The sequence below is a fragment of the Oncorhynchus kisutch genome, linkage group LG2, assembly GCF_002021735.2.
Source record: "Oncorhynchus kisutch isolate 150728-3 linkage group LG2, Okis_V2, whole genome shotgun sequence".
Taxonomy (NCBI): domain Eukaryota; kingdom Metazoa; phylum Chordata; class Actinopteri; order Salmoniformes; family Salmonidae; genus Oncorhynchus; species Oncorhynchus kisutch.
The window spans coordinates 28,296,463-28,418,952 of record NC_034175.2 but is presented as its reverse complement, the minus strand read 5'-3'; the positions used below and the strand labels follow the sequence as shown (position 1 = coordinate 28,418,952).

The following is a 122,490-nucleotide window of genomic DNA, read 5'->3' as shown; positions in this document are numbered from 1 at the left end:
CGGTACACCCTGTATTTAGCCTCCACATTGACTCTGTACCGGTACCCCCTGTATATAGCCTCCACATTGACTCTGTACCGGTACTCCCTGTATATAGCCTCCACATTGACTCTGTACTGGTACTCCCTGTATATAGCCTCCACATTGACTCTGTACTGGTACCCCCTGTATATAGCCTCCACATTGACTCTGTACTGGTACCCCCTGTATATAGCCTCCACATTGACTCTGTATCGGTACCCCTTGTATATAGCCTCCACATTGACTCTGTACTGGTACCCCCTGTATATAGCCTCCACATTGACTCTGTACTGGTACCCCCTGTATATAGCCTCCACATTGACTCTGTACTGGTACCCCCTGTATATAGCCTCCACATTGACTCTGTATTGGTACCCCTTGTATATATCAAATCAAATCAAATTTATTTATATAGCCCTTCGTACATCAGCTGATATCTCAAAGTGCTGTACAGAAACCCAGCCTAAAACCCCAAACAGCAAGCAATGCAGGTGTAGAAGCCTCCACATTGACTCTGTACTGGTACCCCCTGTATATAGCCTCCACATTGACTCTGTACCGGTACCCCCTGTATATAGCCTCCACATTGACTCTGTACTGGTACCCCCTGTATATAGCCTCCACATTGACTCTGTATCGGTACCCCTTGTATATAGTCTCCACATTGACTCTGTACTGGTACTCCCTGTATATAGCCTCCACATTGACTCTGTACTGGTACAGAGCCCCTGTATATAGCCTCCACATTGACTCTGTTTCGATACCCCTTGTATATAGCCTCCACATTGCCTCTGTACTGGTACTCCCTGTATATAGCCTCCACATTGACTCTGTACTGGTACAGAGCCCCTGTATATAGCCTCCACATTGACTCTGTATCGGTACCCCTTGTATATAGCCTCCACATTGCCTCTGTACTGGTACTCCCTGTATATAGCCTCCACATTGACTCTGTACTGGTACAGAGCCCCTGTATATAGCCTCCACATTGACTCTGTATCGGTACCCCTTGTATATAGCCTCCACATTGCCTCTGTACTGGTACTCCCTGTATATAGCCTCCACATTGACTCTGTACTGGTACTCCCTGTATATAGCCTCCACATTGACTCTGTATCGGTACCCCCTTGTATATAGCCTCCACATTGCCTCTGTACTGGTACTCCCTGTATATAGCCTCCACATTGACTCTGTACTGGTACAGAGCCCCTGTATATAGCCTCCACATTGACTCTGTATCGGTACCCCTTGTATATAGCCTCCACATTGCCTCTGTACTGGTACTCCCTGTATATAGCCTCCACATTGACTCTGTACTGGTACCCCCTGTATATAGCCTCCACATTGACTCTGTATCGGTACCCCCTGTATATAGCCTCCACATTGACTCTGTATCGGTACCCCTTGTATATAGCCTCCACATTGACTCTGTATCGGTACCCCCTGTATATAGCCTCCACATTGACTCTGTATCGGTACCCCTTGTATATAGCCTCCACATTGACTCTGTATCGGTACCCCCTGTATATAGCCTCCACATTGACTCTGTATCGGTACCCCTTGTATATAGCCTCCACATTGACTCTGTACTGGTACCCCCTGTATATAGCCTCCACATTGCCTCTGTACTGGTACTCCCTGTATATAGCCTCCACATTGACTCTGTATCGGTACCCCCTGTATATAGCCTCCACATTGACTCTGTACTGGTACTCCCTGTATATAGCCTCCACATTGACTCTGTACTGGTACCCCCTGTATATAGCCTCCACATTGCCTCTGTACTGGTACTCCCTGTATATAGCCTCCACATTGACTCTGTATCGGTACCCCCTGTATATAGCCTCCACATTGACTCTGTACTGGTACTCCCTGTATATAGCCTCCACATTGCCTCTGTACTGGTACAGAGCCCCTGTATATAGCCTCCACATTGACTCTGTATCGGTACCCCCTGTATATAGCCTCCACATTGACTCTGTATCGGTACCCCCTGTATATAGCCTCCACATTGACTCTGTATCGGTACCCCTTGTATATAGCCTCGCTTGTTATTTTACTGCTGCTGTTTAACTATTTGTTACTTCAATTTTCTACCTATCTATTTTTTTCTTAACTTCTTAAAGCATCGTTGGTTAAGGGCTTGCAAGTATGTATTTCACTGTAAGGTTCACCTGTTGTGTTCGACGCATGTGACAAATAACATTTGATTTGATTTGAATCAACGTGGAAAAGTGATTGGATTTGCCAAAGTCATCAATGTCAGGGAATGTTGTCTTTTTGTTACCCAAATTCTTACCTAAATCCAATGGCAGGGTGAAATGTTATATTGAGTTCACATTGAATTCACATTAGTTGACAACTCAACCAAATGTAAATCAAAACTAGACGTTGAACTGACATCTTTGCTGTCACGGTCTGACCATCGTTCGTATGTGTTTTCCTTGTTTTAGTGTTGGTCAGGACGTGAGCTGGGTGGGCATTCTATGTTGTGTGTCTGGTTTGTCTATTTCTATGTTTGGCCTGATATGGTTCTCAATCAGAGGCAGGTGTTAGTCATTGTCTCTGATTGGGAACCATATTTAGGTAGCCTGTTTTGTGTTGGGTTTTGTGGGTGATTGTCCTTAGTGTCCTTGTTCCTGTCTCTGTGTTAGTTTACACAAGTATAGGCTGTTTCGGTTTTCGTTACGTTCTTTGTTTTGTAGTGTTTGTAATTGATTCGTGTTTTACGTTTGTTTATTAAATATGGATCGCAATCTACACGCTGCATTTTGGTCCGACTCTCCTTCACCACAAGAGAACCGTTACAGAATCACCCACCATAACAGGACCAAGCAGCGTGTCAACAGGCAGGAGCCGCAGGAGAAGCAACAAAGGCAGCAACAGCGGCGCAATGAGGAATGGACATGGGACGATATATTGGATGGCAAGGGTTGCTACACATGGGAGGAGATCCTGGCGGGAAGGGATCGCCTTCCATGGGAACAGGTGGAGGCAGCGAGGAGAGCAGAGGCAGCCGGAGAGAGGAGCCGGCGATATGAGGGAACACGGTTGGCAAGGAAGCCCGGGAGTCAGCCCCAAAAATGTATTGGGGGGGGGGGGGGCTCACAGGGAGTATGGCTACGCCAGGTAGAGAGACCGGGCAGGCACCGTGTTATGCAGTGGTGCGCACGGTGTCCCCAGTGCGGGTGCATAGCCCGGTGCGGTATATTCCAGCTCCTCCTATCGGCGGGCTAGAGTGGGCATCGAGCCAGGTAAGGTTGGGCAGGCTCGGTGCTCAAGAGTTCCAGTGCGCCTGCACGGTCCGGTCTATCCAGTACCACCTTCACACACCAGCCCTCCGGTGGGAGCTCCCCGCACCAGGCTTCCTGTGCGTGTTCTCGGTCCAGTACCACCAGTGCCAGCACCATGCATCAGGCCTACAGTGCGCCTCGCCTCTCCAGCGCTGTTGGAGTCTCCTGCCTATCTAGCGCTGTCAGAGCCTTCCTCCTCTACAGCGCTGCCGGAGTCTCCCACTTGTTCAGCGCTGCTGGAGCCTTTCTCCTCTACAGCGCTGCTGGAGTCTCCTGCCTGTTCAGCGCAGCCAGAGCTGCCAGCCTGCATGGAGCAGCCAGAGCTGTCAGTCTGCATGAAGCAGCCAGAGATGCCAGTCTGCATGAAGCAGCCAGAGATGCCAGTCTGCATGAAGCAGCCAGAGCTGTCAGTCTGCATGGAGCAGCCAGAGATGTCAGTCTGCATGGAGCAGCCAGAGCTGTCAGTCTGCATGGAGCAGCCAGAGCTGTCAGTCTGCATGGAGCAGCCAGAGATGTCAGTCTGCATGAAGCAGCCAGAGCTGTCAGTCTGTATGGAGCTGTCAGTCTGTATGGAGCTGTCAGTCTGCAAGGAGCTGCCAGTCTGCAAGGAGCTGCCAGTCTGCACGGAGCTGCCAGTCTGCAAGGAGCTTCCAGTCTGCAAAGAGCGGCCAGTCTGCAAGGAGCTGCCAGTCTGCACGGAGCCGCCAGAGCTGCCAGTCTGTAAGAAGCCGCCAGAGCTGTCAGCCTATATGGAGCAGCCAGAGCCGCCAGTCAGCGTGGAGCAGCCAGAGCCACCAGTCAACATGGAGCAGCCAGATCCGTCAGTCTGCCAGGATCCGCCAGTCAGCCAGACTCTTCCAGATCTGCCAGTCAGCCAGACTCTTCCAGATCTGCTAGTCAACCAGACTCTTCCAGATCTGCCAGTCAACCAGACTCTGCCAGTCAACCAGACTCTTCCAGATCCCCCAGTCAACCAGACTCTTCCAGATCTGCCAGTCAACCAGACTCTTCCAGATCTGCCAGTCAACCAGACTCTTCCAGATCCGCCAGTCAACCAGACTCTTCCAGATCCGCCAGTCAACCAGACTCTTCCAGATCCGCCAGTCAACCAGACTCTTCCAGATCCGCCAGTCAACCAGACTCTTCCAGATCCGCCAGTCAACCAGACTCTTCCAGATCCGCCAGTCAGCCGGGATCTGCCAGAACTGCCAGTCGGCCAGGATCCGCCAGTCGGCCAGGATCCGCCAGTCGGCCAGGATCTGCAGGATCCGCCAGTCAGCCAGGATCCGCCAGTCAGCCAGGATCCGCCAGTCAGCCAGGATCTCCTGGTAGATCCATCAACCTGCCTGAGCTTCCTCTCACTCCCGAGCTTCCTCTCACTCCCGAGCTTCCTCTCACTCCCGAGCTTCCTCTCACTCCCTATAGGTTTAGGTTGTGCGTTCGGAGTCCGCACCTTGGGGGGGGGGTTCTGTCACGGTCTGACCATCGTTCGTATGTGTTTTCCTTGTTTTAGTGTGGGTCATCGCCAGAGGAACCGGACCGTGAATCGTCGGGCCGGATGCTCCGGCCGTGGATCGTCGCCGGAGGAACCGGACCGTGAATTGTCGCCGGAGGCTCCGGACCGTGGATCGTCGATGGAGGTTCCAGACCGGGAACCCTCGCGGAGGCTCCTGACCGAGAACCGTCTCAGGAAGCTCTGGACTGGGAACTGTCAACGGAAGCTCTGGACTGGGAACTGTCGCCAGAAGCTCTGGACTGTGGAGGCGCACTAGAGGCCTGATGCGTGGGACCGGTACAGGTGGCACCGGGCTTATGACATGTACCTCAGGGCGAGTGTGGGGAGGAGGCACAGGACGTACTGGACTGCATGTTGATTTTGACCGGCCTCTAGGTCACCAGGCTGCTCCTTATGGCGCACACCTGTCACCATCATTACGCTCACCTACGCGTCATCGGACTCACCTGGACTCAATCACTTCCCTGATTACCTTCCCTATATACAGTATGTAACTCCCTTTGGTTCCTTCCCCAGGCGTTATTGTTTCTGTTCCAGTGTTCATGTCTGTGTGCTGTTTGTGTTTCTTGTTTTGTATGTAGTTGTAGTTTCTTTAATAAAACACTCACTCCCTGAACTTGCTTCCCGACTCTCCGCACACTCGTTATAACACCAGACACGATTAGGACAAGCAGGATGAAACATGAAAACTAACCATGAACCAACTATATTAATTTGGGGACAGGACGAAAAGCATTAAACATTTATGGCAATTTAGCTAGCTAGCTTGCGGTTGCTAGCTAATTTGTCCTGGGATATAAACATTGGGTTGTTACTTTACCTGAAATGCACAAGGTTCTCTACTCCAAAAACACATCCACAGATAAAAGGGTAAACCGAGTTTGTTTCTAGTCATTCCTCCTCCTTCAAGCTTCTTCTTCTTCTTCTTTGGACATTATATAGCGGTTGGCAACCAGGTGCATTAAGGTGCATTACCACCACCAACTGGACTGGAGTGTGAACCTCAGTTCATCTCTTAATCACCCACGTGGCTATGTGATCCTAAAAAACTAATGAGGAGATGAGAGAGGCGGGACTTGCAGCCCATCAAGCGTCACAAATAGAACCAAGTTCTATTTTAGTACCAGGCTACACAGACGTTCGTTGGCCCGTGCAAGCAGGTTGGGTGCAATGAGGTGTAAATGTATTTTGCAACACTCGCGCACCCGACGCAAGCGGTGTGGTCAGCATTTAAGGGATGCATTAAATACAGTCCATATCTGATCTTGTCAATATCAGATTTGATTGAATATTTTCTAACAGTACATTACAATATATAATACTTTATGTGTTTATATGTAAAACATACATTTTTATTATGTAGTTCTCAAAATCTGTTGGAGACAAACCAGTTTAAAATCTGTAGGTTTACAAAGTAGTTAAGTGATTATCAATTGAGAACAGTCAGATTAAGTCAAAAGTATTTTAATCAAAAGTAATGTGAGCATTGATTTGTGAAAAACAATTACTTTACATCAGCATGTATTGCAATGTGAAACGGGTATTCCTAGATGAAACGCTGATTACATTTGGTGAAAAAGTAAGTGTATGATTTTGTGTGTTGTACTTAGTCAATTGAAAATGTGCTTAGAGTTTTGAAAGAACTGCCTTTTTGATGATCTGTTCAGAGTTTTGTACTAAGCGTTGTGAACACCACATACTTGTGAATAATGCACCCACGCCATTGGAAAAAAATGTTATCAACTTTCCAAACCACACATCCCAGAGAGGCCAGCCTGAGCTAATACGAAAACAGGCTATTTCTAGTGATCTAGGGCCTGCTACTAGACACTTCATCATCACTCAATCTCAGTGATCTTCTACTAACTCCTATTTCTCCCCCTCTACCTCCTCCTCGTCCTTTGCTACCTAGAATGAACTGTGGCAAGCAACCCCTCCACTCACAGTGCCTCACAAGTAAAAAAAAAAAAAAGTCAAATCAGATCAATTTCAACAATAAAGAGAACTGAACTTCCAAACAGGATGTGGATGTGGATGTGGATGTGGATGTGGTGTAACAATTGGAAACCAGGTGTAAGTCAGTTGTTGATTAGACTAAAACTAAGCAATAGGCCAATAACCCCACTGTAGGCGATGTGAAATAACCCCAGCTAGAAGAGTATTGTGCCATTTTGCTACTATGACAGGCCTGAAAACAGACTCCAGCTTCGGGAACAGAGAGAGAAACAGCAGTCAACTGCTACATACAGCCCGTGCTAATAAATGTGTAACGTGATAGAAATCGAATTAGTTCAATTCCTTCCATCTCATTGATGAAGAGCCAATCAAAATCAAAGCGAAACATTCCATGCAGATTGTGTTTTGGAATTCAAATAGGCAATGCTTCAAAATGACAAATCAGTGCATCGGAGTGGCGCATGTTGATTGATTCCATCCATGAAACTCCTAATAGATTTAGTCCTCTGTGAATTTGGCACTCGTTAACCTCGCAGCGTTTTCATATGAGAATGTATTGGAGCCATTTTATACACCACTCAAAGGCAATTCACTGGGTGATAAATCCTTTGGCTTATCTGGATCCAAGTGACAGCACAGGAAAGTACATAGGACAAACACACACACACACACACCCGCAAGTGTGTGCATATACACACAGTGCGCACGCACAGATGTGCGCACACACAGACACAAACCACACCCAAACATGCATGCACATACATACACATGGAGGTGCGCACACACACACACACACACACACACACACACTGGTTGCCTTCATCTGTAGGCTCCTGTGGCATCTTCAGATAGCGTTCTTCTGAATAGGTTGTCATGGTGACTCGGGCGTATGGAGAGGAAGCGGAGCACGGAGAGTGTGATCCAAACGGAACCGAAGAGAGACACTCCACGACCTGAGTGACTGAGTGCAACAGAAAATGCTTCCCCTTTCCCTCCCCCCAAAAAATGGAGAAAAAAAATCTGAATTCAATTACACAGCTGAAACCTCACTCCAACCCCTCGGGAGTGTTACCAGTGCCATTTAAAAGTCTTATTACTCACAAAACCAATAACATTTTGACTCCTTGGTAATGGACCAGTAGATTAGAAAATTTAGATTACATTTAACCTCCTGTAGATTCTCATTAAAACACCACAAACTAGTTAGAAACAATAGGTAATTAAGAGTTTAATGAAGCGAGATAGTGTTAGTGCTAGTCGGCTGTATGCTTCTCTTGTGGGACCAAGCCTTACTTTGCACTTACTGTATCCTGCAGCAAAGCCAGTGCAGCGTCTCATTTGGGCAATACGACATATTTAATTAGATTAATGAATTTCTGTGGCGTCTCCCAGGGCTCAACGAGCTCCTCGCGGTGACAGAGTAACAACAGATTATATATTAGGGGAGGCCCGCGACGCTCCAGGCAGACTGGTATGGGTCGGTCCCTCGTGACGGAACTGCGATATGTGACAGGTACGATGGCTGTGTAACCTGTAGCCCGTTTATCCTCCTACGAAATTGCGGAATGCAAATAATTTCCCCCACAAATTTGTTTATGTGAGTAAACAAGAACTTGATTGTTAAGCCATTTAAGATTTAATTCTGAAGGTGGTGTTAATGATACATAAATCAACATTTGTGAGGTGACGACAGAACGGTAAACTCAGTCCTGCCAGTTCCTTTTTTCAGACGATTGTGTCGAACTGAACTGCACTCTCACAGTGCGGTTCAGGACGATGTGTCAGTGTGAAAAGGGTACTGAAAAGCCCCTTTGGCTCTGACCTGAACCAAAGGTCCATATAGATAACTGCTGGAGTTACTACCCATTGAAAGCTAATAACATGTTGGATATAAAGGGCCTCTATGATCTGAGAGGACTTGCAGCAGATTGAATCACTTTTTCTTGCCATTCCTTTTTATCACTCTATCCAGACAGATAGGATCAGAGTTCAAGAAGGACAGTACATTGGTGGTGTCAGCGGGGTTCTGCTAATAGCAACAGGTCACTGTTCTGTAGTGAAACACTGCCCTCTATAGTTCTCCATACCAATCTGTACTATATACCATATATTGTTTTTTAATTTTTAATTTAACCTTTATTTAACTATGCAGGTCATTTAAGATTTTTATTTTATTTACAATGACGGCCTAGAAACAGTGGGTTAACTGCCTTCTTCAGGGGCAGAACGACAGATTTTTACCTTGTCAGCTCAGGGACCAAGGCTCTCAACCCTGTTCCTGGAGAGCTACCGTCCTGTAGGTTTTACACTCCAACCCTAATCTAGCACACCTGAGTCTAAGAATTAGCTGGTTGATAAGCTGAACCAGATTAGTTCGAAAAACCTACAGGAGGGTAGCTCTCCAGGAACAGGGTTGGAGAGCCCCGTCATACACAGACACCATTACCCCTCTGTGGAGTTTTAATACCATTTAAACTGCAGTGGGTCTGACTACTGAACCATCTTGACGATAGAAGCTGTACACTGTCATCCAATCATCTGGGGCTACTATAAACCAACACAACTGTGAATCATCTCTGTATAAACCATGGAGACTGAAATGCAATATTATGCATTTAAACCCTCAGACACCTCCAAAGTCTAAACTCCACAGCGGACAAATATTAAGAGAATGTGTTTTCTCCAGACCTGAAATCTGAATGACACAGACACAGCCCTGCACCACCCGGGGAATTCCGCAATATCAGCAGCACACACACACACATACACTCACACTCACACTCTCTCACACACACACACCTCCAGCCTAACTGTGTTTGTAAACAACTGAATAATTGAGCCACATTCAACACATTCAAATCCACTGCCATTCCAGACCGAGAAAAGAGGAGGAGAGGAGGAGGAGAGAAAGAGAGAGCGAGACAGATGGCCTAGCGTAGATAGTGCTAGAGACTGGGAACTGGGAGCATACTCTGAAGGACGGGCCCCGGCATTGTTCTGGCTGTGAGGGCCACTCTGTCAGGACACGAACCATTGGTCCCCAAAGAGCCCAGGTCTTATGGTGTCAGTGTCCCCATCCCCAACCCATTGTCATTCCCTCATTTTTTAATTTCTAAAACGCAATCGAGTGTGACACAAACTGTTTACCTAGCGTGTCTGCCACCACAACCAGGAAGGAAAAAAACAGAAACACCCGCCAGGATCTCGGCACAAAAATAATCCCCCACAAAGCCAGAGAGTTTAAAGAGGCTTTGCCAATATCCCTCTGCCAATATCCCTCTGCCAATATCCCTCTGCTCTTCAGGGAAAAGAGAGAGAAAAAACATGAGAAAAAAGCTGTTAAATTTGCCCCTCAGTCTCGTTTGGGATTGCTAATGATTGTTGTTAGAGCCCAACAATTGGGGTATTAGGGCATAAGCAGCAGAAGATAACATCATGGGGAAGGGAAGGATGGATGGAGGGAAGAAGAGAAGGGGAGTGCAGCGTGGGGAGAGAGATTATGGGCCAACAGAAGGGAAGCAATGATAGGGCCTGGTCCATAGTGGTGTCTCTATCTGTGCTCTGCGCTGGGGCCTGAACTCTTAGTCTCTCGCTTTCTTTCTTTCTTTCTCTCTCTCCTTCCCTCTTTCTCTCGCTCTCCCACTTTCTCTCTGCCCTCTTTCTCTTTCTCCCAGAGGAGAAGTTAACATTAGAGTCACTAACCTCAAAGTATATCAGTGGTTGAAACATCCCCACAGACCAAGTGACATAGAGAAACAACTAGATCTGCTGATAAATAGAGCCACGTGTGAAAGGCTCATAGAGTGGCAAAATGCTCTTAAGGTTTACCATGACCGTCTGTAAATAAAAACCTACGGGCTTACTCAAAACATTACATACACTATGTTGTATGGAGACCCTCTATAGTACTCCATATAGCTCATACAATATGTACAAGTGCCACATTTAGTCATGAGCACAAATGGCAAAAGCGAAACCAGACACATTTCTCAGAAATACAACCAAAACAAACAGCAAATATGCGTCCAACACATTTGTGTAGTCATTGCGTGCTATGATGTAGTCATTGCGTGCTATGATGTAGTCATTGCGTGCTATGATGTAGTCATTGCGTGCTATGATGTAGTCATTGTGTGCTATGATGTAGTCATTGTGTGCTATGATGTAGTCATTGCGTGCTATGATGTAGTCATTGTGTGCTATGATGTAGTCATTGTGTGCTATGATGTAGTCATTGTGTGCTATGATGTAGTCATTGTGTGCTATGATGTAGTCATTGTGTGCTATGATGTAGTCATTGTGTGCTATGATGTAGTCATTGTGTGCTATGATGTAGTCATTGCGTGCTATGAATATGGGACCAAATACTTTAATACACATACGAGAATTTCTCCCAATACTTTTAGTCCCCTAAAAGTGGGGGACTATGTACAAAAAGTGCTGTAATTTCTAAACGGTTCACCTAATAAAATGCCCTAAAATTAAAGCTGACTGTCGGAACTTTAAATTCATAGTAATTGTTTGATTTCAAATCCAAACTTTTGGAGAACAGAAACAAAAGAAGAAATCATTTGTCACTGTCCCAGTAATTACGGAGGGCACTGTTTATAAACACACACACATACAGTACCAGTCAGAAGTTTGGACACACCTACTCATTGAAGGGTTTTTCTTTATATATTTTTTACATTGTAGAATAATAGAGAATAAATCTAAACTTTGAAATAACACATATGGAATGATGTAGTAACCACAAAAGTGTGAAACAAATCAAAATATATTTTATATTTGAGATTCTTCAAAATAGCCACCCTTTGCCTTGATGACAGCTTTCCTTCTTAATGTGTTTGAGCCGATCAGTTGTATTGTGACAAGGTAGGGGTGGTATACAGAAGATAGTCCTATTTGGTAAAAGACCAAGTACATATTATGTCAAGAATAGCTCAAATAAGCAAAGATGAACGACAGTCCATTTTTACTTTAAGACACAGTTTCTTCAAGTGCAGTCACAAAAACCATCCAGCGCTATGATGAAACTGGCTCTCATGAGGACCGCCACAGGAAAGAAAGACCCAGAGTTACCTATGATGCAGAGGATAAGTGCATTAGAGTTACCAGCCTCAGAAATTGCAGCCCAACTACATGCTTCACAGAGCTCAATTAACAGACACATCAACTGTTCAGAGGACTCTGGGTTCGCGCCCAGGCTCTGTCATAAAAAAATAAAAAATGTAAACTGTTCAGAGGAAACTATGTGAATCACGACTTCGTAGTCGAATTGGTGCAAAGAAATGACTATTAAAGGACACCAAGAAACACGAGCAATGGACAGTAGACCGGTGGAAATCTGTCCTTTGGTCTGATGAGTCCAAATTTGAGATTTTTGGTTCCAACCGCAATTTTCTTTGTGAAATAGGTGAATGGATGATCTCTGCATGTGTGGTTGCCACCGTGAAGTATGGCGGAGGAGGTATGATGGTTTGGTGGTGGTTTGCTTTTGACACTGTCTGTGATTTATTTGGAATTCAACAGGACAATGACCCAACACAACTCCAGACTGTGTAAGGGCTATTTGACCAAGAAGGAGAGTGATGGAGTGCTGCATCAGATGACCTGGCCTCTACAATCACCCGATCTCAACCCAATTGTGATGGTTTGGGATGAGTTGGACTGAAGAGTGAAGGAAAAGCAGCCAACAACTGCTCAGTGTATGCGGTAACTCCTTGAAGACTGTTGGAAATGCCTTCCAGGAGAAGCTGGTTGATGGAATGCCAAAAGTGTGCAAAGCTGTCATCAAGGCAATGGGGGGCTATTTGAAGAATCTCAAATATAAAATATATATTTATTTTTTTAAACACTTTTTGGGTTTCTACATGGTTCCATATGTGTTATCTCATATTTTTGATGTCTTCACTATAATTCTACAATGTAGAAAATAGTAAAAAATAAAGAAAGACCTTTGAAAGATTAGGTGTGTCTAAACTTCTGACTGCTACTGTACATGCACGCACGCACGCACGCACGCACGCACGCACACACGCATGTACACACACACACATGCACGCACGCACACACACCTATCACACACACACACCTATCCCATGAACAAGTGGGGCGGTCAAAGTCATCTGGAAGCCTCCACATGCCAATGAATAAATAAAGCTGTAATTAGTAAAGAAAACAGCGCCACCTGTTGGTGTCAAGTCCCCATGAACCCAGGCATTGTGGGGAACACCTGAGCCTGTGGGGGATGCGGCAGGCGGGTGGTTGTGGGTGTACTTTGTTGGTTGTGGAGGTACTGTGGCGTGTCCCGGGGTCCATCGGGGCCCACTGGGACCCCCCTGGCAGAGAAGGGGTGATTCTGGAGAATGACCAGCTGGCCCGGAGGCCACAGTGGCCCTTGTCCCCCAGGGCCCCAGACAAACAGTGGAAGGCAGATGGACTGGTCACTGCCACTGCCAGAGAGCCAAGGGAAGGGCCAGCCAAAACCATCAAAACACACACATTCACACTCACAGTGGAACAGATCAATATGCTTGAATATGTTGATATACAGTGAATTTATCCATGGTTAATGAAATGTACAGACAGAACTTTAACTTAAAAATCATCATAAAATCTCGTAACATATGTATCATATATTAGGACTTGAATTCACCCACTTTACGATTCAAACTCACTCCTACAACCCCTTTTTGAAACATACACATTTTTTCCCTGAAATACTAACATACAACTAACTTCTCATACCTCTTATATGTCACGTGTATGGGCCTACTCTTAAATATACGGAGCTAACAATCTTGGATTCATTCTGTAGTTGTGAATGCACTGTCATAGCATACCCAACTATATATATATATATATACATTTTTTTTTTTTGTAAATATGATAGTTGGAGTTAATCTGTTCAAGTTTGTTAGTGTAACTCGATGAGAGTGTAGAGTGTGTGGGTTGGTTCGAGAGAGCGTACAGTACTGTACTGTATGGTGGCTGTAGTGGTGGTGTCTGAGGTTGAGGATGCCACCAGCTCCCCTCAGTCAGTCCAGAGCCACAGATGCTCCCGTGTTTGTGTGTTGACTCGGTGTAATTTGTTTGCTCTAATTTGTTTTGGTGTGCCAAGGGAGTTCCCTTTTTAATTTTCCTCTCTGTGTTTATCCCTCTTTGTGGAGCACTGATCTGTTAAGCGCGAGAGAGAGAGGGAGAGGGCCAAGGAGAGAGAGAGGGAGAAAATTAAAGAGAGGAGGGGGCACAGAGAAAGAAAGAGAGGCAGTGAGAGAGGTGGGGTGTTTCAGAAAAGGAACATTTTAAAAAAGGAGCTGTGCATATTGTTTTAAGCTCTGTGTGCTCCTTCGGGCCCAAAGGCCTCGCTCGCAGCCTACACCTGCTCCATCCCTGGGGATCCTGGTTCCTGATCCGAGGCCCTTTCTCCCCTCTCCCCCAGCCCAGCACCACCACACAGCCCCTTCTCTCCGAGCCCCAGCTTTCTCTCCTCCACCTCTCGCCTCCTTGCCTCCAGCGCCTGGCAGAGCCTTAATCAGCCCGCCTCCGCGCCTGGATGCCTGCCACTCGTTAGCCTGATTGAAAACACTGTGGCTCACATGCTAAACACACACACAATAAATGCAGAGTAATAATATAGGGCACTAATATGTAGAATGCTAATATATGTACACAAGCAAATAATGTTAGAGGTGAAAATAATAGTGAAATGAATTATTATAAATACTGAATGCGCAAATTTAGTACATTTACGGTAAAAAATACCAACATTCAGACACACAGTAAAACAACTCATAAAAATATAATTTTTAAAAATTGTCACAGCTATTGTTTAATAATTGAATCATTGAGATTAATCATTGTCATCATAATAGGACATCCATGGCAGTATGTTACAGTGAGTTTATCACACTTACGTACATTTCCCCGCAATGTAATGTTTCCACCAGCAGGAAATATATTGTTCTAATATAGCTTGACAAAGCGGTCGCACTGCCATGAGTTACTCATATGTAGAATGGTAAAAACACATCCCAATAATATAACGCAGGTTGATGTTTTTTGGGGATCAGACAGGTTCTGGAGGCAGCTCTACCCCATATGATAGCGTCACCTCTGCTGTTCTCTCATTGAAGGTCTGGTCTACCCATGCTTCTAAAAAGAAAATCATATTTTCAACAATAGGACAACGCAATTCAATCAAACTCCCTCAAAAATATTTTCTCAATTACAGACACAAAAAAGTCTCATTAAAAGACACTTGAGAAAAGGTTTAGACAGAACCATGTCTTGGTCCACATTGTTTTGCAATTTTATGTTTCATCATCGGGAGGTAGGGTGAGCATGATCCTATCAGATTGACATTTTACTGTTTTATTTGGTCTTTTGTCCATGTGCCTTTGCAAACAACTATTTACTTTGACATTGCTACTTTGCGAATAAATATGATCTTCTCTCAGGCTCATCCTGATTACACACCTATCAATATTCCAACTTAAATGCCTAGCTACTACACAGACATCCAGTGACCTGTGTCATTGATATACTGCACATGTCTCATTCCATTCATTTGACCTTACCATCTTCTCATGACAATCCCCAGCGTCCTAGGTGTGTTAGTTTTGCCCATTTTAAACATGACAACAAAAATATTGTAAAAAATATATCTCTCCTTGGGAGCAATAAAGATACAAACGATAAAACATTGCAAACTTAAGTTCAGCACAAATCAAATAAAAAGTGCTGGCACTGTTTTCAAATAAGTGTGAGTTCTCTGAGTAAAGAAAGCAAAATCAAACCTGCATTCACGATTCATATTCAACCCCTCTCTTCATAATTTCTGTGCACTACGGCTTTTACCATACCTGGTAATGTAGTCATATTACAGCCCACTATCATCTTTCCGGTCTCTTTCTCTAACACACACGGCCTTTCCATTCTGTTTCAGTAACTTTCTGTATTAGTTTGGTGTTAATACTGAAGTGAAAACGATTGCAGCTGTTTTTTTATGTCAATATCAAATCATTTCTGGGTAACATTTAAGTACCTTACTGTGATTGTTTTCAATTCAAATGGCCAACAAGAAACAACATCAGCGTCTTAGCAAAGAGAAAATTCTCAAGCAAGAATTTAGCTAGGACTGTCTGGGAGTGGTCTGGGTGGGAGAGGAAAACAGGTTTGGAACTCCATTTCCTAATGGTCTATTCTTATTGGTCTGACTCCATCCCACCAAAACTGACTGACATTTCAGGCAGTCTTTTCAAACAGCTGTTATATTAAAAGGGTATTATCATCATTTTCACAATATCATTCCAACCTCAGTGTGGAAATATATAAAGTTGAAGTCGGAAGTTTACATACACCTTAGCCAAATACATATAAACTCAGTTTTTCACAATTCCTGACATTTAATCTGAGTAAAAAGTCCCTGTCTTAGGTCAGTTAAGATCACCACTTTATTTTAAGAATGTAAAATGTCAGAATAATAGTAGAGAGAATTATTTCTTTCAGCTTTTATTTCTTTCATCACATTTCCAGTGGGTCAGAAGTTTCCATTCACTCAATTAGTATTTGGTAGCATTGCCTTTAAATTGTTTAACTTGGGTCAAACGTTTCAGGTAGCCTTCCACAAGCTTCCCACAATAAGTTGTGTGAATTTTGGCCCATTCCTCCTGACAGAGCTGGTGTAACTGAGTCAGGTTTGTAGGCCTCCTTGCTCGCGCACGCTTTTTCAGTTCTGCCCACAAATGTTCTATGGGATTGAGGTCAGGGCTTTGTGATGGCCACTCCAATACCTTGACTTTGTTGTCCTTAAGCCATTTTGCCACAACTTTGGAAGTATGTTTAAGGTCATTGGCCATTTGGAAAACCCATTTCCGACCAAGCTTTAACTTCCTGACTGATGTCTTGAGATGTTGCTTGCAAGCCTCCCCCTTTTTCCTCCAAACATAACGATGGTCATTATGGCCAAACAGTTCTATTTTTGTTTCATCAGACCAGGGGACATTTCTCAAAAAAGTACCATCTTTGTCCCCATGTGCAGTGGCAAACCGTAGTCTGGCTTTTTTATGCTGGTTTTGGAGCAGTGGCTTCTTCCTTGCTGAGCGGCCTTTCAGGATATGTCGATATAGGACTCCTTTTACTGTGGATATAGATACTTCTGTACCTGTTTCGTCCAGCATCTTCGCATGGTCCTTTGCTGTTGTTCTTGGATTGATTTGCACTTTTCGCACCAAAGTGCGTTCATCTCTAAGAGAGAGAATGAGTCTCCTCCCTGAGCGGTATGACAGCTGCGTGGTCCCATGGTGTTTATACTTGCATCCTATTGTTTTTACAGATGAACATGGTACCTTCAGGCATCTGGAAATTGCTCCCAAGGATGAACCAGACTTGGGGAGGTGTAAAAAAAGAAATGTCTGAGGTCTTGGAAGATTTATTTTGATTTTCCCATGATGTCAAGCAAAGAGGCACTGAGTATGAAGGTAGGCCTTCAAATACATCCACAGGTACACCTCCAATTGACTCAAATTATGTAAACTAGCCTATCAGAAGCTTCTAAAGCCATAACATCATTTTCTGCAATTTTCCAAGCTGTTTTACTTAGTGTATGTGAACTTCTGACCCACTGGAATTGTGATACGGTGAATTATAAGTGAAATAATCTGTCTGTAAACAATTGTTGGAAAAATTACTTGTGTCATGCACAAAGTAGATGTCCTAACCAACTTGCCAAAACTATAGTTTGTTATCAAGAAATTTGTGGAGTGGTTGAAAAACGAGTAGTAATGACTCCAACCCAAGTGTATGAAAACTTCCGACTTCAACTGTATAAAACACAGGAATGTCACGCTTTGACTGCACTGGGCCTTTAACATTCCAAGTGGCAAAAACTGCAGGACTCGAGACCATAGAGCTAAATCGACAGCAGGATGAATGTATAGATAGAGCACCCTCTAGTGGCGAGATACAAGAGTCGGCTCTACAACCAGCCTGTACTGGTAAGTGTACTCGGACAAGAGTGTTACATCTCCAGTTCCTTTTGCGCATCCCAATCTCCTTTACTAGAGTGAAGTTAGACACAAATGGTTGATGGAAAGACCAGTGATTATGGCTGATGCTCAGCAGCAAGCCACAAACCATAGGACTACTAGTAGAATAGCCCACCGTTAGTAAAACACAGACTAGAGCAACCGCCATAGTAAGCAGACTCTTATATATATATATATATATATATATATATATATATATATATATATATATATATATATATATATCACTTTACAATATGTGTCCAAGTCTGAGCAAATGACTGACCCCTGTTCTCTAAAATCCAGTGATTTCATGTTTCTGCTACCATCACCATCATCATGGTCTCTCTTTCACCAGTTACATTTCTAAGAAACAGCCGTGTCGCCTGTATTCCATGGACAGACACACCTGTTTCCACCAACAATCTCTCTCAAAATGTTTCACGCTAGCCTGTACCCTGGGACAACTGACACAAATAAGGCAACGTCTGTGATTGTGACATGTTGGCAATGTCACCATCACTAGGGGTGAGGAAATCATAATGCAATGCATGTAACATGGGGTTCGATTTATACACTCTGCATACAAATACCCAGTTGGTCTGAGTGCACTGATATTACATTGTTAGGATATAGTTTTCAGTCATCATGGAATATAACTGTGCCTCCATGTGTGAGCACTGATCTCTGGAAGAGAGGGAGGGGCAGCAGGAGAAGCGAGAACTGTGTCTCTGTGTTCCGTAGCTCTATGATGCCAATCCAGATAGCAGCGCCCTGATTAGTTTGACGTTCCTGCCGTCTGACCGCCTCAGCCAAAACCACCCCACCTCACTGGATGAGGATGGGTCAAGGGTTGGGAGGTTTGGGACTGGGGTTGGAAGGGGCAGAATTAGGGGGGTCAGGACTAGGAGGGTCACACTTGAGCTGCGGCTCGTTCTCCGAGCACGTGCCCACGTCTGAGTCGAACAGCGAGTGGTCCGTATTGGGGGAGTGAGTGTGTGAGTGTGTGTGTTTGTCAGAGGCTTCACTCTCCTCCATGGTGTCTGTCCGGGAGAACAGGCCAAAGTCCATCAGGCATGTAGGAGAGCCCTCGCTGCTGTCAGTGTCTGCTCCATCATAGCACAGGTCCTCTATGTCCACAAACCACTCAGGCCAGAACTTTCTCCGCATGCGCTCACAGAACATGGCCAAGTTGACGAGCTCGCCTAAAACACAGTGGACAGGGAATAGAGGAAGTACAGGTTCCAACATCGGTACTCAAGGAAAATGTACATCCATCTCAGAGTATCCTTTGATTTCCTATTCAAACTTTGATTGTCAGATTTTGTACAGTTCGAAAATGAAAATAGACTGGTCTTTGATCTCTGATCAAACATTCTCTAAAGACTGAAACTATGATGAGCAAATGTGCAACAACACTGCACATTACAGTCTTTCACTGTCATCTAGTGGAAGAAGTAGGCAAGTACACTTGGATAAAAAAGGAGGACATTGCATTCTATTCTACACCTGCCTTTAAATCTATAGAATAATACATTAGGTACAGAATGTGTAATACAATCACAAGGCACACTTTCAAAATCAATCAATTATGATGCTTTGGTATTGTGAGTATGAGTAAAACATTTCACAGAGGCTGAGAGATTGAACTGACCTTTGATGAGCTGTTCAGGTTGTGTGCCAGGTAGTGTCCACATGGCCTGGGCCAGGTGACCAAACACAGCAGCGTCTACTGTCGACATTTTAGGTCCCATGAAGTACTTCTTATCTCCTGCAGGACAGATGAACAGCTGGGGTCAGTAACATATATCAAACCAACCATCCAACATCCAACATGGATTGTCTACTCAGGGAAAACAGGGTGGTGAGGGAGTCGCAACTAGACATACAAAGCCGCAGCATGAGTGAAAATCGAATATTTTCTGGGATTCCTGAGGACCCATCCAATAATCCAGAGGGGGCGATCAGAGTTCATGCAATCCGCCTTGAAACTTCCTCTCTAGAGACCGTAAACAAGGTGTCTTTCCACCGAGTGCACAGACTCGGAGCAACAAGACCAAGAGTCCCCCGACCTATCATCGAAAAATTTGAACACCACCAACAAAAGGAGCTCATCAAAAGCAGGGAAAGGGAGCTTAAATGGACCAAATTCGGGCTCTATGACCAATTTCCCCGGGAGATAAACAAACGTCCGAAGAGGCTGTATCCTGTACAGAGCAGAGGCGGAAGAGGGGTAAGCATGCCTTCTCATTGGGGATACACACTTTATAGATGGGACAGCTCTTCCGAGACAGCTCCATAACACCGTGGCTGTACTAAATTCTACGGGGATGTCAGGTTACGAAGAAAAAAAAAGTATGGGAACTGTAAAAATATCTGAGAACTATGAAGTTGATATGAACACACACACACTTGATCTCTCTCTCTCTCTACCTCTCACTATTGTCGAGAACTCTATCTTTTCTATGTCTTTGTCTACATGTTTATCTATGTTTACAACAAGCAAGGGGAAGGTATCAGAACAGGGACATTGGGAAATAATAACAACATATTGTATGGGATACATTTGTACAGTAGTGAAGCCGTCTCTATAGTAATGCAAGGTCTCTTTCATGATCATGTGAAACGTCAAGTGCTATGAAAATTCTGTTGGAGGTAATTATGATGAAACTATGATGGTGATACGATATGGATTACAGTTATCATCTTGAATATTAAGGCTATACTCATTTCATGTTACACACAGACACTCAACCATGCAAATTGGCTGGGTTATTATTTATTTAGACATCACACTTGATAGTTGTACTCTTATCCAGACATCCTACACACTCTCACTAAATCACATCCAATATCATACACATCAACCTACTCAGATTTACTACACACAATATTTGTACAACATTTTCTAACATCTGTGGCATTGGTTCACAGGCAAACAGGCAAGGGAATAAAACAAATATTGCTAGAACCTATTTCTTGAATTCTAAATATCAGACATTTGAAATCTCAAATTTTGACCATCATAATACCTCTTACGGCAGTAACTTTACAGGCACTAATTATGGTCAATTTAGACTGAGAATAGTATCTAGTTATGGTAAGGGGTGAAATAAGTATAGTCAGTTATAATTCTAATGGTTTAGCAAATTATAAAAAAAAAAGATCTGTCTTTACGTGGCTAAAGGAAAATAAATATAACATATGCTGTTTACAGGAAACTCACTCTACATCCAAGTTTTATAGTGACCTCTACAGGATTGGTTTTGCGGGACGGTTGAGCTAACGTAGGCTAATGTGATTAGCATGAGGTTGTAAGTAACAAGAACATTTCCCAGGACATAAACATATCTGATATGGGCAGAAAGCTTAAATTGTTAGATTTGGGTATGTCATTTTAGGCAAAATTGAAAAAAAGGGTGCGATCTTTGCAATGTCTCATTGAAGATCTAGATAACTTTTCTGGACTCTCTGGACTAAAACCTAATTATGATGTACTACAGTGCCTTGCGAAAGTATTCGGCCCCCTTGAACTTTGCGACCTTTTGCCACATTTCAGGGTTCAAACATAAAGATATAAAACTGTATTTTTTTGTGAAGAATCAACAACAAGTGGGACACAATCATGAAGTGGAACGACATTTATTGGATATTTCAAACTTTTTTAACAAATCAAAAACTGAAAAATTGGGCATGCAAAATTATTCAGCCCCTTTACTTTCAGTGCAGCAAACTCTCTCCAGAAGTTCAGTGAGGATCTCTGAATGATCCAATGTTGACCTAAATGACTAATGATGATAAATACAATCCACCTGTGTGTAATCAAGTCTCCGTATAAATGCACCTGCACTGTGATAGTCTCAGAGGTCCGTTAAAAGCGCAGAGAGCATCATGAAGAACAAGGAACACACCAGGCAGGTCCGAGATACTGTTGTGAAGAAGTTTAAAGCTGGATTTGGATACAAAAAGATTTCCCAAGCTTTAAACATCCGAAGGAGCACTGTGCAAGCGATAATATTGAAATGGAAGGAGTATCCGACCACTGCAAATCTACCAAGACCTGTCCGTCCCTCTAAACTTTCAGCTCATACAAGGAGAAGACTGATCAGAGATGCAGCCAAGAGGCCCATGATCACTCTGGATGAACTGCAGAGATCTACAGCTGAGGTGGGAGACTCTGTCCATAGGACAACAATCAGTCGTATATTGCACAAATCTGGCCTTTATGGAAGAGTGGCAAGAAGAAAGCCATTTCTTAAAGATATCCATAAAAAGTGTTGTTTAAAGTTTGCCAGAAGCCACCTGGGAGACACACCAAACATGTGGAAGAAGGTGCTCTGGTCAGATGAAACCAAAATTGAACTTTTTGGCAACAATGCAAAACGTTATGTTTGGCGTAAAAGCAACACAGCTCATCACCTTGAACACACCATCCCCACTGTCAAACATGGTGGTGGCAGCATCATGGTTTGGGCCTGCTTTTCTTCAGCAGGGACAGGGAAGATGGTTAAAATTGATGGGAAGATGGATGGAGCCAAATACAGGACCATTCTGGAAGAAAACCTGATGGAGTCTGCAAAAGACCTGCGACTGGGACGGAGATTTGTCTTCCAACAAGACAATGATCCAAAACATAAAGCAAAATCTACAATGGAATGGTTCAAAAATAAACATATCCAGGTGTTAGAATGGCCATGTCAAAGTCCAGACCTGAATCCAATCGAGAATCTGTGGAAAGAACTGAAAACTGCTGTTCACAAATGCTCTCCATCCAACCTCACTGAGCTCGAGCTGTTTTGCAAGGAGGAATGGGAAAAAATTTCAGTCTCTCGATGTGCAAAACTGATAGAGACATACCCCAAGCGACTTACAGCTGTAATCGCAGCAAAAGGTGGCGCTACAAAGTATTAACTTAAGGGGGCTGAATAATTTTGCACGCCCAATTTTTCAGTTTTTGATTTGTTAAAAAAGTTTGAAATATCCAATAAATGTCGTTCCACTTCATGATTGTGTCCCACTTGTTGTTGATTCTTCACAAAAAAATACAGTTTTATATCTTTATGTTTGAAGCCTGAAATGTGGCAAAAGGTCGCAAAGTTCAAGGGGGCCGAATACTTTCGCAAGGCACTGTACATTACGTATTGGATCTTTAAAATATATATTTATATATATATTTTTTTTTACATCACTCTGCAGTTTACCTATAAAATGGGCTGACGGTGAAGTAAACATACTTGGTATTCATTTCACAAAATATATAAACTGAGCTCTCTATAATGAATTTCAATAGAAAACTTGTAAAAATAGACTAAAAAATAAACTATTTATGTGAAAATTGCCCTGATTAACTCTTTAGTCATATCTCAGTTTACTCACTTACTTATGGTGCTGCCTACTCCAGATGATTCGTTTTTCAAATCATATGAGCAAAAAATATTTCACTTTATCTGAGACGTTAAACCAGACAAGATAAAGCGTGCCTCTCTCTATAATGAATATGAACTGGATGGGTTGAGATTATTAAATATAAAAGCACTGAACCTCTCTATAATAACTTCACTTATTCAAAAGTTTTACTTGAACCCTAAATAGTTCTCTTGTAGATTACAAAGAAAAGCTCATCCATTGTTTAAAAATTGCCTTTGTTTTTTGCATTGTTGTTTTCCTTTGTCTCTCTTTTGTTAATTTTGTTGGTTGTTGGTGCATGGGGAGGGGAGGAGGGGACTTATATTCAAAGCATTATAAAGTAAATTTAGATTGCACATATTACACTACAGTTTACCATCTGGCAAAGAGTTTATGCTAAAATCAATAGACATTCTCTGCTCTTTTCCCGACTAAAATACATTTGAAACACATAATGTAGTTGGAAGCACAGTGCATATACAGTGTCTCACCACTAGAGAGTGGAAGAGGGTCAAATGGAGCTCTGCATAAAGGACATACCCCACAACAAAGTCAATCTTACAGTGAACTTCAACTGACCCCATGTTATAATTGATACCGGATGATTAGAAAGCCTTCCTTTCCTATTGTTCCTCATATCTCCATCAGTAGCCAATTCCTCAATACTGACAATACTGTGAGAGCGTTGAGAAATTGGCTACATCATCAGTTGTTCTTCAATTGCCCCTAGTCTCTCCCTGAATCCCAAATCAACCCCTAGTCCCTACCACCTGGGTTTTTGTGTAGATCTGAGAGGATTGGATCGCTATAAGCAATATGGTTGTTGCTCCATTTTGCACTCTGATGGGCCAGGTAGAATTTTCGCTAGATTGCTTACACCTGTCCGATTCTCTCATATCTACACAAGTGCCTAGGCCTAAGGGTAGTGCCTATAGGTTGATTTGGGATTAACCCTCTGTCTACCCCTAACCTCCCACCCCCCTGTACCCCTCCATACCTACCGAGTAGTTCGGCCAGCGTGCGCATGTCCTTCTCCATCAGCTTGTAGACGTCGTCCTTGGAGAAGCGTCCGATGCCATGACCGTACATCTCCCTTTGCACCATGCTGCTGTTCAGGTGGCTGAGGATCCACTTTAGCATGTCACCGAGAGGACCAGTGACTGACAGCATCTTCTGGGTCTCCTCCAGGTTGTCTACCCACTGGCAATAGGCTATTGTCCTGTTTAGAAACACAAATATACAGGTTATAGTACAGTCTTATATAGAAACACACAGACAGGTTATCGACTGGCAGTAAGCTATTGTCTTGTATAGTTAGACAAGCATAATACAGGTTATTATCCCAGGGGTAGTATAGTACAATCATATGGAAACACATACACTGTGTGTACAAAACATTAGGATCACCTGCTCTTTCCATGACAGACTGAGCAGGTGAATCCCGGCTGCCTGATATACACTGTGTTGTAGGCCTCTAGCAGCCCAGTAGGCAGTAAAACAGGCTGGCAGGGAGACAGGCAGCTGAGAGAAAGTACGGAATAACGGTCTCAATAACTGCTTTAAAATGCAGATAGATTGTAGGTTCCATCAACGTAATTGTCAACGTAATTGTCAACGTAATTGCATAATTTCCAATCTATATATATATATATATATACAGTGGGGCAAAAAAGTATTTAGTCAGACACCAATTGTGCAAGTTCTCCCACTTAAAAAGATGAGAGAGGCCTGTAATTTTCATCATAGGTACACTTCAACTATGACAGACAAAATGAGAAAAAAAATCCAGAAAATCACATTGTAGGATTTTTTATTAATTAATGACAGACAATTACAGGCCTCTCTTATCTTTTTAAGTGGGAGAACTTGCACAATTGGTGGCTGACTAAATACTTTTTTGCCCAAAGGTACATACATACACACACACTAACGTTCAAAAGTTTGCAGTCACTTAGAAATGTCCTTGTTTTTGAAAGAAAAGCACATTTATTGTCCATTAAAATAACATCAAGTTGATCAGAAATACAGTATAGACATTGTTAATGTTAATCTTTCTACTGACTCTGAAAAACACCAAAAGAAAGATGCCCAGTTTCTCTGCTCATCTGCATGAACGTGCCTTAGGCATGCTGCAAGGAGGCATGAGGACTGCAGATGTGGCCAGGGCAATAAATTGCAATGTCCGTACTGTGAGACGTCCAAGACAGCGCTACAAGGAGACAGGACAGACAGCTGATTGTTCTCACAGTGGCAGACCACATGTAACAACACCTGCACAGCATCGGTACATCCGAACATCACACCTGCGGGACAGGAATAGGATGGCAACAACAACGGCCCGAGTTACACCAGGAACGCACAATCCCTCCATCACTGCTCAGACTGTCTGCAATAGGCTGAGAGAGGCTGGACTGGGGCTTGTAGGCCTGTTGTAAGGCAGGTCCTCACCAGACATCACTGGCAACAACGTCACCTATGGGCACAAACCCACCGTTTGTGCCTCACTGGACCAGACAGGACTGGCAAAAAGTGCTCTTCACTTACGAGTTGCGGTTTTGTCTCACCAGGGGTGATGGTCGGATTCGCATTTATCGTTGAACGAATGAGCATTACACAGAGGCCTGTACTCTGGAGCGGGATCGATTTGGAGGTGGAGGGTCCGTTATGGTCCTTTGCTGTTGTTCTGAGATTGATTTGCACTTTTCGCACCAAAGTAAGTTCATCTCTAGGAGACAGAACGCATCTCCTTCCTGAGCGGTATGACAGCTGTGTGGTCCCATGGTGTTTATACTTGCATACTGTTGTTTGTACAGATGAATGTGGTACCTTCAGGCAGTTGGAAATTGATTCCAAGGATGAACAAGACTTGTGGAGGTCTACAATTTTTTTTCTGAGGCCTTGGCTGATTTCTTTAGATTTTTCATGATGTCAAGCTAAGAGGCACTGAGTTTCAAGGTAGGCCTTGAAATACATTCACAGGTACACCTCCAATTGACTGAAGCCATGACATCATTTTCTGGAATTTTCCTAGCTGTTTAAAGGCATTTCAGAGACAGTTTGAATTAATAGTAAGCCTTCAATTATCAGGACAAAAGCAATGAATGTATTGTGATAATTAACAGTCAGCAAAAAAAAGATTGAGCTGTCTTGAAAAGGATCTGAGGGGAAAATTTGCTTCAGGGGCTAAACCAGACAAACCTGAGATAAACCTTAGATCAAATCATATATCTATTTCAATGATTTCAATATCATTAAACAGTGCTCTTACTTATGATAACTAGAGCTCTACACAATAGGAATGGAAGACAAATGACAATCTTTACTAAACCAGACACTGAACTTAATACACAGTACACATACATTGTGAACTAACAGCACAATCTCCCAGACCAGGGCCCAGATTCACAAAACACCTCTTACGCAAAAGCTTCTTAAGAAAAAAAAGAAGAAATTCTTCAACAATATCTTTAGGTTTCAAGATTTTCTTACAAACTTGTCAAATATCTTCAGACGAATCTTCTTAAGATGTTTGTTGCTAGGCAACCGATTTAGCGAGCTATTAATGGCAATCATGTTAACATATTTCCTACAGAGAATACTGTTCTAAGATGTTCTTGGGTTTAAAATAAGTGAGTGAATTAAACATGTTCAATTGCTTTCATGAGTTTAGTCTCTCACTGCCCTGAATTTAAGGGTTTAGCTATCTTGGAATTAAGAACAAATCCCCAAATTATATTTTCAATAATCTAATTTCTTCTTAACTTTTTGCTTAAGGAGAAACATAAGAAATAGAGAAATAAATGTCCAATTACCTTTGAGGAATATCAACTTTGCTTAACTTTCTTCATAATCTATAGTTAAGGAGGTTTTATGAATCTGGGCCCTGAGGCATATCTCTGTCACAGAGCAGCCTTCCTCTTCGTGTTGTCATAGCAACATCAATCATGCTAATTTACGGGCCTGAAGAGCTGTATATGATCTCAGCACGCTGTGACCCATGCTGCTAACCTCAGCTGGCCAAACAGAGCAACAAGCAGCCCCATAGTCCTGCACAGCCATTAATAATGTAATCAATAGTAAACACAGCCTGTGAGAGGGAGGGGGAAAGAGGAGAGAGAGTAGAGAAGGAGGTGATAAGGGGAAAAGAAGACGGGAGAAAAACAGAGAGCAAGGGAAAGGGAGTGGAAATGAGAGTTATATGAATGAACCCTTACTCGACAGCTGCAGAGCAATATTATGGAACCCCCTCCAATTCATGTCTCTGGTTCTGAATGAGATTCACAAGATCTGATGCACAGAAACATGTTACCGACTGATTTCTCGCCCTGTAAATATTGTAGAAAAGAGCTTGATGAGCAAGTATGCCCTCTTTTCTTTGACATTCATGCTCAGACACAAATGTTTGTAGATGTGTCATTCATCCGACTACCTTTCCCTGGGCCCCAACCGAGAAAGGCTCAGCCTGCGTCCAAAATGGCACCCTGTTCCTTACAGAGTAGTGCACTATATCAGGAATAGGGTGCCATTTGGAATGCAGATCAGTGACTTCCCAGCAGAAGCCTCACCAGTACAGATGCCCAGCAGTGACTCACCAATAATGTGGAGTCCCACCCTTCTATATACTGTAAGTAGATCGGTAATGTAGCTGTGTGGATGACCACTTGGGAACACTAGAGTGAGCGAGCGTAGCCAGTCCCAATTCATTCCCAACCCTCCCCTTGGCCCTAACCCTTCAATCTCTTCCCATCTGTACGGTGGAAGCAATATGATGGAAACCTCACCACTACCCTGCGTCTACACTTCATGACCAAGAGTATGTGGACATCTGCTCGTCGAAAATCTCATTCCAAAATCATGGGCATTAATGAGAAGTTGTTCCCCCCATTTGCTGCTATAAAAGCCTTAACTCTCCTAGAAAGGTTTTCCACTAGATGTTGGAACATTGCTGCGGGGACTTGCTTCCATTCAGTCACAAGAGCATTAGTGAGGTCGGGCACTGATGTTGGGTGATTATGCCTGGGTCGCAGTCGGCGTTCCAATTCATCCCAAAGTTGTTCAATGGGGTTGAGGTCAGGGCTTTGTGCAGGCTAGTCAAGCTCTTCCACACCGATCTCAGCAAACCATTTTTGCATGGGCCTCGCTTTGTGCACGGGGGCATTGTCATGCTGAAACAGGAAAGGGCATCCCCAAACTATTGCCACAAAGTTGGAAGCACAGAATCGTCTAAATTGTCATTGAATGGTGTAGCGTTAAGATTTCGCTTCACTGGAACTAAGGGGCCTTGCCCAAACTATGAAAAACAGCCCCAGACCATTATTCCTCCTCCACCAAACTTTATAGCTAGCACTATGCATTGGGGCAGGTAGCGTTCTCCTGGCATCTGCCAAACCCAGATTCGTCTGTCGGACTGCCAGATGGTGAAGGGTGATTCATCACTCCAGAGAACACCTTTCCACTGCTCCAGTCCAATGGCGGGGAGCTTTACACCACACCAAACGACGCTTTGCATTGCGCATGGTGTTCTTAGGCTTGTGTGCGGCTGCTCGGCCATGGAATACCTTTTCATGAAGCGTCTGACGAACAGTTCTTGTGCTGACGTTGCTTTCAGAGGCAGTTTGGAACTCGGTAGTGAGCGTTGCAACGCAGTAAGGACGTTCTTTTTACGCTCGCTTCAGGACTTCGCAGCCCCGTTCTGTGAGCTTGTGTGGCCTACCGCATCACGGCTGAGCTGTCGTTGTTTCAAGTCGTTTCCACTTCACAATAAGAGCACTTACAGTTGACCGGGTGCAGCTCTAGCAGGGCAGACATTTGACAAACTGACTTGTTAGAAAGGTGGCATCCTATGACGGTGCCATGTTGAAATTCACTGAGCTCTTCAGTGAGGCCATTCTGTTGCCAATATTTTGCTATGGAGATTGCATGGCAGTGTGCTCGATTTTATACACCTGTCAGCAACAGATGTGGCTGAAATAGCTGAATCCACTAATTTGAAGGGGTGTCCACATACATTTGTATATCTAGTGTACCTATCTAAACACTTCAGACATGCTAACATCAAGGGTTAATGGCCAAGGGGGAGGGTAGGGAGCAATTTGGGAATGGCTGTGACATACGGAGTCACCAATGTAGCTTTGGAGGACCCGTGGGTATATTAATTGACTGAGTCACCAGTAGAGGTGCTCCTCCACCATCTTGGTGACAGCCCGGGACACGGCTCTTTCCTGGGGACTGAGGTTCTTGTTGAGGTTGACGCCCAGCTTCTCTTCCAGGAAGTCAATGATGAACTCTGACCCCGACACCTGCTGCCGGTTATACTCAATCCATGGCATCTTGCCCTGTGGAGAGAGCTTCCCATCAAAGTAGTTCTGCAAGGGGGAGAACAGAATGGGGTTCAGCACTGGGAAATTGACAAACTCTAGTTGTATCCGAATATGTAAGACTGGTTTACCAGACTCAGATTAATCCCTGGACATAAAACAACATGCATAAGGAGAATTTCCATTTAAAGTGCTTTTAAGTCCAATAAGGTAGGCTTAATCTGTGTGCAGGAAACCAGTACTTTTTAAGTTCTACTTTATCATACACAGACTATTGTACCTGATAGGGCAGGTCAACCATGCGTAGGTAGGTCTCCATCTTGAGGCAGAATGGTGAGAGGCTGGGGACCCCCGTGTTTGGCCTTGAGAACTGATGGAGGATGATGGCATCTTTAGAGTCCAACTCTTGCTCCTTCCTGGAAAACACCCGGGGAGAAAAAAATGCCAGCTGAAAAGGTGTGCTATACTGAGGCAACAGAAAACTACACAGGTGGGAGCCCCCATGAGATAAAATACTTGAAAACAATTGTTATCTCTGTGGCAGCCACTTCAAAAGTGATCCAAAGTTTCTGTGCCAACAGTACAGCTATTCCCAGGTCAGTTTGTGGTTTTGAGAACAATATCATACCTCGACCCTAATTGGAGATCAGAGAGGAGAGAGTAAGACTAGTTACAGTGCTGTTTCTGGCTCTTAGTAATCTGACTGGGAGGATAGGGTCTCACCTGGTGCATATTATAGCATGGTGACATAGCAGCGAGAGGAACTATTCTTCAATTCCCTGAGCACTGTGTTACACAGGGCATTTCCATACAAAGGCCAATGAGCACCAACATGTGAAGTTCATAGAAGCATGTCAAATTGTGCGTCAAATAAAAGCGAAGAGTCTATATATTTTTTAATTAAGGCATCTATACATTCTATTACCAAAAACCCACGTATCTTTAAGATGTTTCCTAATTTCTCTTCATCAAGAGGGAGGATAATGACATTTCACAGAAGTAACAAGTAAATGTACACCTACCAAGTAGTTATAGTGTTTTTACTGATATCAAGTTGGTCTATGAATTAAGTAATTAAAACTCATAATTCTGTTACCAAATCGGTACTGGAATTACTGCAAAATCAGTAACAGAAGTACTGCAATTGAATTGGCTAAAATGGGAAATCATACAAGTCACATCACACTTGGGTCACCTGCTACTGTCCTACCTTCCACTGGCATACTGTTATGTTCAGCTCATAACTGTTTTTCCCTTTCCGTCCCCTGTTGGTCAAATTGGGGCTGCAGTGTAGCCTAGTGGTTAGAGCATTGGACTAGTAACCGAAAGGTTGCAAGTTCAAATCCCCGAGCTGACAAGGTACAAAAAGTCGTTCTGCCCTTGAACAGGCAGTTAACCCACTGTTCCTAGGCCGTCATTGAAAATAAGAATTTGTTCTTAACTGACTTGCCTAGTAAAATAAAGGTAAAAAATAAAATAAAATAAAAAATCGGAGAGGAAGAGGCGAAGCGAGAAGATTTACTCCTGTCAAAATCTGTCAACGACAAGCTGACCGATAAGCAGACTGCCTGCCTTCCCGCCTTTGGGACAACAACTCCCATTGTTAGGGCAGAGACAAGACCATCTTGCCATTATATACAGTAACTCAGGTCAAAGCAAGACTGTAATGACAGTCTGGATAACCCCTCCCTTTCTCTCTGCTGCTCTCTATTTTTTCTCTCTCCGGTTAATGTCATGTCTCCCGGCTCTTACTGAAACCTACTCTCTTTCCATTTACTGTAACCAGCATCCTCACCCACTGATCCCCGACGGACACCGGACCTCATTGGACATTGAAAAGTAGTTGGAATTTGGTCAGTCCGTCCTGGCCAGACCAAATCTGAACCAATCAAAGATGTTTATGTTTCACAGGTTTGGTGTACTGTACAGTACTGTGCTGAACTCTACTGTAATGTGCTCTACTGTGATGTCCAAACCTGTGAAACATTGACGTCTATGATTGTTTTAGATTCGGTCTGGTTCGGAACAACCAAATGTGGTCTTGTTTGGGAGGGGTGGAGCTCAATACAATAATATCCACTGTGTAGAATAATACCCAAATATACAAAAGAAGAATAATGCATATTTCTACATTTGTTTACCTTTTCAGGATACACCACCATGAAAATAATCATATTCATATCCACAATTCTAACTCAAGGTGTCATGTCATAGCTGACACCCCATTCTTTCTGCAGATAAATATCTGCTCAGAATTAAGATAAATGAACAGTTTTTGGAAGACATGGTCACATTAAAAACTGAGGGAGATTTTTTCTGTTACAAAACTTTGCATCTGCACAGCTCTTCCAGTAAATGTGAGTTTGTGAAATCTTCTGTGTAAATTGTTCAAAGTAGTCTTTGTGCATATAGAGTTGTATGGTTTGTTACACTTTAAAAATCAAATGTTTTGGGTTGGCATAAATTGTGAAATAAATGTTGACAAATCTAAGTCAAAGTGTAATTCTGTTACTGTTGAATGGCCCTAGAACAACCTGTTCCCTCACTATATTCAAGTCACCCGTCTAAACACAAGTACACACAGATACAATACACCATTTTAAGATCATGAGATAGATATTGAGAGGGTAAAGTCCTCATCATACTACTGACTCCATGTACTGAACTTTAAAATAGAAGTTCAGGCAAATCCTAGAGTTTCTTCTGCTGTATTCAATGGGACTACAGCAGAAGAAACTCTAGGATTTGCCTGAACTTCTATTTCAATCTTCTACTACCCTTGAAATTAAGGCCTAGGAGGTTAATTGTGCTTGTGAACATCTGATAGAGTCCTCACATTTCTACCCCACAGTTTATAAACGGGGGGGGGGGGTGTGGGTGACTGACACTGACATCTCTTTAGGCTTCAATAATTAAACAGCCTACAGTACATGGGCGTGCTGTATTGCAATGACTCTAGTTCTTACCTAAATTCACTTGATGAATTATAGCCACATATCATGTCCAAGAGAGCAGGAATGGACTCCATATAAAGTCAGTTACATCATCAGGCATTTTGTAACACCTTGAAATTAAAATTAATTTCTGGAAATAAATAGTTCATGTATATACATGATAGCCTACTTTGGCTAATGAAATGTATAGGCTAGGTCTTCGGTAACAATAGTCTTGCGCAGGACAGTCTACGACCGGATAAACAACTCACGTTCCCACAAAATGTCGCTGTCCATGGTGCTGAAACCATCGAAACGGTCGAAAGGCGACGTCTCAGTCCATTTTTCTAATGGTGCGGAAATTCTGGACCGTGTCGAAGAAACACTATTGTATTTAGGCCTAGATTACAGGGGGTCCCTTTGAGAAGAAGCACTCAAAAGGGGTGGCATAGAATAACACACATGCTGCAGATTTACTGTCAACATGTAGTTTTCTATGGTAGAAGTATGACAGTAGTGGGCGTATGCGAAGTGATTCAACAAATGGTTCCAAATGAGGAAATGCAAAAGCTAGTCCTCTCAGAGTGTGTGACAGATTATATGGAGCCACCGTTACCGAATGTACCATAGGCCTAATGTACCATAGGCCTAAATGCTTGACTGAGGACTGCCTGGGGACAGTAGCGCCATTCATTACGTTAACAATAGGCCTGGATTAATCTTCCCTCTCAGAGATTAAACCAGAAGCATTTCATTCAACAGTAGGCTACAAAACATCCGCTTCCACTAAACATTCTGACACCATTGCTGCAGCGCTAGAGAAATTCATATTTTACGCTCAAGACATGGCACAAGACCTGACGCGTGATTTTCCACTTTCCACTATTTTTTTCCCCCCATCACCTGTCCTTGCCTCCTTGGGAACGAGATCATCAAAGAGCAGTACAATCTAGCGCACAGTGCAAGAACAGATGATTCCGCGAATACATGAACAAATGTGAACAAACGACAGCAATATTCTGTTATTCAGAGATCTGTCAAGAGCAGCTGATCAGAGGTGACAGCAAGCGCGCACACCCAGCCCATCCCAGAGGGTATGAAAGGCGTTTATCATTTTAGATCATTATTGTGAATATTGTATATTAGGCCTACGCAAAACACAAATGCACACATTTGATCATGTGAACCAATACCGTTGTCATTTGTGGCATATTTGTTTGCCATTGTATAGCATATTTGTATGCCATTGTATAGCCTACCTGATGGCGAGCAGCTCATGTAATAGATAGGCAGCAGCGGCGAGGAGGGCACCGCCGGTGATATAGATGGTCTTCTTCCACCAGGAATCCGACCCCAATCCCGACATGATCCCACCGTAGTCCCGTAAAGGGATTGCGACGATATAGCCATAAAGAGAGTGAGGCTCGTCGGAACCACATATCCCCAAGGGCACACTGTGATTCCGCCCGAGTTCAACCACACAAGGTCGGGACGAGGCGAAACCAGAACCCCACATACTCTTATCAATCGCCGCGTGGCGCCTGTGTCCTCCCGCAAACCACTATCGGCTTCATCAGTCTGTCCCAACAGTCCTATGCTGCATGGCGATATGCTATTTCATCTTCCAAACATTAGAAACAGACATCTTCCGGCCTGAGCTCGGCATCCCCCGCCAGCCCTCGGAGCCTTTGTCTGTTCCAATGGAAACGAGTGGCAGACGGTGAGCGCTCCCCTCACATCTGAGCCTCGGCGACAGCAAAACCACCACACAATACAGGGCAATAGGCCAGGCCTTATTTCATGATGATAAAGACATCTGCAAATTACACATTTTATTTAAGTACATTGATTTCTAAATGCCAATTAAATGGATTAAGCAATTCATTTTCACCAAGTCCTGCAATATCTCCATAGCAACCCATAGCAACATTATTTGCATGGACCAACCTATATACAGTAGGCTTTGCATTTAGCCACTATTGACTGCACAACACTCTTCGAGTGCTATAACGACTGGCGCACGTTCAACAACAATATGCGTGCATAGCAGGTGCATGCTTTTGACTACTTTAGCTGTAGTCGGTTATACTCACTCTGCAGTAACTTCGGAAGTGTAAAAAGGCATTAATCTTGGAGAATACATCCGATCAATGTGATTTCTGTTGTGATTGTTTGGGCCATATCTAATATTGCGAAACAATTTACCTTGAAAAACGATTCAGCGCATTCGTAAGGATTATGTCAATGTAAAGTCAGTTACATTACTGGTATCCCTCAGTCTTGAGCTAGTGCCAACCAACGATGTATATAAACCCTGGATTGCTAATGCTATGTATTGGCCATTGATAGGCTTTGAAGCCAACGGTGGGGCATATTGGCACTCCCGAGTAGCAGCAGTCCTCCGTAGGAATGAATGGAATTCTACAGTATTAAATTATTAATATTATAATAATAATATAGTATTAAATTAAACGTTAAGAACAAAATTACATGTATTTAAGTATTTTGTTGTTGGGACAGTAACATTAGTCATTTCTTTAAATTATACTTATACGTTATATGTTCAGCCCACATAATACAATGGGACGTATGCATTGAGGTGTTTGTAATATAATATATGTGGCACAAACGAATGTAGACATTAATAAATGCATTTCTATGGCTTCCAAAATATACAAATGTATATCAGTCAGTGTGGATATAAATAATTGGTGCCAACCCAGTGCCGCCTGCATCCGTGCGCTCTGCTTTTGCCAAAAGGTTCGGTTCATAATAGTTCTGAAACCGTATTCATTGATCAGTTTATGATCGCTTCCTACCGATTCACTTTTTCTTTAAATATATATATTCAATAAGAAGGCTTATACATCCAAAATCCTGACTGCGCAGCTATTCTGCAAGAAGAGCGCGCACTCCAGCGGCTTCGTGGTCGAGCGCTCATGTCACTGGAGGTAGACTAGAGTGTACTGGACAAATTGTAGACATGTTCATCCTGTTCAAACCTGGTCTGCTCAATTTATGGCAGAGGATTCTTATGCTGCTTAAGTATGTGACTGAAAACCATCCCATGACTGTTCTGTAGCCTACATCAATCCATAATCAAATGTTTGGGTATAGAATGAACAGCTTTTAAATGCAATTTATTAGAAGCCAGTGGGGAATGTGACAAGAATAACATTTGTGTCATGAGGAAAAATAAATTTTTGTGCATTCCAGCACATAGTCCTGGGGTTGTCTATATATAAGGGCAAATGAAAAATATGACAGAACACACTACTGTGACTGTACTTCTTGAACCATCAAGCCAATGATTTTGTCTGTTTTGAAGAATAACTTCAAGCATGATTTATTTTAGTTGGAAGCTTGTTTGGGTTTTGTGTAATAGTTCAGCAAGAAGCCAATTATAATCTCAAAGTCACCATGGCTACAGAGTAGAGAGAGGCTGAGGCAGGAAATGTGTGGACAGAAAATCTAAATAATTTTCTAATATAAAAAGCCCTCTACTGAGATCCTGAAATTCAGCACAAAACTTACAACGAACACCACATCACTGATTTGGACTATATTTTCACACTGTTGAAATGACACTAGAGAGGAATAATCATCAGATCAGAGAATCTTAAAGGAAAATATTTCATTTCCTAATGGAGGATATTAATAAGCATGTCAAGACAAACAATATCCACACGATGGATTTTGATGAACAGACACATTGTGACTCTACTTGAAGAAAACATCTTGCTCAATAGTAAATCAGAGACCTGAGATGTCAACCATGGTGATGAACACTTCTACCATAACAGATGGCACTGTAATGACAAGCCTCAAAAGCTTAAACAGTTCACACAATTCAGAGGGACTCATTATGCTTGAACTCACAGAACAATCATGGCCTGGCTGAAAGAAAACATCATGTACTTGTATCAAGCACTGAACTATAACTTTCAATAGCTTTGTTTTTTTATAGGTCCATTGCCTTTCCTTTCAGAGATCAGAAGATCTGTGCTGCAGCTGACCACGTATAACCACTCTCTATTCCATGGTCAAGTCAGTTGTACCAGCGTCTGGCCTTAGCTTGGGCAACTATCACGGTGGGGTCTTCGGGGTCGTCCTCGTCGGGGTTCGGTTCCTCCTCGAGTTTGACCGCGTGCAGGGCGTAGTTGATGCTGGTGGTCTCTGTCCAGCTCCAGGCCCGTGACAGAGGGTTATACAGCATCCCTCGGATAGACTCCACATGGAAACCATCTGGGAGGGAGTAGAGATAGAGATAGAGAGGAATTGGTCAGACAGAGAAAGAGAGGGATAGGGAAAGAATGGATTAGAGAAAGAGAGCGAGAGAGAGGGTCTCACACACACACACCACACACACACACAACCGCGTATTGGAAAGTGAGAAAGAAAGAATGAGCCAAACAAAGACACCAGTTTGCCTTCAAAAAGAGGCACCAGCACAATAGTAAAAGACCAAAAGGGACAGTAGAAAGAGCGAAGAAAAGCAGCATGTGAAGGAAGAGCAGGCAGACTCACTGGACTCCAGCAGGCGCTCCAGGTCCACGGGGCTGACAAACTTATCCCAGTCATGGGTTCCGCTGGGCACGATGCGTAGCACCTCCTCTGCTGCCACGATGGCCAGGGCGTATGACAGCTGGGTCTTGTTGATGGTGGTGATGAAGAGAGAGCCTCCTGGCTGCACACAGTAGGGAGACCGTTACAACCCAGGGTTGTGTTCATTAGGCACCAAACCAGGAGACTTCCTGGACTGGTACCTGGTCCAATAAGAAATGCTCATTTTCCTTTTCTTGTTGAATTTTTACCCCCCTTTTTCTCCCCAATTTCGTATCCAATTATTAGTAGTTACTATCTTTTGCGAATGTCGAAAGTCATGCGTCCCCCGAAACACAACCAAACAGAGCTGCACTGCTTCTTAACACAGCGCTCATCCAACCCGGGAAGCCAGCTGCACCAATGTCTCGGAGGAAACACCGTGCACCTGGTGACCTTGGTTAGTGCACACTACGCCCGGCCTGCCACAGGAGTCGCTAGTGCGCGATGAGACAAGGATATCCCTACCGGCCAAACCCTCCCTAACCCGGACGACGCTAGGCCAATTGTGCGTCGCCCCACGGACCTCCGGGTCGCGGTCGGCTGCGACAGAGCCTGGGCGCGGACCCAGTCTCTGGTGGCACACCTAGCACTCCGATGCAGTGCCCTAAACCACTGCGCCTCCTGGGAGGCCCTCATTTTCCTTTTCTGTTGCAAAAATGTTTTTGTTGTTGTTGTTGTTGTTGTGTACACTAATGAATGTGACCCAACAGATGTGTGTTGCTTCGGATGGCTCTGTTGTCAATTGAGTGGCAGCGACACAAGTTTGACAGATAAGAATTCAATAGGAAAAAAACACTGAAAGATCAGGTAAAGGGGACCGTCGATCGTACAAATCACTCACACACCACAGAAAACACGGATAACTCAATGAAGTGACTGTTCTCTCCGAAAAACAGTCACACGGTCACATCACACGCGAGTCACATGACCCACCTTGAGCACCTGGTTGCAGCAGAGTGTGAAGGTTTCCAGGTCAGCCAGATGTTCCACCACCTCAGAGGCCACCACCGCATCAAACTGCCCCGCTCCCTTCCCCCCCTTCTCAGAGAGCTCCTCCAGAGTGATGGCACGGTAGCGCACATTGCCACGCAGGTCTGGATCATGCCAGGCATGTACCTCCGCTGTCCCAATACTGTCTGCCACCGGGTCAATGCCTAGCACATCTGCCCCCAGTCTACCCAAGGGCTGGGCGGTTGGGAGAGAGGGAGGGTAGAGGAAGTGAGTTTATACATACAGTGCCGTCAGAAACTTTTCACACATTTTGTTACTAGGTGGGATTAAAATTGATTTCGTTGTCACACAATGCCCCGTTAAGTGGAATGAAAATTATACTTTCCATAAACATTTTAAAATTGTAACACACTAATATAGCTTGATTAAATAAGTATTAAAACCCCCTGAGTCAATACATGTTAGAATAACCTTTGGCAGAGATTACAGCTGTGAGTGGTTTTGTGTAAATCTTTAGGAGATTTGCATACCGGGATTGGGCAAATATTTGCCCATTCTTTTTAAAATGATTCAAGCTCTGTCAAGTTGGTTGTTGATTATTGCTAGACAGCGATTTTCATGTCTTGCCTTTGATTTTCAAGCTGATTTAAGTCAAAACTGTAACTAGGCCACTCAGGAAAATTCAATGTCATCTTGGTAAGCAACTCCAGTGTATATTTTACCTTGTGTTTTAGGTTATGGTCCTGCTGAAAGGTACATGTGTCTCCCAGTGTCTGGTGGAAAGCAGACTGAACCAGGATTTTCCTCTACGATTTTGCCTGTGCTTAGGTCTATTCCATTTCTTTTCATCCTGAATAACTCCCTAGTCTTCGCCAATGACAAGCATACCCATAACACGATGCAGCCACCATGCTTGAAAATATGAAGAGTGGTACTCAGTGATGTGTTTGCCCCAAACATAATACTTTGTATTCTGGACAAAAAGTTAATTTCTTTGCCACTTCTGCTACTCCTCTTCCTCACTCTCTTTTTTGCAGTATTTTAGTGCCTTATTGCAAACAGGATGCAATATTTTTATTCTGCACAGGCTTCCTTCTTTTCACTCCGTCATTGAGGTTAGTATTGTAGAGTAACTACAATGTTGTTGATCCATCCTCAGTTTTCAGCTATCACAGCCATTAAAATCATTGGCCTCATGGTGAAATCCCTGAGCAGTTTTCTTCCTCTCTGGCAACTGAGTTAGGAAGGACACCTGCATCTTTGGAGTGACTGGGTGTATTGATACACCATCCAAAGTGTAATTAATGACTTCACCATGCTCAAAGGGATATTCAGTGTCTGCTTTTTACATTTTTATTTACACCCATCTACCAATGGGTGCTCTTCTTTGCGAGTTATTGGTTATCCTCCCTGGTCTCTGTGGTTGAATCTGTGCTTGAAATTCACGTCTCGACTGAGGGACCTTACAGATAATTGTGTGTGTGGGGTACAGAGGATGGGGTAGTCAGTCAAAAATCATGTTAAACACTATTATCGCGCACAGAGAGTCTGAGAATTATGTGACTTGTTATTTACTCCTGTACTTATTTAGTTGCCATAAAAGAAAAAGAAATCATAATAATAATAATTCATGATGGGGTATTTTGTGTAGATCAGTGACACAATCTCAATTGAATCCATTTTTTAAATTCATGCTGTACACAACATTTTTTAAACATTTTTGAACATTTTTGAAAAAGTCAAAAAGGATGTGAATACTTTCTGAAGGCACTAATTGGATTCCAGAGTAAAATGATGAATACTTGGCCCTTAAAAAACACTGTCCGTCTATAGAGCGACGTGATAGAATGAAGCCACGGCAGAGAGAGCGAAAGTGAGTTCATGCATATGGATTCTACAATAGAATTACGAACGCCTGACCCTTGAAAGAACACTAACAGTCTATTTAGTGAGTGAAGTGCTGGAAGGAAGGTAGAGGGGGAGGGAGAGGTGGCCGGTGGGGATTGGGAGGAATTTCGATAGAGAATTTGAGGAGAGTTGATGAAAGTCCCAGAGACGCAGCGCCCCCTTCTGGCTAAATGTGTGTATGGCGTTGGCACGTGTGTTTACAGCGTAGTGCTGCCTGCTCACCCGCAGCCAATCGCCATCCTTCAAAAGCTGATCTCTTCTGAAGGGACTTTCCCTAACGACACGATTCTCTGAGACAGAATCATACAGCCTAAAGTCTAACAGACTGTGTGTGTGTGTGTGTGTGTGTGTGTGTGTGTGTGTGTGTGTGTGTGTCTGTTTCGCTCTGTCTGTATGTGTGTGTCTGTGATAGAGAGCTATATCAGACCTGAAGTTGTCTCCTCAAATCAAACCAAACTGCTGGTGTGTGTTCACTTCAACTAAGAGCAAGGAAACAAATGCAATCCTTTGTAGATGTGAAGTTATCAAAAAAACGAACAAACACAAACAACAAACGACCAACTGTCCTTTCCACCAAACCCTGACCAGTCAAATTGAAAATAAATGTGAATTTAGTTGACATTTAAACATATTATTAGCAACTGGTAGAGCAAGTAGAGCAAGGAAAAGGCTTGCCTCACAAGCAGAATTGTACTGTACAGGCTACATTCAAAGTGAAGATAAATCTGATTTGATAGCTTGCAATTCAAACAATTGGAATTTCCAAGCAGGCGTATGGGGATTGGAGTCTGTCCACAGCAGCATCAGACTGCATATCTATCTCGTTCTTACACACACAAAAAAGACAGACACACATTTTACCTCAGTGAGCAGCCCACCGCCACAGCCTACGTCCAGTATTCTGAGCCCTGCCAGGGGTTTCCCCGGCTGCCGCCCGCCATGTGCGTTCAACAGATTATCCCTGAAATAGAGGTCAGAGGTCACACTATGAAAACACACAACCACTCTGTCCACCCCATCCCCAGAGCCATACAGGGCATTCAGAAAGTATTCAGACCCCTTGACTTTTTCCACATTTTGTTACGTTACAGCTTTATTCTGAACTTGATTAAATTGTTACTCAATCTACACAAAATAACCCATAGTGGCAAAGCAAAAACAGATCACATTTACATAAGTATTCAGACCCTTTACTCAGTACTTTGTTGAAGCACCTTTGGCAACGATTACAGCCTCAAGTCTTGTTGGGTATGACGCTACAAGCTTGGCACACCTGTATTTGGGGAGTTTCTCCCATTCATCTCTGCAGATCCTCTCAAGCTCTGTCAGGTTGGATGGGTAGCGTCGCTGCACAGTCATTTTCAGGTCTCTCCAGATGTTTGATCGGGTTCAAGTCAAAGCTCTTGTGGGCCACTCAAGGACATTCAGAGACTTGTCCCGAAGCCACTCCTGCGTTGTCTTGGCTGTGTGCTTAGGGTCGTTGTCCTGTTGGAAGGTGAACCTTCACCCCAGTCTGAAGTCCTGAGCAGGTTTTCATCAAGGATCTCTCTGTACTTTGCTCTGTTCATCTTTCCCTTGATCCTGACTAGGCTCCCAGTCCCTGTCGCTGAAAAACATCCCCACAGAATGATGCTTCCACCATGCCTCACCATAGGGACAGTGCCAGGTTTCCTCCAGACCTGACAGTTGGCATTCAGACCAAAGAGTTCAAATCTTGATTTTACTGAGGAGTGGCTTCCGTCTGGCCACTCTACCATAAAGGCCTGATTGGTGGAGTGCTGCAGAGATAGTTGTCCTTCTGGAAGGTTCTACCATCTCCATAGAGGAACTCTGGAGCTCTGTCAGAGTGACCAGTGGTCACAGAAGGCCAGCATCCTGGAGTCGCCTCTTCACTGTTGGCGTTGAGACTCGTGTTTTGCTGGTACTATTTAATGAAGCTGCCAGCTGAGGACTTGTGAGGCATCGGTTTCTCAAACTAGACACTAATGTACTTGTCCTCTGGCTCAGTTGTGCACCGGGGCCTCCCACTCCTATTTCTATTCTGGTTAGAGCCAGTTTGCACTGTTCTGTGAAGGGAGCCGTACACAGCGTTGTACGAGACTTTAAATAAAATAATAAGTTACAATGCTAACTGTGGCTGCAGTGCATGGGCTTATAACATCTTCAATTGACTAGATATCTCCTAACAATTGCCACACACAGAGCGAGGCTCTATGATTGTAGCTAATTGCCGCTTTGAATGATTTAGAATTGGCCAACAACAAGCTACATGCGCCACTCTCCACTCTCGTGAAAAGCAAGAGCATTAGCATAATTTAACAAATGGCTCTCTCTCTCTCTCTCTCTACTACAGCAGTTGTGTTCAGATCTGTATGGGCTCTCCCGGACAAGTCAGTGCAAATTACACATAACATAGACAAGTAACAATAATATCAGAGCCGGCATTATTTTGAATTATGAATCCAGACCCGAGTATTCGGGTACTGGTGGATACGTGAAGATTTGCAACTGGCTCCGACATAGATTCTAAAGTAGCCCCAAGTCATTGGATGATGGTGGCATCTTTAATAATATGCAATAGCGTGAGTAATGGGGGTGAATAAACTATAGGCATACACACACGCACCGTATGAAAGGCACCCTGAGGTCGTTCATTGAGTGGAGGGCTGCGAAGTCTCCCTGCTCATTCCACCACTTGGTGGCGAGAAGCCGGAACCTCTTCACCTCATTTGGGTCCACAGTGGTCTTGGAGGCGTGGCGAATCCTAAAGACGCAAAACAATGGTCATCGGGTACTCAAATAGTGATATGGATAATACTTTGAGGACGTCCAAGGTAGTCTCTATTGCAGTCACACAATGGCTGGGTCATATATTTGTTAGTGCACACACCGGACGCAACAGCAGGATACATTGACTAAGGAGGCAGTGAGGGCGCACTATTTTGGGGGGCTCATGCATTGGAATTATATTGAATTCTGCTTAGATCACGCTATACTAAATGAAACATGAAGTTAGAACGCTGAGACAGAGACCTTTGAGTGCTTTTGAAGGGACAGGTAGACTACAGATTTTGCACCAGTCTCCTCTGCACTGTAGCAGCACAATAGACAGTGCCCTACACACTTAAAACAAGGCTATTTTGGTCATGAATCTAGACTACAAGATAGAGTAATTCACCCATTACAAACAGCCCATGTGAATGTCTTACCAAAATAATGCAAATTTTATGCTGACAGAAGTGACAGGTAGCGTAGCGGAGATTTCGCGCCTCTATCAGCACCATGGGAAGCCCCCTACACGCTACAAGAAAGACAGCCCAAAACCTATATTTTCTGAAATGACGCCACTGGCTATGCAACCAAGATTTTGATTGAAACCAACCAGCCAGATTGTTTGTTACCTTTTCAGAAGTTGCAGCCTCGGTGATGCTCTGTGGAGCATCTTGAGTAGTAGATCATTCCATTTTCCCCAAAATCTTTCCCCTCAAAATGCCAGTTGGATTAGTTGAACAGTCCTAGCACTTCTTCCGTGCTGACTGAACGCATTTGTGACAGTGGATGTAGCTGTGGACACTCCACTCATGAGCCCTATGATTTCATTTGGAATATTGCGTGACATGTGTGCGGCGTTGTGGGTTTATGGTGCTAAAACACCTTGCCAAGTTCCTCGTCTTTTCCTAGAGTATATTCCATCAGACTGATAAAGTCCACAATCCCCCCCCCCCCCCCCCCCCCTATCATGTCCAATGTCCCCCTCAGTGGTTACTGGTTTAAAGTAAGTCAATGATGTCCACAATCACCAAAATTCTGTGATCTCTTGCCAGCTGCCTGTCATTAACAAGTGTTGACACCAATATTTCCCATAGCACTTCAAAATGGTTTCTTTTCACAGTGCATTTCAAATGCTCTTTGCTTGATGCGTGCCTAGCAAATCAAATCAAATTTGATTTTGTCACATGTTTAGCAGATGTTATTGCGGGTGTAGCGAAATGCTTGTGTTTCTAGCTCCGACAGTGCAGTCATATCTAACAATTTCCCAACCATATACACATCTAAAGTAAAGGAATGGAATTAAGAATATATAAATATTTGGGCGAGCAGCGTCAGATCCTTTGGTACTATCAATAGCATGCTTCCAGTCAGAATACCCAGTTTGGGTGAAGGCCTTGTCTGCGTTAGCATTGGACCCAACATAGAACTTTCGACATAGGAAACAAAAATGCCGCATCTGCAGTAAACGAGTATTCCAGCAACTCTCTTCCTATGAACCAGTTGCTATTAAATGAATGTTTTTGGACAGAAACCCTGCAGCTAGGGTAGGATTCTAAGCTAACCTGGGCTGACTACTCTGTTCCAAGATCGTCAGGAACAGTCGGCGGTGGAGGGGCTGTGGAGCCGTTATCCTGGTGGAGCTTGTGGAAGGGTGGGTAAGATCTGCATGCACAGCTAGCTGGAGCTCGACAGCATCATCGCTGCTAGGCTTGGCAGCGGCCTCGATGGTTGACGCTGCCGCTCATCGTTTATTTTCTGGCCTTCCAAGAGATATAAGATATGTATTTGTAATAGTATGAAATATAAATTGGATTTATTTATATTATCAATCAAGGTGAGAATGAACATGGATAGGGCGTATGAGGAAAAAGGAGAGCCACCGGAGAAAAATCATGGGGACCAAGTGCCTCGACATCCGGGTGAATGACTTGGCTTGGAAGAAGGACAAAAGGAACGCGAGACCTGGGAAAGCTTGGTGCTCCTAGCTGGGGTCACCATCCGTTAAGGTGATTTAAAAAATCTCTGATGATAACTATTTGCATTTGCCGCCTCGTGGTGGGCGGCATCGCCATGCTGTCAGCAGTACCAACACTGGCCCTGGGGTTTCTCCAAATAGTCCATCATAGGAGAGCTGTAGCTCTGCCCAAAGGTGATGTGGAGCAGAGCATGCTGGGCGATCTCTGAGGAGAAGGAAAGAAGTCACTAGAGAAAGTGTGCATCCTTCAGAAATGTGAGTTCATATTTCTTATCGTTCATGTGTTGTGGACGCACACTTTTGTTATGCTAATCTACCGCGAGATAGCAATTGTAAGCTTGCTAACCTTGTAGTTTCTGCCATCTCATTTCAGACATTTAGCGTTAGCATTTCAGTGTCTCGTCTTATATGCCCTGTGGTTATATGGATGTTTACTGTTTACTGATTATGGGTATTTTGTTAGCAATGAGCCCTGTGGATGGATTATACATTCAAGTTCATGCAGTTGTGTGAGGATGATGGCGCTGCTCAGTACTGCTGTGTAATTGCACTCCTCTGATCATTCATTAGTAAAGTCTCAGCCATGTTGCCCTGTGCAGCAGATAAGCTATAAATAATATGGCTACATATGGTTATGTAATTAGAGGTTGTTTTAAGCCTATATCTGCCATTAACTCTTGCATTTAATTTCACCCCTTTTCAGAACCACACAAAGTCTTAGTTAACTTAATTGTCAAGCCACACACTGTGCTGTGCCATTATTGCTCGGTGACTCGGCGTCATTAAACAACCTGAACTGGAATCCTACCGGTCTGTCATCTGTGCCCTTACAAGCATCTGGGAGAGAACACATAATGCTAAGTAAAAACCTAACCCTAAATAATATACAGTCCACCAAGTCCTCAACTACATCCAGGTAGGTACTGTTAAAGTGTATGACTCCAGTGGTCAAGACACCACCCTGGAGTGTCTCTCACAACTCATCTCTCTCTCTTTTCCAGGGCCCATCCCTTACCTCCCTCATCAACCCCACTGACATAAAAAATTGTATCCTTTCTTTTCGGTCCGCCATTCACATTATTGCATGTCTAAGCAAACATTTAAATTAAATCATTCAATAACTATTTTTACATACCTGATAATCGTTTTAATCTGTGTGTTTGCTTGTTTACGTCTGTCTCCTACCCTGTTCGCTTTACTCTGCTCCTGTTCTCCTGTACCTAGGGGGTCTTGCCTAACACCTAACCACGCTCCAACTTTTCATTACATCAGCTACTGTTATTGTCATTATCTGCTAAGAAAGAGCAAGAAAACTATCATACTTGGCACATAATGTGATTAGCAGATTAGCTAAAAACACTAGCACTGCAAACACTCAGAACAAAGAGGGAAACAACACCTGGACTTTATTGTAAATTGTAACGTATCCCTTGCTGGCATTTGTTAGTATGTCTTACAATACAACAATGTTGAACTATCTATATATGGGTGTACTAATGAGCTATGAGGTTTTTTTTTATCATAGAGGATGAATATTGTTTCAGTGTAGATAAGGGGAGGTCTGTTTAAAATGAAAACATGCCAGTCAGACAAGCCAGTGTTTGAATCAAATGTATTTGCATATGAATGGAACGGAAATTTGTCTGACTTTGTGATCTGTAAGGTAAGTAACATCGATGTGTGGGGAGGGGGCATTGAAATTATATTTTTTACCCTGATGCCTGTTAATTCATAAAAAGCACAAGATGGTAAATAACATTAATTGCAATGGTTAGCCTTAGCAAATTAATAGGAATATATTTAGCCTAATTGGTAGCAAATATGACGTGGAGGAAAGTAAGGATCCTAATCAGGCTTTTGTTTGTCAAATCCAGATTAAATAAAGGTCTTCATGTGTATCAAATCTGTAGGTGATTGTGAGCTAAATCAATGACAAACAGCTGAAATGTTCAGGCTTCATCATGATCTGTGATCAGAACAGGCTGGGGTGTTTTCGGTTATGTTTGGTTCAAGGATACACTTAACAACGCAACTGTACTGAAATGAATAGCCTGATTCAATGGGATTCTCCTGAATAATAAAATGTTTTTATCTGTTAAGCTGTTTGGTCTATGCATAGACCCATTTCGATTCTAACTTTTTGGTATTTTGCAGTAAGGCATAGCTCTAAATTGCAGAGCATTTAATAAACCAACATTTTCCTGTGATGTTGAGGCTGAGCAAGACCTATAGGCTAGTAGACTATGCGGAAATAATCGTGGAGTTAATCATTGTTATAGCCTAGATCACTTTATATTGTCTGGACCGTTGCTTTTCCTATGGCTGAGTAAACGTGGTAGCATATGCTTTTTGCTCATCTCTATAAGAAGGGTTAGTCCTATATCCTCACATACCCCCTCAATTTGAACCCTGCTTTTAACCATAAGACATCTTCACAGAAATGTATACCTTAAGGTTTGAATGGTGACGGTGACTGTCTCTGTTAATCCGGTAACAGACAATTCTGAATTGGAATTCCGAGTTGGATGACCGTTCAAAATAGCCCTATTTTAGCAAAATCGACCAATTAAATTGTACATGTCACGTGATGTGAACGCGTCGGCAGTTTGACGCTTTAGAAACAAAGTTGTCTCCATTGACAGTCCATGTTAATTCATGGCAGTATTTTATGGCACTAGGAAGACGTTTGGGGACTTGGTGAGAGGTATTAGTAGCCTCTCGAGGCTTAGTTCTGGCATGGATCACCCCCCATAGAAAGATTTGGCGCAAACTTGTCACTCAATCATTTTAACTTTTTTGCTATTTCTGTTTATATAGGGCCATAAAACTAGAATGAGGGGGCACGTGCATGGTGGACACAGAAGCTCAACTAAACAGTCCATACAACACTGGGGAACAACGAAATCTAATTGCTATTCACGTGGGCCCCTCTCCATTTGCTTTCTAGTCTAGTGATGAAAACCCATGCAGCACCCTTCTGAGATGCTCCGCAAGGCTGCAAAAAAGACTACCTGGAACGAAACCATTTCCCGTCAGCATGGAGTTAGTTAGAGAAACTGAGTCCATGTGCAATCGCCAAGATCCTCATACCACATCTGCAAACTAAAATGTAAGCGTACCATACCTCACAACCGCGAAACCATTTTGAGAGCGACGCTCAAGAAACTGCTTGTGATGTTTACGTACTGAAGTCCAGCTGACTGCAGTCCGAGCTGAAGTTGTAGTGCCATTCACCGCGCTTGTTAAACAGCGGGTACAAACCCCTAAAATGAACCGTTCAAACTTCTTTGAATACATGTGGTCTGTTTTTTACATGTATGTTTCTGTTCGGTATCGACAGGTCAATGTGACCGTGGTGTACTCATTATCTTACTGTTCGAGTGGAACCACTGCTGTGCACAGACAGTTCCTACTAGCTACTGGTTCCGGGCACAATCTACTCCAGTCCCAAATTATTATAGTGTATAAAAGCTCAATCAAGCCAACACTATGAGTTCAGTAACATATAAATGATTAAATACAACTGTAACGTAGCCTGTTGTAAAGTAAGGTGTGGGGGGGGGGGGTGTTGAACATATACAAAAGTATGTGGACACCCATTCAAATGAGTGGATTCGGCTATTTCAGGCACACCCGTTGCTAATGTAACGGTGCGCGCTAAATAGCGTTTCAATCGGTGACGTCACTTGCTCTGAGACCTTGAAGTAGTAGTTCCCCGGCTTTTGTGGAGTGATGGGTAACGATGCTTCGAGGGGTGACTGTTGTTGATGTGTGTAGAGTGTCCCTGGTTCGCGCCAGGGTATGGGCGAGGGGACTGTCTGAAGTTAAACTGTTACACTGACAGGTGTATAAAATCGAGCACACAGCCATGCAATCTCATTTCCAAAAAGTAACTTCATCAAATGTCTGGTCAACTGTAAGTGTTGTTATTATCAACTAGTGATGGGTCGGTCGCGAAGGTGAACGTTGGGAACCGGCTCGAATATCAAGAAACGAATCTATTTATAAACATTTAAAAAAAAATAAGATTTGAATAATCAAAATATTTAAATTAATAGAATTAACTATTTCAAAGAACGAAAATAGTAACAAAAAATAATATAGGCCCAAATGCTCAAGCGCACACATTCGTTCTGACTGTCTGCTCTAACAGCTTCACCTAAAAGTTCCTGTCAATCATACACGTAGTGTCAACCAATGAACCAAAGATGCGTGCCGAGCCAACTCACACTCTTAGCAGCCGAGAAGAGAGAGGAAGGACAGCTGTGAAATCAACAGCTGGAAAATGAGTCGGAAGTACAGTAGCATTTGGATGCATTTTAATCATGTAGACAATGTTAGAGCACAGTGTAGAATTTGCCAAAACAAAATCTCATATAAAGCCGGTTCTAAGCACAACCTACACCGGTATATGTGAACTGTGCACCCAACTGTGAAGCTAGCTGTAGCGGATCTTCGAGAAACTAGCGGGCCTGCTTGTGATAGAGGTGGAGCCAGCATCTCCGTACCCACTCAGTCACGTAGGCCTACTCCGCGACCCACAGCAACGCAGTCTTATATGGACCCGTTTATGCCAAACGTCTATGTCTGTAGGCCAAAATTATTATTTTTTTTAAATGATTGTCACCGATTTCCAGCCATTTTCGTGAGTGGAGGAAAGAGGTTTTAGAAATTATAGCAATAGTCTAAATCCAATGTACACAATTCCAAGCAGGAAATCCTTTCAAAATCACTTATTCCATAACTGTACAAGAGCACGCAGACTTCAGTGCGGGAAAGAGTCCAAAAAGTTACTGCAGTTTGCCTTACCACTGACTGCTGTACATCAGGGGTAACCACTTCTTATACGTCACTTCATTGAAGATTTTTCAATGTCTAGCTGTCTTCTGGACTGCTTTGAGTTCAGCGACAGACACACCTCAGAGAACTTAGCAGAGGAACTGTTGAGAATGTCAAGTAGATGGAAAAGTGATCTGTTGTGTTAGCGACAATGCAGCTAACATAACCAAAGCCATGAAAGCAGCTGTGGAATTCTACCACAGGAGCACAGTAGGTGCTGAAAAACTTAAGTCTACACAACGCCAGATGGGGATGCCTGGGCTGAGGCCTAAACAAGACTGAAAAACAAGGTAGAATTATGTTTATTGAGTCAAAGGATGCCATCATCTCTACCCTGGCCATTGTCAATGCACCTGTTGATGCTCTGACCCAAGAGGAATGGGAGGTGTGCAGAGACCTGGAACCCTTTGAGCAGGTCACTGTTGAGATCAGTGGAGAGAGGTACAGAAAGCAGCTATTACTACATTATTTAATCCAGTATTATATATGTATATGACCAGTAGATGAGAATGTAGTATCAGCAGACAAAACATGAACCTGAACTAATAAGTTACAGTTCTCTTTTCAGCTATGTGACAGCTTGTGTAAGGGTCTGCAGCGAGGAGCCCCTCCTCCAAAGATCTGCAGATCCTCTGAGCTGGTAGAAGAACAAGGCCTCTGTCTACCCACGGCTTACTAAAGTCATGACAGGGAGACTCTGCTTAGTGGCCACATCCTTTCCCTCTGAGAGGGTCTTCTCAAAAACGGGACAAATCATTACTGAGAGAAGAAACCACATCAGGCCCTTGAAAGTGAGGCAGCTCGCATTACTGAATGCAAATCTCTCATAAAAGCAAAATATGGTCAGCATTGCTGTGTGCTGCTGGTTATAATATGGCAATAAAGGAGAGAGAAAAGAGGGTCCATCTGTGACAGAACTGCACATTCAAGAGTGGCCTTTTACAGCACCCAGCACAAGGTGTACCTGTGTAATGATCATGCTGTTTAATCAGCTTCTAGATATGCAACAACTGTCAGGTGGATGAATTCTCTTGGCCAAGGAGAAATGCTCACTAACAAGGATGTAAACAAATTTGTAGACAAGATGAGAAACTTTTATTTCAACTCATGAACCACACTTCATGTGTTGCATTTTTTATTTTGTTCAGTATGGATGAATTTGTAGTGTTCATATTGCAAAATGTTTCTCTTTGCCATTAGAATTAAATACAATTAATAATGGCATGTTATCAATTGCACTTAATCCAAATTACTGCAGGTTTAATGATACCCCCCCCAAAATAAAGAAAATACTCAGAACAAGGGATCATTTCAGTTTTATTCAACAATTTACATTAATGTTTATCCTGTTAAGCTTTTTAAAATGACACATCTTTCCAAGATTCTACTGACTACAAAGCCTCCGAGCTTTGCATGATAGAAGGCAAAAACCTAGCATTCAAAATGTCCTGTTTGCCGACTTGCCCTTAAAAATAACATATTTACAAAGATAGGTGGGGGGGAGTGGAGAGTTCACCTACACCATTGCCTCTATAATGAGACAAGCCTGTTAAACTCATGGAATTTAAAAGTGCACAGATCAGGGAGCCCTGCGCTCCTCAACGCCTACGCCTGGCGGGAGACGTGGACCTGAAACAGACGCAAAGGGGAACATTAATGGTGCTGCACCATTCACACACACACACACGCAAAATGACACACAAGCTAAAGAAACAGTCACACCCTCACTGGGGCCCTGTTAACATCAGCTCATCACGAGGACAATATATTGCATTGATTTCTGAATGAACTTGGTCACTCTCCTTTGGGAAGAACAGTTACTACATTCACACAAGGCACTAAAATAGATTGATATGCTGCACATGCCCAACAGGGGGCACTATGGAGACAGGAACAGAAACATGGCTACAAATTGTTCCTTTTTTTCTCCTTACACATCATGAAAAGATTAATGATTTATCTTTTTAAGGTAGCCTTGAGCCCTGACAGAGAACAAGGAAAGTTGTACAATATAAATATTACTGGGCAGTCCACCTCCAATATGACAACAGAAACATGATACAACAGAAAAATAAATGGTAAAAAATGGAATACTACCTTGATCGTGACTTAGACTTGTTTTTGCGGCTTGCCTTCTTACCAGACTTGTGAGATTTTTCCGTTGATCTTGAGCGACTACGTTTGGATTTCTTAGACTTCTTTTCCTTGCTAAGCTCGGGGGTTTGGGACCTGCTCGACTCCGAGTCGGAGTACCTCTTGCTAGATTTGGCGGAGCCCTTCTTGCTAGCCTTGCTACCCTGATGGGAGTGCTTGTCCCCTTGAGGGTCTGTGTGATCGCTGCTTTCTTTCCTTTTCTTGGATTTTCCATTGCTTTCCTCCGCCAGCACAGAGCTCACCTTCCTATCCCTCTCTTTCTCCTTCCCCCTCTCCTTTTCCTTCCCCTTCTCCCGCTCTTTCTCTTTGGCTTTTTGCCTCTCCTTCTTCCTATCTGCCTCTTTCTCCTTCTCCTTCTTCTCTTTCTCCTTCTTGTCGTGGCTGCCGCTACGGTCTTTCTTCCGGTCCCTATCCTTGCTGGAGGCTTTCTGCTTGTGCTTGCTGCTGTGACTGTCCCTGCGGTCCCTGCTCCTCTTCCTGTCTCTGTCCCTCTCATTGTCCCTGCTCTTGCTGCGGCTGTGACTGTCCCTGCGGTCCCTACTCCTCTTCCTGCCTCTGTCCCTCTCCTTGTCCCTGCTCTTGCTGCGGCTGGCCCTGTCCTTGGACCTGCTCTTGCCTCCCCTGCTGACCCTTCGCTCTCGAGAGTGGCTGCGGTTCCGGTGGCGGGCAGAGCGCTCTGCGCTGTGGTTCCGACTGCCCTTCCTCCTCTCCCGGGCCTTGTCGCCGCTGCGCTCCCCGTGACGTCTGTGGGAGCCACGACTGTGGCTGCGCCGGCCACCGCGGGCCCTGTGCGAGGAAGAGCGGCTGCGCCTCCTCTTCCTCCGGGGCGAGGAGGAGGGCGAAGAGGAGCGTGAGGAGGCTGAGGATGATGAGGAGAAGGAAGACGATTGGCTGCTGGCACTGCTGGAGCTGGAGTGGGAGCTGCTGCTGCGTCCGTTGCTGGGGGAACCGCTGGTGCCCCGCACTATGCCACGCTCCTTACCCCGACCCACCTGCCTGACCTCGTTGCTAACCTCAGGCTCACTGCGGGACCTGCGTCTCTCTGCTGTGGGTTCCGCCTCCCTCTCTCTCACTTCCTGTTTGTGGAGGCTCTCTAACTGGCCCTCATCATAATCCCCCCTCTCTCTGCTCACTCTGTCCAGTGCCATCTCTTCTGGAAGACAGACAGAAAACAAAACATATATGTTAAAACTCAAAGACAACGTCACCGCTGAGTATTGATATTGCCTTTAGTTCCCTCACCACGTGCGTGCTGCGCCTCCTGCGCTTGTCTCTCCTGCAGCTCCCTCTCCTTACGTCGGAAGGCGTCTATCTTCTCCCGGATACGGTGGTGCAGCTCCTCCTCGTCCGTGTCGGAGGACTCGGACGCTTGGGCGCTGTGCTCCTCCTCGTCCTCACTCAAGTCCGAGCCATAGTCGCCAAGTCCACCTGCCACAACAGAGCCCCCAGCTTTTTGAGCAAGACCGCTGCAACTAGCCATACACCCAACCAAGCTTCCCATCAAAGACGAGCCTACTGTCTGTCTATTTTCAACTGAACTTCATACTAGAAACCCACTGACACCCCACTTACTGTGAGATGGCATGCTCTTTAGTGTTCTGATAAGAAAAAAAACTTTGTAAATCTAAGGCTAAGACACTCAAACTGTGCTGTGAAGGATTGCAACATTTCAGAAACATTCCCCAAATTCCCAGTTTTATCAGAAATCCCGGGAGAAGAATTCCAGGTTGGAGGATTCCATGATAGCTAATTCCCTTCCAACCAGAATAAAATAAAAAAAATAACAAATACTTCTGTTAATGTTTGGGGAATTTTGCAACCCTAGCTGTGAGGTGGACCCTTCCCTTCGGCTGCCTCAGTCACTCTTCTGAGCTACTAAAGCAGTGAGGGGACAGGGGTTTGAGCTCTGATTCTTACCCAGCAACACCCCCCCCAAACCCCCCCGCCTGGAGGAAAAGAAGGGGAACTCACCAATGCCGATCAGAGAAGTCAGTGCACTTGACTGTGCCAGCTGTTTGGCAGGCGCTTTGATTCACATCAACAACAGGAACAACATGTTAAAACACATAGAGCCACCATAGAGACAGCCACCATAGAGAAGTCTCTAGAGAAGGGGGGCACAGATAATGCACTATTCACAAGAGCGGTCTTTGGCAACAACAACAAAAAATAAAAAAAATAAAAAACTATGAGAAAACGGAGAGAAGAGAAGGGGTTAACATACAACGTCTGTCACACACATTCAAAGTCAAGACAGTTGGAATAGGGGAGAAGAACCACTCTGTACTAATGCACTAGTGTCAGATAAACGGGGACAAGTCACTTGAATCTGATCTATAGGTGAGTGTATATTATAAAGTCAATGGGTTCAGAAACAGTCATTCAGGAGGACCTTCAGGAGCAGCAACCAGGGAAAACAGCTTAGGTTACTGTTGTTTTGTTTTAAATACACCAGCTGCTCGGCTGTCTTTACCAGGGCCATTTTCTTTTTCTTCCGTTGCATTAGCAGAGAATGGTTGAAGATGCATATGACCACATTTGGAAAATACTCCCAAGTTTGCCACTCAATTACTCTGACTTACGGAGATGAATTGAGTGACGTTTTCAGACTATATAAAACAGGCTTAAACATGATGTCTTTGTGACAGGCACAGATGATGCGTGGGCTCGAGGAGACGGGGGTAAGCAGACCTTTGGTGGCTTTGCGGTGAGTCTCTTTGGCCACAGTTTGGATCTCTTCGTTCGTGACCTCCAGCAGGATTTCCGTCAGCAGAGTTTTAGTCACAATCATCTATGGAGAGAAATGTGAGAAAAGGCTCTGACATGAGTTAATGATAATAATCTGTTTGTTAAGAGGGCAATTTTCTTGCAATCTTGGATGGGATGTTTTTGTTATATTTTGAAATTAGTGGAAACAGGGACCACTCATTTCAGAGCCGCAATTAGAGCACCAGGGCTCTATAACATAACACAAACAAATGTATAACAAAAGACATCCTAATAGGGCTGGACGACGTGGCCGAAAAATTACATATAGATTTGTTTCAAACTTATAGGCGATTCACGATATATACATTGTTGTTGTTTGTTCATGGATTCTCCAAATAAGCTTTGTTGTACAATTAAAAAGGTCCAATACATTGATCTAATGAATTCAGGGCTTGTGAAATTATACCGAGGCTAAATGTAAGCCTTCCACAACCCACTAATAATTCAAATATTTTATCAAGAGTTTATTAACCTGCTTTTTTGCAATAATAACTGATCTGGAGTTCAAGTCTGTCTATTAAAATGTCCTTTTTGTTACAAATTTAACCACAACCATGGACAATGCACTTCTTGTAGCAGGCATTATAGAAAACTAACGCAGGTCAAACAATCTCTCAAGCACAAGCCCACGTGCTAGTGAATAGCTAGCTAATCTTTATATTTCAAGTTAACTTGGATCTATTTGCTAGCTAACAAGACAGAACAGTTGAATTGCTATGAACACACTTCTGTCCGTCTCCAACTGTTTGAACAGCGTGCTAGCCTGTCCATTTAGTTCAGAATGGCATACCTTATTTCTCAGAATGAGAACAAATGGCCAACTCTTTTATAACAGGTGCTTTATGCTTATTGCAAATGTATAAAACACAGACTAGACAGCTAGTATAACGGTCTTTGGCTGAAATGCTGCTTAGTGGTACCGCAATGCCACGCCTACAAACTGAGCATAAATTTTCCTGAATTTTCATGTTTTTTATTACAGTAAAAAGTATAAATGTGTTTCGGTGTCCATATGACCGATTCTGTTAAACCAAACCTCAAATCCAAATAGTAAGTTGAAACTGCTTGTCAGATAGGAAGTGATCTCTCATCTTTGTTGTTGTGAGTGGCTTGGTGTGTGTGTGTAAACACAGAAGAAGAAGCGAAGCGAGAGGTTTCGCTCTCGCCAAAATCTATCCAAATTTAGCCCAGTGCGTTTCTATGGTCATAAGTTTGTCGCCTGTCTTCCCGCCTTTGGGACGATTCCCATTGTTAGGGAGGAGACATGAGCATCTCATCATTATATACAGATCCCTGGTATAAATGGGAAGGTACACACAGAACAGAAGGAGCAAGAGACTAAACAAAAAGAGACGAGACAAAAAAAAAGACAAGTAGCCTACAAGCCAACAAACGCTAATTTAAAAAAAAAGTTGACTCTTGCGATACAGGCATTTAGAATATCGCGCAAGAATTCGATATATATCGCCCAACCCTACACCCACCCCAACGTGTCAGAATGGTAGCTGTAAGCAAAAACTGACCAGCTGGAACTCTCTCTCCTCCTCAGTCATCTCTGGTTCGCTCTGGTCCTCAGGGGGAGGTGACGGGCTCCTGCTGGCTAGCTCCTGCTTCCTGGTCAGGACCCGGTCCTCATCTTCCCTCTCCTCTTCATCACCCTCTTCATCATCACTGTCCTGTTACAGGGGAGGGAAAGGGGTGGTAGGTCAGATATACAAAGATACGACAACAGGACCTCCTGAAAGCTCACTAGTGTCACAGTTTTACAGGAATATAATGAAATTGTTTGGGGGATATTTCAACCCACTGTTCATAAGGTTAATGGGATTCATGACGCCATGGAAACAAAAAGTGATTGATGCTTACAAATTTACTCTTGCGGGGTAAACGAGGCCCATCTCCTCCCTCGTCCACCGCGTCGCTCTCTTTGTCTTCATCTTTAGCCATTTCGGCACGCTGTTTCTCCATGCGCTCCTTCTCCAGCTTCTTCTGTTTCTCCCTGTCCATCTTCTCCAGGCCCTCTCGGATCCAGGCCGGCAGGGTGCGCCTCTTCACAGCATCTGAGAGGAGAGCCAGGTCATTGGATGCTGTGTGTGCGTGTCGGTTTTCCTGTGTGCCTGGGAAAGCTAATTGAGAAAAGTAGAGATCAACACAGACACAAAACATGGTGAGATACAACATTTAGGATGTTGTGGGTATTTCAAGGCAAGAGAGTTGAAGCAAGTGTCTGCCTCTCTGACAGCAGAAAGTGTCCAGGGATGAAATCCTGATCAGCGGCCATTTAATGAGGACGTTTTTGTACCAAGGTGTTGGTGAATATGCTCACCGAGGGCGGCAGCAGGAGCATCTTGTTTGGGGATCTGGATGGGGGACCTCTGGCGATCCCTAAAGCCAGGGGGCCTGTCCCGTCTGTTCTGTGGGGGACCCTGTTGCCAGTATGGAGGGTGGAACCCTGTGGATGTGGGGCCGTAGGTGGCAACCGCCCCATGCTACAGAGATCGAAAATGAGAAATGAGGACCATCCAAACTAGTTGAATGACGGAGAGACCCTATATAACAGCAGCCATGGAACTCTAATGTAACTGTGTGGTGTGTACCTGATAATCAAACTGGTTTATGGCCATTGGGTTCATGGCGTAGTTGTCGGGCTGACCCCCGAAGCCGTGGCTGTTCTGGGGGTAGACCCTGTGGTGGCCTTCAGAGAACTCCAGACTGTCCTGGCTGTTGCTGTCCTCAGAGGGAGCCACCACATCCATAGGTCCAGTCCCCATAGGTCCTGTTCCTGGGGGGATCCACACCTGGTCTATGGGAGGAGGAGGAGGAGGAGGAGGAGGAGGGGGCTGACTGTGCATCCCCCATTCTGTAAACAACAAATGTACATTGTTATTGTTTATTAGGATCTCTTTAAGCCCACCAAAGGCTTGTCTTACAAGAGACCATTAAAAAATCTAAAACATACACTTGCAGTCATGCTATTCTAACATTAAACTACTGGACTGCAGGGGAACTAAGTTGATTGGGGCACAGCTCTGTTAATGTGGTGGATGTGAAATTCTCCCATAACATGTTTGCTGGAGTACATCGGTGACATCACATCATCCCTGAGATATAATGACAAATTATGTACAGACTGAGTATAGCAAGCATGATTGTCTTGCAACGTGAGAAAACAGATCACCGACATAAGCTATATTCTCCAACCCCAGAAAATTATGCTTAGAGTTTACCAGGTTGCCACAATCTGCCAAAATTGGCGTCGCCCTGGAAGGAGCCATGGTTATTGGGCATCACAGGATCCATGCCAGGGATGTCCTGTCCATTAGGATGAATGTTCTGTTGGTCTACTGTAGGGCCTGTAGACTCTTTCTGAGCAATCCAGGCCTGGGCCAGTGCTGCCCAGTCCACTTGGCCTGCACCACACAGAGAGAGAGACAAGAGAAGCGTTGTTTGGGGTGTCATTTTGTAAAATTGTAAATAATGCAATGATTGAGCTGTCATTCTGCATGGTCAAAGCAATATTACACCAATCCAATCTTGGATCATTTCCATTTGTACAGTGCTCCATGCATACAGGTCACCCACTTGGATCTTGCTGGTGCTGGAAGGACTGCATCCACTGCTGCTGGTTCATAGGCCATTGCGGCCAAGGCTGTCCACCCTGGTCCCACATTTCTCACCCTGTAGTTCCTATGCCTGTAGCCTGCCTATGTGAGACAGAAGCATGATATGACATTACTGTAATTGAATAGTGATTGATATTCTCAATGTGAACCCTCCATGCGAACTGGACTTATGATGACTGGCCGGGGTAGGACGTCATTGCGAAATAAGATTTTTTCTTGAGTGACTTGCCTAATTAAATAAAAGGTTCAATAAATACGAATAAATTTGTTAGCAAGCTAGTTATGTAGCCCCAGTTATGTAAAGTTAGCTACATGAGGCGGTTCACCCAAATGGCTTGGCTCAAACAAGTAGCGTTAGCATCGATGCAGATGATTTTTTGACAGTGCTGAAGCCAACGAATTAAATAAAGGCAAAGCTAAATTGCTAACCTTGATAGCTAATTGAGATCTGCGTAATTGTGGCTAGCTAGTTACCTAGCTAACATTCACGCCCCTAAGTTAACTGAGGCGGACATGGATGTTTGCTGGGTGGCGCTAGCTAGCGAACGTTTGCACTTCACGCTACAAGTGGATTTAATTTACATTGCATGCACTTAATTTGTGATATCTAGGTAGGTAAACACTTGTGTTATATAAACTACTGTGCATTACTCGTCTGCTTTTTCAGTTTAAAAAAATTCCGAATTCCCCAGGCTCGGTGCGAAATGCAGCTGGCTAACAGTTAGCCAGCTAACAGTTAGCTATCGTCAGCTTGCTCGTTATCCAAGATTCGGGTTGGAAAGTTAGAAAATAGCTAGCCGTGGTTTGGAATAACGCTTCAAAGATCAGTCTGTAACATCTGCATGATGAGAATGCACACAAACGAAACATCATAACTAACGTGAGCGTCTCCCACCTCACCGACTTGGTTCTTCGCCGTCGAGCACTCAAAATGGCTACGACCTGGAAGTAGTCTGGCCGGCAGCCACAGGAGGCGACCTCGCCACAACCCATTGGGGCTCTATGGGGCCAAAAGTAGGCCTGCTGATTGTAAATTATGGCCAAAAGATCATGAAAAAGTGACAAAACAATCAACTTAACAATTCTGCAGAAATGATGTACTGTCATTCTTCTGGTACATATTACAAGCTATTTCCAAATGACAATTTGGCCCAAATTGTATTTAGTAGAGTAATTGTAAATATTTTAAAGTTAATCTTTTCATGATATAGGTATGCTAAATCTAACTACCTTATATATGTTTTTTTAAGGGTAGCGTTAGTGTAGCTTAATTTCTTCCAGTGTGAAGTAATTGGTAGCTTGGTACACTATATTTTCAGAGTAGTTTCCCCAACACCGGAAGACATATTCCCTTGAAATTAACATTGAGAGGTATGGATTGGAATAGGTCAATAAAGAGGAGATGGTGGTGGGAACTGTATCGTGAGCTTTACACACACACACACACACACACACACACACACACACACACACACACACACACACACACACACACACACACACACACACACACACACACACACACACACACACACACACCTATGGCCTGATTAAGACATATTCACTTGAAATGAACACTGGAGAAAATAAGTCATGGTGTAGTTTAAAGAGGAACGGAGAACAGGTACAAGGAGACAGAGCTGTGGGAAAGAGTGAGCGTCTTAGAAGAGGAGAGAAAGCGTTTACACGCACCTCTTTTCCACCTCTTTCACCTCTACTCCACTTCTCTTTGTTTGCATTCTTATTTGTCTCTGTATTCTCTGCATTCCTCTTTGCCTCAGAGTGGTTTCACGCGTGTTCTCTCCCCAACAGCCGAAGAGTAGTGAGCATTCCATGATGATGCTCCTCGGAGCATCTGCCAGGGTGCTCAACAACCTAAACTCCACTGGTAAAGCCTACCCTTGTCATCTCAATGACCACAGTGGCTGTTTTATATTCTTTAGTCCTGGAGAAAAAAAAACGTGCATAACTAAGAATCTCTGGGTGCGTCCAAAATGACACACTATTCCCTAAATAGTGGGAATATGTCTACACACCTCACAAGCTACAGACAACACTCACTCACTCACTCACAGATGCACTGCCACACTGACAAGTGCGATTCTCATCTGAGTTCACTCCAGCCAGGAGAACATGGGTGTGTATTTTTTTGCTCAAATGTTCAGCAGTATCTGACCCCAAACAGGTGACGATTTGAGACTGAATTTCTACAGGCCCCTGCTATAGTGTCCTGTACAGGGATTGAACTTGTATATCGAGCTGCCATAGGCTACAGAAGATAGGCTCTGTCAAGGCTAATGCATGAATCCTGTGATGGCCATCTATCTACAAATCTAGCTGTGAGTGTAAAATGTGTTGCATATATCACCAAAGTTACAATCTATAAACAGCTGCCCTACTACATGGAATTCTATGGCTAAGCTTCTAACATTCTAATGTCAATGGCACAATATGGGCAATTTTTAAACGATGGTTGTAGCTGGGTCTTTCAAGGTTGGTTAAATTATATATCATTTAAAAGGTAATTTCATGACCTTTCAGAACCACTTGAAACTCATTTTGAAATGAACCAGGATTTTTTTTTTAAAGCAATTTATAGAGGTAATTCTGATATGTACCCGAGGCTCAAGGTCAAGTTCTGTTGACCTGAAAATTCTGAAAATGGTCTGCTAGATAGCTGGGAATCTAAGCTTTCCAATGATATCTGATGAAAGGGTATACGTGAGCAATATACACTGCTCCAAAAAATAAAGGGAACACTAAACAGCACAATTTAACTCCAAGTCAATCACACTTCTGTGAAATCAAACTGTCCACTTAGGAAGCAACACTGATTGACAATAAATGTCACATGCTGTTGTGCAAATGGAATAGACAACAGGTTGAAATTATAGGCAATTAGCAAGACACCCCCAATAAAGGAGTGGTTCTGCAGGTGGTGACCACAGACCACTTCTCAGTTCCTATGCTTCCTGGCTGATGTTTTGGTCACTTTTGAATGCTGGCGGTGCTTTCACTCTAGTGGTAGCATGAGACGGAGTCTACAACCCACACAAGTGGCTCAGGTAGTGCAGCTCATCCAGGATGGCACATCAATGCGAGCTGTGGCAAGAAGGTTTGCTGTGTCTGTCAGCGTAGTGTCCAGAGCATAGAGGCGCTACCAGGAGACAGGCCAGTACATCAGGAGACGTGGAGGAGGCCATAGGAGGGCAACAACCCAGCAGCAGGACTGCTACCTCCGCCTTTGTGCAAGGAGGAGCAGGAGTAGCACTGCCAGAGCCCTGCAAAATGACCTCCAGCAGGCCACAAATGTGCATGTGTCTGCTCAAACGGTCAGAAACAGACTCCATGAGGGTGGTATGAGGGCCCAACGTCCACAGGTGGGGGTTGTGCTTATAGCTCAACACCGTGCAGGACGTTTGGCATTTGCCAGAGAACACCAAGATTGGCAAATTCGCCACTGGCGCCCTGTGCTCTTCACAGATGAAAGCAGGTTCACACTGAGCACGTGACAGAAGTGACAGAGTCTGGAGACGCCGTGGAGAACGTTCTGCTGCCTGCAACATCTTCCAGCATGACCGGTTTGGCAGGGGGTCAGTCATGGTGTTTGGGGGGGCCGCACAGCCCTCCATGTGCTCGGCAGAGGTAGCCTGACTGCCATTAGGTACCGAGATGAGATCCTCAGACCCCTTGTGAGACCATATGCTGGTGCGGTTGGCCCTAGGTTCCTCCTAATGCAAGACCTCATGTGGCTGGAGTGTGTCAGCAGTTCCTGTAAGAGGAAGGCATTGATGCTATGGACTGGCCCGCCTGTTCCCCAGACCTGAATCCAATTGAGCACATCTGGGACATCATGTCTCGCTCCATCCACCAACGCCACGTTGCACCACAGACTGTCCAGGAGTTGGCGGATGTTTTAGTCCAGGTCTGGGAGGAGATCCCTCAGGAGACCATCCGCCACCTCATCAGGAGCATGCCCAGGCGTTGTAGGGAGGTCATACAGGCACGTGGAGGCCACACACACTACTGAGCCTAATTTTGACTTGTTTTAAGGACATTACATCAAAGTTGGATCAGCCTGTGGTGTGGTTTTCCACTTTAATTTTGAGTGTGACTCCAAATCCAGACCTCCATGGGTTGATAAATTTGATTTCCATTGATAATTTTTGTGTGATTTTGTTGTCAGCACATTCAACTATGTAAAGAAAATATTTCATTCATTCAAATCTAGGATGTGTTATTTTAGTGTTCCCTTTATTTTTTTGAGCAGTGTATATACCACCATTGTTTGCCATAGGGTAAAATCTTACATTTTTTTCTACTAATAATTGGCTATCAGATTTGCCACCAATGCTCCTTATAGGACACATCACTGCACTCTATACTCCTCTGTAAACTGGTCATCTCTGTATACCCATCGCAAGAACCACTGGTTGATGCTTATTTATAAAACCCTCTTAGACCTCACTCCCCCCTATCTGAGATACCTAGTGCAGCCCTCATCCTCCACATACAACACCCTTTCTACCAGTCACATTCTATTAAAGGTCCCCGAAGCACACACATCCCTGGGTCGCTTGTCTTTTCAGTTCGCTGCAGCTAGCGTCTGGAACGAGCTGCAAAAAACACTCAAACTGGACAGTTTTATCTCAATCTCTTCATTCAAAGACTCAATCATGGACACTTTTGCTGACAGTTGAGGCTGCTTCGCGTGATATATTGTTGTCTCTACCTTCCTGCCTTTGTGCTGTTGTCTGTGCCCAATAATGTTTGTACCATGTTTTGTGCTGCTACCATGTTTTTCTGCTGCAATGTTGTGTTGCTACCATGTTGTTTTCACGTGGTGTCGCTACCATGCTTTGTTGTCATGTGTTGCTGCCATGCTATGTTGTTGTTTTATAGGTCTCTCTTTATGTAGTGTTGTGGTGTCTCTCTTGTCGTGCTGTGTGTTATGTTCTATTATTCTTATCCCCCGTCCCCGCAGGTCTTTTTTTTTAGGCCATCATTGTAAATAAGAATATGTTCTTTACTGACTTGCCTAGTTAAATGAAGGTCAAATAAAATTTAAATAAATTGTCTCATCGTTTTTAAAGAATGACATGAAAATATTATTTTTCACATTTCTTTCATTAGACTTGTACACAGTGAATTGTCTTCAAGTGGAGAGATGAAAGAGAAGATGGAGAGATGAAAGACAAGATGGAGAGATGAAAGGGTGATAACACACAGAAAGCTCCCATTGCTGCACTGCTGTCACACATTTCCAGCTCTAGGGACAATGACCTTCACGAAAATCACTATGAGACATTGTCACCCCAAGTGAGCCTTCTAGTAAAAACAACCATTTTTACTAGAAACGTCAAAAAAATTACATTAGAAGATTTTATATATTGTTATACGATGTAATGTAATCTATTTTCAAGGGGAATGGTTTTGTTAAAATATTTTATCAGTTGTTTGTAAGATAAACATTATGCATTGCTTGGCAAGAACATTAAAGGAATAAAAATAACTTAATTTATCAATAATTATTGCATTCAAATTTATTGGGACCTGAACTTATTTAGCGAGATTTAGCAAGCAGCTGAGGACAAGGAGGTATAGAAATACGAATACAAAGAAATACGCATCGTAATTATAGATGGACATACATTTAGAATTGAACCTCCCCATTCAGTTCCCTGTTTCGGTAGTGCACCCAAATTGAGACCATGACCAGAGGGGAAAGAGAGAGTGGGAAAGAGCCAAGTGAGCACCGACGGACTCATTGGCATGATCTTTATCAATGAGAGAGTCAATGCCATTGGAAAGTATTTTTTAGTTTTTTCCTCCGGGTTAGATGGAAGTCATATTATACAATCTGTGTCTTCCCTCTTTCCCTACTGGACGAGGCCCTGTTCAGTTCCAATGGCAAACAGCTGTCTGTATCCAGTGCATGCAGCCATCTGGTGAACTGTCTGGGACAGAGCACATCGGCTCTATCCGAAAATCCCCTATCTTCAATTGATTGAATTCTGTCCAGTACTGTGATTCTGTCTAAAACCTCTGAAATAAACATTTGAAACACAAAACGGCAACAAGTCAAGACAATAATGCTATAGACTAAAATAAACACCCATGTACTGTATGCTGCCAGACACAGATGCTGACAGAGAACATGGCAGTGAGAAACAAACTCTTGGTACCACGGGACCAGTGCCCTGAAAGCAATACACTTCCAAGCTTGAAGGGGACACACTTCGATTTCCACCTTCCATGGCAGTGACTAAATGTTACGCTGAGCCTGAGCACTATCCCTTTGTACTGTACTGTTTTAAGAGATGAACACTGCAGCGGTCCTTTGTCACTGGTTTCCATGACCACCGTGACAGAGGAAAGAGGACCAGGCCCTTTCATTAACTGAGATTAAAATCATATCTGATCCTTCAAGAGAACGTCCCCAAGCAAAAATAGACCAAATACATGAAAAAAGAAAAGAAAACCGTGCTGTGTTGTTGGTGGGTGGCTTGACACTCTGCTTTAATGTTTTAACAGCGTGACTGGGATGTCAGTGTGTACGGGACCAGGAGGGTGGAAGATGGGATACTTTTAGACGTTGCCCTTTTCTTGATTCCACACCCACCTCCTCTTCACCAGCTCGCGACATGTTTCTCAAACAGCACTGCTTTGCACCCGTCACGGCACATCGCCGCCACCGAGAGAGTGAATATGGCAACTATGGGATTCACTGTGACAGCCCCTGACTAATGGCCAGCACCGTCTTCACACAGTAAAGAGGGATGAGACAGGTTCCAGTGTAAAAACAACAGCCGTACTCATCCGCTATCAAGTACTTTCCGTGGCGGAGAAAAAAAAGGAGAGAGGATTCAAACATCCACCCAAAATAAGAACATGCAAGCTGAGCCTTGTTGGTTTCCCATTTCATAAATTAGATCTATTCTCTTCGATATATATGATTTCACATGAGCCAACGGTGTTCCGAGTTCCTTACTGAAATCGATTGGTATTTTCAGAAGGAAAAGAAAGCCTGAAGAAAAACCCTGTAGCACCATATCCATATGGCTTAGTATTGTGGTAATTCACCAAATTCTCATGGTTTCGCATTTACATTTCACACAAGCTGTCTGTATGCAAATATGTGTTCACCGTAATTATTTGTTCTTAACATACAGAGGCATAATAATCCAAGAGTGTAGGCACTGAGTATTTATTTGTTTGGGAGGGGACAAAAAAATGTATTTTTACTTACAGAAATCCCTCACTTGACCAGAATAATTTGGCAATTAAACATAAATGGTGAGACACATTTGAATCCCAAGATTGATCAACACACGTTAGTTTAACTACAGCAGAACATATGGGGATAAAAAGACTAAATGAAATGAAAACAATCGTTTATTGTCCGGCGAGCTGGCATTCATATATGTAGCAATGTCCCTTTGTTAAACGTCACAATGTGTTTGTATCTGTGTGGTTAGAGATTGTTTGTGCTCCCGTGTGCATATTTAATAGAACTAGGATTTGAAAAAAAATGTGCCGACCAACACAGTAATGTATTGGTCTGAAACACACTCGGATGGCCTGCCACATGATGGACCTCTCCTTTCAGGAATAGTTTGAGATCACATTCTTTTGGTACTTTTGTATGTGTTTCCCATAATTTTATATCATTTCTCTTACCAAAAACTCTTTTGGCAATCACCATTTAATGATAGTCACACATTCGCATGTTCTACAAAAAATACAATTCGTATTCACCACAGCAGGCTGTAAAATATAAATACCACAGCATTTTGTTGGTACATTTAATCAAACATACTATTCTGCCACTCTCACTCTCTCTCTCTCACATACAGAAGTATGAGCAATGGTATGGGGACGTTCAGTAAGTGGACCAGCGTGGTGACCCTTCAATGCTGAGCAGTCCAGTAAACATCACAGTGACTTTATGTCCCTGATGAACTACCAATCCCATCATGTAGTACGTGCCATGTTTCATGCTCTTGGGAGTCAAAGTTTAGAGAGAGGTATACCCAAAGCAGGTCTCTTTCTCTCTTTTTCCCCTCTTCCTCTGTCTCCTGAGACACCAATGATTGTTGGGCAGCTCCGTGCTCTGGCAGTCACAGCATCTCCTCGTAGAACAGCAGGTAGGCTTGAGAGTTGAGGACCCTGGACTCTGGTACCGCATGGACATTGGTGTCACTTACATAAACCCACTGACCCTGTGTGGCACTGCTTGCTTCCCTTGGACCTGAAACACAGTAAAGACATGTTCATAGCAACACTGGTATGTAGGTAAGACAAATTAGACCAAGCATGTTTCATAATCATACAAATCAAATGTTATTAGTCACATGCGGCGAATACAACAGAATACAGGGAAATGCTTACTTACAAGCCCCTAAACTCTTACTGTTTGCACTAAGTCTATTTTAAACTTAAACTGGGCAGACATTACAGGTTTTTAACCTGATCTACAGGATCCTGGCGCATTTTTCAAAATCGTAGGAAATCGGAGCAAACCGTAGGTAAAACATAACGCCACAGCCCGTAAAGTGTAAGCGCATACCCAATTTGCGGCTGAAGGCTCTCAAGGGCACTTACGGTGTCCCGATAATTAGAAAAAATATAGAATATATTCGGCCGTAAATCAGCCAAGTGTGAGTTCTCCCATTGTACCGCCGTGGAGGCCGCCAGGTGTACACTACGATTTGACTGAATTGTTAAATGCGAGAGGTTCTCGGATGGTTAGAGCCCGTAGACCGGGCAAAAGCCGTGTGGTGTATTTCAGCCTTTACCTGACGGAAGGTTACAGCAGGGTGAGGAAAACATGTATTGAAGCGAAAGAGAAAAGCAGTGAGAAGAAAATAAAGAGGGGATAAAAAGATGAGCATTGTAAGAAGGGATGTGTTGACACGAGGAGATGGATGGTGGACGACAGCGGCGTTGCCATTTGATGGAGACAGACGAACCGTGGTTACCGAGGTCCCTTTGACCTCTCTACGGTGGCTCACCAATGCTGCCAAGACAATGTCACCTCAAGTTCTATACTAGTTAATTACCAGCGAGGACAACTGCTCACACAGACCTCTGTCACAAAGACATTTTGATTACAGCTGAGCGTCGCTGAATGGCAGGCGCTTTCCTTGAGTATGGAAAGGAGAAAATACATCTATATAAGGCTGGACATCTATACACACTACAGCGCTTTTTCTCTCATAAATGCCGCCTTCAAGGTTACGCAGAGTGAGGCCTTCACACAAATACAGTGCGTTTGTATGTGTAAGCGACACATACTTTTTTACAATCATACAATTCCATGCTTTGGTCGATATATATATATATATATATTTGAAATGTAAACGCATTGACAGACTCTTAAGACAAAATTGGTAAAGGAATAGAGTGTATTTTATGGACAGACAGAAAGAGAGCGTTTTTACCTGCCATGTTTCTGCGGTTTGGCTGCTCGGTTCTCCTCTGGGGCCAACGGACCTTTACGTATGCTGTGTAGTGGCCCCCGCGCATCGACCCGCTGTGTTCCACGATGCCATACAGGCTGTAGAGCACACGCTCCCCTGCCACCAGGTTCTGCCCAAATAGAAACACACACATCAATGCACTCAGGATGAGGAACAAGCACAAATACTTATCATTTTAGCTACAGTGTCCAAGGACCCATATTAATTTCAGTGTGAGTTTTTTTTATAGTAAAGATAATGTCCCTGTTTTCACGTGAAGAAGAGTGAGTACCTTGCAGGATGCCGAGCAGAACGGCGCCAGGTCCAGGATGAGAGGGAAGTTGACGTGACGGTTGACTTTTCGTAGGTTCATCCCTGCCTTCACACACACACACACAGACACACACACACACACAATCAACCCCAAAGATATCAACACACAATAAGATACAGTAATAGCCTACACCATGATCACAACAATTTAGATAAACAGGAGAACACAACGTAATTCACATGAACATGATATATCATGTACTATAACGTAAAGATGTGTACAATAATGCATAATATGCTAACTTGATGGAAGCGTTTCAGGTGCAGAGTGACCACCGGGGGCAGCGAAGAGATCAGCATCTGTTTGCGAGCGCTGGTGTACACCTTGTCAGACTTCTTCTCTGTAAGCAGTGTTGCAAAATGTACACAATTGTCATACTTGGGTAAAACTACCTTAATAAGAAATGACTCAAGCAAAAGTCATACAGTAAAATACTACTTGAGCAAAAGTCTAAAAGTATTTGGTTTTAAATATACTTAAGCATCAAAAGTAAATGTAATTGCTAAAATAAAAAAAAGTATAAATCATTTCACATTCTTTAAAGTAACCATTTTCCAGTCCTGCTAAGCATTTGAAATGTAAAGAGTACTTGTGGGTGTCAGGGAAAATGAATGAAGTAAAAAGTACATTATTTTCCTTTGGCATTTAGTGGAGTGAAAGTTGTCTAAAATCTAAATAGTTAAGTAAAGTTCAGATTCCCTAAAAAGGTGCTTTAAAGTACTTGTACTTAAGTACTTTACACCACTGTCTGTAAGCACATATAGACACCACAATGTCACTTTGTGAATGGGAATTTTTCAAATACATGATTGCTCTGCCTGATACAAGTCAGCGTAGCCTAAATGTCTGCATCTGAATATCTGTGTAAATGCATGACATGGATAGGTGCCGAATAGCCACGCATTTCCATAACACCTACTGCTGTCACTATCAGGTCAGAATCTCAACAAATTGTCTTTAACAACTGTGGATCTCCAGGGCTCTCGAGTGGCGCAGCGGTCTAAGGCACTGCAATCTCAATGCAAGAGGCTGGTTCGAATCCAGGCTTTATCACATCCGGCCGTGATTGGGAGTCCCATAGGGCGGCACACAATTGGCCCAGTGTCGTCCGGGTTTGGCCTGGGTAGGCAGTCATTGTAAATAAGAGTTTGTTCTTAACTGACTTGCCTAGTTAAATAAAAAAATACATTACATCTTTCAAACCAGCACAAGTTCTCTATCAAACGATGTATGTGTTTTACTAACCTACTGAGGTGCTCTTCCGCAGTTGTTTCTGCCGGCGGTCCGTGCAGCTCTCGCACAACAGTTTGTTGTTGCCCATCAGAAGCTCCACCGAGGTGAACTGGTGAAGGCAGGACTGAATGGAGCACTCCTTGGAGCAGGGCGTGTAGCTGTGGGACAGTGCCTTGAATGCCCCCTGGTGGTTGGAGTGAGGAGACTGTTGAGGATGTTGAGGTTGGGGCTCCCTCTGGTCCTCAGGACAGTGTGTGGAGAGTGAGTCCCCTGAATCAGGGCCCAGGTTCATCTTATGCACTGCACTGACCAGCTGCTCCACAGCACCACCCTGCTGGGTCCTGGGGGAGAGGGCTGGCGGGGTGGGAGACTGGGTAGGAGTGGACCCTCTGCCACCATGGCTGTGGCCCGAGGGATGCCGGGGGGTCCACTCGCTCTCCGAGGCCTCGCTGTCGGCGTCGTTGCTACTGTCCTGAGGGCCTGAGTCTTTATCGCTGCCATCCGATAGGCTGCTGGTGGCGGCCATTTTGGAACCTCCTGTGGCACGGGCCATTAAGGAGGGGGACTCCTCCTCGGGGTGGTCTGAGGGGCTGTCTGCCCCCTTCTCCTCCACAGAGCCAGGGGACTTCTGGCCCTGCTGCTGCTTCTGAGGGAGGTAGACACACACAGTCAGCAAAACACATCCACCCACTGACTCAAGCTACACTTATACACAGACACAAAAAACACACACACCTGTCCGCTAAGTTTCCTGCTGTTCTTATTGAGCACTGCGGAAAGCATCTCGCCACCGTGGGAGACGTGAGCTTCTTGCTCCCGACTGCTCTTCCCAGTCCTGCCCGGGTTGGACGGCTTGGACATCTGAACAGCACCAGGACATGACACAAAGATAGAGATGAAACCAACATACTATACACTTATCGCGTATGACCAACATGGCAGAAGCAGACTGGACACTATTGCAAAACTAATGCAAAGATATGCTCACCCGCTCCTCAATGACGGGCAGGGAGATGTCAATGAAGGCTTCCTTCACTGTGGAGATCTGTGGGAGACAGATGACAGGCACCCATAACACTCACAATCAAAGTACGTCCTGGCTTTCAGCTGGGAGCAACTACAGTCTTACTGAAAAATGAACGCTGCTCATTGAGAAGTGGTTTAAAATGGTTTAATTGTGTATGACACATACAAAACATATGGCTCAGCTGATAGAGCACGGCACCTTGCAACACCAGGATTGTGGGTTCGATTCCAAGGGTCAGCCGTACATAAAATGTATTTAGCGTGATTGTAAGTCACTTTGGATAAAGGCATCTGCTAAGTGGCATATATTATTAATATATTATAACTATAGTTCTATGATTAATCACCATTAAGTATTAAGGAATACAGCCACACTATTCCGTGGTTGACCACACACACCTAAATGCACCTAGATTCCAGTAATCATAAACAGAAAGGACAGACAATGAATCACTTACATGCTCACACTCCTCACACATGATGGTGTTGGTCAACTCCCCCACAAAGATGCGATCCACAAAGTTCATCGTCACACCCTCCTTCCCATATGCTGAGATAAGAGGAAATAAAGGTGAAGCAAATACAAACAGCAAAGTTCAGCTACAATCATGCAGAATAAATGGACTTCAATCAATGCCTATGTTTTATCATGAAACATGCTTTGTGGTTCCTTTGGCTGAGGAATTTTTCCATAGTAAGCCATTGAACAGTACATCAAGCTGCCACGAGATGGCGCTATCGATTTAGGTCAAAACTAATGAGGGTCCGAATGGAACAGGAACCTTTGACTTGGCGTTTGGTCTCATCATCTGCAGTCTTCTCTGTGGGGTTGTTGAAGGATTTCAGAATGCCCGCCTTGATCCGCTGGGAATGTCAAACACTACATTGATCTCATAGAAATGCAACTTAAGTAGATAGAAAATTGGAGGACTACAAAATGGAGGTTTTACACAACAAAGGGTGATTTATATAAGAGCTACCATGGGAAGCCAAGGAATTGAAACCACTACAAAAATGATAGTGGGTTTGTAAATACACATTAGTAAACAAATACACACTTCTTCCAGAGCCTTCTGTGTGTGTGTGTGTGTGTGTGTGTGTGTGTTTGTACTGTCTGTGGGTGTGTGTGTGTGTGTGTACACAGCGGCCGTGTGTATACTTCGTATGTGTGTACTTCTCCTGTGTGTGTTTGTGTGAGTAAACTTCGCATGCGTTTGTGTGGAGCGTGTCAGCCAGCCGTCTCTGACACTCTCGGTGGCAGGGCCGTGGGCAGTGATTGAAGGTGACATGGTCAGCGAGTGTGTCGGCTAGTAGAAGAAGAGGCACCAAACACAGTAAAGCACCAATCAATAGATAATTGGCCGTGGTCTGTGGACCCGACTAGTCGCCCCTATTGTCCCCGGACCCACACACTGGACTGGCTATTTAGGTCAAAAACCTGGTTAATCCCAGCTCTGCAGCCCCCCCCGCACCCCCCCTGTACTCCTCTCCCTAGTCAGTCAGACCCTGCTGAGCCCCACACTAATTAATCACCAGCAGGACACCCCCATCTGCCCCCCCAGGTTAAGGGAAGCGGGGTGAGGAAAGAAAAGGTGTTGGAGGGGTGTAAACTAAATTAAGATGGGCCAAGAAGGACAGGCCATGCCCTGAGAGGGCGCATTACCTAACGTCTCAGCTAATTGGTGATGATTGACTGTGTGCAATTAGCATATTTAGACTTCTGAAACTAAATGGCCAATCAACACAAATACTTGGGCCTCCTAGGTTGGTGTTGACAGGCTATGGGAGAAATGGCCAGTCACTCAGAGAGTGTGTGTGTATATGTGTGTGTGTGTGCGTGTGTGTGTGTGTGTTTTTTGGCACGTTTGTTTGGGCTGATTCCGTGCAGTTGAGGACATTTGAGTTGGTGCAAGCTAAACACGATGAGTGTACCTACAATTCCGTTTTGAGTAAATAAAACGTGTAAGTGTCAAGATGATGTGTATACAATATTTATTGGGTTGTATATGGTGTGCAGGTAAATTTATGGCAGATGAGTGGCAAACCTGATTAGAAGCAACTGCTTCACATTGGCTGTTCTTTACAAATGCTGATTTGAATTAAAAGAAAAATGATACCTACACACTGTAAAGCCGAAAAGTCTGTGTACGCTATCCCTGATACAATGAAACGTCTGTGTACGCTATCCTGGATGCAGTGAAACGTCTGTGTACGCTCTCCCTGATGCAGTGAAACATCTGTGTACGCTATCCCTGATGCAGTGAAACGTCTGTGTACGCTATCCCTGGTGCAGTGAAACGTCTGTGTACGCTATCCCGGATGCAGTGAAACGTCTGTGTACGCTCTCCCTGATGCAGTGAAACGTCTGTGTACGCTATCCCTGATGCAGTGAAACGTCTGTGTACGCTATCCCTGGTGCAGTGAAACGTCTGTGTACGCTATCCCGGATGCAGTGAAATGTCTGTGTACGCTACCCCTGATGCAGTGAAATGTCTGTGTACGCTATCCCGGATGCAGTGAAACGTCTGTGTACCCTATCCCGGATGCAGTAAAACGTCTGTGTACGCTATCCCTGATGCAGTGAAATGTCTGTGTACGCTATCCCTGAGGCAGTGAAATGTCTGTGTACGCTATCCCTGATGCAGTGAAATGTCTGTGTACGCTATCCCTGATGCAGTGAAATGTCTGTGTACACTATCCCGGATGCAGTGAAACGTCTGTGTATGCTATCCTGGATGCAGTGAAACGTCTGTGTACGCTATCCCTGATGCAGTGAAACGTCTGTGTACGCTATCCCTGGTGCAGTGAAACGTCTGTGTACGCTATCCCTGGTGCAGTGAAACGTCTGTGTATGCTATCCCGGATGCAGTGAAATGTCTGTGTACGCTACCCCTGATGCAGCGAAATGTCTGTGTACGCTATCCCTGGTGTGTTGAAACGTCTGTGTACGCTATCCCGGATGCAGTGAAACGTCTGTGTACGCTATTCCTGATGCAGTGAAAATAATGTAAGAAATCCAATGAAGCATGCTTCACGCGACATCTTTTTGAGTGCGAACCCATTACACCTTTTTGCAGGTAAATGTATTGTAAATTCATCAGACAGTAGATGTAAAATGCATATAAGCGTATGTTTGAAATGTTTAAAAAAATTATTTCACCTTTATTTAACCAGGTAGGTCAGCTGAGAACAAGTTCTCATTTACAACTGCGACCTGGCCAAGATAAAGCAGTGCGACAAAAACAACAACACAGAGTTACACATGGGATAAACAAACGTATAATGAACAAACCTATAATGTATAATGAATGTATGAATAGGGCCAGCTCCCCACCCTTCACCCCTCCCTCCCGGACTCCCTGATTTGAGCGGGGGAGGGGGGTGACCCTCCAGCACAATGGGGCGACCCACAGCTGCGTGTTTCCCAGATCACACAATGACGCCCGTTGTGCCACTTGCAAGTCCAGTAAGTGGCACAACTGTCAGTGTTCACAAGTTTAAAAAGAACCAGGGGGGAGTCCCAGCCTGTACCCTTGTCCCCCTGTCACTGGCCCCGGGCTGACCACTCCACACCCGCTACTCTCCTCTCTTTTTGGGGCTGGCTGAGCCGCTGGTGGGGTCGAGGGGCCAACTTACTCAGCACCGGGCCGGGCCCCCACTTGCCAGAAAATATGGTACCATAAGGTTAAAAGACAATGGCTGGCCGAGGAGCAAAGGCAAAGACCAGACCCTGCACACTGTCATCCACAAGCACACAGGTGAATGTCTCCCACGGCTTTCAGTCTGCTCTCCGTTGGTGATTGAAGTGTGCTTCTCAATTGCAATCAAAACATTGGCTGTTCTTTTGCGTACTCCTACTAGCTTGGACACCACCCTGCATGTAGCTTGGCTGCGGGTATCATAGACACCGTTCACATAGAGAGTAAGGGCTTTATGTCACCATGCTCATACGTCACAAGTCACAGGGTGTGTTGGAGAGCATACATTCTGCTCAGTCACTTGACTGATCTACAAGAAGAAGAAAAAAAGGCATCCTAAATAACTACTCATTACGAACGATTCGTAGATGGGTCAGTCTGCTCAGTCAGTGTGGATCTCAAACACGGCCACTGGCACAGAACGGGAGCCATGGTACTAGGCCGAGTGGAAGAAGGATGTGGTGTTTGTAACGTGGGTCTATAGTCTCACCTTAGTCTCCTCTACTCTCATGGAGTCCAGTAGGTAATGGAGCAGCTCCTGGCTGTCCTGCTGCTGGTAGCCCTTAAAGCGTGGAGCCCTGGTGAGATGGAGAGAACACAGTCAGAACATATACACTCACACAGAAACCATGTCAAATGCGTACACATACGCACACTCTTGTTTAAACATAATTCTGTATTTTATTTTATTTGTTTTCTCTTTCTTTTTTTTTACAGAGATTGACAGATCTTGAGAGAGGGAGACAGTTGAGAGGGATGAAAGTTAGAGGTGGATGGCGGACCCAAAGGCAAACACAAATCAATTGGTACACCAACACCCACCCACACAGGCATGCACAAAGCAATCAACCACATGCATAAAGCAATCGGCTGTATCACTAGTGCATACAGAGACATCAATGAGAGTGGAGAAAGGCCATTATTTTTTCTCAAGGACTTTTCGTTGGTTCATCCATTCAAATTTCCTCTCCTCTCTGCAGCTTTCCGGTGCTTAAAGGCAGCCATTGTTTCATTCCCACAGCTTTCATTAAACCAGTTACGGTCACACACACATATATACATGCATACCCAGACAATGACCTCCTTCTGCCTTCGGGTGTTAAGCAAGATTCCAAGTAAAGACGATGACAATGACATACATTCATTACTTTATGGTGTACATGAGAATGTCTTTATTTTCGTGGCTAATTGTATGACCTGTGCAAGTATTTGCAAATTAAATGTGATATTGCAGGTGAAAATGGCTGTTGGGCTTACCAACGGCCTACTGTGCAAGCCAATTCAGAATTTCTTCAATAGAAAGCACTTTACTGTCTAGAGTACACATATCTCCCATCATCATTGTCATTCCCCAGCAGCACATGTAGTTCAGGGTGAAAACGCATGGCGATGGTGCCAGTGGACATCCTGCGTGTTCACGCCTCAGCACTCGTAGATGGAGCTCTCCTTGAGCCTGTCCCTGGCCACAGCAGGACAGATGTAGGGACATATGCTATGGCCAGATGGGCATCCAGGGCCAGAACCACCACCACAACCTGTTGGGCAGTGCCAGCCACACAGCCATAGAACAGGTTGGCCTGACAGGCTGGCAGGAAAGCATGCAGCTGACCCAAGAGAACCACTGACCACTCCTGACCCAACGCTATCGGAGCGCACAGGGTGATAGAGGGTGGCAAGTACATTCGTTGCCTCTTTGATATCAGTCTAGCATCTGACCATCTACAGTGGCCTGCGAAAGTATTCACCCCCCCCCTTTGGCATTTTTTTATATATTTTTTTTCCTTACAACCTGGAAATTAAATGTATTTTTTTGGCGGGTTTGTATCATTTGATTTATACAACATGCCTACCACTTTGAAGATGCAAAATGTTTTTTTTTATTATTGTGAAACAAACAAGAAATCTTGAGCATGCATAACTATTCACCCCTCCAAAGTCAATACTTTGTAGAGCCACCTTTTGCAGCAATTACAGCTGCAAGTCTCTTGGGGTATGTCTCTATAAGCTTGGCACATCTAGCCACTGGGATTTTTGCCCATTCTTCAAGGCAAAACTGCTCCAGCTCCTTCAAGTTGGATGGGTTCCGCTGGTGTACAGCAATGTTTAAGTCATACCACAGATTCTCAAATTGGATTGAGGTCTGGGCTTTGACTAAGCCCTTCCAAGACATTTAAACGTTTCCCCTTAAACCACTTGAGTGTTGCTTTAGCAGTATGCTTAGGGTCATTGTCCTGCTGGAAGATGAACCTCCGTCCCAGTCTCAAATCTCTGGAAGACAAACAGATTTCCTCAAGAATTTCCTTGTATTTAGCGCCATCCATCATTCTTTCCATTCTGACCATTTTCCCAGTCCCTGCCAATGAAAAACATCCCCGCATTATGATGCTGCCACCACCATGCTTCACTGTGGGGATGGTGTTCTCGGGGTAATGAGAGGTGTTGGGTTTGCGCCAGACATAGCATTTTCCTTGATGGCCAAAAAGCTAAATTTTTGTCTCATCTGACCAGAGTACCTTCCTCCATATGTTTGGGGAGTCTCCCACAAGCCTTTTGGTGAACACCAAATGTGATGTCTTATTTTTTTCTATAAGCAATGGCTTTTTTTCTGGACACTCTTCCGTAAAGCTCAGCTCTGTGGAGTGTACGGCTTAAAGTGGTCCTATGGACAGATACTTCAATCTCCGCTGTGGAGCTTTGCAGCTCCTTCAGGGTTATCTTTGGTCTCTTTGTTGCCTCTCTGATTAATGCCCTCCTTGCCTGGTCTGTGAGTTTTGGAGGGCAGCCCTCTCTTGGCAGGTTTGTTGTGGTGTCATATTATTTTCATTTTTTAATAATGGATTTAAATGGTGCTCCGTGGGATGTTCAAAGTTTCAGATATTTTTTATAACCCAACCCCGATCTGTACTTCTCCACAACTTTGTCCCTGACCTGTTTGGAGAGCTCCTTGGTCTTCATGGTGCTGCTTGCTTGGTGTTGCCCCTTCCTTAGTGGTGTTGCAGACTCTGGGGTCTTTCAGAAGAGGTGTATATATAATGAGATCATGTGACACTTAGATTGCACACAGGTGGACTTTATTTACAGAATTATGTGACTTCTCAAGGTAATTGGTTGCACCATATCTTATTTAGGGGCTTCATAGCAAAGGGGTGAATGCATGCCACACTTTTCTGTTTGTTTAAAAAAAAACGAAACAAGTTCTTTTTTTCATTTCATTTCACCAATTTGGACTATTTTATGGATGTCCATTACATAAAATCCAAATAAAAATCCATTGAAATTACAGGTTGTAATGCAACAAAATAGGAAAAATGCAAAGGGGATGAATACTTTTGTGAGGCACTGTATATAACAATGATCACCGTCTTGATCACTGGAATACTGGTACTTGTTCGAAGGGCGTTAGCCTACATGTCTGTACGTCCTAACCTAGTGGTTAGAGCGTTGGACTAGTAAACGGAAGGTTGCAAGTTCAAATCCCCGAGCTGACAAGGTACAAATCTGTCGTTCTGCCCCTGAACAGGCAGTTGACCCACTGTTCCTAGGCCGTCATTGAAAATAAGAATTTGTTCTTAACTGACTTGCCTAGTAAAATAAAGGTAAAATTTAAATTTTAACGCCCCTGAGCAGCTCACCACATAGAAATGTGTCCTCCTAAAAGGCATTGTAGGGGCTCCATTGTCCCAGGTTTGGCATCCTGATCCGATGTCATATCCTCTCTACATACAGGCCAATGACCCATCCAGATTGGCCTGCAATGCAAATGAAACCAAATGATTTACCCATTTGAACCGGTGAACCATTCTTCCTGGCGTGCTCCCAAACCCAATCAGAACAGAGGTATTCATCCTCTAACTGGCAGCAGAGTGGATGGGCCTACAGTCTGGGTCATCTCTGCCATGTGCTGATGGATGTTGACGTCTAGCCCCAGAATGGGTGACGGGAGCTGGGGGAGAGATGAATGGCCACCTGCCCCCAACACAGGGCATGAGTAGGAGGTCTAGAGGACCAACTCAGCCCCCCTTCTCTACCTCTGTCCCTTTGCCCTCTCTCTGCCACACGCAAGAGGGGCGGAGGGGGGGGGGGGGATCACATATGTCCCTCATTTCATTCCCTTTAAAGATGCCAAAACATATAATGGAATATCTTCCTTCAAATGTGTACAAAATGAGTGTTGGGTTTTAAAGCATGTTTTCTTATCATATGACCAACTTGTCTGAATACTTAAGCTGTTAGCTTGCCACCTCTTTTGTATCCTGTGCAAAGGAAGTGTAAGTGCTTATCTAACAGCTCAAAGACAAAGCGGGTCGGACTGGTGCAGGATCTGGTCGGCACACAGTGATAATCGGGATTAAAAGACAGACAGAGGCACGCAGCAGTCTTGGGGTATTTTGTTCCGGGAAAGGAGCACGGAGCAACGATGGGTGAGAGGCAGACGAGCAGCTCCAATGGGATCAGTGGGAACGGGGCAGTCTAGAAGCTCATCCCAGAGGAAGAGAGGCAGAAGGGCCCTGTAGCGCTGTTCCCAATCTGGCCCTGACCAATGCAGACAGCTGCGGTGCTAATACAATTAACAGCGGATGAGTTAGTACCAGACGCAAGGCAACCCCGGCACGTTGCACCACCTCGACAGGCAGAGGGGTGCCTACACACTGCCACACACACATTCAATACAACAAACTCAGCAAAAAAAGTAATGTCCCTTTTTCAGGACCCTGTCTTTCAAAGATAATTCTTAAAAATCCAAATAACTTGACAGATCATTGTAAAGGGATTAAACACAGTTTCCCATGCTTGTTCAATGAACCCTAAACAATTAATGAACATGCACCTGTGAAACGGTCGTTAAGACACTAACAGCTTACAGACGGTAGACAATTAAGGTCACAGGTAATTTAAAACTTAGGACACTAAAGAGGCGTTTCTACTGACTCAAAAACACCAAAAGAAAGATGCCCAGGGTCCCTGCTCATCTGCGTGAACGTGCCTTAGGCATGCTGCAAGGAGGCATGAGGACAGCAGATGTGGCCAGGGCAATGAATTGCAATGTCCGTACTGTGAGACGCCTAAGACAGAGCTACAGGGAGACTGGACGGACAGCTGATCTTCCTCGCAGTGGCAGACCATGTGTAACAATACCTGCATAGGATCGGTACATCTGAACATCACACCTGTGGGATGAACATATCAACAACAACTGCCCGAGTTACACCAAGAATGCACAATCCCTCCATCAGTGCTCAGACTGGGGCAGTGTGTCAGAACATTATCGGACTGAGCTTGTTGTCATTGCAGGCAATCTCAAAGCTATGGTTTACAGGGAAGACATCCTCCTCCCTCATGTTGTACCCTTTCTGCAGGCTCCTCCTGACATGACCCTCCAACATGACGATGCCACCAGGGGCCTCCCACTCCACCGGGGCCTTCCACTCCTCTTTCCATTCTGGTTAGGGCTAGTTTGCGCTGTTCTGTGAAGGGAGTAGTACACAGCGTTTTACAAGATCTTCAGTTTCTTGGCAATTTCTCGCATGGAATAGCCTTCATTTCTTAGAACAAGAATAGGCTGATGAGTTTCAGAAGAAAGGTCTTTGTTTCTGGCCAGTTTGCGCCTGTAATCGAATCCACAAATGCTGATGCTCCAGATACTCAACTAGTCTAAAGAAGGGCAGTTTTATTGCTTCTTTAATCAGACAACAGTTTTCAGCTGTACTAACAATTGCAAAAGAGTTTTCTAATGATCAATTAACCTTTTAAAGTGATAAACTTGGATTAGCTAACACAACGTGCCATTGGAACACAGGAGTGATGGTTGCTGATAATGGGCCTCTATACGCCTATGTAGATATTCCATAAAAAATCCGCCATTTACAACATTAACAATGTCTACACTGTATTTCTGATCAATTTGATGTTATTTTAAAATGGACAAAAGATGTGCTTTTCTTTCAAAAACAAGGACATTTCTAAGTGACCCCCAAACTTTTGAACGGTAGTGTACATTGAGTCGCTTTCCCATTGACACACACGTTCGTATAATAAAAGCCACTTATCTATCCAGCACAAGCATGTAAAAAAAACACTCATCTATTAACCATGTAAAAAAATCAACACTTATCTGACTTATAGAACACACTGGCTCATATGTAATTACATTCACAGTGTCACAGCGCCACAAGCAAGACATTTCTAAAAAGAAAAGACATTCCTTTTAATAAGTGTAGGTCTATTTCTTAGCGACGTCTCGCTCTTCTGCCATACTCACATCACTGAATGCAGCTTTTTATCCACCTCCCTACACGTATGAGTGCATTGAATCCTTTTCATTCATTCACGTATAGACTACTCCTCACAAGGACAGACAAAAGCGTGATATGGAACATCAGAAATGGAATGAATGCCCTGTATAGGCAGCTGCAGCTCTGTGGACATTATTTATCAGGCATTGTGAGACCAGCTGAATGTGACCTTCCTCTGCGAATGCCTGGTCTTCAATGCTTCACCGGCAGGAGATCGTCCATGCATGTACAGACCTGTGTGGCCATGTGCCTTTGTGTGGCTGCCTGCTAGAGATGTGGCCCATTGTTGTACCCTGCTATTTTCCTAATGCGTTGGACTTACACACAGGTTGGTAGAAACAGACTACAAGTAATGAAAGAAGGTCAGTCAGTGTGTATGTGTGTGTGTGTGTGTTTGCGGAGTGCATTTGTGCAAGTGTGTGTGTTCGTATTGTGTATCTACAATTTTATAAGGAAAATGGGGGGTAAAAGTGTTCCCGTGTAAGCATACGCAAGCTTTGCTGACAGCCCAAAGTCATATGACAATTTACATCAGAATAAATTGTAGCGCTTTTTCCTCTCATGCACCATACACACATCCCCCACCACAGCAGCATAGGCCCAGTTGGCGGGTCTGGGTACAAGCTGAGTCTCTCACTGGCACCAGATACAGTGTGTGGTGTTGACCTTCCAAACCGCTGGGCCTGGCGCTGGTCCGAGCCTGACCCGTCCAGCTGGCGCAGGAGGCCTGGCTTTGGGTATAGCAGGGCAGCCAGAAGGGCAGGCCAGGCAGGGAGTGACTCAGCTGGTCAAGGGTGAACACAACACAACACACACTAGGCTCAATCTTCCTTAAATACCAAGGACAAACACATCCTATCCAAGTAGCCAGTTTAACAAAACAGTGTGTTGTTAAGCAACTAGGGTGCACATTCCCAGGTCAGGGCCGTCAACCAGCCGCTGAGCTACGAGACCTCGGGTAATAAAGACGAGGATTGGACATGCACACATCCTAGTGTGTACATGGCTTTATCCATCCCGAAGGTCAACACGCCGCGGGAGAAATATCATAAAACAGCATCAGGAGAATGTCCCTGTATAGAGGAGCGACTCTTGACCCTGCCCCACTGACATGCAGTTACAGACAGAATGAGGAGGGAGGTGTAGAGTTTGTCTGTTAAGGACGGGAGAGCGATGGCAAGTCATAGGTGTGCGTGGAGACATGGAATGAGGTGTGTAGCATGTGCATTTGATTGTGTCGAGTCAATTTGTGCATGGAAGAAGGGTTTGAATAAAGGCATGCGTCGGTGTTATGTGCATGTGAGCGTGAGGAATGAAGTGAGGTCCACTGGGTGAACGTGTGTTGGTGCACGTGCATGCGTGTTGTGCCTATGTGCACGCCCGGCTGAGTGCATGTGCGCTGCAGGGTGAGGTGGTACCAGGTGAGGGGTGGCGTTGCTCTCACACTCACACACACTTGGGCAGATGAAAAGGCCAGGTGCTTGGACACACCAGAGGCACCCAGCCGGCCGACAGTCTCCGCGCTCCAGCCCCCCGAACGTTCCCCATCCCACCCAGACACAGCCGACTGTACAGAGCCCGGTCCTACCTAACCCAACAGGCTCCACACACCACAGCCAGCCTGGGCCAAACCAGCCGTTCAGCATGTTCCAACAACAAGAGCCAACCAACCATTCACTACACGTTTAAAGAGAGACCTAACCAACCGTTCAGCATGTTCAGAGGGGACCGTGTTCATAAGCTTTCGCCATGAAACTGGGAGGGCTGCCTGGGCCAGCCACTCAGCCGGTTTACCATGCTCAGGTTCAAACACCTACACAGGTGGTGCGGTGTGTTAAAGAGAACAAGGACATGCCATGCTGTTTTGATTGCAGCTGGAAGCAGAGTGCACCAGAGCCATTTTGTGCAGTGAGGTCTGTTGTTCGTTCCGTGTGGAGTTCGTTGGTGTCAATGGCTTTAGTGTTGAGCAGCGTTGGGAAGCAGGGTGGACTGAAGACTGGATGGACCAGGTGCTGGTAGGGTCCAGCAGGTTGAGACATTCTCTTCTCTGAAGTGGTCGCCATGGCAGCTTGACAACAGGGCAGGTAAAAGCTGTGGCCCCTGCCTGTATAGTGTGGTTGACTGTTGCCACTGCAATGGAGAAGTGCCAGACCAGTTGGGGCACGCTGACCTCGATCCTTGGGAGCAGGGCAGCTTGTCTGCATATGAGGCTGTGTCCAACATTGATGCATCGCCAACGCTGCAACCACGGTGCAATGTTTCTGCGCAGCGGTGATTCCATCACTCAAGTAAGGAAGAATTGATGGCAACGAAAGCTATTGATATCTCTTGGTGATCAAGTTTGTCATTAGTACACAATGGAAGAGAACATAATTATGAAAGCTTTAGCCAACCTTTTACAGGTCTGTAGTGCCTCCTCTGGCACCCTACAGGGCAGCCCTCATATGTTCTTTTCATAACATATATTTTAGCATGGACCAGCACAGGAAGCAGGTTAAGTCCACACCCATGGCTATACAATAGCCTGTACTGGGTTCTGGCACCATCAACACCAATGCTGCGAGATGGCCAAAACATAAAATAAAGGCAAATGTGTAGACTTACTTCTGGCAGAGCTGGTTGAAAAGGATCTTGGGGTTGGCAGGGCCCTTCCCAGACTCCTTCACGCTGTGTAGGAAGAGGAACATGGCCGAGGTCAGGGGCTCTGGGCTGGGCAGAGTCACCGTCAACGCCCCCTGAAGGAAGACCCCAGGAAAGGAGAGAGCGAGCGAGAGAACATATGAGTGTTAGACAAGGCATGTATTTCATACATTGTTGCACTACCACGGAAAGGCTGAAGGGGCTCGACTGCATTTTACAGATGACTGGAGAAGTGGGGGGTGGGCTACAACATGACATAAGGGTTATTTACGATAGCCTGTATGCTAATAATAAAAAGAACCACCCATATAGACAGTAATAAGTGGCTTCCTGTGCCATGTACAATAAAAGACTACAGTGGTGGACTGGACCACGCCAAGCGGATGAGGGTGGAACGTACCACGTTTGACTCGGCAGGGGGGCAGATCTTCAGCTTGTGTCCCTTCTCCTTCACATCCTGTATCAGGTCGTTCAGCATGTGAGTCTGGGACAGATTCTGATGGACAGAAATCAGCTGTTACTAACAATTTACCATTAATTTAGTCATCGTTTTCCCCTGCATGGACAGGACAGAATAATTTCTGATCAGTTAGAAGAATCATGAATTAACATCTTCCTGCACTTCTTCCTTTTTATTTCATCATCCCTTCACAACAACAAAAAAGATAAAAACTGAAAAATATTACAAATGCAAAAAAAACTGGAAAGTCTACAATTGAAAACATCTCTTAATTCTGAGAAACTGGCAGGTGTTAGCCTAAATACCATTATGCTAAAGAAGCCCTTTCCAAAGAAACGATGAGCTGTGACTGAAACACAGAAAGGATTGCCCAGAGCCACCATTGTCCCATCATATTACTGCAGCATCTCTTTCTTCCCTTTCAAGCGACAGTTGTTTTGTCACATCCTGGCAATGAAGACAGTTGCTATGGAAAAGACACAATGACTTCAGCAGTGTGAGCTTTCTCTCTGACAATTATGTTGTTTCACCAGCAAAATTGCAATTTTGAAGGAGACAATGAGAATAGAAAGAGACAGAAAAAGAAAACGTGTAAAGAAAGAATGTTCGGTCTGGTTTCAATCACAAGAGAACTCCAGAAGGTGATTAACAAAATGGCAGAAAACGGAAAGGGAATGTAAGTTTCAAATCCCCAAGACCAGACAGCCAATACGCACTGCAACATAGAGAATGTGTTCCATACTAGTCCTATTCTCCTGTGGATAGATGAGTCACACATATGCATTTAAAATACCCTTGTACTATATATGCATAACTTGACCTTGCCTATACAGCTGTATTGTAATGACATAAAACAAATATGACCGATGGCATTATGGCAGAACCTGTTTATATGTGTTGCCGATGCCTGGTATGTTGTGGTATTTTACTGTAGGGAGGAGCAGCACTTGACATGGCAGTTGGTAGTTTGACTAGCCGCCATGTTTACAGTACACCGTTCCCTAGACCAGGGCTTCCCACGCCACATCTATTTCTATGGGCACAAGCCCTGTTTATGACACCTCTCTTGTTGGGGGAGAGAAAATGTTGCAAGTTTAAAGCTCATTTCCAGCAATTCCACACATTTTGTTATAGGGTGCAGACAACATGTTGCCGTTTTAAAGCTAATCTTCTTGCAATTCTATACATTTTGCCATGCTTAATGTTTATTCATGTGATATTTGAGCGACTCAAACATTAGAAAAAAAATCTATGGGCTAACAAACCTAGCAAGAAAGTGTTAGCGGACATGAGCTAGTTGATCTGGACATTTCTGACAAGTTAGAAATAGCTCTGTAAGGTATGCAATGACTTTCATTACACCATGACCTCGACATGACCTTATCCCTATGGTTGCATTCCATAAGCAGCCGCACCAGTGACGTAATGTTTACGGTATACAAACCAATCTCATAATGACAGCACCTGCATAACTGCGTTAAAGAAGCAGGTGTTTCCGAGGTTGTTGATGCCTTTGACCAGGACCAGTGTGCAGTTGTTGACCGGACTCTTCCCTCTGGACTGGTCTGCATAGTCGCTGGGCTCCTCTTTAAGCTTGATCATTTTCGATGTGGTTCCTGCAAGGCACAAAGAGGAAGGATTGTTTAACTCCAATACACAAGGTTTTTGTCATTTTTAAACTCTAGACTAGAATCGAGTACTCGTGCCTAACTCAAGGTTTTGTATTCGATTACTAATGAGTGCCTGACATTTTCAAATGCAACTATTAAGCAGGTGAAATGTACAGTGCATTCAGAAAGTATTCAGACCCCTTGACTTTTTCCACATTGTTACATTAGTCTTATTCTAAAATGGATTAAACAGTCCCCCCCCATCAATCTACACACAAACCCCATAATGACAAAGCAAAAAGGCTTACATTTTTTGGGGAGCAATATCACATTTACATAAGTATTCAGATCCTTTACTCAGTACATTGTCGAAGCACCTTTGGCAGCGATTACAGCCTAGAGTCCTCTAGGGTATGACGCTACAAGCTTGGGACACATGTATTTGAGTTTCTCCCATTCTCCTCTGCAGATATTCTCAAGCTCTGTCAGGCTATTTTCAGAGATGGTCAAATCAGGTTAAAGTCCTGGCTCTGGCTGGGCCGCTCGAGGACATTCAGAGACTTGGCACGAAGCCACTCCTGCGTTGCCTTCGCTGTGTGTTTAGTGTCGTCGTCCTATTGGAAAGTGAATATTCACCCCAGTCTGAGGTCCTGAGCGCTCTGGAGCAGATTTTCATCAAGAATCTCTATATACTTTGCTCCGTTCATCTTTCCCTCAATCCTGACTAGTCTCCCAGTCCCTGCCGCTGAAAAACATCCCGACAGCATGATGCTGCCACCACCATGCTTCACCGTAGGGATGGTGCCAGGTTTCCTCCAGACGTGACATTTGGCATTCAGGTCAACGAGTTCAATCTTGGTTTCATCAGACCAGAAAATCTTGTTTCTCATGGTCCTTTAGGTGCCTTTTGACAAACCCCAAGCGTGCTATATTTGTATTTATTATGGATCCCCATTAGCTTCTGCCAAGGCCATATCTACAATGCAAAATCCATGCGTACGTGTGTGTATAGTGCGTATGTTGTCATGTGTTTGTATGCATGTGTCTGTGCCTGTGTTTGTGTTACTTCATGATTCATGATTCTACTGCTTGCATCAGTTACCTGATGTGGAATAGAGTTCCATGTAGTCATGGCTCTATGTAGTACTGTGCGCCTCCCATAGTCTGTTCTGGACTTGGGGACTGTGAAGAGACCTCCGGTTGCATGTCTTGTGGGGTATGCATGAGTGTCTGAGTTGTGTGCTTGTATTTTAAACAGACAACCATTTTGAGCCATGAGAGATTGACATGCATGTCATTAATGTTAGCTCTCTGTGTACTTTTAAGGGCCAGCAGTGCTGCCCTGTTCTGAGCCAACTGCAATTTTCCCAAGTCCCTCTTTGTGGCACCTGACCATACGACTGAACAGTATTCCAGATGTGACAAAATCAGGGCCTGTAGGACCTGCCTTGTTGATAGTGTTGTTAAGAAGGCATAGAAAGGCATAGAAATGCTTTATTATGGACAGACATCTCCCCATCCTAGTTACTGTTGTATCAATATGTTTTGACCATGAAAGTTTACAATCAAGGGTAACTCCCAGCAGTTTAGTCATCTCAACTCGCTCAACTTCCACATTATTCATTACGAGAGGTAGTTGAGGTTTAGAGTTTATTGAATGATTTGTCCCAAACACAATGCTTTTAGTTTTGGAAATATTTTTTACTAACTTATTTAGTGCTACCCATTCAGAAACTAACTGCAGCGCTTTGTTAAGTGTTTCAGTCATTTCAGTTGCTGTAGTAGCTATCATGTATAGTGTTGAGTCATCCGCATACATAGACACACTGGCCTTACTCAATGTGATAAATTAGCCATCTTGATTCAATGAATGATGGAGCCGTGTTGGCTTTTTTCCCCAAAATTGAATTTAAGGTGCTCCAAAGCTTTTTACTATCAGTCTTAATATCATTTATCTTTGTTTCATAGTTTAGTTATTTTATTTTGCTTAGTCACATGATTTCTTAATTTGCAGTACATCTGCCAATCAGTTGGGCTGCCACACTTATTTGCCATTCCTTTTGCCTCATCCCTCTCAACCATACCATTTTTAAATTCCTCATCAATCCAATGGGTTTTAACAGTTTTTACAGTCATTTTCTTAATGAGTGGGTGCTTATTAGTATCTGGAAAAAGCAATTTAATAAATGTGTCAAGTGCAGCGTCTGGTTGCTCCTCATTACACACCACAGACAAGCAAATATTCTTTACATCATCAACATATGAATCACTACACAACTTATTGTATGACCTCTTATACACTATATTAGGCCCAGCCTTTGGAACTTTGGTATTCCTAGATATGGCTACTATATTATGATCACTACATCCTATGGATTTGGATACTGATTTCAAGCAAATTTCTGCAGCATTAGTAAAGATGTGATCAATACATGTTGATGATTTAATTCCTGTGCTGTTTGTAACTACCCTGGTAGGTTGACTGACAACCTGATCCAGGTTGCAGGCACTGGTTACAGTTTGAAGTTTTTTCCTGAGTGGGCAGCTTGATGAGAGCCAGTTAATATTTAAAATCACCCAGAAAATATACTTCTCGGTTGATATCACATACATTATCAAGCATTTCACACATATTATCCAGAAACTAACTGTTAGCACTTAGTGGTTGTCAGGAGAATTCTATACTCCTGTTCATTTACCAATTCAATTAGATTACCCGTAGTCTGTTATATCAGGATTTGTAAGATACTAATAGAAAAGAAAACAGACTGAGGCCCAGTCTACCAAGGTTAAATGTTTATTCACAGAAAGTTCTGACGTATACAGTACAGGACCTTCAATTTATAGTGACATGCATACTTCCACACCAACCATCAAATCCGCCCGCCAAATGAGCCTAGGAGAGTATGTGAGAATAGTGTCTGCCTATCCTCCCCTAAGATAGGGAGAGACCTGGGACTGGGAAGTTCTCAGTGTCCCAGCCAAGGTCGCCCCGGATCTGGCTCAGACAGATAGTCTGTTCTCAAAACACTAGACACATTGTTCCCAAAACATTGATTCTGACTAAAACCACATACAGTATTATAATATAATCATCAAATGAGTCTAACCCTTACAACACATGTATTATAATCATCTAATGATTCAAATTAATTTCATACAATCACATGGTTTCAGACCTATGGTTTCAGGACTGTAACATTCTAATCATTTATTAAAACATATTTCCTTGTCAGTGGTCTATAGCAGCTTCCCATTAGAATGGGTTTTAGGTGAGGCAGATGAACCTGTAGCCATATTACTTCAGCAGTATCGAACATTAGATCTTCTCTAAGCTTTACAGGAATGTGGTTATTTATATAGACAGCAAACACCGCCCTCGTTGGAATTTCTGTATTTTCGGTAAATGTTATAACCATGTATTGCTACCAATGTAGTACCAATGTCAACTCAAAGATGTGTATTTTTTTTTTATTGAATCTTTATTTAACTAGGCAAGTCAGTTAAGAACAAATTCTTATTTACAATGACGGCCTACCAAAAGGCCTCCTGCAGGGACGGGGGCCTGGGATTAAAATAAATAAATAAATAAATAAATACAATATAAATATAGGACAAAACACACATCACAACAAGAGAGACAACACAGAGATAGTCAGAATATGAATGTCATCTGTTACAAGCAGGTTATTGACTTCATGGACCGGCATCTGTCATAGAACAGTCGGAAGCAGCCTTGTGATGTCCTGTACTCGTACTCCTGGATAGCACAGGTTTTTTGCCTTGGGAACAGAGATGTTTCTCACCATAGAGCTGCCTATGATTACAGCTGGCGATGTTAAATGGGTTGGTCTCTCAGGCAGCCTCACGGTCTGATGAGGGTGGGAGCTCCGAGGATCTGAACCCGAGGTAGAAGCCACAGGAGAGGGGAGACAGAACACAGGACAAAGACGCAGGTACCTCCGGATCCGATCTTGAATGGGAAGCCCTCAAGGAAGAAAGGCGCTGGAACATCTGGATCCAGGGCGGCAAAGCTGTTCCTGGTCTGTGTCAGGTCCGGGCTCAACATCTCCAAGGAAACCCCTGTTGCCAGAGGACACCGTCTTCGACTTCCACGGCGAGTTGGGCCGAGAAGAGCTCTGTTCTAGGGTGAAGGGGGAAACCCTTTCGGGGATGGAACCCTGCTGAGCACCGGCAAGTCGACTGTGGAGAGCCGACACGGCGGCGACACTTCCACCAGACCAGAGCGGCGTCCGGCTACTGGGGTGGAAGAAAACGAAAATGTAGGCGGGCGTGGATTCCCCATTAGCTTGTGTAAGGTTTGCTACTTGCTTGCTAAGAGTAGCCGCTTCGCCCCTGTAGTCCTCCGCAAGCAAGCAGTTGCTACATTGAAAGTCAGCGCGGTCCACATTGTCACGGAACAAAGCAAACACAGCTCCTGCAGTGCTGGCCATGTTCAATAGCAATCTCCAATTGAGCCCGCCGAGCCAGCTAGGCTAGCTGGGCTTCCGTGTATCTCCCCCTCTGTGGAATCTGGAGGGATCCCGGGTCAGGCAGCAGCGCTCACAGCAACTAAGCCCAACAGAGCCACAGGATCCAAAATAAAATAAAAGTATATAGAAACACTGTCAGCTTGACAAAAACAATAAACCGAAGTCTAACATTCAGCGTTTAACAACAAACATACTTCGCGCACAGATGACATCAGGGATAATCCACCCCAGAAATATTAACACATCTAACAGGGAGAAGGTATTAAAGTAGAATACTGTAAAAGGCTGTCATGTGCCTTTTACTGAGGAGTGGCTTCTGTCTGCCCATTCTGTCAGAGTGACCTTCTTGGTCACCTCCCTGATCAAGGCCCTTCCCCCCCAATTGCTCAGTTTGGGGGGTGGTTCCAAACTTCTTCCATTTAAGAATGATGGAGGCCACTGTGTTCTTGGGGACCTTCAATGCTGCAGACATTTTTTGGTACCCTGTGCCTTGACACAATCCTGTCTTGGAGCTCTACGGACAATTCCTTCTACCGCATGACTTAGTTTTTTATGAGGGATTTTTTTAAATTTTATTTTCGAATAAGGCTGTAACGTAACAAAATGTGGAAAAAGTCAATGGGTCTGAATACTTTCGAATACACTGTATATGCACTGACAAATGTTTTCGCTAAGATGCGCTTACTGTTCATTTAGTATGTCAAGTGCAGTGAAAATTTGTAACGTTTTTTTTTTGTTGCATGTTCTCAACTTGCAAGAGTTTGTCCGTATCAATGTAGCTTGGTGCAACAAAGGCATTTTGAAACTTTAAACTGCATGAGCTACATACGAGTCACGTACGAGCCAAGTTCTCTGAGGTCGCCAAAGAAAAATCAACACCTAAAGTGTATCTCAATCTCCTGTGAGACCAGAGCCTAATAGTTTGTTCAGGGAGCCAGGGGTTGCATTCAACCCATTATGTGCTGGGGTGGCTTCTTAGTGGGGGCCAGTCGCGGTCCAAAGCAGCACACAGACACACACACACCAGAGCAAACTGCGAGCATGGTCTCCTGCGGTGGAAGTGGGTTAACGTGCGGCAGGCCAGGGCGGCAGCTGGAAAAAGAGCTGGGTCATATGGGAGAGAGCAGATGACAGCTGGAGAAGTTTCCGCTGTTTAGGGAGAGATGGCTCTCTGGGCCAGCTGTTACTCCTCCATGATCGTCCCAACTCGGCAAGAGGGAGGCAGTCGTCAGTGCAGAGCAGGCCAGCAGGGACAAGCACAGAGGGATTATAGTTGGGGAGTACTTAGGAGACTGACAGCTCTGTGCACTAGTCTAACACTCAAACCATGGGGTGTGGCTGGCTGAGACAAACTAAGTACATCTCTCTATGCTTAGAAATAGTTTAAACACAGGGCAAATCGGGGCCTAAGAGGCGAACGAGTGATAAGATACTTCTTCTTGACACATCTTACATCATTAAATACACATGGTTGTCTTGATGAAATCAAACACAAAACACACACACAGAAGATACACTACACTACAGGTATGTGGAGCATCTCATTCCAAAATCATGGGAATCAATATGGAGTTGGTCCACCCTTTGCTGATATAACAGCCTCCACACTTCTGGAAAGGCTTTCCACTAGATGTTGGAACATTTCTGCGGGGACTTGATTCCATTCAGCCAAAAGAGCATTAGTGAGTTTGGAAACTGATGTTGGGGGCTTAGGCCTGGCTTGAAGACGGCATTCCAATTCATAGGTGTTCGATGGAGTTGAGGTCAGGGCTCTGTGCAAGCCAGTCAAGTTCTTCCACCCGATCTCGACAAACCATTTCTGTATGGACCTTGCTTTGTGCACGGCGCCATTGTCATGCTGATATAGGAAAGGGCCTTCCCCAAACTGTTGCCTCAAAGTTGTGTGCACAGTATCATCTATAATGTAATTTTATGCTGTAGCGTTAAGATTTCCCTTCAATGGAACTAAGGGGCCTGGCCCGAACCATGAAAATCAGCTACAGACTATTATCCCTTCCACCAAACTTTACAGTGGGCACTATGCATTAGGGCAGGTAGCGTTCTCCTGGCATCCAGTGGTGGCAAGCTTTACACAACTCCAGGCAACGCTTCGCATTGCGCATGGTGATCTTAGGATTGTGTGCGGCTGCTCGGCCATGGAAACTCATTTCATGAAGCTCCCAATTAACAGTTATTGTACTGACATTGCTTTCAGAGGTAGTTAGGAACTTGGTAGTGAGTTTTCTAACCGAGGACAGATGATTTTTACGCACTATGCTCTTCTAAACTCGGCAATCCCATTCTGTCAGCTTGTGTGGCCTACGACTTCGAGGCTGAGCTGTTGTTTCTTCTAGAAGTTTCCACTTCACAATAACAGCACTTACAGTTGACCAGGGCAGAAATGTAACAAACGGACTTGTTGGAAAGGTGGCATCCTATGACGGTGTCACATTGACAGTCACTGAGCTCTTCAGTAAGGCCTCCCAAGTAGCGCAGCGGTCTAAGGCACTGCATCTCAGTACAAGAGGCATCACTGTAGTCCCTGGGTCGATTCCAGGTTGCATCACATCCGGCCGTGATTGGGAGTCCCATAGGGCGGTGCACAATTTTCCCAGCATCGTCCAGGTTTGACGGGGTAGGCCGTCATTGTAAATAAGAATTTGTTCTTAATTCTTAGGGATAGCCCCCTTTTGTTTTCAATTTTTGCCTAAATATCATAAGCAAATCTAACTGCCTAGTTAAATAAAAGGTTAAATAAAAAATAAAATAATAAAAATAAAAAAACAAGATAGACCATTCTACTGCCAATGTGTGTCTATGGAGATTGCATGGCTGTGTGCTTGATTTTATACACCTGACAGCAACGGGTGTGGCTGAAATAGCTGAATCCACTAATTTGAAGTGGTATCCACATACTTTAAAAATAAACTCAGCAAAAAAAATAAACGCCCTCTCACTGTCAACTGCGTTTATTTTCAGCAAACTTAACGTGTAAATATTTGTATGAACACAACAAGATTCAACAACAGACATAACTGAACAAGCGCCACAGACATGCAACTAACATATATGGAATAATGTGTCCCTGAACAAAGCAGGAGTCCAAATCAAAAGTAACAGTCAGTATCTGGTGTGGCCACCAGCTGTATTAAGTACTGCAGTGCATCTCCTCCTCATAGACTGCACCAGATTTGCCAATTCTTGCTGTGAGATGTTACCCCACCCTTCCACCAAGGCACCTGCAAGTTCCCAGACATTTCTGGGGGGAATGGCCCTAGCCCTCACCCTCCGATCCAACAGGTCCCAGACGTGCTTAATGGGATTGAGATCCGGGCTCTTCACTGGCCATGGCAGAACACTGACATTCCTGTCTTTCAGGAAATCACGCACAGAACGAGCAGTATGGCTGGTGGCATTGTCATGTTGGAGGGTCATGTCAGGATGAGCCTGCAAGAAGGGTACCACATGAGAGAGGAGGATGCCTTCCCTGTAACGCACAGAGCTGAGATTGCCTGCAATGACAACAAGCTCAGTTTGATGATGCTGTGACACACCGCCCCAGACCATGACGGACCTGATACCTCCAAATCGATCCTGCTCCAGAGTACAGGCCTCGGTGTAACACTCATTCCTTCGATGATAAAAACGAATGCGACCATCACCCCTGGTGAGACAAAACCTAGACTCGTCAGTGAAGAGCACTTTTTGGCCTACAAGCCCTCAGTCCAGCCTCTCTCAGCCTATTGTGGACAGTCTGAGCACTGATGGAGGGATTGTGCGTTCCTGGTGTAACTCGGTAGTTGCTGTTGCCATCCTGTACCTGTCCCGCAGGTGTGATGTTCGGATGTACCGATCCTTTGCAGGTGTTGTTACATGTGATCTGCCACTGCGAGGACGATCAGCTGTCCGTCCTGTCTCCCTGTAGCTCTGTCTTAGGTGTCTCACAGTACGGATATTGCAATTTATTGCCCTTACAACATCTGCAGTTCTCATGCCTCCTTGCAGCATGCCTAAGGCACGTTCACACAGATGAGCAGGGACCCCGGGTATCTTTCTTTTGGTGTTTTTCAGAGTCAGCAGACTGCCAGGTGCAGAACTAAATCTTTTTTTTACCTTGTCAGCTCGGGGATTCGATCTTGCAACCTTTCGGTTACTAGTCCAATGCTCTAACCACTAGGCTACCTGCCGCCCCAGTTTATTGAACAAGCATGGGAAACCCTGTTTAAACCCTTTACAATGAACATCTGTGAAGTTATTTGGATTTTTACAAATTATCTTTGAAAAACAGGGTCCTGAAAAAGGGAAGTTTCTTTTTTTGCTGAGTTTACATGCTAGGACCTAGTACAAACATTACAAGCAATAAACAATTAACAATTCTTCCAGCAGCCCAACATTTCCTATTCCGTTGTCATCAGTGTCATTTGTGAAGGGAGAGACAAGTGGTGTTCCGTCACATTAGGCATTAATGAACAAAACAAGTGAGAGGACCCAAGGCTGACGAGATGAAAGAAAGCACCCTCTGTGCATGTTTTCCTTCCTGCCCCTCCCCCCTCCTCCCTACCCTAAACCATAACTCACACCATTTACACAATTTATCCCTTTTTTTCATGCTCCGGGAGAGAGCAAGCTGCTTAACCGTGAACCAACACACACTTCTCACGAGTACCTTAATCAGTGTTACAAGACTATCAGAGATGGGAAAAGGTGGGTGCCGTGCTAGCTACCTGATTGCCATTTTGCTTTACTGCCTGTCCATCTCTCTGTTTATTTGTGATTTTCTAAATGGGATGACATGAGAAATGTGCTCATCTTGGGTGCTCAATGTCAGTATGTGACATCTTTATGACTATAATTATGTGACATTGTTAATATTTGGGCTACCTGCAGTACCGATTTCATCATATAAATGGTATCAAACGGAGATTGCCATAGCTGCAGGTACCATAAGTAAACAAAACCAGCATGAGCTTGGTTAGAGGTTAAGCTACCTTGAGGACTTCACCCCGACCAGACAGACAGACGGCTCAGTTAGCAGTGGACCACTTGCTGCTGCCCTACTCCCCAAGCCAATGAGGCAGTCCGCTTCTGGCTCTGACCCTGCATTACAAGGGCAAGGTGAGAGAGACATGGACGAAATGACCCTTAACCCAAGGTTATCGTTGTGAAAACAATCGACCCTCCTGCCCACCATTTCCCTGCTAAAAACAAACACATAGGCCTTGCACATGCTCCCTGAAGAAATCACTCCTTTGTAAAAAGGTATTTTAGGCTCAGCACAAGATAAAAAGCTGTGTTTGTGTGTTTGTAAACCCACAACAGAGATCAGGACAAGTGTGTAACTATGGCAGGCTGAGGATGTAGACGGTCTCCCCCCAACCCTCCCTGCTAGATCTACTCTATTGCGACAGAATCAGTTAGTGATCCTGCTAAAACATCGACTGAGAATGTCAAACATCAAATATTGATGATAATTACTCTGATTTATGGCAGATGGATGTTCTTTGCCTGGCACTATGATGGTCTCTGTGACCAAGCGGGGCGGGGTTCCGCCTTGGGACCATTCAATGGAGTGTTGGTCCACCCCAGTCCAGCCAAAAGCATCTGTCCCTCCAGCCGCCACACTGGAAACATCTGGAGGCCTGTCTGTCTGGAACTAAACAGCCATCAGGGAGGGGCCCATATGTCCACATTACACAACACATTGCAAACAAGTGTGTACAGGGTAGTTCCTGGTAGAAAGAGAACGAGTCAGAGAAATACGATACGTTTTTTCTGGAATCTGTATGCGATGGGGAAAATGTAACGAGATGGGTTTGTAGCTTTGTGAGAATGTACCTGTTTATACAAGTGTGTGTGTGTGTGTGTGTGTGTGTGAGCATTCCGACCGGCTCCTTGGCTAAGGAGAGGGGGGAAAACTGGGCGGAATGGGAATGCCTATGGACACACTTCATCTAGGACCGCCACTCAAGGTAAACAATGTTCAGGGAGCCATCTGCCCGGGAAGGGTGTGCGGGGGGGAAGGGGGTGCAACGAGCAGAAGCATATGGAAAAGCAGATTTTTCCTCCCCCTGCAGCAGTCGGGAAGGCAAATGTCAGCATGCGCTGCGTCCACGCTTGACTGTGCCACGCTCGGCACCACCACCTGGCCCTCCTTGCTCAGCCACCGAATATGGGCAGCAGTGACACTGTGGAGCTTGTCCCCAGGGCAGACTAAACGATCCCAATGCCTGCCTTCCCCCGTCCTGCTGACTCCCTCCTCGACTCAAAGCTCTTTTTAACACAAGCGAGAAAGAAAAACGGCTATTGTTCGCTTTCTTTATGAAAAAAAAAAAAAATCTCTCCAAGAACTTGAAAGGAATTGGACCAGAAAGCAGGCAAGCCTGAATGTTGCATTCATATTGAGACTGAGGTTTCATTTATATCTGAATTTGTGGAATACTAATTGCAATAATTCAACAGCGCAAATCTAAGTCCATAATTTAATGCAGGCAATACATGAAACAACAGTTGGACACACTGTGCGCTGTGTGCTGTCACTAGATGCCGAAAAGGCTTCTGACAGGCTCAAATGGCAGTATTGTGGGCGGTCTTAAGGAAATTTGTTTTGGGAAAGCATTTTATCGATACGGTTCGTGGATCGTATGCTAAACTTTCTGCCATGGTGTCTACAAATTACATACAATCAATATTTTTTTGTGGATGTAGACAAGGGGATGGCTTATCCCCGACATTCACTCTCTCTCTCTCTAGAGCCGCATTTGTTGCAGAAGGTAATTGCTTCTCCTATAGCGATTCAATTATCCTCTCATATCTCTAAACACGTATGACATCCTCTTAGATATGATAGATATTGAGAATTCAGTCTCATCTTTATTATCCACATTTGAAGATTGGTGTCAGGATATAAGTCAGCATTAAATGTCACTCAATGAAGCAGCCAATAAAGTTTCACTTCACTCAATAAATCCTGTTAAAACTCAGTCCACTTATTTGGGCATTAAAGCTGCAATATATAACTTTTTGGGCGACCCGACCAAATTCACATAGAAATGTGTGTTATAGATATGTTCTATGTGCGCTAATTCTATGCTTGCCATTCTTAAGTTTTGTTTTTGCATCTTTTACTTTCAGTTTTGTACACCACCTTCAAACAGCTGAAAATACAATTTTTTGGTTATGGGACAATATATTTCACAGTGGTTTAGATGATACAATGGTCCTCTACACTATACTTGCTTGTTTTGTCACAAACTGAAACTAGGTGAACTATTAGAATTTTAGCAACCAAGAAATGCCCATTTCTGCATAGTGCATCTTTAATATACAAAACATCTCTGCATGGTTTGGTGAAGTTTAATTATGAGAACATTTACAAAGAGGTTGAACGAGATCGAAACATTTGGGAGAAGTTGCCTGCTTCCTTACCAACAAGGGTTGCTTCCATAAAGATGAGTGTTGCCACGTATTAATCTCCATAGCAATGACAACTCCACTCTTTCCAACACTAGGTTATTGGTTAAGGATTGATAAACTTGTACGTAAATACCTTTGGAATGGAAAACATCCAAAGATCCAGTACCTCAAACCGTATCTTTGGAGACTTGCATTACCAAAATGTTTATATTTACCACCAGTCCTTCCAGATACGCCTACTCATGGTTAGATCAGTCTACATCTGTCTCTAGGAGAGCTTTTGAGGAGGAAGTCATTTTTCCTATTAGATTACAATACGTGTAATTTTCTGGTATAACTATTAAGAAATGCATGTTAATACTATGGTTCCATTATCTCTAATACTAAATATAATTTTGGGTGGGTTGAGAAGTGAATAGGTGTAACTGGAAGAGACATCTCCATACCCCTCTGTGGCATAACCAGGCTGTTACTTCAGGTAATAAAGAATTTGAGTCAAATGTCTGTGCTGCAAAATGGGTCAATAATCTAGAGGAAATACATGTATTTAACTCAGAGGGTCTCCTTAGTTTTCAGTTTGCCAGGGTCATCGTTCTTTCTTCATCTTAGACTAGGGTCAGCACCTATGGGATCCCATGGGGTACGTGTTTGGGAAGGAACCCTATGATTGGATGGGAATGGTAAAAATAATTCACTGAGGTTGTGTCAGTTATTTACTCTCATCTTCAATTACTAAAGCGGAAAGATCTTTCAATTGTTAAAGCGTGGACAAAGGATATGACTATTGATGATGAGGTTATTGATTGGGAGAATGTCTGGGAGAATATACACTACTAAAAAAAATAAAGGGAACACTAAAATAACACATCCTAGATCTGAATGAATGAAATATTCTTATTAAATACTTTTTTCTTTACATAGTTGAATGTGCTGACAACAAAATCACACTAACACTATCAATGGAAATCAAATTGATCAACCCATGGAGGTCTGGATTTGGAGTCACACTTAAAATTAAAGTGGAAAACCACACTACAGGCTGATCCAACTTTGATGTAATGTCCTTAAAACAGGTCAAAATTAGGCTCAGTAGTGTGTGTGGCCTCCACGTGCCTGTATGACCTCCCTACAACGACTGGGCATGCTCCCGATGAGGTGGCGGATGGTCTCCTGAGGGATCTCCTCCCAGACTTGGACTAAAGCATCGGCCAACTCCTGGACAGTCTGTGGTGCAACGTGGCGTTGGTGGATGGAGCAAGACATGATGTCCCAGATGTGCTCAATTGGATTCAGGTCTGGGGAACAGGCGGGCCCAGTCCATAGCATCAATGCCTTCCTCTTGCAGGAACTGCTGACACACTCCAGCCACATGAGGTCTAGCATTGTCTTGCATTAGGAGGAACCCAGGGCCAACCGCACCAGCATATAGTCTCACAAGGGGTCCGAGGATCTCATCTCGGTACCTAATGGCAGTCAGGCTACCTCTGGCGAGCACATGGAGGGCTGTGCGGCCCCCCAAAGAAATGCCACCCCACACCATGACTGACCCACCGCCAAACCGGTCATGCTGGAGGATGTTGCAGGCAGCAGAACGTTCTCCACTGCGTCTCCAGACTCTGTCACGTCTGTCACATGTGCTCAGTGTGAACCTGCTTTCATCTGTGAAGTGCACAGGGCGCCAGTGGCGAATTTGCCAATCTTGGTGTTCTCTGGCAAATGCCAAACGTCCTGCACGGTGTTGGGCTGTAAGCACAACCCCCACCTGTGGACGTCGGGCCCTCATACCACCCTCATGGAGTCTGTTTCTGACCGTTTGAGCAGACACATGCACATTTGTGGCCTACTGGGGGTCATTTTGCAGGGCTCTGGCAGTGCTCCTCCTGCTCCTCCTTGCACAAAGGCGGAGGTAGCGGTCCTGCTGCTGGGTTGTTGCCCTCCTATGGCCTCCTCCACGTCTCCTGATGTACTGGCCTGTCTCCTGGTAGCGCCTCCATGCTCTGGACACTACGCTGACAGACACAGCAAACCTTCTTGCCACAGCTCGCATTGATGTGCCATCCTGGATGAGCTGCACTACCTGAGCCACTTGTGTGGGTTGTAGACTACATCTCATGCTACCACTAGAGTGAAAGCACCGCCAGCATTCAAAAGTGACCAAAACATCAGCCAGGAAGCATAGGAACTGAGAAGTGATCTGTGGTCACCACCTGCAGAACCACTGCTTTATTGGGGGTGTCTTGCTAATTGCCTATAATTTCCACCTGTTGTCTATTCCATTTGCACAACAGCATGTGAAATTTATTGTCAATCAGTGTTGCTTCCTAAGTGGACAGTTTGATTTCACAGAAGTGTGATTGACTTGGAGTTACATTGTGTTGTTTAAGTGTTCCCTTTATATTTTTGAGCAGTGTATTTCACTCAGAAGAACCCACACCATCAGTTAATTCATTTGAAGCTCATAGGTCATACTTGACACCACTTGTAAGATTTCCTGCGAAACAGTCTCCAAGTCCAAACTGTGACCTATGTTCCCTCAATGAACTTGACACATAAAACATATGATATGGGATTGTTCTGATGAGTTCTGGAGGACAGTATTCTCTCTGACACGATTGATAAAACCGTGCCCCTTGAGTCAATCTCTCTGTTAATGACAGATCAGGTATGCAGCTGAATGACAAACAGCGCAAGGCTTGGCTGACTGGTGCCAAAAAACGTTTTCAGCGCCGGTTGCCACCACATGACCTTCATATAAGGAAATGGTTGGCTTATTTTCAGGACATTTTTATGTTGGGAGTTAAACATTTGTTCTAGTCTGCATTGTTAGGGATTTGGGAGGGTTGGGTTAAAAAATATTTTTATTATTTTTATTGTATTGCCTTTGTGATCTACTAAAAACAATTGTTCACAAAAAAACATTTGAAAACCTGACAAGACGATGATGATATGATCAAATGTACCGCCATTCCACCACAAACTACTTTTTTATTATAAATTGAATTCACAAGAAATCACTAGATTGATGCGGTGAATGAAACATATTTGGGATGTTGACATATAAATATAAAATAAATCACTACAGTCGCTATTGTTCTTGAGCAGACTAATGTAACAACTATGGTTGAAAACTTGAATACACCAGCCACAGCATAGGGCTAGGCTAAAGCTAAAATGGATATCCAAAACGTATCAAAAGACAAACTAAATGCTACTTGACCTCTCGTTTGACATACTTCCTCAAAAGCCTATGAAGCGTTGTCATCACATTAAAACATTGAAGCAGATACTTGAATAGAGCATTTATCAAGAGGCTTGTTTGATTAATTTCACCATTTAGAATGGGACCGTAGTGGAGAGCCAAGGACAGCTCTCATCATGCAGCAGAGAACAGGCAGTCAAGGGGAAGGCTGGGCAACACCAAATGTCTTATTAATTTGTTGCGACTGCAGGGCATGAAAAGCCTGCTTTCTTGCCATCTGAGGCCAAAAGAGCCCACTGCCATGGGCTCGCAAACACACAAGCAAATATACACACTTTCCAAGCAGTTGCTGGCCACATTGCTTGCCTACATTAGTGTGCAGTGGTGGGAAAAAACTACAGAAGCACCCTTGATTAGCTTAATAAAAAGGGACCACCAGGGTAAAAGTTTTTCTCTTATGGATATTACCCACTGACTGACTGTAGACCAACACTATATCACATGTAGAACAGGAACCCTGGATTTAAACAAGTGTCTTATGGGTTGACCAGGGCCCCCAAGAATAGAACATCTAGCCAGCTGTAACGCTAAAGGGTTTAGAGGGTTATCCAACATGTCACATGGTAAGAGTTGAGTTGTATCCTTTGAGAGATGCCATTTAAATGGACACAACAAATACATCGTTTTCTCACAGTTGAAGGTCCTAGATGAAAAAAAGGCTGAACACATAAAACCAAAATGTCAAAAAGAGAAAGAGTGTCTAGCTCCATTGTATAAATGGAATGCATTGCACAATATGGTCTCTTTTAGGAGGGAAATATTTCTATAGCACAAATGTGTTTATTTGTCGAGAGAGAGAGAAAGAAAATAAAACTTTTGCTTTCACCAGGTACAGCATTCTGTTCCACTGTGGCTAGCATCTTTCTAAATACAAAAAAATGCATAACACCAGCAACTAGAAAGGTAAAGTTCTCGCTGAAACAACAGTAGAATAAGGTGATTAAGGTGGGAGCAGCCATATTAAAGCCCCTATGCAGTCATTTTCATTTTCAGTGGGTGTTTATTTCATTAAAATAACTCAATATCTTTTTTTTTTCCTTGAGCCTCCTTTTGCCATTGAAATGCTCAATCTGATCTGATGTGGTTGTGTTGATTCAAATTTCAATATTTCTAGTCTAGAGCCTACCCCGCTTACCCCTTCAAAAGTAGGAGGATACACTATGCAAATTAATCGTGACTGGTTATTGGTCAGAATAATACAATCAGATTGTGATGTCATGCGGTGAGCCAAAAACTCCATCCCACCTAAACATGCTTAAATTCAAATACAAAAAGCTCTTACACTAGTAAAATGGCATTATCATAATTTGTACAATTTCAGAGTTATTTCAACCTTATGGTGGAGAAATATCAAGAAAACATGAAAATCATGTTGTCTGAACTGCCCCTTTAACAAAGTTGACATGGGTTCTCTCATTTAGTTTTGAAGAATCCCCATTTCTGTGTCATCAGCCTTGGATATCAAGCTATGGTTCTTATACCTCTAAAAATTCTATTGAGCATTAAATACTGAAATATTGTGGTCATAGAGACGTTATGAGATTGTGTGCTGGTCTTAAAAAATGTAATTTAAAAAAGTACCAGCTCAAAAAGCACAAGCAATCTATTAAACATATAGCCATTGGTTTTGGTATATGAGTAGGAGAGGTGGAAGAAAAATATAATAGTAATAAGTAAAGATTCCGTACAATTCTGTGCGTGTCCTTGCTGCTGCAAGTACACTAATATCAAAGAGGGGGGAAATTACTCACTTGGATGGATGAAAATCAATACCAGAAAATAATGGGCAAAACGCAGCGAGCGCCAAGCTCTGATGCCTTTTCAAAAGAAACATTTTAATTTCCTCCACAAAGACACCCCAGCTGTGTTACAAGCCGAAGACTAGCTCCCTGAGGTCAAGTCTCCTTTTAGTGGGACTCTGGTACTTGAGCTGAAGGCCTTGTTGGTGAGAGAGTACGGTTAATAGATTTTCTTTCTTCCCTGAGCTGTTGTTGTACAAAACTATTATGGATTCAGAAACATTCTTGCTGGGGCTCTTTTGTGCCTGGGGTCTATGGTAAAAAGAAAATACAACAACAGACTTTGCCTAAAAACCTGGCCTTCAAGCAGAAAGCAATTCACCAGCTCCCCATCTGACAGCAGCAGTTCATTTTCGCGGCAACAATGGCCGCCCGTTTTCTGTCCCTGTTTCGCCAGCCGGTGTGAAACAATCAGGTGGGAAGCACGGTGACAGGTAACGTAGAGTTAAAGGGGAAGGGATGTTGGCTGTTGGTGCCCAGCAATGTTCACACTCTGTGACCCCTCAACACTGGACCCCTGCCACCCCCACAGACTCAAAGGGACTGATACATTTTTTTTTTTAAGGATCAGCAACATCGATGTGTAACTGTGCCTCGTGCAAGTTGTCTATTCCACTGGGTGACAGGAAGTTATCTAGAGAGCACACCATGTTTCATGAAAAGGAATGGCAAACTCTGCCATCACAATCACAACCTCGTCATTTACGAGGGAACAAGATGGAATTTCAGTTCTGTGTAGTCCTGTACGCTTTGTCAAGGCTGGAGTGAGAGGAGGAATGGAGAATCTAATTGGATAGTGGTATGTTCAAACCGCAGTGCCCTTGAAGCTGGGGGAATAATACTGGAGGCTACAGCACCATTCTGTGATTTCTAAGACACAGGAAGAGAAAAAGCCCAACACAAACTCATATACCAACAACAACAACAAAAACATGATGTACCTATTCACACAATCTATACAATTCAAATCAAAATGGATTTGTCACATACACGTGTTTAGCAGATGTTATTACGGGTATAGTGAAATGCTTGTCAATTGAAGGAATGTGTGTGTGTGTGTCCAGTCATTGAGACTGTTCGTCCCTGGGAATGCGCTGCAGCTGTTGATCTCCAGCACTTCGGACTCGTTGTTGGACCCTGGCTCCCACAAGCATGCCCCACAGGCCCTTCCCAGAGGTGCTGAGACATGCAGCATGGGACAGAGGGCACAGTGAGCTGAGGGGACTGTGGGGGGGGCTCAGTGGCCAGACCCCACACAGCTGCTCTCGTTCTTCAGGGAACCCAGCCGGGGAGCGTCGCTCAAGCGCCTAATGCCACTAATGAGTGCGGTCATGCGGCAGAGGCGGGGAACTGGAGCATCACTCCCACATCACTACAGCCTGCCTGACTGACTGTGGTGGACCAGCCTAAGCTTAGGCATGAACACGGGGCAGGCGGGAGGATGTGGAGATGGGTGGGGGTGGGGGGGGGGGGGGGGGGGTGGCCTGGTTGAGGGTGGCTCAGCTGGCTGGGGTAAGGTGGAATTGGCTTGGTCTGTACAGTTTGGGAAACGCATGGCTAGGCTACACAACCACTTTTCTGAAGGGGCAGAATCATGAAACAGTCATGGCAAGTGCAGGAAAGGCAGAATAAAGAAATATTTATCCTGTACAAGCCCCTTCACAAAAGCATTTACCAAATTGCTTATTACATCTCACTTCAATAGGAGAAAAAGCTGTACAATGAACCATCTTATCTTTACGAGTTTTCAGTTGTCACCTGTGTGGCCTCCAAACGGCAGCTTTTCATTTCAGTGATGTCAACAGTTAAGCCATATAGTGTGGCCCTGACCAACATGAATGGGGAGGTCATCACAGCTTCCGTCAACTTAAAACCCACCTCAGTGCGTCTTTTAATGCAGAAACGTTCTGTAACAAAGCTTTGGACATTCTTGAACCTGTAGCAAACTACGGCAAATGATTAGTTGACATATTTGCACAGCAATACCGGTTATTACACGCAACATTCTCAGAGGATTATTTTACTGATACGGAAAATGATGGTTAACAATAGGGATGTAACGACTCACCAATAAACATTTGAACCGGGTACTGATGCGTAAGATATGAGTGCAGCACAAACCGATCCAAATTAAGCATGCATCGGCCAGAAAACCGATTCAAATGTTAAGAGTCGCCTTCACTAATGGATGTTTTTTACACATATCGTTGTATTCCAAAAATGATTTCTTTGTTGCGACTGAACCTCTCCTTCAGTTCAGTAGCCTACCAAACTTTTATGCATGTAAGTGCATATGACTGTCAGATAACAACTGTGCACACTGTGCTCTATTAGTTGAGTGACAACCATTGTAGATTGTTGGGTTAGTTACCAAATGCACTGCAGACAATTGTGTTTTACCGGAGTTGTGTAGCCTATGGGAGTGGAAGCAGCAACTCAGATCCAACTGCTGATTGGTGTTTTCAATCATTCAGATTTGATTTAGATTGTTCAGGTTCCTCATAAGAAATAGTTTTGCTTTAAAGTGTCAGTGTATTTGGTCATTTTTACATGAACAGGGTCATTTCATAAAGGACAGCAATCATTTCGTATTCATTGGTCTGAGCTCAAATTCCAAACGGTCTAAACCAGGGTTCCCCAACTGGCACCCCCAAATTAATTCGGAATTTTCTTTCATAAAAAAAAATTATACACATTATTTTAAAATCTCAGACCTGAGATGCAAAAACTCCCAAATGCAATGTCCCAAGAAGGAAGTTACCCTATCTAAATAATGCAAAAGTTACATTTGAACCTAATTCATGCGGGGAGAGAGAATGCAGGAGACAATCAACTAAAAGCAGGCTGTGGGAACATTTTGTTGTGCTGCTGAAACGTAAAGCTACAACCGCAGTGATCAATAGGAGGTGAACAGTGCCTGGTGCTGATAATATAGCTAACATGTTATGCAAGTGTTGCACAGCAACATATGGAGAAAAACAACACCAGTCGAGTAATTGATTTCAACAATAATCTTCATTTTAATTTGACTTTACAAAACAACAAGAGTGCTTTAATTGGAGTCTATTTCTTCCCGAGCCTATGCCTATATAAAATAACTTAACTGGCTGAGGTAGGCTTAAACTGTGAGGCTTAACAGCATCTTTCACAATCATTTTTGTTGTTGTTGTTGTTGTTGTTGCTTAAATAAAACCATTTTAAGAAAAAAATGCAATGTGTGTCTGAATGTCTGTATCGGGATAGCCAGTTCCAGTAACGACAGAATAAACAGAAAATATTTTCTAAATACAGTCATATAGGCCACTAAGTTACTTACTCAATCGGAAAAGTTGTATTTCCCTCAGATACGATCTTGTGGATGTCAGGTGAGATGGATATGATTTTGACCTCAATTGACTTATGTGAAAGCCGGTTCCTGTCGTGAGTCTATATTGCGTGAGGTTATATTGCGTACATAGAAGAAAATGAGGACTAATACAGGTGCAAGTTGATCCAAACATTGTTAGCACATAAAACGCGAGTATCTTTATTGTGCTGTATTCCTCTGAGCATGCCACCCAAAACGCACACAAGGACTCTGCGTTCCTGAGCGCATCCCTGATTTAGCTCGATGTCTGGAATTAATTCAGCTCAGTTTGAATTACGGCCTCATCCAGAGAGGCTATCGTTTTCTTAGCAAGGGAAGAGTATTGTCCACCTGGGCGGACTGTGAGAGGATCAAGTACAAATGCAATATCTTCGGGCTGTAGTCTTCAAATCTGGTGGAGAAGTTGTCCCTCGGCTGCTTGATGAAAGCTTCCATCACCTCTGTGACTATACTGCTGCCTGGTCCCACTGCCTGTCGTTTCTTCAGTGTGCTGAAGTCTTCCATCACCTCTGTGACTATACTGCTGCCTGGTCCCACTGCCTGTCGTTTCTTCAGTGTGCTGAAGTCTTCCATCACCTCTGTGACTATACTGCTGCCTGGTCCCACTGCCTGTCGTTTCTTCAGTCTGCTGAAGTCTTCCATCACCTCTGTGACTATACTGCTGCCTGGTCCCACTGCCTGTCGTTTCTTCAGTGTGCTGAAGTCTTCCATCACCTCTGTGACTATACTGCGGCCTGGTCCCACTGCCTGTCGTTTCTTCAGTGTGCTGAAGTGCAGTAGCCTTCCGGATGACAAGTCCGGAAGGCTACAAGTTTTTCCACCATGTCCATGACAGTTTTCCCTCTTCCAAAAATAAATGAACTTAGAAAAACATCAGCCACCTTTTGCATTCCCTAAGAAGATGCAGACACAGATTTAACCTGTTTAAGTGACAAAATATGTCCGCCAAAAATGCAGTGTGTGTAGCTTACAGTTAAGGCTTCAATGTTTCTGCGTCTGGCCTCTGTCTGGGGCGGGAAGGCCACTTTGAAAGTTCCATGCTTAGATTTATAATGACGTCTGAGAAAATTAGACACACTGGCTTGGCATTGGGACAATATGGTAAGATGAACGCATATATCCTTACATTCTTCCCTGAAACATCCATTTTCACTATCCACCTTTCTTTTGATACTTTTTGAGAGCGACATATTCTCTTGCGACCAAGCTAATTGTTCTGAACAAATGTTGACGTTAGAAAAAGTAGTGTAGTCTACAATAGGCTCTGTAGACCTGTTTTCCCCCACCAATCAACCCACAGAGAAAGACTAAAATAAATGAAGAGGGTCATGGTGATTTTATGAGCATAATCAGATCAAAATGATTATGTTATTGTCACTGAATGTATTATGTACTAATCAGATGTGTTAAAAATGTTGTTCAATTCGTAGTGTAGGCCAATTATTGTGCTAATATTATATACAAATTATGTTCTGGCCCGCAGACTTGGCTCAGAAACTAAAATTGGCACAAGGCCTAACCTAGTTGACGAACCCTGTCTAAACCATTCACTTTCAAGACAGGGTAAAATCCAAAGCTGCATAATATTAGTTGGCTAAATACCATGCTAATTTCTAAATATAAATATTGACATAGTACTAGCTCAAAACATTTTGAATCTGTAAAAATGACAAGTTAATCAGTGGGTGATGTCATTTCAGATAAAAAGTTGGGGGGGGACAAAAAGCATACATTTCCACCACCCCTAATCTGATAGTGGGGTGGTAGATGCTCAGTCTGGGCTCAACTGCCTATACACACCTTTGACATGGTCTCACACACACACACACACACGGGGCCACTCAGCTTAGAAAAGTAACCGCAGACAGATCCAGATCAGAGAGGCCCAGTCCCCGAGCTCCCTTCAGCAGCAGATATTTAAATTAAAATGTGTTCATGCAATACATTTTAGTGCATCGAATCGCATCACATCATTTTGTTCCCCTAATCAAACCGAATCACACCGAATCGTTTCAAACTAAAACGTATCGTTCCTGAATCATATCGGAGCCCATGCAGCTCGATGCGTATCGAATCTTTCATGAAAGAAGAGATGCACATCCTTAGCTAACAATTTTATGGGCCACAGTTTCAAAGAAAAAGGTGTCTGGATTCTGGAATCCAAAAAGCCTTGGCCACCAGGGGGAGTTGGTGTGTTGCACTCAACTCCACACCTTCAGGTGAACATCAATGGAGTTACAGGCACCAATATAAGTTTATAGAGAAGAGTCTCCACAGAGGGTTTCTGCATTCAGTAATAACCTATATCTCTATGTATTAGCACATATTGTAAAAACCAATAGCAATTGCACTCAAAATACATAGAAGTGAAAGGAAGCTGAAATTGCTTCTTGGAAATCTAGGCTCTAGCCTAGAAGATAGAAGAGTTTTTTTGAATAGTGGTTCTCATTTATTCAATTCTTCAGCTTCTCATTCAGTCCAGCGCCTTTGTCAAGGCCAAGAAACGTCAATAATTCAATTTGAAAAAGAAGTGTGAGTTGTAGCAGCACCTTGTGCGGCATCACTGTTTACCCAACCTTTTTCATTTCAGGTGGTAGGCAGCCTGCTGTTCTCTTGGTCTACACATAAATATACGTCAAATGTATCACCTTTCATTGAGTGGCTGGCCTTGTCAGGTGTTGAACGTGTTACCTGAGGCTGCCTTGACAGAGTGCTTTTGTAGGAAGTCCAGGGTCTGGGCCAAAGCCTTCTTATTGCAGTGAGTGGAGAGCTCTTCGTTACATTCAAAACACCTGTGAACAAATTGGAGAGAGAGCGAGAGAAAGAGCAACAAACACAGCCATCAGCTTACGGATATGAAATTGTCATTATTTTAGGTGGTGTGAATAACTACCGCTCACAACATTTACTGGAGATTCTGAGGCAAAATGTAGGCAAAATGCAAATATTCAAATAACTTTTCAGTTCAAGATCCTCTGCCTACAGTGAAGACAAAGGGATAGTGCTACATCAGCCTCTTTGGAATGGCAGATTTTTTTTTTTATTGTCGTCCTGTTATAATCTGTACGTTCCATGTGTTGCTGTAGGGTCCTCACCAGGCCTTCCAGGTGCCGAGGCTAACGGTGATGCAGTGGGACTCAGGGTGGAGGGTTTGGTGATGCTTGGTGGAGTGCTGGCTCTCTGACTGGCTACAGCCCTGTGAAAGGGGTAAAGGTCACTGGATCACCATTTCTTAGATAGGCTACCACCATCCATACTCTTTGCCAGTCAGATTGTTACAAATGAAACGAACAGTGTTTCATTTCCGAATCGCATGTCAAGTGCAGCAATTCATACATCAACATACTGATAGAACCTTCATCCTCCCACCTTAGATAAAATATTTCAAAGTCCAAGCTCACCTGGAAGCCGCACTTGAGGCATACGAGGATGTCGTGGCCACTGGCTGGCTCTCCATCTATCATAGTCCTTTCCCTCAGGCAATCTGAACACATCGACCACATGCTCGAGGTCACCGCCTTCTTGACTGAGCTCAGGTCCACCGCCTTGCTGACATGCTGGCAGGTCAGCCCTGAGGAGCAAGAAGTCACATTGATGTTGCTCGCTAACCCAGCATCTACAAATCCCTTAATGACCATGATTTACAATAGATGTCAAATAAAGGCATAATCTGAACTACATGAGTCCCCTGCCATAGAATTAATCAGACATGATTGGACTATCCATTACTAGAGCAGAGACTTATCTCCCTCACCAACTTTAAACATCTGCTATCTGAGCAGCTAACCGATCGCTGCAGCTGTACATAGTCCATCGGTAAATAGCCCACCCAATTTACCTACCTCATCCCCATACTGTTTTTATTTATTTACTTTTCTGCTCTTTTGCACACCAGTATCTCTACCTGCACATGACCATGTGATCATTTATCACTCCAGTGTTAATCTGCTAAATTGTAATTATTCGCCTACCTCCTCATGCCTTTTGCACACAATGTATATAGACTCTTTTTTTCCCACTGTGTTATTGACTTGTTTATTGTTTACTCCATGTGTAACTCTGTGTTGCTGTCTGATCACACTGCTATGCTTTATCTTGGCCAGGTCGCAGTTGTAAATGAGAACTTGTTCTCAACTAGCCTACCTGGTTAAATAAAGGTGAAATAAAAAATCAAAAAAGAACATATGGAAGGAAGGCTTATTGGGTCAATTTAACTTTTTTAGGCAGCCTATATAGAAACATGTTTTTTTTCCATCACAACAGGGAGCATGATCTTACCGCTAACTTCGTCCGACGACTCCTCATCTCGAGGCTTCCTTGGCTTGTTAGTCCGCTTAGTCATGCCGACTACTTTCAACGAGAAGGGATCCTTTAGCCGCATCTGTAGCTGTAGATTGGAGAGACATAGGAATATCAGTACCACTCTGGGGTTTAAGCAGTGCCCAAAACTGACCGGACCAAGAGAAAACAATGAAGGCAAATCTAAGAGCTTTGCTGCATGATTTAGTATAGGGCTGGGCAACTCTAACCAACTCAGTGGCCTTGTGATTAGAGTGTTCACCTGAGATTGGAAGGTTGGGATTTCGATCCCTGACCTAGTCATACTAAAGACAGTAAAAATGGCACCCAGCATTAAGGAGATAGATTGGGAGTAAGGACCTGCAATAGACTAGCATCCCGTCCAGGGGATATACTTGTTCATTAAGCTGCCTCACGCTACAGAAACAGGAGATCTGCTCTTATGAGCCGCTCCAACTCGTGCAAGGTTACTTACTTACTGGGAATCTCTGGCATTGACGGGCTGCTGTATGTGCAGGCTTTTGTTTCCGCCCAGCCCAACACAACACCAGATTCAAAGAATCACATAGTCATGGTCTTGAATGGCCGCCACAATTAGAATTAGTTGAATATAGTGTGGGTAAGAGCTGTAGAGAGGCAAGACTGATGATGCCCGGCCTCCAGACTGAACAAACGTTTGGAGGGCACAGTCACACACACAATAATCTAAACAACAATAGCTGAAATATTTTGTTCTGTAGAGATATCGACAATGGTTCATTCAACTAATTTATAAAGTCACCAAATTCAACATGATGCAAACGCAAAAGCATATGACACAGCTCTATTTTGTAGAAGGCCATAGCTACAAAAACAGACAATGATACTTTTAATTGTGTTTTACAAATCTATTTTAACTGGGTTACACTTAATATAACAATATAAAACCAAGTCAAGCCACCGTGACGTTTAGCTAACGCAGTACATGACAAGTTAACTGACGTTACAGGTAGCTAGCTAACAGTTACTAGTACTGTCAAAGGGGTCGCCATATAGACTAACGTTAGCTAGCTAAGTTAACTTGGGAGTTCGTGGTTTTAAACGCGTTTTGCTACTAGCTGGCATACCACATTGCCTCTGATGATTTTAAAAATATGTTGTTGCAAACGTGAAACAACTCACCTATTTTTTTTTTTGCCCTGAAACTGGCCAATGAGCAAGCAAGTTAGCTAGCTAGCTAATATGTCAACACACTGCAGTGTCGCAGCTTATTTCAAACGATTGAGAACTGTATTGTATGTCATACAAATCAAGAAACTCGAAAGTCCATAGAATACTTGTAGCTAGTGTTCAAAACGCTAAATACAGTTTCAGTTATAAACTTGACTTTCTAAAACGATTGGGAACATCGAGAACTACCATCTGAACCCACAAAAAGTCAAATTGGTGAACTCAACATGTGACGCAATATGGTGGCTCGTTCAGGTTAAACACAGCTAGCAGGAAAAGCGAAGTTATGATGGTAGTAAAGTAAATTATGGAGCTATATTCTTATGAAAATGTGTATGCTTGTGTAAACATACGACAGATTTGATTTGAGAAGTGCGTTTTACTGTCTTTGGTGTGATATGTACACTTTGGTGCACGCGCAATGTTGCGCATGCCAGTCAGAAGGACGGCACTTGTTTTGCAGTTGAACACGTTCTGGGATTGAACGATTTTGCATCTGAAGAGGTACATTTAGCTAAACCTAACCCTTTTCCTAACCTTATCCTCATTATCGTAACCTGCCACGTTAATTATCCTAAACGGCTACATTAATTCTCATACGCTGCTACATTAGTTCTCTTAACCTGCTATGTTAATATTTGGTTATTCCGATATTCATTACAGTTTAAAATGTTCAACAAGTAAAAATTCTAAATAATCAACTATTCAATCTATAAGTAATCAATTAAATTAAAGCAAACCAAATGATCATCCAATCAAACAAAAGTAAAGAGAAAAAAAAGCAAAGAAATCAATGAATTAAAAAAAAGGAATGAGACAAATCTGCCAGTCAATTCAGTCCACAATGTGTCTTTGGGGAGGAGAAGGTGTAGTTGGCAGTTGCTGGATGAAGGTGGCAATTCTGGTTGGTCAGTGCTGTATCCAGGGTTGATGCTGGTGTTGGGCCTGGGAAAAGGAAAACCTGGGTTGGTGTTGGGGCCAGGTTAGAAATTGTGGTGGTATCAATGTTGGAAAACCAGGGGTTGGTGTTGGCACTGTGGTTCTCTGAGAAAACAGGAACTCAGCACCGGGAACTGGGGTGGGGTCGGGATCTGTAGAGGGGAGGAAAGACAACCTGAAGAGCAAGCAGACACAAGGGGGCCCTAGACCTGGAGGTCAATTGTGGCACTCCCCTGTGGTCTGCTTGCTCCGGGTGAAGGTCTGGTGTTTGTTCCCTCTGCACTTCGTCGGGTGGTCTGGTGCTGGGACCGGCCAATGGTATCTGGATTGGTGCTGGGACTGGTTCTGGATCTGCAGAGGGGAAGAAGAACAACCTGAGAAGCAAACAGGCACAGGAGCCCTAGACCTAGGGGTCAGTGATGGATTTACACCCATAACAGTACGCTCGCTCCGGGTGACATTAAGCCATGGTGCACCTGACTATGGCTGGTCTAACCAGTAATGGAGTGCTGATGTTACGCTCATCACTGTTGATCCACCAACTGATGTTTTTTTGCAACGCCCACTTTCAGGCACACTCCAAGTATGCAATTACCCATACGTTCTCTGTCTGAGTAGGGTATTTTAGTTTTTGAAGGACTGAAGGGTTGGGAAAGTATATATTTGTGTTACTTTTTTTGTTGTTGAAGTGCGTGTGGATCAATGTACATTTTCGCCTCCCGTGTGGAGTTGAATTTTCTTTTGTAAACATTTTACCCCCGTCCAGTTGGTGGCGCAATACACCTTTTGAGTGTTGTTCGTCATTAAACCCAAAGAAGAAGAAGAAAACGACAGTGCTGTCGCAGTCAATACAGTAGTGTCCTTTTGAGTTTTGTTTTGAAACCTTTGATTTAGTTTCATGTGTAAATATTGACATGGCTCAGAGAGCTTGTTCGAGGCTTGCTGCAGCTATTCCATGGCTTTTAGCAAACCGAAATGTCATTCCAGCCTCACGAAGAGCGCTGTCAAACACATTCGGTACTCACTCCCGATGTGCATCATGTAAGTCTGCTTTGCATGGGTTGAAATGAATAACTCGTCTTATGGCTGTTTAATCAGCGAAGTTGAAAACGTGAGGCTTAATTGTAAACTTTTGTAGTGAGTCTCTTACACTATAAAACTCATTCAAAATGTTTTTTTTCTTCTGCTCACTAGTAAACAACCGTTGTTTTATATCTTTCAGATATCCATGCCACCCACAAAGTGTACGTGTTACGTAGTCTCAGTTCATCCCCATTGCCAGAAACTGATGTCTCTTACGATCAATTAAAGAAACTACTCGCTACCCGAACAAGTGTGGTAATAGATGTCCGGGAGCCGTGGGAACTCCGAGAGTACGGAAACATCCCGGGGTCAATCAACGTACCTCGTGAGTTATCCTTTTCAATATGACCTGTCTCGTGACATAAACCTCTAAAGAACAAATCTGCATATTGTAAAATGTGCTGCAACATGGTACAATATGACGTAGAGTTTGATCTGAAGCCATTCTTGTGATTGTGTTTTTGCTATCCATTGTAAATAATGTTTGTGGGCTTTGTAGCCAAATTACATCTCAAATCAAATGTTATTTGTCACATGTGCCGAATACAACAGGTAGACTTTACAGTGAAATGCTTATTTACAAGCCCATAACCAACAATGCAGTTTTAAGAAAATACCAACAAAAAAAAGTAACAAATAATATATATACAGAGGGTACCGGTGCAAAGTCAATGTGCGGGGGCACCGGTATTGAGGTAATATGTACATGTAGGTAGAGTTATTAAAGAGAGAGAGAGTAGTTATTAAACAGAGTAGCAGCAGCAGCGTAGAAGGGGGGGACAATGCAAATAATCTGGGGAACCATTTGATTAGCGGTTCAGGAGTCTTATGGCTTGGGGGTAGAAGCTGTTTAGAAGCCTCTTGGGCCTAGACTTTGTCACTCCGGTATCGCTTGCCGTGTGGTAGCAGAGAGAACAGTTTATGACTAGGGTGGCTGGAGTCTGACTATTTTTAGGGCCTTCCTCTGACACCGCCTGGTATAGAGGTCCTGGATGGCAGGAAGCTTGGCCCCGGTGATGTACTGGGTCGTTCGCACTACCCTCTGTGGTGCCTTGCGGTCGGAAGCCGAGCAATTGCCATACCATGCAGTGATGCAACCCATCAGGAGGCTCTCAATGTGCAGCTGTAAAACTTTTTGAGGATCTGTTGACCCATGCCAAATCTTTTCAGTCTCCTGTGGGGGAATAGGTTTCGTTGTGCCCTTTTCATGACTGTCTGGGTGTGCTTGGACCATGTTAGTTTGTTTTTGCGATGTGGACGCCAAGGAACTTGAAGCTCTCAACCTGTTTTCCACTACAGCCCTGTCGATGAGAATGGGGGCATGCTTGGTCCTCCTTTTCCTGTAGTCCACAATCATCTCCTTTGTCTTGGTCACGTTGAGGGAGAGGTTGGTGTCCTTGCACCACTTGGTCAGGTCCCTGACCTCCCTATAGGCTTTCTCATCGTTGTCGTTGATCAGGCCTACCACTGTTGTCATCAGCAAACTTAATGATGGTGTTGGAGTCGTGCATGGCCATGCAGTCATGAGTGAACAGGGAGTACAGATGGGGACTGAGCACGCACCCCTGAGGGGCCCCTGTGTTGAGGATCAGCGTGGCGGATGTGTTGCTACCTACCCTTACCACCTGGTGGTGGCCCATCAGGAAGTCCAGGATCCAGTTGCAGAGGGAGGTGTTTAGTCCCAGGGTCCTTAGCTTAGTGATGAGCTTTGAGGGCACTATGGTGTTGAACGCTGAGCTGTAGTCAATGATTAATGTTCTCACATAGATGTTCCTTTTGTCCAGGTGTGAAAGGGCAGTGTGGAGTGCAATAGAGATTGCACCATCTGTGGATCTGTTGGTGCCGTATGCAAATTGGAGTGGGTCTAGGGATTCTGGGATAATCGTGTTGATGTAAGTCATGACCAGCCTTTCAAAGCATTTCATGGATACAGATGTGAGTGCTACGGGGCGGTAGTCCCTGTACCCAAGAACACTAAGGTAACCTGTCTAAATGACTATGTGGGTCTGCTTAAAACATGTTGGTATTAGACTCGGACAGGGAGAGATTGAAAATGTCAGTGAAGACACTTGCCAGTTGGGAAGCGCATGCTCGGAGTGCACGTCCTGGTAATCTGTCTGCCTTGTGAATGTTTACCTGTTTAAAGGTCTTACTCACATCGGCTGCAGAGAGCGTGGCATGATCACACAGTCGTCTGGAACAGCTGATGCTCTCATGCTTATTTCAGTGTTACTTGCCTTGAAGCGAGCATAGAAGTTATTTAGCTCGTCTGATAGGCTCGTGTCACTGGGCAGCTCTCGGCTGTGCTTCCCTTTGTAGTCTAATAATTTGCAAGCCCTGTCACATCTCACGAGTGTCGGTGCCGGTGTAGTACGTTTCGATCTTAGTCCTTTATTGATGCTTTGCCCGTTTGATGGTTCGTTGGAGGGCATAGTGCTCCTTGAAAGCGGCATCTCTACCCTTTAGCTTAGTGTGAATTTTGCGGGTAATCCATGGCTTCTGGTTGGGGTGTGTATATTTTTCCCTCTGGTTGCACATTTAACTTGGAGATGGAAATGAGGTAAAACTGATTTAAGTTTCCCTGCATTAAAGTCCCCGGCCACTAGGAGCGCCGCCTCTGGATGAACCTTTTCCTGTTTGATTATGGCGGTATGATCATATGTAATCAGTCATGCTTTTTTATATGTTCTATTTTATCTGTAAATCCACCAATGAAGTCCAGCCTCAGCCAGCCATGATTACAGACACCTATGTGTGTCCTTTCAAACTACTGTATACATGTGCACTTTGTGATGGGGGTCGTAAAAGGCCACTCTTAAATGTGCAGTTTTGTCACACAATGCTACAGATGTCTACATTTTAAGGGAGTGTTCAATTGGCATGCTGACTGCAGCAATGTCCACCAGACCTGTTGCCAGAGATTTTAAAGTTAATTTCTCTACCATAAGCTGCCTCCAACGTTGTTTTAGAGAATTTGGCAGTACTTCCAAACTGGCCTGACAACCGCAGACCACATTGTAACCACACCAGCCCAGGACCTCCACATCCGGCTTCTTCACCAGCGGGATCATCTGACCAGCCTCCCAGACAGCTGATGACACTGAGGAGTATTTCTGTCTGTAATAAAACCCTTTTGTGGGAAAAAGTCTGGGCCTGGCTCCCAAGTGGATGGGCCTATGTCCTCCCAGGTCCACCCATGGCTGCGCCCCTGCCCAGTCATGTGGAATCCATAGATTAGGGCCTAATGAATGTATTTCAATTGATTGATTTCCTTATATGAATTGTAAACATAGTAAAATCATTGAAATTGTTGCATGTTGTGTTTATATATTTTTGTTCAGTGTATATATAAACTCGTGAGCCGCTGTGTTATCCTGATGGAGACAGCTTCGCTGTTAAAACGTTGGTTATTAAATTATTGCATCTGCACTCCTAGTGTGTGCCGCTCACCTTTTCTTTTACAATATGATTTTCTGGCACAAAAACAAATACATTTCATAGCAAACAAACACTTTATGATATGGCAACTTCTAGTAGCTCTCGTGGACTTCCACCAACCTCTTTGACATTCCTAGGACACTGTTAGGGACATAGGCTACTGAAAGACGATTTTGCAGATAGAGATGATAAATATAGGACACAATCGTGTAAAAAAAAAAGAAATCTGCTCTTTATGCCTCAGTTCTGTTGTATACTGTTCTTTTCCATTCCATTGCAGTGGGACAAGTGAACCTTGCCCTCCAGCTGAACCCTGAGGAGTTCAAGGAGAAGTATGGTGGAGACATGCCCCAGCCGACAGACCACATTGTCTTTTCCTGCCTGGCTGGGATCAGGAGCCAAAAAGCCCTAGACCAAGCCGTCTCTCTAGGATATAAAGAGTGAGAGACTGCATTATCCACACACTACTAGTAGTACCATACTATCCATTGCAGGCCTATATCATATTGACATAAAATGCATAGGCTAAAAATAACTTCTCACTTTAGAGATTTCCTCATGTCATGCTTTTTCATGCTATAGAAAATACAATTCAGCTCTTGACTTAATTTTGTTTAAGGCCCATTTAGGGAACTCCCTGTTTTATTTCACTTTCTTACACAACAGTGCTTTACCCAGCATGCTCAGCACCATGGGGAAGTGCCACATACAGTACCAAAACATCTGATCAAGTACATGGAAATATAGATTTTTTTTATGCTGTAGTTGTGAAAAACAGGGACTGTTTCATTATATCCGTTTTTATTTAACCTTTATTTAACGAGGCAAGTCAGTTAAAAACAAATTCTTATTTACAATGACGGCCTAGGAACAGTGGGTTAACTGCCTTGTTCAGGGGCAGAACGAAAGATGTTTACCTTGTCAGCTCAGGGATTCGATCTAGCAACCATTCGGTTACTGGCCCAATGCTCTAAACACTAGGCTTCCTACTGCCCAGTTCTATAAACATTAATCGCTCACTTATTCTCTTCTTTTTCTCTCTCTTTCTAGCGCACAACACTATGCAGGTGGATGGCAAGATTGGGCAAAATGTGAACAGGAAAGCTGATTGTCTGGGAGGCTCAAGAATTGTGCCATTCTTGGAAGTCATTTTGCTTTATCATACCAGAAGTTTTAATGTTTTATTTAATCAATCAAGATTGAGCTGACATTTCAGATTATTGTGGAAGGTAATCCATAAATAGCCAATTTTGCTTTATATCATTAAAGAGGGAATGTACACAGCAAATTGACCACTGTTACCTGTTGATTCAAGAGTGAAATTGACTGTGGTTTAAAATAAACCCATTGTTGGGTGTTAATAACCAGTTTCAAGTGTGATTGTGTCAGTTTCTCTGTGGAACGTAAAACATTACCATCAAATTCACGCCCATCATTATCTTGTTTCCCAGCATGCTCTACTGCAGCAAAAAAAAATAGGATTGTTTAATAGTGTTTTTGCCTGTACATTGATTCATTTCAATATCTTATGCTACATAAAGATAAATAAACAAATTCAATCAGTTAGTTTGATTTATTGCACCTGTTACTGAAATGGTTGTTCCAGGTTAAATGGTAGTCTCCTTTTATTAATGTTCCTAACCCTAACAGTCATTCTGAATAAAGGTTGCAGATGAATAAACATTCCAACTCTTGGATGTCCTAACACTGGCTAGATTCGAATAGGAATTCACTTGGCTAAGTCCACAGGACTGAAAATGAACAAGTTCAACAACCATGTCTTGAAAATGAAATAATTCAACAACCACTAACAAATTCTGTCATGGGTGGTAACTCTACAATTCACTTCAAAATACAAGGCACACTGGAAATTATATATATTGCCATGGGTATTATTAGCAAGCCATGCTAATATATCCTCCAAACACCAGCTTTGAGGGCATTATCATTTCTATACAATGGGTTACCAACATTCAAATAATGATTGACATATTTTAATTAAAAACATGATTTTGATGAATTTATTCATACTATTAATTATTCCATGACATATAGTCCGACACACATCTAGGGTTACTACCCAAGTCGGCTGGTTGTTCGTTCTATCGGTTCGGTTGCCAGAGTATCGACCCAGTCGTTAAGTCCTTTTGTCTATGGATGCGACCCAGTCGTTCATTCTAAATGTTCTGTTGCCATGATCGCTGAAGAGCTTAGTGACTTTCAACATGGCACCGTCATAGGATGCCACCTTTCCAACAAGTCAGATTGTAAAAGTTCTGCTAGACCTAGAGCTGCCCCAGTCAACTGTTGTGCTGTTATTGTGAAGTGGAAACGTCTAGGAGCAACAACGGTTCACCCACAAAGTGGTAGGCCACACAAGCTCACAGAAGGGGACCGCCGCGTGCTGAAGCACGTAGCGTGTAAAAAATCTTCTGTCCTCGGTTGCAACACTCACTACTGAGTTCCAAACGGCCTCTGGAAGCAACGTCAGCACAATAACAGTTCGTTGGGAGCTTCATGAAAAGGGTTTCCATGGCCAAGCAGCCGCACACAAGTCTAAGATCACCATGCGCAATGCCAAGCATCGTCTGAAGTGGTGTAAACATGTTCTATGGAGCGTTGAATCACGCTTCACCATCTGGCAGTCCGACGGACTAATCTGGGTTTGGCGAAGGCCAGGACAACCTACCTGCTCGAATGCATAGTCCCAACTGTAAAATTTGGTGAAGGAGGAATAATGGTCTGGAGCTGTTTTTCATGGTTTGGGCTAAGCCCCTTAGTTCAAGTGAAGGGAAATCTTAATGCTACAGCATACAATGACATTCTAGACGATTCTGTGCATCCAACTTTGTGGCAACAGTTTGGGGAAGGCCCTCTCCTGTGTCTTCATGACAATGCCACCATGCACAGTGAGAGTGAGATCCAAAGTGAGATCCATTCAGAAATGGTTTGTTGAGATCGGTGTGGAAGAACTTGACTGGCCTGCACAGAGCCCTAACCTCAACCCCATCAAACACCTTTGGGATGAATTGGAATGCCAACTGCGAGCCAGGCCTAATCACACAACATCAGTGCCCGACCTCACCAATACCCTTGTGGCTGAATGGAGGCAAGTTCCCGCAGCAATGTTCCAACATCTAGTGGAAAGCCTTTCCAGAAGAGTGGAGGCTGTTATAGCAGCAAAGGGGGGACCAACTCCATATTGATACCCATGATTTTGGAATGAGATGTTCGACGAGCAGGTGTCCACATACTTTTGGTAATGTAGTGTATTTGCTCTCTCACCAGGCCACTGTTCAGAAGAGATAGCTGTGAAACGTTAGCCAACTAACGTAATCACTTCAAACTGAAGCTGCAATGACAGCAAACCAGCTCCATTTTGTTTTTTTCTATTGACATTTCTTTGTATATATCCATAAACATTGTGCTGATTCATGATTTTGAATGGCTGAGAAATGCCTCGTCCTTACCAACGACACGTTCAGTACTTTGGTACAGCTGGAGATCGAATTTCAATATTGAAACAATGTTGCAAATGCTGGAGATATAGACAGCAAGGTTCAAACAAATATCTGTGGTTGAAAACCAAATGCTAGTCTAAAAGAAATGGGAGATAATGTCTCCATGCTTTTTACAGTGTAGATCTAGTGTATAAATTGTGTGGCTGGGCTGATGAGACAGTGGATTGCACAGTCAGATGGAACAGAGTAACTTGTGGAATAGACTCTGGCTAGAATGCAGTTTTAACCAATCAGAATCCAGGATTAGATCCACACGTTGTATAAGTAATCAACTCCAAATGATAATGTTTTTATCGCTGTGAACCTTGTACTTTGTGCAGGGTACCGTAGGTAGCTGATATGGTAATATGGGATATGTTTTGGCTTCAGATTGTATCTGAGCTGCGTTCAGCAGGGCATTGACACATTCAGATAGAAATATTGTGACACATTCAGATAGAAATATATTGTGTAGGACAGACCTGATTCTCTGTCTGCTTATCCATCAGTCTTACAAACACTATGAACTGGAAAAACAATCAGGCCTTAAATGTCTGTACTAAAAATCTCTACCTGGTACAGCCAGAAGAGGATGGGCCCAACCCTCTGAGCTGTATTTTTCTCTAGGTTTCTTCCTAGGTTTTTTCTGTCTAGGGAGTTTGTTCTGGCCACTGTGATTCACTTCTGCTTTGCTTGCTCTTTGGGATTTTGGCAGGTAACTGGTAAAGCACTATGACAACTGCTGTTGTAAAAGGGGCTTTATAAAATAAACTTGATTGACATGCAGAATAAAGAATGACATCTATTCGTGACATTTCTATCTGCAGCGTCCCACAATGTTTGCCTACTCAAAGTGTTCCAGGTCTCTGCTGTGAAGTAAATATGAGCATTGGTGAATACAACATGCTGTGTTGAAGGCTAAGTTATTGGATATAATATACTGTAGATAGGTAGGTTGTTGCTGCATATACTGATCAAATACACAATATGTTATTTAGCTTCTGTATGAAATGAAATAAACACACATTGATTTGAAATGTCTCTTAATTGTCAAAAAGGTTTTCTGAGGATCGAGCAGTGGAAACTAGGCAAAGTCTATAACAAGGTACAATGAACATTATTTACTATTATTTACATGTTCTCATGAAATAACAGACACGGCCATATGATATGCTATATAACTGAATTAAATTAGGATATTTGTCTGCTATGAAAAAGGTATTGGTAACTTAATCCCTGCCATGTAGAAAGCTGGTGCACTGGGGTGATATACTGTATGTAATAACCACTTGAAATAACCAATACCTCTCCATATGAATTTGCCACATAACCTCCAGGAGACATTCACAAGTTTGTTTGTCATCAATGATAGATGTGTCAAGTTTTGTTGCCAAATTCAGCAGTCCTTGTACACAAGTACATAGCAACAGGCATCTATTCACCTCGTGGTTCTCCACTTCATCCAACTAAAAAAAACACCATAAACACATTCCAGGTCCCAATAACGAGATGAAGATCTTTTAGAATGGCTTCAGAAGCAGCAATGTCTGTGTCTTCTTCATTTTCCCGGCTCAACATTCTCTGTTTAATTACTTTGCCATCTTGAACTATCGTATGACCAGGTTTGGGTCCAATGCCATTTCAGGAAGTAAATTGTCATTCCAATTACACATTTTTCACATAGACATCCTTTGAGGCAAATTGGAATAGGAATTTCAGTTTACTTCCTGAATATACATGGAATTGACCCGCACCCTGTTCATGAAAGGGTACATAGCCAAAAACAGAAAGTAAGAAATATTTTTGGACAAGTTGACGCCTTCTCTAGGACAATGCAGAGCCATAGTAATTTACAGTGCCTTCAGAAGGTATTCGTACCCCTTGACTTATTTAACATTTTGTTGTGTTACAGCCTTAATTAAACATTGATTAAATAGATGTGTTTTCTTATCTAGACACAATATGCCATAATGACAAAGTGAAAACATGTTTTTTGAATTTTAGCATGTTAATTGAAAATGAAATATCCAATTTACATAAGTATTCACACCCCTGAGTCAATACATCTTAGAATCACCTTTGGCAGTGATTACAGCTGTGAGTCTTTCTGGGTAAGTCTCCAAGAGCTTTGCACACCTGGATTGTACAATATTTGCACATTATTCTTTTAAAAATTCTTCAAGCTTTGTCAACTTGGTTGGTGATCATTGCTAGACAGCCATTTTAATTTATTGCCATAGATCTTCTAGCAGATTTAAGTCAAAACTGTAACTAGGCCTCTCAGGAACATTCAATGTTATCTTGGTCAGCAACTTCATTGTATATTTTGCCTTGTGTTTTAGTTTATTGTTCTGCTGAAAGGTGAATTTGTCTTCCAGTGTCCATTGGAAAGCAGACTGAACAAGGTTTTCCTCTAGGATTTTACCTGTTCTTAGCTCTATTCCGTTTATTTTTATCCCCCCAAAAACTCCCTAGTCCTTGCTGAGGACATGCATACCCATAAAATTGTGCAGCCACCACGATGCTTGACAATATGAAGAGTGGGACTCAGTGATGTGTTGTGTTGGAATTGCCCCAAACAACACTTTGTATTCAGGACCTAAAGTTTTGTCTTTGACCAATTTCTTTTGAGTTTCACTTTAGTACCTTATTGCAAACAGGATGGATGTTTTATGTTTTCTATTCTGTACAGGCTTCCTTATTTTCTCTCTGTAATTTAGGTTAGTATTGTGGATTAACTACTATGTTGTTGATCCAGCCTCAATTTTATCCTATCACAGCCATTAAACTCTCTTTTATAGTCACCATTGGCCTCATGGTGAAATCCCTGAGCGGTTTCCTTCCTCTCCGGCAACTGAGTTAGGAAGG

The 122,490-nt window shown here is 43.8% G+C and overlaps 5 protein-coding genes across 12 annotated transcripts; 1 reads left to right on the top strand and 4 right to left on the bottom strand.

The window, feature by feature from the left end:
- Positions 1-18,083: 18,083 nt before the first annotated feature.
- Positions 18,084-34,244, bottom strand: faxcb (failed axon connections homolog, metaxin like GST domain containing b). The gene is made up of 6 exons (XM_020498432.2): positions 33,732-34,244; positions 29,820-29,955; positions 29,391-29,587; positions 24,224-24,441; positions 19,471-19,587; positions 18,084-19,021 (listed from the first exon to the last, which is right to left on the bottom strand). Exons 1-6 carry the CDS (start codon positions 33,986-33,988, stop codon positions 18,663-18,665), a joined length of 1,284 nt encoding a protein of 427 aa, XP_020354021.2. The 5' UTR covers positions 33,989-34,244; the 3' UTR covers positions 18,084-18,662.
- Positions 34,245-35,595: 1,351 nt separating this feature from the next.
- Positions 35,596-49,324, bottom strand: coq3 (coenzyme Q3 methyltransferase). Its single transcript, XM_031802016.1, has 7 exons — positions 49,311-49,324; positions 47,132-47,227; positions 42,563-42,700; positions 40,798-40,897; positions 38,011-38,262; positions 37,000-37,159; positions 35,596-36,717 (listed from the first exon to the last, which is right to left on the bottom strand). Exons 1-7 carry the CDS (start codon positions 49,322-49,324, stop codon positions 36,521-36,523), a joined length of 957 nt encoding a protein of 318 aa, XP_031657876.1. The 3' UTR covers positions 35,596-36,520.
- A 1,498-nt stretch (positions 49,325-50,822) lies between these two features.
- pnisr (PNN-interacting serine/arginine-rich protein) lies at positions 50,823-59,076 on the bottom strand. 7 transcript variants are annotated; one of them, XM_020452573.2, is made up of 12 exons: positions 58,964-59,076; positions 58,028-58,149; positions 57,673-57,855; positions 57,043-57,305; positions 56,772-56,934; positions 56,312-56,571; positions 55,969-56,121; positions 54,368-54,467; positions 53,648-53,701; positions 52,919-53,104; positions 51,620-52,829; positions 50,823-51,151 (listed from the first exon to the last, which is right to left on the bottom strand). In XM_020452573.2, exons 2-12 carry the CDS (start codon positions 58,113-58,115, stop codon positions 51,121-51,123), a joined length of 2,691 nt encoding a protein of 896 aa, XP_020308162.1. In that variant the 5' UTR covers positions 58,116-58,149; positions 58,964-59,076; the 3' UTR covers positions 50,823-51,120. The 7 variants fall into 7 exon arrangements, 6 of the variants coding, with proteins under 6 accessions (XP_020308162.1, XP_020308189.1, XP_020308179.1 ...); XM_020452600.2 differs by having other exon boundaries at positions 51,620-52,826; XM_020452590.2 differs by having other exon boundaries at positions 51,001-51,151; positions 58,969-59,074.
- A 6,183-nt stretch (positions 59,077-65,259) lies between these two features.
- Positions 65,260-110,918, bottom strand: usp45 (ubiquitin specific peptidase 45). Of its 2 annotated transcripts, none has more exons than XM_020452561.2 (18): positions 110,615-110,918; positions 109,433-109,541; positions 108,556-108,725; positions 108,250-108,350; positions 107,846-107,946; positions 84,678-84,829; positions 83,154-83,249; positions 82,718-82,848; positions 74,311-74,398; positions 70,905-70,986; positions 70,581-70,672; positions 70,085-70,141; positions 69,832-69,957; positions 69,109-69,742; positions 68,106-68,203; positions 67,822-67,908; positions 67,512-67,659; positions 65,260-66,319 (listed from the first exon to the last, which is right to left on the bottom strand). In XM_020452561.2, exons 2-18 carry the CDS (start codon positions 109,533-109,535, stop codon positions 66,189-66,191), a joined length of 2,397 nt encoding a protein of 798 aa, XP_020308150.1. In that variant the 5' UTR covers positions 109,536-109,541; positions 110,615-110,918; the 3' UTR covers positions 65,260-66,188. The 2 variants fall into 2 exon arrangements, with proteins under 2 accessions (XP_020308150.1, XP_031648361.1); XM_031792501.1 differs by lacking the exon at positions 110,615-110,918 and adding an exon at positions 109,929-110,221.
- A 1,467-nt stretch (positions 110,919-112,385) lies between these two features.
- Positions 112,386-117,687, top strand: tstd3 (thiosulfate sulfurtransferase like domain containing 3). Its single transcript, XM_020452554.2, has 4 exons — positions 112,386-112,642; positions 112,824-113,009; positions 116,403-116,562; positions 117,173-117,687. Exons 1-4 carry the CDS (start codon positions 112,516-112,518, stop codon positions 117,228-117,230), a joined length of 531 nt encoding a protein of 176 aa, XP_020308143.1. The 5' UTR covers positions 112,386-112,515; the 3' UTR covers positions 117,231-117,687.
- The last annotated feature ends 4,803 nt before the right edge of the window (positions 117,688-122,490 follow it).

What these genes read in the sequence shown, in the direction of transcription:
- tstd3 (XM_020452554.2), top strand. Translation starts at nt 112,516, where the DNA reads ATGGCTCAGAGAGCTTGTTCGAGGCTTGCTGCAGCTATTCCATGGCTT. An exon ending in TCACTCCCGATGTGCATCAT is followed by an intron (nt 112,643 to 112,823) that starts GTAAGTCTGCTT and finishes TATATCTTTCAG; the next exon opens with ATATCCATGCCACCCACAAA. An exon ending in GGGGTCAATCAACGTACCTC is followed by an intron (nt 113,010 to 116,402) that starts GTGAGTTATCCT and finishes ATTCCATTGCAG; the next exon opens with TGGGACAAGTGAACCTTGCC.
- coq3 (XM_031802016.1), bottom strand. An exon ending in GCGGTGGGCTGCTCACTGAG is followed by an intron (nt 38,263 to 40,797) that starts GTAAAATGTGTG and finishes CCAACCGCCCAG; the next exon opens with CCCTTGGGTAGACTGGGGGC. An exon ending in GGAGCGCCTGCTGGAGTCCA is followed by an intron (nt 36,718 to 36,999) that starts GTGAGTCTGCCT and finishes ACTCCCTCCCAG; the next exon opens with ATGGTTTCCATGTGGAGTCT.
- usp45 (XM_020452561.2), bottom strand. Translation starts at nt 109,535, where the DNA reads ATGCGGCTAAAGGATCCCTTCTCGTTGAAAGTAGTCGGCATGACTAAG. An exon ending in GCCTCAAGTGCGGCTTCCAG is followed by an intron (nt 108,351 to 108,555) that starts GTGAGCTTGGAC and finishes CCCCTTTCACAG; the next exon opens with GGCTGTAGCCAGTCAGAGAG. An exon ending in CTCGGCACCTGGAAGGCCTG is followed by an intron (nt 107,947 to 108,249) that starts GTGAGGACCCTA and finishes ATTTGTTCACAG; the next exon opens with GTGTTTTGAATGTAACGAAG.
- pnisr (XM_020452573.2), bottom strand. Translation starts at nt 58,115, where the DNA reads ATGTGGGACCAGGGTGGACAGCCTTGGCCGCAATGGCCTATGAACCAG. An exon ending in CCAGCACCAGCAAGATCCAA is followed by an intron (nt 57,856 to 58,027) that starts GTGGGTGACCTG and finishes TGTGTGGTGCAG; the next exon opens with GCCAAGTGGACTGGGCAGCA. An exon ending in AGGAGAGAGAGTTCCAGCTG is followed by an intron (nt 54,468 to 55,968) that starts GTCAGTTTTTGC and finishes TTCTCTCCATAG; the next exon opens with ATGATTGTGACTAAAACTCT.
- faxcb (XM_020498432.2), bottom strand. Translation starts at nt 33,988, where the DNA reads ATGTGGGGTTCTGGTTTCGCCTCGTCCCGACCTTGTGTGGTTGAACTC. An exon ending in GTGGAGGAGCACCTCTACTG is followed by an intron (nt 24,442 to 29,390) that starts GTGACTCAGTCA and finishes GTTTCTAAACAG; the next exon opens with GACAATAGCCTATTGCCAGT. An exon ending in ACCTGAACAGCTCATCAAAG is followed by an intron (nt 19,022 to 19,470) that starts GTCAGTTCAATC and finishes ACTGTGTTTTAG; the next exon opens with GCGAGCTCGTCAACTTGGCC.